We start from the raw sequence: 117,674 nt of genomic DNA, 5'->3' as shown, positions 1-117,674 counted from the left end.
AAACTTGTCGCTGGGATATAAGTGTTTTTATTTTATTTTTGCGCTTGACGTCATGCATCATCATCATGTAGTTTCATAATTACTAAGTGCGTGCATGTGCTTGTGTTTGTGTAGTGTTGGAGTTTGCTTTTTCCTCCGCGTGTTCGTTTCCTTTCGGGTAGTGAGAATGTTGGTTATCTGAATACAGGCTGGAGACGATGAACAGTTCCTTCAAAGCTTTTATTTCTACAGAATATTCCGGGCACAAATGAGTTACAGACAATGGCTGTAGCATCTCACAAGCGCGAAGTTTACAGAGGACTAACAACATTCTTATTCTATCTTGAAGGGCGGTACCACAAAGTTTCCAGTAAACAGTTCAGCAAAGTTAACTGGTGCAGAGATACGCGATAACACTCAAGGACACATCCGGCCACAGAACAGAGCTCAACTGAGGAAATGAGGAAGTTATACAGACATGACTAAATCTGGGCAGAAGACACACTTCAGTAGCTACCGCTGCAAATACAGTATTACTTATGTCAATGTCTGTCTGTCTATGTGAGGTGAAAAGTGTGATAATCAGTGGTACTTTTTAACTTTTTTTCCCATTAAACTAGCAATTGTTTCAATCAATCGATTCATTCATCCAGCTTTTCCTGTCTGTTTTTCTATAAATATACAGTATGAAAACTGTGCTTTTCAATTTACGCATGGATTTTCGTCATTTGCAATCCTGTCCCATGCAAACGGGGCGGTCCACTGTATACAAAATATATTGTAGTGATCTTTTTTTTTTTCACTTTTTTTTAATATTACTAACTAGATTTTTTTAGATAACTTTAAACTGTATCAGAATACATTTGAAAAGTAACTCTTCCAACCCTACTTAGAAAGTACAACATGATGTGATCATGAGACCATGCATAGATAGATGCTGTCTTTTCATTCTGCTTGATTTTGTTTTTCAAAATGCATCTAATTGAAGTGTTAAAATATGAAATATTCCAAGGGAACATGCCAACAGACACCCTTAGAGAGTTGAATATAATATAATAATAATAATAATAATTCTTCATCCCTGATCCATTTTAATGCCAGTAATGCACATGATTTTACTTTCTTTTCCCCGCATCTGATGGTAGACTACCTTCTTATTGACACTTATTGTTTACTTTAATGCTATTATACTGTTTTCTGCCTTTATATTTTGTCTTTGAAAATCTCCCGATTTACAATATTATTTTAAACACTAAGCATTAAACATTAAGCACTTCAAAATTTTAATTGACCTTCACAGCAGTTATTTTAAGCATAGTTAGTCAAATTAAACACAAAATGGCATTATAAGTTCCACCGTGTTTGAATGTTTGAATTAAAAAATAATAATTTTGGTCTCGAAGTTGGTCTAAATTTTTCGTCATAATGGTCTAAAAAGGTCTTAAAAATGTCTCAAATGTAACTTTGTGATTCCTGCAAGAACCTTGCCCTTTAGCATTCAGCCACTAACGGCGACGGCCGAGATACTCCGAAGGCACTTTCATCACGGAGGTTGTTATTGACTTCTGAAGACAGCCTGCCAAAAATCATAGTTTTTCGGGCCTCTACTTTGTTTACAAGTGTCTCCAGCTCACATCGTTGTTTTTTTCACTTGTACCTCATGCTTTATAATGTGATTATCTTATCATGCATCGTAATAATTCCCACCTACAAACCCTGTTTATGCAAATGTGCATATTTATGTACGGTCGTGGAGAGGGAGGAGTCTGGTACTCTAACGTTTCCGCATTTATTGAGATGTAGGAAAGGAATGTGCTTGGATTCGTATGTATGCACAGATTCGTACATCTGGATTTTTTTATGCTTGCGACGTTTTCCGAAAATAGACGTACGGCGAAAACCACGCAAGTCTTAGTACATGAGGCCCCTAGTCTCTAATCTGAGCTGCTGTTAACCTGCGATTTATGAGGCTTGTGACTCAGATGAATTTAGCCTCCGCAGCAGAGGTGACTCTTGTTCTTCCTTTCCAGGAGCGGTCCTCATGTGAGCCAGTTTCTTTGTAGCGCTTGATGGTTTTTGCGACTGCACTTGGGGTAACTTTCTAAGTTTTCCCAATTTTTCGGACTGACTGACCTTCATTTGTTAAATTAATAATGGCCACTCATTTTTCTTTACTTAGCTGTTTTTGTTTTGCCAACAGCTAAGAGTCTATTCAGCAGGACTATCAGCTGTGTGTCCACCTGATCCAACCCCATTTATAAAGCAAGTCTTGAAGCTCATCAAGAGAATGCAGAGTGTGTGCAAAGCAGTAATCATAGCAAAAGGTGGCTACTTTTAACTCTTTGACTGCCAAGCATTTTCAGAAAAGAGGATATGTGGGTGCCAGCTGATTTAAGCATTTTGACTGATCTTTCAAGGTCCACAGAAAATTTTGTGTTTAGACTATGGAAACACAGATACTACCAAATGAAAGATTGAACTCTCATCTTTCACCAGAAAAAAAAGTTTGTTTCTACCTTATTCCGTTTTCAGTAATCAACAATAGAAAATAGGTTAGTTTCACCCCACAAATGCTCTGTTTTGAACCAAAATACGGAGAAATCAAGCTTTTTGTGAAACAATATTATTTCATGCACTCTAGTGAATTTGACACCTTTTTTTTTTCCATGAATGATGCCACAAACACCTAAACAGTGCTTTACTTCTGTAAAACACTACCACCAACAATGAAAAAGTGTTTTTAGATAGCAAAATAAGTTTATTTACATTCAACAGTAACAATTTGACAAAACAATTTGGCAAACTATTTACAAATGTGTGCAACTGTGCATGTGTGGTGTGTGTATGTGTTACTATTTATAATTGTGTGGATGTACACAATTTTTCTTTTCGTGTGGTATGTTGTGTAACACTCCCCTGCGTGCAAGGGGACGCAGCAGGATTTGCACCACAGATTAGTTTCTCTGCGATTGCCCCTTCGCGTGCAGACCCTACACTTTCTTGCCGGCCTTTTTTTCCCGGGGAGTAGCAGGTATGTACTGCAGTGTGTGTTTTGCCATGTTGCCATCAAGTCTACTCTCTGGATCATTATACGGTGACCTGGTGTTACCTCTGGCTTCCCATGTCCTTCAGTTTCTATACTTGCAACAACTTCCTCCTCCTCCTCTTCCTTGTCTTGTGGTAACAGCCACCCTCTCACCACCTGCTGGATAAACTCCAAAAAGTGTTGACACTTCCCAGGATTTTTAGTTTTGTGCAGGATATATGCATTGAACATGCATATTTGAAAAAGATAGGCATCACATTTTTTGTGCCATTTCAATGTTTTCCGCATGAATGGGTGGTAAGAGATGTTTTGATCCATCTTATCCACCTCATTCATGGTGGCATTGTAGTCCAGAACACACACTGGTTTCTGGAAAGGCACTCTTTTTTTCTGCGCCTTCCGCCACACATCCACTGTCCGCATTTCATCTTTGTGAAAAGTAGTCACCATCCTCAATAAACGTTTGTCCTGCCATGCCACAACCAAAACCTTTGTGTTGTGTCTTACCAGTTTCTCCCCCACCCCAAGGTCAGTGTTTGTTAGGCAAGTGATGTCACTGGGTTCACCCCTGTTTTTCCTCAGTGTTCCACATACATTGATACGTGCTGCCTTGAGACGTTCACACAAGCCGATAGAATTATAAAAATTGTCCATAAAGAGTGTGTACCCATTTCCTGCCAGACGATCTAGTAAATTGAAAACTGTATCAGGCAGAGAACAAGTGGTACCTACATAGGGTTGCATATTGAAGCAATATCCCGTTTGGGAGTCACACAGGATGTATGACTTGATCACATATTTTATCGGTTTTTGGGGGTTGTATACTTTGAATGAAAGACGTCCCTGAAAACTCATCATTCCCTCATCAATACAGACATTCCTCCCGGGTTGGAACAGTTCTTTGAATTTCTGGACAATGTGGTTGAAAACAGGACGGATTTTGAATAGTTTGTCATCTGGACTGTGTCTCTCGTTGTTGTTGAAATGAAGGAAACTCCAGATGAGCTGGAAGCGGTTTCAAGGCATCGCGTGACTGAAAAATGCTGTCGTTTCTATTTCGTCTTGAGTCCAATACATTTCTATACTGGGCTTGTTTATATACCCAGTAAGAAATTGGAGTGCAAAAAATGTTTTTCGTTCGGACACAGACACTGGCTTCCAAGCACGGCTTCTACGGTGTGGCAGAGTTTCAGTCTGCTTCTGCATAGACTGACGTGCATAGAGGTTTGTCTGGTCAGCAATGTGCTGGAGAAATTCGTCCATGATGAAGAGCTGCAGGAAGTCAGCTGGCAGGGTCGAATTCAGCTTTGCTGCATCACCCCTTGGTTCTGGTTTTGCAGTAAAGGGGAATGTGGTTGGCTGCCAGCCTGCTTCATGCCAGACAGAATTTTTGGGATCTGCAAATATACATTTCGATATCATATAATATTTATTTTAGATCAGTGTGATGCAATATATATATATAAATATATATGTTACCTTTTTTCTTGGATCCACTGGTTGATTATAGAAGACATTTACCATCAAATATTTTATTAGTGCTGTGTTGGAGAATCTTTTTTTTTGTTTACCTTTATTCTGCTCACTGTGAGAAGCGTCACTTTGAGCCCTATGAGCTACAGCTGAAAGAAATATATACAATTACAATAATATCGAAAGACTGTTTTCTTTTGTTGTTGCAGTGTATTGAAAATACTTTTTTTATACCTCTCTTTGTCGTAGAAACTGCAGTGGGACGTCGCTGTGAGCACGATCCAGGATCTATGAATTGTACATTCACGTTACACACGCTGCTAGCACCTCGCCGGAAAAGTTACACAAGTTAGATTACTAGAAATCTCACAGCAAGTTTGTGCTTACCTTCACAGTCTTCTGAGGATGAAAGACTGTCCGAATCAGTGTCTCTGTGATCAGACTGTACCCACTCCTCCGAAGAATATCCATTGGACTCAGGGTACTCTTCATCGTCTGATTGAACGCCCGCCTGTGCAGAAGTGCTCGGTTGTGCACCACGTTTTCCGGCGTTAGCATCGCTAGCCGGTGAGGCATTACGGCGTGGTCGAAGCCGCCGCGTCAACGCTTCAACTTCGGCGTCAATCTCGGAGTCACCATCATCATCATCGTCGTCATCAATGTGCTCTTTAGCACTGGTCGATGCTTTTCTTCTTTGAAAAAAATGCTCAAGCGTGAGCTGCTTGCCACCGGTCGCCATTTTCGCTTCCTCAGCCATTCTCCCCTCAACACTCTAGCTCCGCCTCACGTCTTCTATTGACTCCTACCCGATCTTGTCCAAAGAGAGTCATCGCTGCCATCTAGTGTCCAAAAATAGTCATTATACTAACCCGATCTGCTTGATACTTTCAGCACAGCTGGCCAAGGCTTTCCTCCACCCGTTTCCAAAAAAAAAACACACAAAAAAACATAGTGAACGTCTTTTAACGTCTTTGGCGGCACTCATTTGGATTTTATTAAACGTTATTACACGTTTTTGGCGGTCAAAGAGTTAAGAAACTAGACTATAAGGTGTATTTTCAGTTTTTACACTTTTTTGTTAATGTAGTGGGGTGGTTTATTTTCCTCACTACCTGTGAAGTGATCCTGATGGCCTGCCGCTCAACCCGCCCTTAATTAGGAGACTTATTTAAGCCACCTGTTTTCTATATGGTGTAAATCTTTGCTGCACTTTGCTTTGTTGACCTGTCTGAGTGTACTAGCTGTTAGCTGATATCAAAGTAAAGAAAAGCTCCTCGTTTTCTTCCTAACTTGTTTTTAAAAGTAACATGTTAATGGTTTAGCTAACAGGTAATCTTTTGTGTGCCAGATCTGGTTTGAAGGTTTCTGTTACCGTCAAGGATGGTAAGTTGGTCCCTTGATAACACCTCTTGACATAGGAGCCGTATTTAATTTTTAATTCTTTTTTTGAGGGGGAGGGACTAACCTGCTGCTGTTTTGTTTTTAGTTGAATTTGGGTTATTTTTGATTGTTCTTGGTTTTATGTGACCGACTGGGTTCGCTTGTAATTGTTTTTTTATTGTTCCAGTAAAGCCGTGTGCCTCCTGGTAGTTGGGCAAGGCACTGGGTTAGGTCCCTCCTGCACCTTTGCATGCGAGTTGGTGCACGAGTCCACAAGTTTTAGTTTGCACCATTTTTGTTTGCTGTGTTTGCCGTGTTGACTGAGGTGAGTATGTGGTAGCACCCCTGGGCACCTCCTAATGTAGGTTGCTCACCACAAGGTGGCCTCAGCTAGCTGTTTGTTATTTTAATTCTTGATCTTAATTCTATTTTTAGTGTATAGCCGCTAATCTTAAGCGTTGTTCTTAACTACCATGTCCAGTCTTAATAAATTACATTGTCAAGTTGTTGTGTCTTGTTTTAAACAATTGTTTGTATTTTTCTCTTTTTAGCTTATCTTGAAGTTTTTATTTAAAATTGTGTTTTAAATAAATATTTTAATTGGAACCTAACGTCTCTGTCCTTTTGTATTCAGAAGCTTACCTGCATTATGGTTGTCGCGATAAGATTATTCTAGCCCCCGCTCCACTAAATTATATATTTCCCCATGTGTTAATTCGTAGTTTTGATGCCTTCAGTGTGAATCTATAATGGCAATACTCATAAAAAGAAAGGAAACTCAATGAGAATGTGTGTCCAAACTTTTGGTCTGTACTGTAGTCAACCAAAAACTGTGGCATCCCAAAGACTTGTGACACCACCCAGTACGATGCCCCACTTGGAAGAACCTGCGCAATCTTCGGGTTTATGACGCCCGCGCCGCACGGTACCATCTGACGAGCGTGTGCGGAGCCGCCGGGATTGTGATCCGGAACGACGCGCCCGGATCACAATCCGGATTCTTCCCCGGGCCTCGTAGGAGCAGGACGAGTTGCAAAATTCACACAAAGATTCAATAAAAGTCAAGTTTATTTTTAAATGCCCACTGTTGACAAATATTAACATGTGCCGAGGGCTGACTGCTGGCCGGATGGGCTTTAGCCTGCGGCTGTGGAGTGGCCAGTCTACCTGTTTGTTTCCCTTCAGTCCATGTCGTATTTAAAAAACACATCAATTATGTCAGACAAGAAGCTTTAATGCAAAGTTTTGACAAAGACAAAACCTGTGCTTACCTGGTCCAAGTGATCAACAGCCCCATTGTGCTTGTTTTTATCAAGAATGCTTTTGGGATTCTTTTTTTGGTGCATCCTCCACTTCCATGTCCCGGTGCTTCAAACTCAAAAGTAAAATGTTTTTTTGGGGGCGGGCGGGGGGGCTATAGGACACGAGACGAGAGTGATGTCACGTGAAAAGGCGAAGGTGCTTGACAGGGGCGTCCTATTGCTTTGAAGGAGCTGTGGAGGAATCTCTCCTTTGTTTTTGTGCAGTGTTACCACCAGTGACATATTTTTCTTTCTTGGCTCCATTGCAAGGGTAAAGGAGGTAAAAAAATTGTCAGTTGTCACTGTGTGTCCCTCGAGAGTGTCACAAAGCCCGAAGACAACTCTCATTCCCTGATTCTTTTCTCTGTGAGCTTCTGCAGGCTTTCCGGTGAAAATCTACATTTTCCATGCATATGACGTGGCTGAGTCCCAAGTTTTAATAAATACATCAAAGTCTTCTTAGTCATTCTAGTAAGATTTTGTGGCGTCTCGCATGCATTCATTTTAGAAAAGCACATTGTAATAAATTATTAAAATGAATATAAAGGATGAATCGGGTTTTACGTTATATCATTGCGGCTGCTTCTGGGGTGCGGGACTTAGGGCATAGGCGAACTAGGCGAGCGTGCCATCTAGTAGAGGGGGCTCCAAATTGCAGAACAAAAAAACAATTTCCCCTCATATTGTGTAACATAAAATATGTTATACAGCAAATATCCATCCATCCATTTTCCGCGACCATTGTGAGGATAAGTGGTCACACTTATCCTCACAATGGTCGCGGGGGGCACTGGAGCCTATCCCAGCTGGCTTTGGGCAGTAGGCAGGGTACACCCTGAACTGGTTACAGCAAATATATTTTATATAACTATTATTTTTATTTTTATCACTTCTAGTCCTAATAAGTGACTGTGAGATCATGACCTGGTGCCCTGAACCTAACCCGATGCTGCTGTTTACAGTGAAAGGTAAGGGGAGGTGTCGCGCATCATTTCAGACTGTTAGCGCTATTGATTGATGGATGGCACGTTTGTGTTTTCAATATGACATAAAAAAAACTTCTACAATGAAAAGGTTCAATCCCTCAGGTGCTGCATTAAGAAAGTTGGAGGAAAAACGGGCCCAGAGTTGATGTATGCATGTCAGTCAACCATCATTGCATATAAAAATAAACATGAACATTGCATTAGCTCCTTAGCTTGCTTGTAACTTGTTTATTCCACCATTACATCCATGCTACTCTGCGCACCAGAGTGGGGCAAACCTTGCTGGCTTTAAAATAAAGCAGTCCAGTCCAGGTACATGCAAATAGATTTGCATAACTTGTTTCACATAATCATGTTGATTTATGCAAGATAAGAATTGTGTGCTGGTTTAATGTAAAATATATAGTAAATGCATACTTCTGTTTTGTGGCATGACATTTTGACCAAAAATACAACATTAACTAATTACTGCAATCACAGTCAAAGCAAATGGATGAAGCATCTCTGGCAGAATACAGAAAAACAGGTTTGCTGCTGCCCAAGCATCTGCCAATTGCCAAAGATACTCTGTGTGAGGAGTTGAATGTTCCTGCTGTGCTTAAGCAAAAGATACTGAGAACTACAAAGAAAAACATTTTCTTCTGAAATTCCAGATGAACCCCTGACAGATGCCATGAAAAAAAATGGAGGTGACTTTTTTCAATAGAGTTGTAGATAACCGAGATATTGGGTGATGTTTCTAATGTGGCAAAGAGGACAGCGCCACCTGGGGACTTGCACCCCAGGAGTACAAAACAGAGTTCACAAATAAAAGCACGCAGTTAAAACATCCACAGGGCAAGATGATAAAATAAAGCCAAGACAGCAGTATGGCTCAGAATAGCGCCACACGAGAACACAAGTTAAATTAATTAGAATTTAAAAAAAGTATTAGCAAACGAAAGGAGGGGGAAGCAATTAGAGCTTATTCCACTGCCCAGCCCTTGCACAAAGCGGACAGCCAACGCCTTACCTGCAGGAAGCGCCGGGCACCCACGCGGACACCAGGGAACAGTCACGCTCCAAGATACACCACCACGCTGTTGTAACCGAGCGGTACTGGAGTAAATTTACTAAATCAAAATTTACTAAAAGAACGCCACGTCAGCGCACGTGTCCCTGTCTGTCAGCTCTGTCAAAGGAGGAAGAAAGTGACAGGGCAGTGCTGCGCTTACCTATTTATAGACACCTGCCTAATTACAGGCACTCTGCCCGCTTGTGGTAGGGAGCGTAGCTCCATTCTGCCACACTAGTAATTTTGAGGTGCTTACCAACTTTCCAAATCGTCATCCTTTTATGGTTTGTCTGGGTTGGACGCCGTAATGCAGAGACGGTGATAAAAAAATGAGTAACAGAGTTTATTTACTAAGGTCAGGCAAAAAACAAAAACACTCAGGAGGCAGGCAATCAGGCAGGGAGAGGGAGAGCTGGCTGGAGAATCTTCACAAATAAAACAAAGATCCAGGGCAAACAGGTTACAAAAACTTTGAAGTAACGTCAAGCATACTGCAAAACTAGTAACGCTGGAAGATACACTACTCACAAAAAGTTAGGAATATTTGGCTTTCAGGTGACATTTATGGAAAATGTCAAAAGTTCACGCTACAGTGTTATATCATGAAAGTAGGACATTTAAGTAGAAGGATGCACTGGTGATTTCCTTGTCTTAAACATTTCAAACAAACAAAAAGTTAACAATGGTGAGTACATCACAACAAAAAATGTCAGCGTCTCAATAACTCGTCATGTGCCCTTGAGCATCAATTACATTACTCGTGCTGTTCACAAGTCGACTCATTGTCTGCTGAGGCATGGCATCCCACTCTTCTTGAAGGGCAGCCCTCAGGTCATTGAACTTCTGGGGTGCAGAGTTTCCAGCCTCTACACGGCGACTCAGCTGATCCCACAGGTTTTCAATAGGATTCTGGTCTGGAGAAAGTGCAGGCCATTCAGCTGTTCCCTGATGATGCCAACTCGATGAGCTGGAGCCTTGTCGTTTGTGAATTTTGCTCTTAAACTCCTCGTTAGAGAACAGCAACTTGTGCATAAAGTACCGAAAAATTTAACAGTTGGACATATGCGTTCAAAACCTTAGAGAAGGTCACATTAAGTTCACTTGCAAAGGTGTGAACGCATTTTAGGATCGTCCTGAAATTTCACCCGAAAGCCAAATATCCCTAACTTTTTGTGAGTATTGTATATTGTGTAGCACTAATGCATGAGATGGATTTCTCTGGCACCATCCTGGGTGCAGACCAGGCTCCTTATGGAGAAGGCTGATGAACCAATTGAGCCCAGGTGTGTCCAATCAGTTGCCAGCCACACCCGCCTGCCTGAGCTGCCAGGAGAAAACAGAGACCTGCCATGCACAAAAAAACAATCACGACACATCCAGAGGAATTAAAAAATCAGACCAAAGAACTTTGCAATACATTGAGCTGGGGAGACAATTCAGATATAGACCAACTTCACCTGTCAGCAGAGATGCAGTCTTTTCCTAACTGGCCAAAACCCATTGAAGACGATAGAACGATGGATTGCACTTAAAAGTTGCATTCCACTGTACTTATGTTATCTATTTTTATTATTTGTTTGTTATTGTTTGTCTGTGACTTGTGTCTCACAATCTACACTTTTGCCTAGCGCACCAAATCATCTAGGTCAGTGGTGTCAAAGTCCGGTCCTCGAGGGCCTATGTCCTGCATGTTTTAGAGTTTTCCCACGTTCAACACAGCTTATTCATATTTAAGATCATCAGCAAGCTTTAGTCCCGGGAGAGGAGCTACAATACATAATTTACATTAAAATAAAAAATTATTGTGGCGGCCGTAGTTCAGGGTGTAGAGATGGTCGTTCAGGCTGTTCAATCCCCACGGTCCCCAAGTCATGTGTTGTTGCGTCCTTGGGCAAGGCACTTCTCACACATTGCCTCCAGTGCTACTCACACTGGTGTATGTAAGGTGCGAATGTTTGGTGGTGGTCGGCGGTGCCGTAGGTGCACACTTGCAGCCACGCTTCCGTCAGCCTGCCCCAGGGCAGCTGTGGCTACTTAAGAAGCTTACCGCCACCACAGTGTGAATATGTGAGCACACGAATAATGTATCCATTGCATTGTAAAGCGTCTTTGAGCATCTAGAAAAGCGCTATATAAATCCGATGCATTATTATTATTATAAAAAGTGTAATAAACAAAATAGCTCTAGTAGTTACTCAAACTGCTTGTATTTACGTGTAATAATAATTTCAAGCAATGACATCATTACCAGAGCTCAAGCCGTTAAAATTACGTCTCTTAGGAAAAAAAAAAAGGAAAAAATGTACGGCTCTGGGCGATCTAATTAGTAGTTTTAAAATTCTGATAGACGTAGTGTTAAAGCAAGGAGCGATCCCTGTTCTTTTTCAGTGGGTTAAAGATTTAGGCTTATGGTTTTACATCACATCAACAGTGCGCTCAGTGCCGCCACTACCCCTTTGGGTGCCCTAAGCTTAAAATGTAATGGTGCCCCCAAATTGTATTTTATTTCGCGGGGTGAAGGGCATTTCTCATGCAACAATTATAGTTCGTATGGCTCAAAGACCCAACCCCAATCTTTTGTTGCGCCACGGACTGGTTCAAACAAGTTTTCGCAGGCCAGCAATCATTCGTAATTCACATGGGTTGGGGTGATCAAAAGCTTACACGATTGATTGCTACTTTGGTATGGTGGCTGCACGGTTACTTAGTAGCGGCTAAACTGCTATTGGTAGTTATGTGGGGCAGTTGTACGCCAATCATGTCTTCTGTGATTTTTGGAAGACAAAGTTGATCTGAGAGGTTCGTTTGAGAACAAGAAACACTACTAATTGTAGTGTGGCACTTGCTGTTGTACTGTAAAATCCTGCATATTCGCCAAATGTCATTCATGAATTGACCTATTTGTGTTTTTTCCTCTGTGAAACTTATCCACAGCTACATGCTGAAAAACTCATCTATTTGCAGAATCTCCATATATTTTAGGGATATTTCTAGAATGCCCTAAATTGGTGCTGAAGGGAAAGTAGTAATTGGTGTCAATGTAGTATGTTAAAATGATCAATCTCCATTGTTCTAAAATCTCTGTATATCAGGAAGGAGTAAAAATGTATTATGGATTGCTAGAATGTTTTTGCTCTGTTGAGTGGCTATTAAAAGGCTCAAGCTACCAAATGACAGGTCTCGTTATTGTTTTACAATAGATATTTTTAAAGTGATTGCAAAGTGGTGACATACACCAGGGTCCGTTGCATGTTAAATAATAATAATAATCAATTAGGCATTTAGTTTTAAGGGTTAACTTGTAAGATTAATTTGAAATGATATTGAAGTGCTTTTAGACCATAGTTTGTGGTTACTCATGGTTCAAAACTGTTAATTATTTAAAAATAATAATAATAAATTGTGGGGCATCAATTACTCTTTCTTTGGCTGTTTGTGGCTCCCAATGCTGTACTTTTATGCACTCACGCCAACGTGTTCATTATACGTGTAACCACAGGTGGGTAGTAACGAGTTACATTTACTCCGTTACATTTACTTGAGTAACTTTTTGGGAAAAAAATTACTTCTAAGAGTAGTTTTACCACACAATAATTTTTACTTTTACCTGAGTAGATGTGTGATGAAGAAACGCTTACTCCGCTATATTGGGCTACACTACGTTACCTGGCGCCCCATTCATACATTAGATTTACCATATTTTCTCGTAAGCGCTCCGCTTGACTGACTGTGTGGGATCATTTCCGCGGACACATTACTTATATACAGGAAATGGGTCCCTGGTTGAAGACTGGCAGGCATAATGAGAACCCGAAAGAGTCAACTGGTGCTTTTAAGTTAAGAAACTGCCACCTATAGTCGTGATTGGGATTATGTATGGTTGGGCTAACGTGCCTACTTGCACTGTTGTTCGAGCTCAAAAATAAAGTGTTTTTTTATTTTATGATTTGAAGATGCCAGCATTTGCACATAATTTTGTTTTTGTCTGTCTGATGACATTGTTTTATAAAAAATAAAAAATAAATGTATGTTCAAGCAGTTACTCAGTACTTCAGTATTCTTTTCAGCAATGTTTTGTTTTACTTGTTCTTGAGTGATTTTTTTTTGTTATTTTGAAGTAATGCTACTCTTACTTGAGTACAATTTTTGGCTACTCTACCCATCTCTGCGTGTCACTGACGGCTGCCCGTTTTGCTAGCAAATTACAAGAAACTCTTATAACAAATGATGGACTAAGCACTGGCGGAAGTGGGTTTTTGCCTATCAGTGTAGTTGTCATTAACCGCTTAAGTACAGAATGACCTCTCAAGTCCGTTACTGATGGACACCCGTTTTGTTGACGTTGAACGAATGACGGACTGACGGAATGTCCACCTCTGTCATTTGGTTCTAAAATAGTAGTGACAAAGTGATAATGGAAGTATGGTTAAAATAAAATGATGGATTGACGATTGCAGTTTGGATAGGTTTGAAAAACGAAAATCCCTGACTGATGATGACTTAAAGTATAGTACTAAGACACTTTTCAACTAGTTGAATGGTACCTTTGCCATGGCCCGAGGGGGTCTGTATCATCTTTACTGGCACTTTGAGGAGGATGAAATGAACACTGCCACACAAAAACCTACAAATGTGCTGACTGCTTTATGGCATACGTCCCTTTCCCCATTCGTTACAAAGTCGGAAGTCAATTTAAATGGCGTTAGCTCAAAAACGACGCAATGTGCTTGTCCTCATAGGAAATATGGCCTTCCTTCAGGCATAACATTACCGCTTTTGTCCATATGGCGCCACCATAATCAACATAATCTGAAAGTTGCTTAGTGTTGCTTTAAGGGTGCCCAGGGCGCTGATGACGGCCCAGCAAATTTTGGAAATTGCCCAGCTGTGCTATTTGTGTTGTTGTCCATGAAATAATGCATGTTTCATGTACTCTCTTTGTTTGATTCATTATGTAAGTTTATTTAAATAAGAAAAAAGTCATAAAATAACACTCACCAAACTACCAAAAGATAGTGTGCACCGGTGCTTACAAATTATACCACAAGCTCCCAATCGTTGTATTAACTGTGTAGAACAATAAATTATCTCAATCCCATCCATGATGTTATTATGCTGCCAAGATCCTAGTTTGTGTTGTGAAACATCTAAATTGGTTGGTTCTGTATTGTTAGCTTGCATTTTGTTTTATTTGTAATATGAATCACAAAGTGTGTGTGCTTTCTTTTGTCACAATATGGTTTTGGAAATTTCCCCCCTGAAAATATTAGTACTGCTTTCTAAAATAAACAGATTTAATCACTTTCACATGCTTTGATTCTTTACTTTTTACTCTGAGCTTGTGGTTTATGTAGTACAGAATTCAATGATGTTGACCATGTGTCGTCAAACAAACGTAAGTAAAATAAAGAGAAAAGTTCTTGAAGTCGGAAGCTGTGACGTGGTATCCTGAGGCGGGAGTATTATGGCAGCTCAACGTTGGTAAATGGCTTCCAATTTGTGACTCCCATCACAACACAGCTTTCAAGGATCCGGTGAGAAGAACCGTCAGAAATGCTCTTTTGTCCCGGTGGATTTATCTCGATGCTGTATTGTTTGAAGTGGGTACAAACAAATCAAAGCGAAGCTCCTGGCTGACAATGTGTTTATTCTTTCAGCCCATCCTCAGGACATTTGAACCAGTATAGCGTGTATTTCTCTGCTGGTGGAGGCTTCCCTTTTACAACAGTTTGTAAAGCTTCAAGGCCTAAGTGTTTCACACAGTGAATAACTTTTATGTTAGTTTTAAAAGTATCTTGTGGGTACAGTGCGTATGTCAAGTGTAGTGATACAAAATGAAATGAAATTAACTTTGACCGTTGACTTTCCACCATGCAATGGTAATTGTAAATAGTCTTAGCTAATTACATGTTTTATCGCTAATGTTAGTTGTTTGTTTCCCCGTGTTGTCATAGTTGTTATGTCTATCACTTGTAATGCATCATTTTGTTGTACCCTTTGTTTTGCATAGTGAGAACCCTCCTGAATCCTCATTACAGTCAGACACTGGTTGTGTCTAAATTAAATTAACAGGCTGGGTCCTTTGCAGGCGGAATTTGTCAGACACTAGGGTTGGGCGCAAGGTTATTTTAGTTAACAAAAACTAAAAAACTAAAACTAAAATTCAAAAAACTGAAACTACATTTTATTTTTACAATACTAACTAAAACTAACTATAATTATAGCGAAAATGTCCTTCGTTTTAGTCTTTGGTAATTAATTTACTACATGAGCCTTTGGGGATGATTTTAAATGCGATTTTAAGTATATTTATTTCAATATTATCCGAAATAAAGGCATTTGAAAGTGTGTGTTGAGCCGCATTTTGTAATAACGGTGCATTTTGTAATAAATGTCCAAAATGTAATAACTTTTTCATTTCATTTTGTAATAAAGCCGCATTTTGTAATAAACTGCCCCAACGCATTTTGTAATAAATTTTGCCGCATTATGTAATAAGTTATTACATTTTGAGAAGATTATTACAAAATGCACTTGCAACTTTTTTATTTTCTAGGAAATGTAACAACATGGTGCATTATGTAATAATACCTATTATTGTTGTTTGTTAAACAATGAATTTATACAAGAGTGACTTTTTGTTGTTTTTTTATGCAATTTCCCTTAGAGCTATGTAGCCCAATAAATCGATGTATGACAGAACACGTTTGGAATTATATAGGCCAATAACTTGTGGCGAAATTCAAAGCTTGAAAAAAAATTATATGACTGAATTTAAACCTGCATTGTCCAAGTTATGCTCACTGCTTTAACCTGTCTACTTGCACCGGCCCGCCCGCGGACAAAAAAAAAGGCACAAAATGCAGTTTAGTTTTGGGAGTTAAACATTTTCCCTCTTTTGTCACCCTTGTAGGTCTGCTAATTATAACCCTGACCTGCACCCTGCTGGGGCTCACTGTAGGCCATGGACAAAAGCAAGCAATGACCGAGGAAATGTACAATGTCATAATAGTTCGCAAGTTGAGAGGAGAGTTTCATATTCCAGTTTCTGAATGCGCAAGAATTCAACAAAATGCCTTGGTGCATCTCTGGAGAAATCAAGGGGTCTATTCTCTCAGTGAGGATGGGCAGACACTCCTGTGTGCCGGCAAGCCAGTCATGCTACAATCTAATGTTGATTGTGTTGTTAAAAAGGGTCTAGATGATACCAAGGGTTCTGGAGCAAGAAAGTTGAGCAAACGACTGAGAATGCATCATATTGGCATAAGTGAAAGAAAGTTGCAGGAAATCTTGAACAGAACTGAGTGGTACCAACTTCAAAATGCAAAGTTTCTGAATAAGCCCCCTTTGATGACCATTCAAGCCAAATTGACCTATTGGACATGGGAAAAATGAAAATTTGTTATGGTCAGGCTTTATACCATTACATTCTTACAGTGATAGATGTGTTCAGTCGTTACATGTGGCTGAAACCATTGAAAAGAAAAAGTAGTGTTGAAATTGCCAAACACCTTAACAAGATTTATCGTGAACATGGACCACCCAAAGTGTTACAACATGACAAAGGGACTGAGTTTAAAGGGGCAGTGAAAATTCTAATGACATCTCTGCAAATGAAAATAATTGAAAGTTCAGCATATCATCCACAAAGCCAAGGAAAGGTTGAGAGGACACATAGGTGGCTAAGAAAGAAGATCATGTATGATCTGGTGAAATTTCAATGGAACGGAGTTAACTGGGTCAAGATATATTCAAGAGTGCTCAATGTGGATCTTAAAGAAGTTTTAGGCTGGAGGTCTCCATTTGAAGTATACTATGGAAGAAAAAGCAACACCATAAGGCATCCTTCATGCGGTTCTCCATCTGCTGTTCGTAAGGAGTCTGTGAGGAATCAACATTCAACTTTACCATCCTTGAGACATCGAGAAAAATTTGATACTAAACGAAAAAGGGTGAGAAGAATGGCACGGAAGGCCTCTGAGCACTATGCTAAACTAGTGATCAAGCGTGCATTCAAACAAAACCTATCACAACACTACAATGTTAAGGACGCTGTTTTGGTCAGAATGAGGGATGGTGCCCATCAAGTCTCCAAAAAGTATCATGTAAGGCGTGGTACAATTGTGAAAAAAAATCTAAAGCTCTCAAAATACAAAGTGAGTTTTAGGGACCCAAAGACCCTCCGACAAACACAAAAATGGTTCTTCGTGTCGGATATAACTAGTGCTACCCGGTTGCGAAAAAAGACACACTCTAAAAAACCCAAGACAGCACCATCAAGGAGAGGCCTAAACCCACTTTTGTTTCAGTACACACACACACACACAGACAGACTAGAGGAATTTATGTCCATGGAGTTAAGCATTCGCTATGACCCTGACCCAGATGGAAATTGTCAGTTTGCAGCCATGGCTGACCAGCTATCCACCCTTGGAATATTTACATCACCAGAAAGCTTAAGAGATGAAATTGTCCAAGACCTCAGGAATTATCCATACAATGGAAATGGAACACTCTTGTTCAACTTTGTCGAAGGCAATGACTGGGATGGATACTTGGAAAGAATGGCCTGAACTGGAACCTATGGTGACCACATTACATTGCAAAGAGCATCTGAAATTTTCCAGGTCCAGTTTCTTGTAATTTCCTCTCTGGGAATCAATGCCTCAACTATTGTGTCAGAGTCAAACATATATTGTCACAACAATCCAGTGCTAGTACTTGGTCATGTGGCAGAGGGGCATGGAGAACATTATCTGAGTTTGGAGGGACCAGTCACACCATTTATAGAGCATGTTTTGGATGCTCAAGCAGGACAGTTATATGACAACAACACACTTTCACCACTGCAGCCTGCCTCACCAGATGAGTCTGACCCACCAGATGAGTCTGACCCACCTATCCAGCCTGCCTCACCAGATGAGTCTGACCCACCTATCCAACCTGACTCACCAGATGAGTCTGACCCACCAATCCAGCCTGCCTCACCAGATGAGTCTGACCCACCAATTGAGCCTGACTCATTAGATGAGTGTGAACCACCTATCCAGCCTGATGAGCCTGAGGACCCTGTTCTGACTACACCCCCTGTTCAGCCTGTCCTACCAACTGAAATGTTTCAGCCTATTATCAAAATGACCCTTGAGGATGACATGTCAATGCTTGGGACGTTTAACAGAGTGTCTAAACATTTTAAAGACATTGCAGATCGATTCCATCCATCAATCTATCTAAGGGAAACATTAAGCCGAAGCCTTGGGTTGGACGTCTTTGGAAAGCACACAATTAGTGTACACAGGTTGTACAAAGCAGCAGGGCGCTTTGGTGGTGTGGCATTAAAACTCTAGGAGCTGTTTTGGAAACATTCCAAGTGGTTTATGGCTTGGCTGGTAATTAGACATATTAGACATGGACAATTTGAAATTACGGATATATTTTGGAAATATAATTTTTTTTGTTTGTTTAGCCTTTTGAGGCAATTTCATATTTGTTTAAAATTAATCTTAGTGGAGAAATTTGCTGGTCACAGCAGCTCTCTAAACAAGCAGAAGACACTTACATTGGTTCATTATTATTTTAAATTGGCCGCAAGCCTGCATGTGTTGGTTGCATTTATTTTTGTTGAAAGGTTCTATAAATGCATAAATAAAGCTGTTCTTTACCTATTCATCAGCGTTTCTATTTTGTATGTGTATATGTTAATGTTTACGAATGGATTAAATTTTGATACCCACAGTTTTGTTCTGTATTATAAGAAGCATTATAAGGTTTGTTGGATGTTTATAACTATTCTTGATGTGGTTTTGGTATCCAATAAAAAAAATCTGGAATTTACAGAATATTCTCTGCTAATGCAACCTTTGAATAGTGTACTGATAGTAATTGCTAAGTACTGCTACTAGGCTAATACAGTGATACTAATAATAGGCCTAACTTTTGCAAATACTTTAAAGTAAAATTAAATACGATTAACAAACAAATAAGCAATAATTTAGAATTGTTATTACGTAATGCACCATGTTATTACATTTTCTAGAGAATAAAAAAGTTGCAAGTGCATTTTGTAATAATCTTCTCAAAATGTAATAACTTATTACATAATGCGGCAAAATGTATTACAAAATGCGTTGGGGCAGTTTATTACAAAATGCGGCAGTTTATTACAAAATGAAATGAAAAAGTTATTACATTTTGGACGTTTATTACAAAATGCACCGTTATTACAAAATGCGGCTCAACAGTTGTTTCACACTGAAGTGATGTTTTAATTTTACTGCTTTTTTTTAAAACACTAAAACTAATAAAAAACTAACAGAACCACCCTAAAAACTAATTAAAACTAACAACATTTTAATAACAAAACTCAAAACGAAATAAAAATTAACTATAATGAAAATTCCAAAACTATAATAACCCTGGTTGGTCGGTATTCAAATTTTGTCTCCACATCTCCACATTTCCCCGGGGTATACGGTAATACCGTTGCTAATTTTAGACTCTTTTTTTTTTTTAATGAAAATGCACCGTTATTACAAAATGCGGCTCAACAGTTGTATCACACTGAAGTGATGTTTTCATTTTACGATGCTAATTTTAGACTCTCTTTTTTTTTTTTTAAGACTTATCTTGCGTTGAAACAGCCAATATGTCTAGAAGTTAATGGTCACAGATCTGTTCACTGTGTGCTTCGGTTGGGTTTGTAATAATTTTTTGTGTGACTGAGCGCAATTGAATGACGTGCATGCGCTCCTTTTACGTCGCGGAGCCAAGCATTACCGTAGCATAAACTGTTCCCCGCAGACCCGCACAAACTTCTAGCTGTCCTACACACTTACAAACTTTTTCTCGGTTTACTGGACTGGACCGGGGGACCCTGCTGTGGGCGCACACTCAACATCTACGCGACACACAAACAGCCCCCACCCGAGAGCACACACAGATAGTCTTCTCACCTGCGTGCCGCGGTCTTGGGTTGATGTGTGTCCATGGATGAAAAACTAAATCACTTACTGACTTTTTGCATAAATAAAAGCGCTTTGTGGTGCGTTTCTAGAGGTCATATGGACTTAATAGTAGTAATAGTTAATAGTAATAGTAGTTGGTAAACAAATTGTGGACTTGGCGACAAACTTATCTCTTTGCAGCAGTGTTCCTCAGACAAGTCCGGAGATAAGAAGTATATTCCATCTCACACCATTACAGTCATCATGCAGATTTTGCATGAGCATTTTTGCATCGACCTTTGCTGCCAAATTGTAACAGTTGCATTTTTTATTTTATTTTTAAGGGACCGCTTAACCGAGCTGTGCCAACTGGTCATTTTGAATCGCTCCGTCTTATGAGCGGTCATGTGACTGTCACATGACTTACAGCTTACTTCTAATTTTAAACTGTTATAGTAATATTCTTTGTTATAGTATTACTAATTTTAAAAACACACTACAAATGTTGTGTTATAGAGTATGTTTAATATCATAATAGGTCATTATAAACTGAAGGTTTTTTTTCTTTAAATGACGATATTGAAAGTGACACCGTTGCCATTTTTGGACACCCCGGGATACTGTATTACCGCCCAACCCTATCGGACACATGACGCCATTTCCAGTGCGACTCGCCCGCACGCAGTGTCCAAATTCACACAGCCTTCAAATCCGACCTTTGTTTCCATGGAGACGGGCCTTGAGCCAACTTCAGCGAACGCATGTGTGTTGCTGGTGTTCTCGTCTCTAAAATCTGTTTTTGGGCTGAATAATGACAACCACCAGGTAATTATGAAGGCAGGAGGGGGCGAGGGCATGCAGTGAGTGTACGTCTCTGCCAGTCAGAGAGAGACAGGAGGAGGAGAAAACAAAAAGAGAAGAAGAAAGTTGAAGAGTTGAAGCATTTAGTTTTTCTGAATGCCAATTTTAAATAAAACAAGGTATTTTATCCTGGACCTGGTGAGTAGCTCATAATGTTTGTTTTGTTTGCTGCTGCTGTTGCACTTAAATTACTACTCACTATTTGTGTTATTTGATTGGTATTTTTGATTGTTGGTTGAAGTTTTAATAGTGTTGATTATTTATTGTTTGTAGCCTTTTTAACTTTCAATAAAATGAACAAAAATCTTTTTCTTTGCTTGATAATTGTTGCTATTTGCAGTCAGTAGAGTGCAATACTTAGATCACCAAGTCATTCATCAAAATGTATGCTAAATTTGTCGTTAATATTTAAAAGAAAAGCTAAATTTAAAAGAACTGTTTGAGAGCCAAAAAGAGCCGGCTCTTTTCACTGAGCCGATCCAAATGAACCGGATCACCCAAAAGAGCCGAAAATCCCGTCAACTACTAAAGGTGATGCGTGGGGGAAAACGAATCTGGTGTATTTAGTATGTAATGTGGTCTGTTTAGCTCCACCGTGTAGACTTGCACTTCAAAGTGACCTTTGCGATGTCTGTTGCTGTAAGTGCACGTTGCTCAATAAAGCATTTATAAAAATTAAAAAAGGGAAGAAAAAAGGAAACAATACACTACTGTATGTAGTAGTTTAGCCCCGGACACCCTTTTGCATTTGGTATGTTCCATCTCCCTCACTCCCTGCGTGAGCAGATCGTTCCCTTTTGGAGGGAGCAAACAATTAACTTGTAAGTGGCTCGTTAAGCTCTGAAAATGTTAAGCTCTGAAACAAGCAAAAAATAAAAAAGGAGGACATATGCTCACTGAACATGCATGATTTAGCGCCATGGCATAAGTTTGAACACAAGTCACAACAGGCAGAGCGAACACCAGTGAAGGAGGGAGGGAGGGATGACTTAGGTTGGGGGGGGTGGTAGGAGAACTTGAGATCTCGCCACCAAGTTGACTCTCCGTGCTCTCATGTCTGTCTGTCCTCAGTCAGGTACACTTTTCTTGTATATAAGCAATGTGTCGCGGGAAGTCCTCCCACACAGTCAGTCAGATTTTGGGCCTTGGTCCACACACAAGGCGCACCTCACTATTAGGTGCATCGTCGATTTTTGAGAAAATTTAAGACTTTAAATTGTGTCTTATAGTCATGAAAATACAGTACTTTTTCAGGAAGAGAGGAGAGCAGTGCCGGCCCTAGATGATTTGGTGCCCTAGGTGAAAGTGTAGATTGTATCCCCCCCAAACAACTACAAGTAATACAAATAAATAGCATAAGTACAGTGCAATACTGTTTGGTGCAATTTGCGCTGACATTATTAATTACAAAATGTTTTCAAACTTTTTACAATATATTTGTGTAAGATACATATAAAAAGTAAAAAAAAAAAAAAAATTGGGTCAATGACGGACGCCCATTTTGTTAACAATTAACGGGAAACTTCGAAAAATTTACGAAAATTAACGCTATTTTGATCATTTTTATAGACAATTCTGATTGACTGACATACATTTCTCTACCCTGGGCCCATTTTTCCTCCTCTTCCTTTCACCGCTTTCTTAATGCAGTAGCTGAGGGCTTGGACTGAGTTATCCATCTATCAATAGCGCTAACACTCTGAGATGATGCGCGACCCCTCCCCCTACCTTTCACTGTAAACAGCAGCAGCTGGTCAGATTCAGGGGGCCAGGTCATGATATCATATTTATTTGGACTAGAAGTCATTAAAAAAAATTATTATATAAAATATATATGCGGTATAATATAACATATATAGAAATAATGTAATGTAAAAACTGTAAAATAAATAAAATATGTATGCTCTATAACATTTTGTAGCATCCTCGGTTGAATTAAAGGTGGTCTCGCCAACTGATGGTTCACAACTTTTATTAAACCTTCCTTTGTGTGAACACACTGTAAGAGCTACAATACAAATCAACAAAAATTGCCATTAATAACTCAAACGGTATGTTTTGTGTATCCTTTTAACGTATTTAAGCCATATACTAGGGTGACCAAATTCCCATTTCCAAAAAAAGAGGACACTTGCCCCGGCCTTGAAATTGTGGTACCAGTCGCAGTTACACAGTGTACTTCACCTCCTATTAGTCACGCAATGCCAACCGGACATTTTCATGAATTTATAAAACCCCTGGACGCCCCAACAGGACGTAAGAAAATGGTCATCCTACCATATACTATAAATGAATTGCCTTAAATTATTACATTTTATAGCCTTGACAATCTCTTGAGTACAATTTATATTGTAAATAAACATTTTAACCATGTCTGTTGCCTAAATACCTTAAAACAAAAATAAACCATACAGAAATACAGATTCTTAGTCAATAAAACAGAATCTTGAGCAATGGCATTGCTAAATATTTACCAAGGAGCGTTAGCACACTCCAGTGGACGAAAACGGTAACGTTTTACTACGCAGTAAATTACACAATGAACATGAAATATAGCAACATTAGTTAAACAATTAAACATTGCTCCAATACGAACCTCGTTCCCTTCTCAGCCAGGTGCTAAAGAATCGTTCACTGAATTAGTTGTAAACTTCAGTTTTCTCTGATTTCCTGTGGCGCGCACACGTCTTCTCTGCACTTGGAAGATGGCACTACTAAGTACGTTGTTTACCTACGTCAGTTCCTACCGGTTTATAAAACCTTTTCCTGTATTCTTTAAAATAAAAGTATCAACTATATTATAATAGCACAATAAAACAACGCAATTCTGCAATACAAAAATGCAAAAACATAATAGCAGGGTCATTTACATATTTTATTTTAGAAAACCTGAGGGGGCCTTTGAATTTTTGTTTGGTGTTTAGATGTTTTTATAATTCACGGGTCAGAAATTACCCATAAGACAATCTTTGTACCCTAGTGGTGTACTGCCCACATGGAAAAATAAACAAAAACAAAGTGTCACTTTTTCTGATGAAGGAGTCCATTTAGAAAATGTCATAAAATTTCAAGTTGGAAAACTGTAGTTTAAGGTATTTTTTTCTACAGCTAAACATGGTAGTGGGTCACTTTTGACCCGCAAGACAACACAAGGGTTAAAATGGATATGACTCATTAGATTTGATGATTTTTATGGGTACTTGATGTTTCTTGCAGGCATGGCGAAATAACTTGTTTGAGGATGATAAGGTGCTAAAAAAATATATTATTCTGAATTAATAATTATGATGACAGAGCATTGTATTGTTTTGCGTCTGGAACAGGAGATTGATAAAACTTAAACATTATTTTCCTTTCCTTTTAAGTTCTTTTCAGTGAAATTGGTCTTGCTAGTAAAAAATGATTAGTATTTTTTTTCTCAAGTCCCTAACTAATTATTTAATTACAGTATTGAAATAATTGCACACAATCCCAAAAATAATTGTATATTTTTATAATATGCATTTTTTGTCATTAATTTGTAGTGCATGTCACCAAATGCAAAAACACTTGGGTTTATAGGGTTATAGTTCTTAACATTAAGTTAGTAAATGTGTAACAATAATGCAAGCAGATAAAAGAAAATTCACATTAACTTATGTTTATTATTCCCCAAAATAGCCTGTACGTCCGTACTGCAGAATACACCTGGGTGCGCCACTGCTGTCCCACTTCTACACTGGTGATCAGACTGAGCAGGGGCAGATATATATTAAACATAAAACTCCTCGTTTAGAGGGAAAAACAAAGGCTATAAAATGTTAAACTAAAGGCGCTCCAAAAGAGAGGATATCTAAACTACAAACAAAACAAAATCACTCCTAAACTAAAACTATACTGTGGCTATACAAATTTACAAACAAAAGTTCACACAAAAGACAAGACAACAAGGCTGAGGACTACGACTGTGACTGGCTAGAGCAGACATGGGCAAACCCCGGCCCGCGGGCCAAATACGGCCCGTTATGCTTTTCAATCCGGCCCGCCAAACTTATCCAATAAGGCTAGAAAAAAATTCAAAATCATTAATTTAATTTTGTCCCTGCAATGCCCGCGTTTCACCAATAGGTGGCGCCAGGATTTTTATTGTGGGTGGGCCTGAGGAAAAATGGGTGGGCCAGAGAAAATATGCAAAAAAAAAATTCCCTTCACATCCCTAATAGTGCTTTACTGCGGGTACCAAGGACAGCGATTAAGTTGCCGCTCTTAACACACACATATTATGGCGTTATTTCGCTTCTTTAATTACGAGGGCGCAGAAAATAAAATCGCTGGCGCGGTCTCACGTAAAGTGAAGGACTGCTGTGAGTGACCATCTGACCCCGTCTGTAGAAATGAGCGGACCAAAGAAAAGGAAAGTGGACGGTGAGGGCCGAGTGTTTAATAAAGAGTGGACAACACGATATTTTTTCACTGAAGTCCGATCAACGGCTGTATGTCTGATATGCCAAGAAGCCGTTGCGGTTTTTAAAGAGTACAATATCAGCCGTCACTTTGCCACGAAACATGCAAATTATGCTAGCAAGCAGTCAACACAAGAACGGGAGGCTACTGCACAGAGGTTGGCGGCTAATTTACAGGCTCAGCAGAATTTTTTTCACCGACAAACTTCAATTCAGGAGTCAAGTACCAGGGCAGGTTTTTTGCTGGCGTTCAAATTGGCGAAGGCTAGCAAGCCTTTCTCCGAAGGCGAGTTTTTGAAAGAATGCATGGTAGAGACAGCAAGTCTCTTGTGTCCGGAGACCAAAGGCAAGTTTGAAAAAATCAGTTTATCACGCAGGACAGTGACTCGCCGTGTGGAACTGATTGATGAAGATATAGTGAGCACGTTAAATAAAAAGGCGGAGACCTTTACGTTATATTCGCTGGCACTTGATGAAAGTAACGACATAAAAGACACTGCTCAGCTCCTAATTTTCATCCGAGGGATAAACGACAGTTTTGAGATAACTGAGGAGCTTTTGAGCATGGAGTCGCTGAAGGGGAAAACGCGAGGAGAGGACTTGTATGCACATGTGTCCGCTGTCATTGAGAGGATGAAGCTTCCTTGGAGTAAACTTTCCAATGTCACCACGGATGGATCGCCAAATTTAACAGGAAAAAACGTCGGACTGCTGAAAAGGATCCAGGATAAAGTGAAGGAGCAAAACGCTGAGCAGGACCTTATTTTCCTTCACTGCATCATTCACCAGGAGTCTCTGTGTAAGTCTGTGTTGCAGCTTAATCACGTTGTCGATCCAGTTGTAAAACTTGTTAACTTCATACGAGCGAGGGGACTTAATCATCGTCAGTTCGTTACACTGTTGGAGGAAACCGATGCGGGTCACCAGGACCTACTTTACCACTCTCGTGTCCGCTGGTTAAGTTTGGGAAGAGTGTTACAACGAGTGTGGGAGCTCAAAGAGGAGATTAGCTCGTTTTTGGAGTTAATGGGAAAATCCGAAGAATATTCCGAGTTGAGTGACGTGAACTGGCTTTGTGACTTTGCGTTTGCTGTGGACATATTTTCACACCTGAATGAGCTGAACGTGAAGCTACAGGGGAAAGATCAGTTTGTGCACAACATGTACACAAATGTGAGCGCCTTCAAATCCAAGCTGATTTTATTCTCCAGACAAATGTCAAACAAATCTTTCGCTCATTTCCCCACACTAGCCGTGCAGAAAGGGACCATCCAAAACACGAATAAATACTGCAAATCACTGGACGACCTGCACAGAGAATTCTGCCGTCGCTTCTCTGATTTTAAACAAATTGCCTCATCACTTCAGCTGGTGTCTTGTCCCCTGTCACAAGAGCCTGAAACAGCACCGCCGGAGCTGCAGTTGGAACTGACCGATCTTCAGTCCGACTCTGCTTCAAAGGAGAAGTTCAAGTCTCTTAAACTGAATGACTTTTATGCCTCACTGAACGAAGCCGCGTTTCCAAACCTCCGGAGGACGGCACAGAAGATGCTGGTGTTGTTTGGCTCGACCTACGTGTGTGAGCAGACGTTCAGCATCATGAACATCAATAAAGGCCGTCACAGATCCAAGTTAACTGACCAACACCTCAGATGTATCCTGAGAATTGCCACAACAAAACTAACTCCAGACTTTGATGTACTGGCAAAAAAGGGAGACCAACAACACTGTTCCCACTGAAATTTGTGAGTTTTTCTACTTATGTTCTGTTATGAAAAAAAAGTTTGAAAGTGCGTCTTTTAATTGAGTGTGCCTTTATGCACAGCAGTGGAGTAGAAATGATTGACATTGAGTATTTCGTTGAGTAATAATATGTTTTGAATGTTGAAAGTGATCATCTTTTTTCAATAAATCTTGATTTCTTTAACTTTACGCCTTGAATTGAAATCTATTAAAAATAGATGCAATCACCAGGTTTGACAGATCACAGTGTATGTGCTATTATAATCTATTTACATTTCTCCTCCCACTTTGCCAAATAGTGTGTAAATCTTGCATATTCATTGAGGCAAACGTACTACCTGGATTAGGGCTATTTTATAATAATCATAATAATAATAATACATTTCATTTAAAAACAGCACATTTCAGAACACCCAAGGTCACTTTACAAAGCATAAAAACGCAGCAAAAGTTGAGCTAAAACAATTAAAATGAAGCTATTGGAAAAGCTGTTTTAAATGAGTGGATTTTGCACATTTGAAAAACGCAGTCCTTAGTGCACACTATAAGTAAATCGGGTTGTACATTTATCTGTGTGTGTTTACTGTGCTATGAGGTCCAAATGCTCCTGGTCCGGCCCATCTGTCAAAATTTCAAACCCATTGTGGCCCGCAAGTCAAAAAGTTTACCCACCCCTGGGCTAGAGTGACTCTGACGAAAACACTTTGGCACAAGACAGGGGAGACGCAGACCATTTAACACATGAGGGTAATGGGAAACAGGGGGACACAATCAGGAATCAAGGTTGACACTGACGCCACATGAGAAAGAGCAAGTGACCTGAAACGAAAGGAGTCAGAATTTTCAAAATAAAACAGGAAATGACAAGACAGTAAAAGCCCAAACAAGACAACCTCACTGCGGTGTGACAAAAATAAGGTAATACTGGCTTGAAGTTGTGTTCCTAAAATCTCCGGCTGCGTGTAAACAGGGCCTAAGGTGTGTGTGTGTGGGGGGGGTGTAATTTTCCATTTTTATGGACTGCAGTGGGGGGGTTAAAATTTTACCTAAACAAACCTATGACAAACATACAAAACTAAATACGAATATTTTATAAAACATCTTTGCCCATTTAAAAAAAAAAAACAACGTTAAAATCAATGTCAAATATAGCCGTTTAGATTTTAGGAACACAACTTCAAGCCAGTAATACATTATTTTACACATTAACCATATAAAATAAGATCTGTATCTGTCTCGTATTGCACTTGTTATGTTCCTAAATCCTAAACAGCCATATTAGACATTTTGAGTTGATTTTTTTTTTCAATGGTCAAAAGCGTTTTACAAAATGAATGAAGCAAAGTACTATTTATCTTTTTTGTTATTATGCATCCATCCATTTTCTTAACCACTTGTCCTCACAAGGGTCGCGAGGGGCACTACAGCCTATGCCAGCTGACTTCGGGCAGTAGGCGGGGTAACCCTGAACTGGTTGCCAGCCAATCGCAGGGCACACAGAGATGAACAACCATCCACACTCACAATCGCACCTATGGACAATTTGGAGTGTTCATTTAACCTGCCATGCATGTCTTTGAAATTTGAAAGGAAACCTGAGTACCCGGAGAAAACCCACGCAAGCACGGGGAGAACATGCAAACTCCACCCAGGAAGGCCGAAGCCCGAAATCAATCTCACGTCCTCTGCACTAGGATGCGAACGTGCTAACCAGTCAGCCATTTATTATTAATATTATTATTATTTTTGCTGATCCGAAAAACAGTCCAATCCGTGACTCAAATCCGTGATCTGATTCGAATTTTGTGAAAAATTAAAATAAAAAACAATAGAAAAAGAAATCTGTGTTGCGTATGACAACTCTTCATAGTTTTTCCTACTGCATGTGCTGTATTCAGCAGTATTTTATTTATTCTTTATTATTATAAAAACTTGTTCTGTAAAGTTTCTTTACTATTGTGATCAAAAGCAGCCAATATTCATTTTCAGACTGTTCTGTAAATATTTATTTATACACTTAAAGATTTCTGTTATTTTAAAAAAAAAAACATATTCTAAATAGTTCCTTTAATATTGTGATAAAAAACACTGAATCTCAATTCTCAAACTGTTCTGTAAATATTTATTCATACACATACATTTTCTGAGCTTATAAAAACTCACAAACCACCGCCAATTAATGCAACCATCCACCGCCCCCCTCCTGTGGGTGTAAAATTATATCTGCATATATTACATAAATATATTTCTCCACGGAAATCTTTAGTAAAAGGCGAAAGATTTGCGCGCTATGAAGAGAAATGTGAGCTTTTTGGGGGTTTGCTACGGAAAACAAATAGCCTTTGGCCAATACCCCTGAAAGTCAAGGTGTCACTTTGTGATGAATGATGGAAGGCACCGACCAAATTCGACACCAGCGTTGCCCAGCGAAGGACAAGTTTAAAAACGAATTATATGTATGATCCGGGGGATGAACTTGCTCAATGGGCTTTTTGAGCAGCAGGAATGGATGGCGTCCATCACGCAATGATTTGTTTTACAGTGGACAATCATGGAATCAAAGCAAAAATGTGTATCTGTATCAAAACCTAACTACTGTACAACTTCGATTTCCACAACGGTCATCTGGGCAATGGGTCAGCTAAATCTTAGTACAATTCCAGAAACAGTGCAACATGATTGATCTTTTTTAACGTTCAGAGACGCCCTAAGAGAGCATAGCAACAAAACATTTGCCATAAACTCATTCTATCCCTCGTTTTACAGTGGAAAATCATGGAATCTAAGCCAAAATGTGGCTCCAAAACCTAATTACTGTACAACTTAGATTTCCTGCGACGGTCATCAAAGCAATGAGTCAGCTATATCTTAGAACCACTCCAGAAAGTTTGTATCATGATTTATTTATTTTTAATGTTCACAGATGGTCTGACTGAGCAGAGCAACAAAAAATTTGCCCTAAACTCATTCTATCCGACTCCACGGAAATCTCTAATAAAAGGCAAAAGATTTGTATGCTTTGAAGAGAAATTTGAGCTTTTTTTAGGGTCTGCTACGGAAAACAAATAGCCTTTGGCCGGACAATCATGGAATCAAAGACAAAATGTGGTTCCTGTATCAAAACAACTGTACAACTTGGATTTCCACAAGAGTCATTAGAGCAATGTGTCAACGAAGTTTTAGTAGAACTCCAGGAAGAGTGCAAAATGTTTTTGTTTTTTTTATGTTTCGAGATGCTCTGACTGAGCAGAGCAGCAAAAAAAATTGCCATAAACTCATTCTATCCCACTGCACGGAAATTGTCAGTAAAAGGCGAAAGATTTGTACGCTTTGAAGAGAAATGTGAGCTGCTTTGGAGTGTGCTACGGAAAAACAAATAGCCTTTAACCGATACCCCTGACAGTCAAGGTTTCTTTTTGTGTTGAATGATGGAAGGCACAGACCAAATTCGACATCAGCATGTCCCAGGGACCGATCAAGTTGAAAAACAAATTGTACGTATGATCCGGGCGATGAACTTGCTCAATCGGCTTTTCGAGCCAGAGGAATGGATGGCGTCCATTACGCAATGGTTTGTTGTACAGTGGACAATCATGGAATCAAAGCCAAAATTTGTATCTGTATCAAAACCTAACTACTGTACGAGTTGGATTTCCACAACAGTCATCTGGGTAATTCAGCTAAATCTTAGTACAATTCCAGCAAGAGTGCAACATGAGTGATCTTTTTGTTAACATTCAGAGATGCTCTGACGAAGCAGAGCAACAAAAAATTGCCATTAACTCATTCTATCCCGCTCCACGGAAATCTTTAGTAAAAGGCGAAAGATTTGTACGCTTTGAAGAGAAATGTGAGCTGCTTTGGAGTGTGCTACGGAAAAACAAATAGCCTTTAACCGATACACCCGACAGTCAAGGTTTCTTTTTGTGTTGAATGATGGAAGGCACAGACCAAATTCGACATCAGCGTTGCCCAGGGACCGACAAGTTTAAAAACAAATTGTACGTATGATCCGGGCGATGAACTTGCTCAATCGGCTTTTCGAGCCAGAGGAATGGATGGCGTCCATTACGCAATGGTTTGTTGTAAAGTGGACAATCATGGAATCAAAGCCAAAATTTGTATCTGTATCAAAACCTAACTACTGTACGAGTTGGATTTCCACAACAGTCATCTGGGTAATTCAGCTAAATCTTAGTACAATTCCAGCAAGAGTGCAACATGAGTGATCTTTTTGTTAACATTCAGAGATGCTCTGACGAAGCAGAGCAACAAAAAATTGCCATTAACTCATTCTATCCCTCTCCACGGAAAATTTTAGTAAAAAGCGAAAGATTTGTACGCTTTGAAGAGAAATGTGAGCTGCTTTGGAGTGTGCTACGGAAAAACAAATAGCCTTTAACCGATACCCCCGACAGTCAAGGTTTCTTTTTGTGTTGAATGATGGAAGGCACAGACCAAATTCGACATCAGCGTTGCCCAGGGACCGACAAGTTTAAAAGCAAATTGTACGTATGATCCGGGCGATGAACTTGCTCAATCGGCTTTTCGAGCCAGAGGAATGGATGGCGTCCATTACGCAATGGTTTGTTGTACAGTGGACAATCATGGAATCAAAGCCAAAATTTGTATCTGTATCAAAACCTAACTACTGTACAAGTTGGATTTCCACAACAGTCATCTGGGTAATTCAGCTAAATCTTAGTACAATTCCAGCAAGAGTGCAACATGAGTGATCTTTTTGTTAACATTCAGAGACACTCTGACGAAGCAGAGCAACAAAAAATTGCCATTAACTCATTCTATCCCTCTCCACGGAAATCTTTAGTAAAAGGCGAAAGATTTGTACGCTTTGAAGAGAAATGTGAGCTGCTTTGGAGTGTGCTACGGAAAAACAAATAGCCTTTAACCGATACCCCCGACAGTCAAGGTTTCTTTTTGTGTTGAATGATGGAACGCACAGACCAAATTCGACATCAGCGTTGCCAAGGGACCGACAAGTTTAAAAACAAATTGTACGTATGATCCGGGCGATGAACTTGCTCAATCGGCTTTTCGAGCCAGAGGAATGGATGGCGTCCATTACGCAATGGTTTGTTGTACAGTGGACAATCATGGAATCAAAGCCAAAATTTGTATCTGTATCAAAACCTAACTACTGTACAAGTTGGATTTCCACAACAGTCATCTGGGTAATTCAGCTAAATCTTAGTACAATTCCAGCAAGAGTGCAACATGAGTGATCTTTTTGTTAACATTCAGAGACGCTCTGACGAAGCAGAGCAACAAAAAATTGCCATTAACTCATTCTATCCCTCTCCACGGAAATCTTTAGTAAAAAGCAAAAGATTTGTACGCTTTGAAGAGAAATGTGAGCTGCTTTGGAGTGTGCTACGGAAAAACAAATAGCCTTTAACCGATACCCCCGACAGTCAAGGTTTCTTTTTGTGTTGAATGATGGAAGGCACAGACCAAATTCGACATCAGCGTTGCCCAGGGACCGACAAGTTTAAAAACAAATTATACGTATGATCCGGGCGATGAACTTGCTCAATCGGCTTTTCGAGCCAGAGGAATGGATGGCGTCCATTACGCAATGGTTTGTTGTACAGTGGACAATCATGGAATCAAAGCCAAAATTTGTATCTGTATCAAAACCTAACTACTGTACAAGTTGGATTTCCACAACAGTCATCTGGGTAATTCAGCTAAATCTTAGTACGATTCCAGCAAGAGTGCAACACGAGTGATCTTTTTGTTAACATTCAGAGATGCTCTGACGAAGCAGAGCAACAAAAAATTGCCATTAACTCATTCTATCCCTCTCCACGGAAATCTTTAGTAAAAAGCGAAAGATTTGTACGCTTTGAAGAGAAATGTGAGCTGCTTTGGAGTGTGCTACGGAAAAACAAATAGCCTTTAACCGATACCCCCGACAGTCAAGGTTTCTTTTTGTGTTGAATGATGGAAGGCACAGACCAAATTCGACATCAGCGTTGCCCAGGGACCGACAAGTTTAAAAACAAATTATACGTATGATCCGGGCGATGAACTTGCTCAATCGGCTTTTCGAGCCAGAGGAATGGATGGCGTCCATTACGCAATGGTTTGTTGTACAGTGGACAATCATGGAATCAAAGCCAAAATTTGTATCTGTATCAAAACCTAACTACTGTACAAGTTGGATTTCCACAACAGTCATCTGGGTAATTCAGCTAAATCTTAGTACAATTCCAGCAAGAGTGCAACACGAGTGATCTTTTTGTTAACATTCAGAGATGCTCTGACGAAGCAGAGCAACAAAAAATTGCCATTAACTCATTCTATCCCTCTCCACGGAAATCTTTAGTAAAAGGCGAAAGATTTGTACGCTTTGAAGAGAAATGTGAGCTGCTTTGGAGTGTGCTACGGAAAAACAAATAGCCTTTAACCGATACCCCTGACAGTCAAGGTTTCTTTTTGTGTTGAATGATGGAAGGCACAGACCAAATTCGACATCAGCATGTCCCAGGGACCGATCAAGTTGAAAAACAAATTGTACGTATGATCCGGGCGATGAACTTGCTCAATCGGCTTTTCGAGCCAGAGGAATGGATGGCGTCCATTACGCAATGGTTTGTTGTACAGTGGACAATCATGGACTCAAAGCCAAAATTTGTATCTGTATCAAAACCTAACTACTGTACAAGTTGGATTTCCACAACAGTCATCTGGGTAATTCAGCTAAATCTTAGTACAATTCCAGCAAGAGTGCAACACGAGTGATCTTTTTGTTAACATTCAGAGACGCTCTGACGAAGCAGAGCAACAAAAAATTGCCATTAACTCATTCTATCCCTCTCCACGGAAATCTTTAGTAAAAGGCAAAAGATTTGTACGCTTTGAAGAGAAATGTGAGCTACTTTGGAGTGTGCTACGGAAAAACAAATAGCCTTTAACCGATACCCCCGACAGTCAAGGTTTCTTTTTGTGTTGAATGATGGAACGCACAGACCAAATTCGACATCAGCGTTGCCAAGGGACCGACAAGTTTAAAAACAAATTGTACGTATGATCCGAGCGATGAACTTGCTCAATCGGCTTTTCGAGCCAGAGGAATGGATGGCGTCCATTACGCAATGGTTTGTTGTACAGTGGACAATCATGGAATCAAAGCCAAAATTTGTATCTGTATCAAAACCTAACTACTGTACAAGTTGGATTTCCACAACAGTCATCTGGGTAATTCAGCTAAATCTTAGTACAATTCCAGCAAGAGTGCAACACGAGTGATCTTTTTGTTAACATTCAGAGATGCTCTGACGAAGCAGAGCAACAAAAAATTGCCATTAACTCATTCTATCCCTCTCCACAGAAATCTTTAGTAAAAGGCGAAAGATTTGTACGCTTTGAAGAGAAATGTGAGCTGCTTTGGAGTGTGCTACGGAAAAACAAATAGCCTTTAACCGATACCCCTGACAGTCAAGGTTTCTTTTTGTGTTGAATGATGGAAGGCACAGACCAAATTCGACATCAGCATGTCCCAGGGACCGATCAAGTTGAAAAACAAATTGTACGTATGATCCGGGCGATGAACTTGCTCAATCGGCTTTTCGAGCCAGAGGAATGGATGGCGTCCATTACGCAATGGTTTGTTGTACAGTGGACAATCATGGAATCAAAGCCAAAATTTGTATCTGTATCAAAACCTAACTACTGTACGAGTTGGATTTCCACAACAGTCATCTGGGTAATTCAGCTAAATCTTAGTACAATTCCAGCAAGAGTGCAACATGAGTGATCTTTTTGTTAACATTCAGAGACACTCTGACGAAGCAGAGCAACAAAAAATTGCCATTAACTCATTCTATCCCTCTCCACGGAAATCTTTAGTAAAAAGCGAAAGATTTGTACGCTTTGAAGAGAAATGTGAGCTGCTTTGGAGTGTGCTACGGAAAAACAAATAGCCTTTAACCGATACCCCCGACAGTCAAGGTTTCTTTTTGTGTTGAATGATGGAAGGCACAGACCAAATTCGACATCAGCGTTGCCCAGGGACCGACAAGTTTAAAAACAAATTGTACGTATGATCCGGGCGATGAACTTGCTCAATCGGCTTTTCGAGCCAGAGGAATGGATGGCGTCCATTACGCAATGGTTTGTTGTACAGTGGACAATCATGGAATCAAAGCCAAAATTTGTATCTGTATCAAAACCTAACTACTGTACAAGTTGGATTTCCACAACAGTCATCTGGGTAATTCAGCTAAATCTTAGTACAATTCCAGCAAGAGTGCAACATGAGTGATCTTTTTGTTAACATTCAGAGACGCTCTGACGAAGCAGAGCAACAAAAAATTGCCATTAACTCATTCTATCCCTCTCCACGGAAATCTTTAGTAAAAGGCGAAAGATTTGTACGCTTTGAAGAGAAATGTGAGCTGCTTTGGAGTGTGCTACGGAAAAACAAATAGCCTTTAACCGATACCCCCGACAGTCAAGGTTTCTTTTTGTGTTGAATGATGGAAGGCACAGACCAAATTCGACATCAGCATGTCCCAGGGACCGATCAAGTTGAAAAACAAATTGTACGTATGATCCGGGCGATGAACTTGCTCAATCGGCTTTTCGAGCCAGAGGAATGGATGGCGTCCATTACGCAATGGTTTGTTGTACAGTGGACAATCATGGAATCAAAGCCAAAATTTGTATCTGTATCAAAACCTAACTACTGTACAAGTTGGATTTCCACAACAGTCATCTGGGTAATTCAGCTAAATCTTAGTACAATTCCAGCAAGAGTGCAACACGAGTGATCTTTTTGTTAACATTCAGAGATGCTCTGACGAAGCAGAGCAACAAAAAATTGCCATTAACTCATTCTATCCCTCTCCACGGAAATCTTTAGTAAAAGGCGAAAGATTTGTACGCTTTGAAGAGAAATGTGAGCTGCTTTGGAGTGTGCTACGGAAAAACAAATAGCCTTTAACCGATACCCCTGACAGTCAAGGTTTCTTTTTGTGTTGAATGATGGAAGGCACAGACCAAATTCGACATCAGCATGTCCCAGGGACCGATCAAGTTGAAAAACAAATTATACGTATGATCCGGGCGATGAACTTGCTCAATCGGCTTTTCGAGCCAGAGGAATGGATGGCGTCCATTACGCAATGGTTTGTTGTACAGTGGACAATCATGGAATCAAAGCCAAAATTTGTATCTGTATCAAAACCTAACTACTGTACAAGTTGGATTTCCACAACAGTCATCTGGGTAATTCAGCTAAATCTTAGTACAATTCCAGCAAGAGTGCAACATGAGTGATCTTTTTGTTAACATTCAGAGACGCTCTGACGAAGCAGAGCAACAAAAAATTGCCATTAACTCATTCTATCCCTCTCCACGGAAATCTTTAGTAAAAGGCGAAAGATTTGTACGCTTTGAAGAGAAATGTGAGCTGCTTTGGAGCGTGCTACGGAAAAACAAATAGCCTTTAACCGATACCCCTGACAGTCAAGGTTTCTTTTTGTGTTGAATGATGGAAGGCACAGACCAAATTCGACATCAGCATGTCCCAGGGACCGATCAAGTTGAAAAACAAATTGTACGTATGATCCGGGCGATGAACTTGCTCAATCGGCTTTTCGAGCCAGAGGAATGGATGGCGTCCATTACGCAATGGTTTGTTGTACAGTGGACAATCATGGAATCAAAGCCAAAATTCGTATCGGTATCAAAACCTAACTACTGTACGAGTTGGATTTCCACAACAGTCATCTGGGTAATTCAGCTAAATCTTAGTAAAATTCCAGCAAGAGTGCAACATGAGTGATCTTTTTGTTAACATTCAGAGATGCTCTGACGAAGCAGAGCAACAAAAAATTGCCATTAACTCATTCTATCCCTCTCCACGGAAATCTTTAGTAAAAAGCGAAAGATTTGTACGCTTTGAAGAGAAATGTGAGCTGCTTTGGAGTGTGCTACGGAAAAACAAATAGCCTTTAACCGATACCCCCGACAGTCAAGGTTTCTTTTTGTGTGTAATGATGGAAGGCACAGACCAAATTCGACATCAGCGTTGCCCAGGGACCGACAAGTTTAAAAACAAATTGTACGTATGATCCGGGCGATGAACTTGCTCAATCGGCTTTTCGAGCCAGAGGAATGGATGGCGTCCATTACGCAATGGTTTGTTGTACAGTGGACAATCATGGAATCAAAGCCAAAATTTGTATCTGTATCAAAACCTAACTACTGTACAAGTTGGATTTCCACAACAGTCATCTGGGTAATTCAGCTAAATCTTAGTACAATTCCAGCAAGAGTGCAACATGAGTGATCTTTTTGTTAACATTCAGAGACGCTCTGACAAAGCAGAGCAACAAAAAATTGCCATTAACTCATTCTATCCCTCTCCACGGAAATCTTTAGTAAAAGGCGAAAGATTTGTACGCTTTGAAGAGAAATGTGAGCTGCTTTGGAGTGTGCTACGGAAAAACAAATAGCCTTTAACCGATACCCCCGACAGTCAAGGTTTCTTTTTGTGTTGAATGATGGAAGGCACAGACCAAATTCGACATCAGCATGTCCCAGGGACCGATCAAGTTGAAAAACAAATTGTACGTATGATCCGGGCGATGAACTTGCTCAATCGGCTTTTCGAGCCAGAGGAATGGATGGCGTCCATTACGCAATGGTTTGTTGTACAGTGGACAATCATGGAATCAAAGCCAAAATTCGTATCGGTATCAAAACCTAACTACTGTACGAGTTGGATTTCCACAACAGTCATCTGGGTAATTCAGCTAAATCTTAGTAAAATTCCAGCAAGAGTGCAACATGAGTGATCTTTTTGTTAACATTCAGAGATGCTCTGACGAAGCAGAGCAACAAAAAATTGCCATTAACTCATTCTATCCCTCTCCACGGAAATCTTTAGTAAAAAGCGAAAGATTTGTACGCTTTGAAGAGAAATGTGAGCTGCTTTGGAGTGTGCTACGGAAAAACAAATAGCCTTTAACCGATACCCCCGACAGTCAAGGTTTCTTTTTGTGTGTAATGATGGAAGGCACAGACCAAATTCGACATCAGCGTTGCCCAGGGACCGACAAGTTTAAAAACAAATTGTACGTATGATCCGGGCGATGAACTTGCTCAATCGGCTTTTCGAGCCAGAGGAATGGATGGCGTCCATTACGCAATGGTTTGTTGTACAGTGGACAATCATGGAATCAAAGCCAAAATTTGTATCTGTATCAAAACCTAACTACTGTACAAGTTGGATTTCCACAACAGTCATCTGGGTAATTCAGCTAAATCTTAGTACAATTCCAGCAAGAGTGCAACATGAGTGATCTTTTTGTTAACATTCAGAGACGCTCTGACAAAGCAGAGCAACAAAAAATTGCCATTAACTCATTCTATCCCTCTCCACGGAAATCTTTAGTAAAAGGCGAAAGATTTGTACGCTTTGAAGAGAAATGTGAGCTGCTTTGGAGTGTGCTACGGAAAAACAAATAGCCTTTAACCGATACCCCCGACAGTCAAGGTTTCTTTTTGTGTTGAATGATGGAAGGCACAGACCAAATTCGACATCAGCATGTCCCAGGGACCGATCAAGTTGAAAAACAAATTGTACGTATGATCCGGGCGATGAACTTGCTCAATCGGCTTTTCGAGCCAGAGGAATGGATGGCGTCCATTACGCAATGGTTTGTTGTACAGTGGACAATCATGGAATCAAAGCCAAAATTCGTATCGGTATCAAAACCTAACTACTGTACGAGTTGGATTTCCACAACAGTCATCTGGGTAATTCAGCTAAATCTTAGTAAAATTCCAGCAAGAGTGCAACATGAGTGATCTTTTTGTTAACATTCAGAGATGCTCTGACGAAGCAGAGCAACAAAAAATTGCCATTAACTCATTCTATCCCTCTCCACGGAAATCTTTAGTAAAAAGCGAAAGATTTGTACGCTTTGAAGAGAAATGTGAGCTGCTTTGGAGTGTGCTACGGAAAAACAAATAGCCTTTAACCGATACCCCCGACAGTCAAGGTTTCTTTTTGTGTTGAATGATGGAAGGCACAGACCAAATTCGACATCAGCATGTCCCAGGGACCGATCAAGTTGAAAAACAAATTGTACGTATGATCCGGGCGATGAACTTGCTCAATCGGCTTTTCGAGCCAGAGGAATGGATGGCGTCCATTACGCAATGGTTTGTTGTACAGTGGACAATCATGGAATCAAAGCCAAAATTTGTATCTGTATCAAAACCTAACTACTGTACAAGTTGGATTTCCACAACAGTCATCTGGGTAATTCAGCTAAATCTTAGTACAATTCCAGCAAGAGTGCAACACGAGTGATCTTTTTGTTAACATTCAGAGATGCTCTGACGAAGCAGAGCAACAAAAAATTGCCATTAACTCATTCTATCCCTCTCCACGGAAATCTTTAGTAAAAGGCGAAAGATTTGTACGCTTTGAAGAGAAATGTGAGCTGCTTTGGAGTGTGCTACGGAAAAACAAATAGCCTTTAACCGATACCCCTGACAGTCAAGGTTTCTTTTTGTGTTGAATGATGGAAGGCACAGACCAAATTCGACATCAGCATGTCCCAGGGACCGATCAAGTTGAAAAACAAATTATACGTATGATCCGGGCGATGAACTTGCTCAATCGGCTTTTCGAGCCAGAGGAATGGATGGCGTCCATTACGCAATGGTTTGTTGTACAGTGGACAATCATGGAATCAAAGCCAAAATTTGTATCTGTATCAAAACCTAACTACTGTACAAGTTGGATTTCCACAACAGTCATCTGGGTAATTCAGCTAAATCTTAGTACAATTCCAGCAAGAGTGCAACATGAGTGATCTTTTTGTTAACATTCAGAGACGCTCTGACGAAGCAGAGCAACAAAAAATTGCCATTAATTCATTCTATCCCTCTCCACGGAAATCTTTAGTAAAAGGCGAAAGATTTGTACGCTTTGAAGAGAAATGTGAGCTGCTTTGGCGTGTGCTACGGAAAAACAAATAGCCTTTAACCGATACCCCCGACAGTCAAGGTTTCTTTTTGTGTTGAATGATGGAACGCACAGACCAAATTCGACATCAGCGTTGCCAAGGGACCGACAAGTTTAAAAACAAATTGTACGTATGATCCGAGCGATGAACTTGCTCAATCGGCTTTTCGAGCCAGAGGAATGGATGGCGTCCATTACGCAATGGTTTGTTGTACAGTGGACAATCATGGAATCAAAGCCAAAATTTGTATCTGTATCAAAACCTAACTACTGTACAAGTTGGATTTCCACAACAGTCATCTGGGTAATTCAGCTAAATCTTAGTACAATTCCAGCAAGAGTGCAACACGAGTGATCTTTTTGTTAACATTCAGAGATGCTCTGACGAAGCAGAGCAACAAAAAATTGCCATTAACTCATTCTATCCCTCTCCACAGAAATCTTTAGTAAAAGGCGAAAGATTTGTACGCTTTGAAGAGAAATGTGAGCTGCTTTGGAGCGTGCTACGGAAAAACAAATAGCCTTTAACCGATACCCCTGACAGTCAAGGTTTCTTTTTGTGTTGAATGATGGAAGGCACAGACCAAATTCGACATCAGCATGTCCCAGGGACCGATCAAGTTGAAAAACAAATTGTACGTATGATCCGGGCGATGAACTTGCTCAATCGGCTTTTCGAGCCAGAGGAATGGATGGCGTCCATTACGCAATGGTTTGTTGTACAGTGGACAATCATGGAATCAAAGCCAAAATTTGTATCTGTATCAAAACCTAACTACTGTACGAGTTGGATTTCCACAACAGTCATCTGGGTAATTCAGCTAAATCTTAGTACAATTCCAGCAAGAGTGCAACATGAGTGATCTTTTTGTTAACATTCAGAGATGCTCTGACGAAGCAGAGCAACAAAAAATTGCCATTAACTCATTCTATCCCTCTCCACAGAAATCTTTAGTAAAAAGCGAAAGATTTGTACGCTTTGAAGAGAAATGTGAGCTGCTTTGGAGTGTGCTACGGAAAAACAAATAGCCTTTAACCGATACCCCCGACAGTCAAGGTTTCTTTTTGTGTTGAATGATGGAAGGCACAGACCAAATTCGACATCAGCGTTGCCCAGGGACCGACAAGTTTAAAAACAAATTATACGTATGATCCGGGCGATGAACTTGCTCAATCGGCTTTTCGAGCCAGAGGAATGGATGGCGTCCATTACGCAATGGTTTGTTGTACAGTGGACAATCATGGAATCAAAGCCAAAATTTGTATCTGTATCAAAACCTAACTACTGTACAAGTTGGATTTCCACAACAGTCATCTGGGTAATTCAGCTAAATCTTAGTACAATTCCAGCAAGAGTGCAACACGAGTGATCTTTTTGTTAACATTCAGAGATGCTCTGACGAAGCAGAGCAACAAAAAATTGCCATTAACTCATTCTATCCCTCTCCACAGAAATCTTTAGTAAAAGGCGAAAGATTTGTACGCTTTGAAGAGAAATGTGAGCTGCTTTGGAGCGTGCTACGGAAAAACAAATAGCCTTTAACCGATACCCCTGACAGTCAAGGTTTCTTTTTGTGTTGAATGATGGAAGGCACAGACCAAATTCGACATCAGCATGTCCCAGGGACCGATCAAGTTGAAAAACAAATTGTACGTATGATCCGGGCGATGAACTTGCTCAATCGGCTTTTCGAGCCAGAGGAATGGATGGCGTCCATTACGCAATGGTTTGTTGTACAGTGGACAATCATGGAATCAAAGCCAAAATTTGTATCTGTATCAAAACCTAACTACTGTACGAGTTGGATTTCCACAACAGTCATCTGGGTAATTCAGCTAAATCTTAGTACAATTCCAGCAAGAGTGCAACATGAGTGATCTTTTTGTTAACATTCAGAGATGCTCTGACGAAGCAGAGCAACAAAAAATTGCCATTAACTCATTCTATCCCTCTCCACGGAAATCTTTAGTAAAAAGCGAAAGATTTGTACGCTTTGAAGAGAAATGTGAGCTGCTTTGGAGTGTGCTACGGAAAAACAAATAGCCTTTAACCGATACCCCCGACAGTCAAGGTTTCTTTTTGTGTTGAATGATGGAAGGCACAGACCAAATTCGACATCAGCGTTGCCCAGGGACCGACAAGTTTAAAAACAAATTATACGTATGATCCGGGCGATGAACTTGCTCAATCGGCTTTTCGAGCCAGAGGAATGGATGGCGTCCATTACGCAATGGTTTGTTGTACAGTGGACAATCATGGAATCAAAGCCAAAATTTGTATCTGTATCAAAACCTAACTACTGTACAAGTTGGATTTCCACAACAGTCATCTGGGTAATTCAGCTAAATCTTAGTACAATTCCAGCAAGAGTGCAACACGAGTGATCTTTTTGTTAACATTCAGAGATGCTCTGACGAAGCAGAGGAACAAAAAATTGCCATTAACTCATTCTATCCCTCTCCACGGAAACCTTTAGTAAAAGGCGAAAGATTTGTACGCTTTGAAGAGAAATGTGAGCTGCTTTAGAGTGTGCTACGGAAAAACAAATAGCCTTTAACCGATACCCCCGACAGTCAAGGTTTCTTTTTGTGTTGAATGATGGAAGGCACAGACCAAATTCGACATCAGCGTTGCCCAGGGACCGACAAGTTTAAAAACAAATTGTACGTATGATCCGGGCGATGAACTTGCTCAATCGGCTTTTCGAGCCAGAGGAATGGATGGCGTCCATTACGCAATGGTTTGTTGTACAGTGGACAATCATGGAATCAAAGCCAAAATTTGTATCGGTATCAAAACCTAACTACTGTACGAGTTGGATTTCCACAACAGTCATCTGGGTAATTCAGCTAAATCTTAGTACAATTCCAGCAAGAGTGCAACACGAGTGATCTTATTGTTAACATTCAGAGATGCTCTGACGAAGCAGAGCAACAAAAAATTGCCATTAACTCATTCTATCCCTCTCCACGGAAATCTTTAGTAAAAAGCGAAAGATTTGTACGCTTTGAAGAGAAATGTGAGCTGCTTTGGAGTGTGCTACGGAAAAACAAATAGCCTTTAACCGATACCCCCGACAGTCAAGGTTTCTTTTTGTGTTGAATGATGGAAGGCACAGACCAAATTCGACATCAGCGTTGCCCAGGGACCGACAAGTTTAAAAACAAATTGTACGTATGATCCGGGCGATGAACTTGCTCAATCGGCTTTTCGAGCCAGAGGAATGGATGGCGTCCATTACGCAATGGTTTGTTGTACAGTGGACAATCATGGAATCAAAGCCAAAATTTGTATCTGTATCAAAACCTAACTACTGTACAAGTTGGATTTCCACAACAGTCATCTGGGTAATTCAGCTAAATCTTAGTACAATTCCAGCAAGAGTGCAACATGAGTGATCTTTTTGTTAACATTCAGAGACGCTCTGACGAAGCAGAGCAACAAAAAATTGCCATTAACTCATTCTATCCCTCTCCACGGAAATCTTTAGTAAAAGGCGAAAGATTTGTACGCTTTGAAGAGAAATGTGAGCTGCTTTGGAGTGTGCTACGGAAAAACAAATAGCCTTTAACCGATACCCCCGACAGTCAAGGTTTCTTTTTGTGTTGAATGATGGAAGGCACAGACCAAATTCGACATCAGCATGTCCCAGGGACCGATCAAGTTGAAAAACAAATTGTACGTATGATCCGGGCGATGAACTTGCTCAATCGGCTTTTCGAGCCAGAGGAATGGATGGCGTCCATTACGCAATGGTTTGTTGTACAGTGGACAATCATGGAATCAAAGCCAAAATTTGTATCTGTATCAAAACCTAACTACTGTACGAGTTGGATTTCCACAACAGTCATCTGGGTAATTCAGCTAAATCTTAGTACAATTCCAGCAAGAGTGCAACACGAGTGATCTTTTTGTTAACATTCAGAGATGCTCTGACGAAGCAGAGCAACAAAAAATTGCCATTAACTCATTCTATCCCTCTCCACGGAAATCTTTAGTAAAAAGCGAAAGATTTGTACGCTTTGAAGAGAAATGTGAGCTGCTTTGGAGTGTGCTACGGAAAAACAAATAGCCTTTAACCGATACCCCCGACAGTCAAGGTTTCTTTTTGTGTTGAATGATGGAAGGCACAGACCAAATTCGACATCAGCGTTGCCCAGGGACCGACAAGTTTAAAAACAAATTATACGTATGATCCGGGCGATGAACTTGCTCAATCGGCTTTTCGAGCCAGAGGAATGGATGGCGTCCATTACGCAATGGTTTGTTGTACAGTGGACAATCATGGAATCAAAGCCAAAATTTGTATCTGTATCAAAACCTAACTACTGTACAAGTTGGATTTCCACAACAGTCATCTGGGTAATTCAGCTAAATCTTAGTACAATTCCAGCAAGAGTGCAACACGAGTGATCTTTTTGTTAACATTCAGAGATGCTCTGACGAAGCAGAGGAACAAAAAATTGCCATTAACTCATTCTATCCCTCTCCACGGAAACCTTTAGTAAAAGGCGAAAGATTTGTACGCTTTGAAGAGAAATGTGAGCTGCTTTAGAGTGTGCTACGGAAAAACAAATAGCCTTTAACCGATACCCCCGACAGTCAAGGTTTCTTTTTGTGTTGAATGATGGAAGGCACAGACCAAATTCGACATCAGCGTTGCCCAGGGACCGACAAGTTTAAAAACAAATTGTACGTATGATCCGGGCGATGAACTTGCTCAATCGGCTTTTCGAGCCAGAGGAATGGATGGCGTCCATTACGCAATGGTTTGTTGTACAGTGGACAATCATGGAATCAAAGCCAAAATTTGTATCGGTATCAAAACCTAACTACTGTACGAGTTGGATTTCCACAACAGTCATCTGGGTAATTCAGCTAAATCTTAGTACAATTCCAGCAAGAGTGCAACACGAGTGATCTTATTGTTAACATTCAGAGATGCTCTGACGAAGCAGAGCAACAAAAAATTGCCATTAACTCATTCTATCCCTCTCCACGGAAATCTTTAGTAAAAAGCGAAAGATTTGTACGCTTTGAAGAGAAATGTGAGCTGCTTTGGAGTGTGCTACGGAAAAACAAATAGCCTTTAACCGATACCCCCGACAGTCAAGGTTTCTTTTTGTGTTGAATGATGGAAGGCACAGACCAAATTCGACATCAGCGTTGCCCAGGGACCGACAAGTTTAAAAACAAATTGTACGTATGATCCGGGCGATGAACTTGCTCAATCGGCTTTTCGAGCCAGAGGAATGGATGGCGTCCATTACGCAATGGTTTGTTGTACAGTGGACAATCATGGAATCAAAGCCAAAATTTGTATCTGTATCAAAACCTAACTACTGTACAAGTTGGATTTCCACAACAGTCATCTGGGTAATTCAGCTAAATCTTAGTACAATTCCAGCAAGAGTGCAACATGAGTGATCTTTTTGTTAACATTCAGAGACGCTCTGACGAAGCAGAGCAACAAAAAATTGCCATTAACTCATTCTATCCCTCTCCACGGAAATCTTTAGTAAAAGGCGAAAGATTTGTACGCTTTGAAGAGAAATGTGAGCTGCTTTGGAGTGTGCTACGGAAAAACAAATAGCCTTTAACCGATACCCCCGACAGTCAAGGTTTCTTTTTGTGTTGAATGATGGAAGGCACAGACCAAATTCGACATCAGCGTTGCCCAGGGACCGACAAGTTTAAAAACAAATTGTACGTATGATCCGGGCGATGAACTTGCTCAATCGGCTTTTCGAGCCAGAGGAATGGATGGCGTCCATTACGCAATGGTTTGTTGTACAGTGGACAATCATGGAATCAAAGCCAAAATTTGTATCTGTATCAAAACCTAACTACTGTACAAGTTGGATTTCCACAACAGTCATCTGGGTAATTCAGCTAAATCTTAGTACAATTCCAGCAAGAGTGCAACATGAGTGATCTTTTTGTTAACATTCAGAGACGCTCTGACGAAGCAGAGCAACAAAAAATTGCCATTAACTCATTCTATCCCTCTCCACGGAAATCTTTAGTAAAAGGCGAAAGATTTGTACGCTTTGAAGAGAAATGTGAGCTGCTTTGGAGTGTGCTACGGAAAAACAAATAGCCTTTAACCGATACCCCCGACAGTCAAGGTTTCTTTTTGTGTTGAATGATGGAAGGCACAGACCAAATTCGACATCAGCATGTCCCAGGGACCGATCAAGTTGAAAAACAAATTGTACGTATGATCCGGGCGATGAACTTGCTCAATCGGCTTTTCGAGCCAGAGGAATGGATGGCGTCCATTACGCAATGGTTTGTTGTACAGTGGACAATCATGGAATCAAAGCCAAAATTTGTATCTGTATCAAAACCTAACTACTGTACAAGTTGGATTTCCACAACAGTCATCTGGGTAATTCAGCTAAATCTTAGTACAATTCCAGCAAGAGTGCAACACGAGTGATCTTTTTGTTAACATTCAGAGATGCTCTGACGAAGCAGAGCAACAAAAAATTGCCATTAACTCATTCTATCCCTCTCCACGGAAATCTTTAGTAAAAGGCGAAAGATTTGTACGCTTTGAAGAGAAATGTGAGCTGCGTTGGAGTGTGCTACGGAAAAACAAATAGCCTTTAACCGATACCCCTGACAGTCAAGGTTTCTTTTTGTGTTGAATGATGGAAGGCACAGACCAAATTCGACATCAGCATGTCCCAGGGACCGATCAAGTTGAAAAACAAATTATACGTATGATCCGGGCGATGAACTTGCTCAATCGGCTTTTCGAGCCAGAGGAATGGATGGCGTCCATTACGCAATGGTTTGTTGTACAGTGGACAATCATGGAATCAAAGCCAAAATTTGTATCTGTATCAAAACCTAACTACTGTACAAGTTGGATTTCCACAACAGTCATCTGGGTAATTCAGCTAAATCTTAGTACAATTCCAGCAAGAGTGCAACATGAGTGATCTTTTTCTTAACATTCAGAGACGCTCTGACGAAGCAGAGCAACAAAAAATTGCCATTAACTCATTCTATCCCTCTCCACGGAAATCTTTAGTAAAAGGCGAAAGATTTGTACGCTTTGAAGAGAAATGTGAGCTGCTTTGGCGTGTGCTACGGAAAAACAAATAGCCTTTAACCGATACCCCCGACAGTCAAGGTTTCTTTTTGTGTTGAATGATGGAAGGCACAGACCAAATTCGACATCAGCGTTGCCCAGGGACCGACAAGTTTAAAAACAAATTGTACGTATGATCCGGGCGATGAACTTGCTCAATCGGCTTTTCGAGCCAGAGGAATGGATGGCGTCCATTACGCAATGGTTTGTTGTACAGTGGACAATCATGGAATCAAAGCCAAAATTTGTATCTGTATCAAAACCTAACTACTGTACAAGTTGGATTTCCACAACAGTCATCTGGGTAATTCAGCTAAATCTTAGTACAATTCCAGCAAGAGTGCAACATGAGTGATCTTTTTGTTAACATTCAGAGACGCTCTGACGAAGCAGAGCAACAAAAAATTGCCATTAACTCATTCTATCCCTCTCCACGGAAATCTTTAGTAAAAAGCGAAAAATTTGTACGCTTTGAAGAGAAATGTGAGCTGCTTTGGAGTGTGCTACGGAAAAACAAATAGCCTTTAACCGATACACCCGACAGTCAAGGTTTCTTTTTGTGTTGAATGATGGAAGGCACAGACCAAATTCGACATCAGCGTTGCCCAGGGACCGACAAGTTTAAAAACAAATTGTACGTATGATCCGGGCGATGAACTTGCTCAATCGGCTTTTCGAGCCAGAGGAATGGATGGCGTCCATTACGCAATGGTTTGTTGTACAGTGGACAATCATGGAATCAAAGCCAAAATTTGTATCTGTATCAAAACCTAACTACTGTACAAGTTGGATTTCCACAACAGTCATCTGGGTAATTCAGCTAAATCTTAGTACAATTCCAGCAAGAGTGCAACATGAGTGATCTTTTTGTTAACATTCAGAGACGCTCTGACGAAGCAGAGCAACAAAAAATTGCCATTAACTCATTCTATCCCTCTCCACGGAAATCTTTAGTAAAAGGCGAAAGATTTGTACGCTTTGAAGAGAAATGTGAGCTGCTTTGGAGTGTGCTACGGAAAAACAAATAGCCTTTAACCGATACCCCCGACAGTCAAGGTTTCTTTTTGTGTTGAATGATGGAAGGCACAGACCAAATTCGACATCAGCATGTCCCAGGGACCGATCAAGTTGAAAAACAAATTGTACGTATGATCCGGGCGATTAACTTGCTCAATCGGCTTTTCGAGCCAGAGGAATGGATGGCGTCCATTACGCAATGGTTTGTTGTACAGTGGACAATCATGGAATCAAAGCCAAAATTTGTATCTGTATCAAAACCTAACTACTGTACAAGTTGGATTTCCACAACAGTCATCTGGGTAATTCAGCTAAATCTTAGTACAATTCCAGCAAGAGTGCAACACGAGTGATCTTTTTGTTAACATTCAGAGATGCTCTGACGAAGCAGAGCAACAAAAAATTGCCATTAACTCATTCTATCCCTCTCCACGGAAATCTTTAGTAAAAGGCGAAAGATTTGTACGCTTTGAAGAGAAATGTGAGCTGCTTTGGAGTGTGCTACGGAAAAACAAATAGCCTTTAACCGATACCCCTGACAGTCAAGGTTTCTTTTTGTGTTGAATGATGGAAGGCACAGACCAAATTCGACATCAGCATGTCCCAGGGACCGATCAAGTTGAAAAACAAATTATACGTATGATCCGGGCGATGAACTTGCTCAATCGGCTTTTCGAGCCAGAGGAATGGATGGCGTCCATTACGCAATGGTTTGTTGTACAGTGGACAATCATGGAATCAAAGCCAAAATTTGTATCTGTATCAAAACCTAACTACTGTACAAGTTGGATTTCCACAACAGTCATCTGGGTAATTCAGCTAAATCTTAGTACAATTCCAGCAAGAGTGCAACATGAGTGATCTTTTTGTTAACATTCAGAGACGCTCTGACGAAGCAGAGCAACAAAAAATTGCCATTAACTCATTCTATCCCTCTCCACGGAAATCTTTAGTAAAAGGCGAAAGATTTGTACGCTTTGAAGAGAAATGTGAGCTGCTTTGGCGTGTGCTACGGAAAAACAAATAGCCTTTAACCGATACCCCCGACAGTCAAGGTTTCTTTTTGTGTTGAATGATGGAACGCACAGACCAAATTCGACATCAGCGTTGCCAAGGGACCGACAAGTTTAAAAACAAATTGTACGTATGATCCGAGCGATGAACTTGCTCAATCGGCTTTTCGAGCCAGAGGAATGGATGGCGTCCATTACGCAATGGTTTGTTGTACAGTGGACAATCATGGAATCAAAGCCAAAATTTGTATCTGTATCAAAACCTAACTACTGTACAAGTTGGATTTCCACAACAGTCATCTGGGTAATTCAGCTAAATCTTAGTACAATTCCAGCAAGAGTGCAACATGTGTGATCTTTTTGTTAACATTCAGAGACGCTCTGACGAAGCAGAGCAACAAAAAATTGCCATTAACTCATTCTATCCCTCTCCACAGAAATCTTTAGTAAAAGGCGAAAGATTTGTACGCTTTGAAGAGAAATGTGAGCTGCTTTGGAGCGTGCTACGGAAAAACAAATAGCCTTTAACCGATACCCCTGACAGTCAAGGTTTCTTTTTGTGTTGAATGATGGAAGGCACAGACCAAATTCGACATCAGCATGTCCCAGGGACCGATCAAGTTGAAAAACAAATTGTACGTATGATCCGGGCGATGAACTTGCTCAATCGGCTTTTCGAGCCAGAGGAATGGATGGCGTCCATTACGCAATGGTTTGTTGTACAGTGGACAATCATGGAATCAAAGCCAAAATTTGTATCTGTATCAAAACCTAACTACTGTACAAGTTGGATTTCCACAACAGTCATCTGGGTAATTCAGCTAAATCTTAGTACAATTCCAGCAAGAGTGCATCATGAGTGATCTTTTTGTTAACATTCAGAGACGCTCTGACGAAGCAGAGCAACAAAAAATTGCCATTAACTCATTCTATCCCTCTCCACGGAAATCTTTAGTAAAAGGCGAAAGATTTGTACGCTTTGAAGAGAAATGTGAGCTGCTTTGGAGTGTGCTACGGAAAAACAAATAGCCTTTAACCGATACCCCCGACAGTCAAGGTTTCTTTTTGTGTTGAATGATGGAAGGCACAGACCAAATTCGACATCAGCGTTGCCCAGGGACCGACAAGTTTAAAAACAAATTGTACGTATGATCCGGGCGATGAACTTGCTCAATCGGCTTTTCGAGCCAGAGGAATGGATGGCGTCCATTACGCAATGGTTTGTTGTACAGTGGACAATCATGGAATCAAAGCCAAAATTTGTATCTGTATCAAAACCTAACTACTGTACAAGTTGGATTTCCACAACAGTCATCTGGGTAATTCAGCTAAATCTTAGTACAATTCCAGCAAGAGTGCAACATGAGTGATCTTTTTGTTAACATTCAGAGACGCTCTGACGAAGCAGAGCAACAAAAAATTGCCATTAACTCATTCTATCCCTCTCCACGGAAATCTTTAGTAAAAGGCGAAAGATTTGTACGCTTTGAAGAGAAATGTGAGCTGCTTTGGAGTGTGCTACGGAAAAACAAATAGCCTTTAACCGATACCCCCGACAGTCAAGGTTTCTTTTTGTGTTGAATGATGGAAGGCACAGACCAAATTCGACATCAGCATGTCCCAGGGACCGATCAAGTTGAAAAACAAATTGTACGTATGATCCGGGCGATGAACTTGCTCAATCGGCTTTTCGAGCCAGAGGAATGGATGGCGTCCATTACGCAATGGTTTGTTGTACAGTGGACAATCATGGAATCAAAGCCAAAATTTGTATCTGTATCAAAACCTAACTACTGTACAAGTTGGATTTCCACAACAGTCATCTGGGTAATTCAGCTAAATCTTAGTACAATTCCAGCAAGAGTGCAACACGAGTGATCTTTTTGTTAACATTCAGAGATGCTCTGACGAAGCAGAGCAACAAAAAATTGCCATTAACTCATTCTATCCCTCTCCACGGAAATCTTTAGTAAAAGGCGAAAGATTTGTACGCTTTGAAGAGAAATGTGAGCTGCGTTGGAGTGTGCTACGGAAAAACAAATAGCCTTTAACCGATACCCCTGACAGTCAAGGTTTCTTTTTGTGTTGAATGATGGAAGGCACAGACCAAATTCGACATCAGCATGTCCCAGGGACCGATCAAGTTGAAAAACAAATTATACGTATGATCCGGGCGATGAACTTGCTCAATCGGCTTTTCGAGCCAGAGGAATGGATGGCGTCCATTACGCAATGGTTTGTTGTACAGTGGACAATCATGGAATCAAAGCCAAAATTTGTATCTGTATCAAAACCTAACTACTGTACAAGTTGGATTTCCACAACAGTCATCTGGGTAATTCAGCTAAATCTTAGTACAATTCCAGCAAGAGTGCAACATGAGTGATCTTTTTCTTAACATTCAGAGACGCTCTGACGAAGCAGAGCAACAAAAAATTGCCATTAACTCATTCTATCCCTCTCCACGGAAATCTTTAGTAAAAGGCGAAAGATTTGTACGCTTTGAAGAGAAATGTGAGCTGCTTTGGCGTGTGCTACGGAAAAACAAATAGCCTTTAACCGATACCCCCGACAGTCAAGGTTTCTTTTTGTGTTGAATGATGGAAGGCACAGACCAAATTCGACATCAGCGTTGCCCAGGGACCGACAAGTTTAAAAACAAATTGTACGTATGATCCGGGCGATGAACTTGCTCAATCGGCTTTTCGAGCCAGAGGAATGGATGGCGTCCATTACGCAATGGTTTGTTGTACAGTGGACAATCATGGAATCAAAGCCAAAATTTGTATCTGTATCAAAACCTAACTACTGTACAAGTTGGATTTCCACAACAGTCATCTGGGTAATTCAGCTAAATCTTAGTACAATTCCAGCAAGAGTGCAACATGAGTGATCTTTTTGTTAACATTCAGAGACGCTCTGACGAAGCAGAGCAACAAAAAATTGCCATTAACTCATTCTATCCCTCTCCACGGAAATCTTTAGTAAAAAGCGAAAAATTTGTACGCTTTGAAGAGAAATGTGAGCTGCTTTGGAGTGTGCTACGGAAAAACAAATAGCCTTTAACCGATACACCCGACAGTCAAGGTTTCTTTTTGTGTTGAATGATGGAAGGCACAGACCAAATTCGACATCAGCGTTGCCCAGGGACCGACAAGTTTAAAAACAAATTGTACGTATGATCCGGGCGATGAACTTGCTCAATCGGCTTTTCGAGCCAGAGGAATGGATGGCGTCCATTACGCAATGGTTTGTTGTACAGTGGACAATCATGGAATCAAAGCCAAAATTTGTATCTGTATCAAAACCTAACTACTGTACAAGTTGGATTTCCACAACAGTCATCTGGGTAATTCAGCTAAATCTTAGTACAATTCCAGCAAGAGTGCAACATGAGTGATCTTTTTGTTAACATTCAGAGACGCTCTGACGAAGCAGAGCAACAAAAAATTGCCATTAACTCATTCTATCCCTCTCCACGGAAATCTTTAGTAAAAGGCGAAAGATTTGTACGCTTTGAAGAGAAATGTGAGCTGCTTTGGAGTGTGCTACGGAAAAACAAATAGCCTTTAACCGATACCCCCGACAGTCAAGGTTTCTTTTTGTGTTGAATGATGGAAGGCACAGACCAAATTCGACATCAGCATGTCCCAGGGACCGATCAAGTTGAAAAACAAATTGTACGTATGATCCGGGCGATTAACTTGCTCAATCGGCTTTTCGAGCCAGAGGAATGGATGGCGTCCATTACGCAATGGTTTGTTGTACAGTGGACAATCATGGAATCAAAGCCAAAATTTGTATCTGTATCAAAACCTAACTACTGTACAAGTTGGATTTCCACAACAGTCATCTGGGTAATTCAGCTAAATCTTAGTACAATTCCAGCAAGAGTGCAACACGAGTGATCTTTTTGTTAACATTCAGAGATGCTCTGACGAAGCAGAGCAACAAAAAATTGCCATTAACTCATTCTATCCCTCTCCACGGAAATCTTTAGTAAAAGGCGAAAGATTTGTACGCTTTGAAGAGAAATGTGAGCTGCTTTGGAGTGTGCTACGGAAAAACAAATAGCCTTTAACCGATACCCCTGACAGTCAAGGTTTCTTTTTGTGTTGAATGATGGAAGGCACAGACCAAATTCGACATCAGCATGTCCCAGGGACCGATCAAGTTGAAAAACAAATTATACGTATGATCCGGGCGATGAACTTGCTCAATCGGCTTTTCGAGCCAGAGGAATGGATGGCGTCCATTACGCAATGGTTTGTTGTACAGTGGACAATCATGGAATCAAAGCCAAAATTTGTATCTGTATCAAAACCTAACTACTGTACAAGTTGGATTTCCACAACAGTCATCTGGGTAATTCAGCTAAATCTTAGTACAATTCCAGCAAGAGTGCAACATGAGTGATCTTTTTGTTAACATTCAGAGACGCTCTGACGAAGCAGAGCAACAAAAAATTGCCATTAACTCATTCTATCCCTCTCCACGGAAATCTTTAGTAAAAGGCGAAAGATTTGTACGCTTTGAAGAGAAATGTGAGCTGCTTTGGCGTGTGCTACGGAAAAACAAATAGCCTTTAACCGATACCCCCGACAGTCAAGGTTTCTTTTTGTGTTGAATGATGGAACGCACAGACCAAATTCGACATCAGCGTTGCCAAGGGACCGACAAGTTTAAAAACAAATTGTACGTATGATCCGAGCGATGAACTTGCTCAATCGGCTTTTCGAGCCAGAGGAATGGATGGCGTCCATTACGCAATGGTTTGTTGTACAGTGGACAATCATGGAATCAAAGCCAAAATTTGTATCTGTATCAAAACCTAACTACTGTACAAGTTGGATTTCCACAACAGTCATCTGGGTAATTCAGCTAAATCTTAGTACAATTCCAGCAAGAGTGCAACATGTGTGATCTTTTTGTTAACATTCAGAGACGCTCTGACGAAGCAGAGCAACAAAAAATTGCCATTAACTCATTCTATCCCTCTCCACAGAAATCTTTAGTAAAAGGCGAAAGATTTGTACGCTTTGAAGAGAAATGTGAGCTGCTTTGGAGCGTGCTACGGAAAAACAAATAGCCTTTAACCGATACCCCTGACAGTCAAGGTTTCTTTTTGTGTTGAATGATGGAAGGCACAGACCAAATTCGACATCAGCATGTCCCAGGGACCGATCAAGTTGAAAAACAAATTGTACGTATGATCCGGGCGATGAACTTGCTCAATCGGCTTTTCGAGCCAGAGGAATGGATGGCGTCCATTACGCAATGGTTTGTTGTACAGTGGACAATCATGGAATCAAAGCCAAAATTTGTATCTGTATCAAAACCTAACTACTGTACGAGTTGGATTTCCACAACAGTCATCTGGGTAATTCAGCTAAATCTTAGTACAATTCCAGCAAGAGTGCAACATGAGTGATCTTTTTGTTAACATTCAGAGATGCTCTGACGAAGCAGAGCAACAAAAAATTGCCATTAACTCATTCTATCCCTCTCCACGGAAATCTTTAGTAAAAAGCGAAAGATTTGTACGCTTTGAAGAGAAATGTGAGCTGCTTTGGAGTGTGCTACGGAAAAACAAATAGCCTTTAACCGATACCCCCGACAGTCAAGGTTTCTTTTTGTGTTGAATGATGGAAGGCACAGACCAAATTCGACATCAGCGTTGCCCAGGGACCGACAAGTTTAAAAACAAATTATACGTATGATCCGGGCGATGAACTTGCTCAATCGGCTTTTCGAGCCAGAGGAATGGATGGCGTCCATTACGCAATGGTTTGTTGTACAGTGGACAATCATGGAATCAAAGCCAAAATTTGTATCTGTATCAAAACCTAACTACTGTACAAGTTGGATTTCCACAACAGTCATCTGGGTAATTCAGCTAAATCTTAGTACAATTCCAGCAAGAGTGCAACATGAGTGATCTTTTTGTTAACATTCAGAGACGCTCTGACGAAGCAGAGCAACAAAAAATTGCCATTAACTCATTCTATCCCTCTCCACGGAAATCTTTAGTAAAAGGCGAAAGATTTGTACGCTTTGAAGAGAAATGTGAGCTGCTTTGGAGTGTGCTACGGAAAAACAAATAGCCTTTAACCGATACCCCCGACAGTCAAGGTTTCTTTTTGTGTTGAATGATGGAAGGCACAGACCAAATTCGACATCAGCATGTCCCAGGGACCGATCAAGTTGAAAAACAAATTGTACGTATGATCCGGGCGATGAACTTGCTCAATCGGCTTTTCGAGCCAGAGGAATGGATGGCGTCCATTACGCAATGGTTTGTTGTACAGTGGACAATCATGGAATCAAAGCCAAAATTTGTATCTGTATCAAAACCTAACTACTGTACAAGTTGGATTTCCACAACAGTCATCTGGGTAATTCAGCTAAATCTTAGTACAATTCCAGCAAGAGTGCAACACGAGTGATCTTTTTGTTAACATTCAGAGATGCTCTGACGAAGCAGAGCAACAAAAAATTGCCATTAACTCATTCTATCCCTCTCCACGGAAATCTTTAGTAAAAGGTGAAAGATTTGTACGCTTTGAAGAGAAATGTGAGCTGCTTTGGAGTGTGCTACGGAAAAACAAATAGCCTTTAACCGATACCCCTGACAGTCAAGGTTTCTTTTTGTGTTGAATGATGGAAGGCACAGACCAAATTCGACATCAGCATGTCCCAGGGACCGATCAAGTTGAAAAACAAATTATACGTATGATCCGGGCGATGAACTTGCTCAATCGGCTTTTCGAGCCAGAGGAATGGATGGCGTCCATTACGCAATGGTTTGTTGTACAGTGGACAATCATGGAATCAAAGCCAAAATTTGTATCTGTATCAAAACCTAACTACTGTACAAGTTGGATTTCCACAACAGTCATCTGGGTAATTCAGCTAAATCTTAGTACAATTCCAGCAAGAGTGCAACATGAGTGATCTTTTTGTTAACATTCAGAGACGCTCTGACGAAGCAGAGCAACAAAAAATTGCCATTAACTCATTCTATCCCTCTCCACGGAAATCTTTAGTAAAAGGCGAAAGATTTGTACGCTTTGAAGAGAAATGTGAGCTGCTTTGGCGTGTGCTACGGAAAAACAAATAGCCTTTAACCGATACCCCCGACAGTCAAGGTTTCTTTTTGTGTTGAATGATGGAACGCACAGACCAAATTCGACATCAGCGTTGCCAAGGGACCGACAAGTTTAAAAACAAATTGTACGTATGATCCGAGCGATGAACTTGCTCAATCGGCTTTTCGAGCCAGAGGAATGGATGGCGTCCATTACGCAATGGTTTGTTGTACAGTGGACAATCATGGAATCAAAGCCAAAATTTGTATCTGTATCAAAACCTAACTACTGTACAAGTTGGATTTCCACAACAGTCATCTGGGTAATTCAGCTAAATCTTAGTACAATTCCAGCAAGAGTGCAACACGAGTGATCTTTTTGTTAACATTCAGAGATGCTCTGACGAAGCAGAGCAACAAAAAATTGCCATTAACTCATTCTATCCCTCTCCACAGAAATCTTTAGTAAAAGGCGAAAGATTTGTACGCTTTGAAGAGAAATGTGAGCTGCTTTGGAGCGTGCTACGGAAAAACAAATAGCCTTTAACCGATACCCCTGACAGTCAAGGTTTCTTTTTGTGTTGAATGATGGAAGGCACAGACCAAATTCGACATCAGCATGTCCCAGGGACCGATCAAGTTGAAAAACAAATTGTACGTATGATCCGGGCGATGAACTTGCTCAATCGGCTTTTCGAGCCAGAGGAATGGATGGCGTCCATTACGCAATGGTTTGTTGTACAGTGGACAATCATGGAATCAAAGCCAAAATTTGTATCTGTATCAAAACCTAACTACTGTACAAGTTGGATTTCCACAACAGTCATCTGGGTAATTCAGCTAAATCTTAGTACAATTCCAGCAAGAGTGCAACACGAGTGATCTTTTTGTTAACATTCAGAGATGCTCTGACGAAGCAGAGCAACAAAAAATTGCCATTAACTCATTCTATCCCTCTCCACGGAAATCTTTAGTAAAAGGCGAAAGATTTGTACGCTTTGAAGAGAAATGTGAGCTGCTTTGGAGTGTGCTACGGAAAAACAAATAGCCTTTAACCGATACCCCCGACAGTCAAGGTTTCTTTTTGTGTTGAATGATGGAAGGCACAGACCAAATTCGACATCAGCGTTGCCCAGGGACCGACAAGTTTAAAAACAAATTGTACGTATGATCCGGGCGATGAACTTGCTCAATCGGCTTTTCGAGCCAGAGGAATGGATGGCGTCCATTACGCAATGGTTTGTTGTACAGTGGACAATCATGGAATCAAAGCCAAAATTTGTATCTGTATCAAAACCTAACTACTGTACAAGTTGGATTTCCACAACAGTCATCTGGGTAATTCAGCTAAATCTTAGTACAATTCCAGCAAGAGTGCAACATGAGTGATCTTTTTGTTAACATTCAGAGACGCTCTGACGAAGCAGAGCAACAAAAAATTGCCATTAACTCATTCTATCCCTCTCCACGGAAATCTTTAGTAAAAGGCGAAAGATTTGTACGCTTTGAAGAGAAATGTGAGCTGCTTTGGAGTGTGCTACGGAAAAACAAATAGCCTTTAACCGATACCCCCGACAGTCAAGGTTTCTTTTTGTGTTGAATGATGGAAGGCACAGACCAAATTCGACATCAGCATGTCCCAGGGACCGATCAAGTTGAAAAACAAATTGTACGTATGATCCGGGCGATGAACTTGCTCAATCGGCTTTTCGAGCCAGAGGAATGGATGGCGTCCATTACGCAATGGTTTGTTGTACAGTGGACAATCATGGAATCAAAGCCAAAATTTGTATCTGTATCAAAACCTAACTACTGTACGAGTTGGATTTCCACAACAGTCATCTGGGTAATTCAGCTAAATCTTAGTACAATTCCAGCAAGAGTGCAACACGAGTGATCTTTTTGTTAACATTCAGAGATGCTCTGACGAAGCAGAGCAACAAAAAATTGCCATTAACTCATTCTATCCCTCTCCACAGAAATCTTTAGTAAAAGGCGAAAGATTTGTACGCTTTGAAGAGAAATGTGAACTGCTTTGGAGTGTGCTACGGAAAAACAAATAGCCTTTAACCGATACCCCCGACAGTCAAGGTTTCTTTTTGTGTTGAATGATGGAAGGCACAGACCAAATTCGACATCAGCGTTGCCCAGGGACCGACAAGTTTAAAAACAAATTGTACGTATGATCCGGGCGATGAACTTGCTCAATCGGCTTTTCGAGCCAGAGGAATGGATGGCGTCCATTACGCAATGGTTTGTTGTACAGTGGACAATCATGGAATCAAAGCCAAAATTTGTATCTGTATCAAAACCTAACTACTGTACAAGTTGGATTTCCACAACAGTCATCTGGGTAATTCAGCTAAATCTTAGTACAATTCCAGCAAGAGTGCAACATGAGTGATCTTTTTGTTAACATTCAGAGACGCTCTGACGAAGCAGAGCAACAAAAAATTGCCATTAACTCATTCTATCCCTCTCCACGGAAATCTTTAGTAAAAAGCGAAAGATTTGTACGCTTTGAAGAGAAATGTGAGCTGCTTTGGAGTGTGCTACGGAAAAACAAATAGCCTTTAACCGATACACCCGACAGTCAAGGTTTCTTTTTGTGTTGAATGATGGAAGGCACAGACCAAATTCGACATCAGCATGTCCCAGGGACCGATCAAGTTGAAAAACAAATTGTACGTATGATCCGGGCGATGAACTTGCTCAATCGGCTTTTCGAGCCAGAGGAATGGATGGCGTCCATTACGCAATGGTTTGTTGTACAGTGGACAATCATGGAATCAAAGCCAAAATTTGTATCTGTATCAAAACCTAACTACTGTACGAGTTGGATTTCCACAACAGTCATCTGGGTAATTCAGCTAAATCTTAGTACAATTCCAGCAAGAGTGCAACATGAGTGATCTTTTTGTTAACATTCAGAGATGCTCTGACGAAGCAGAGCAACAAAAAATTGCCATTAACTCATTCTATCCCTCTCCACGGAAATCTTTAGTAAAAAGCGAAAGATTTGTACGCTTTGAAGAGAAATGTGAGCTGCTTTGGAGTGTGCTACGGAAAAACAAATAGCCTTTAACCGATACCCCCGACAGTCAAGGTTTCTTTTTGTGTTGAATGATGGAAGGCACAGACAAAATTCGACATCAGCGTTGCCCAGGGACCGACAAGTTTAAAAACAAATTATACGTATGATCCGGGCGATGAACTTGCTCAATCGGCTTTTCGAGCCAGAGGAATGGATGGCGTCCATTACGCAATGGTTTGTTGTACAGTGGACAATCATGGAATCAAAGCCAAAATTTGTATCTGTATCAAAACCTAACTACTGTACAAGTTGGATTTCCACAACAGTCATCTGGGTAATTCAGCTAAATCTTAGTACAATTCCAGCAAGAGTGCAACACGAGTGATCTTTTTGTTAACATTCAGAGATGCTCTGACGAAGCAGAGGAACAAAAAATTGCCATTAACTCATTCTATCCCTCTCCACGGAAACCTTTAGTAAAAGGCGAAAGATTTGTACGCTTTGAAGAGAAATGTGAGCTGCTTTAGAGTGTGCTACGGAAAAACAAATAGCCTTTAACCGATACCCCTGACAGTCAAGGTTTCTTTTTGTGTTGAATGATGGAAGGCACAGACCAAATTCGACATCAGCATGTCCCAGGGACCGATCAAGTTGAAAAACAAATTGTACGTATGATCCGGGCGATGAACTTGCTCAATCGGCTTTTCGAGCCAGAGGAATGGATGGCGTCCATTACGCAATGGTTTGTTGTACAGTGGACAATCATGGAATCAAAGCCAAAATTTGTATCTGTATCAAAACCTAACTACTGTACAAGTTGGATTTCCACAACAGTCATCTGGGTAATTCAGCTAAATCTTAGTACAATTCCAGCAAGAGTGCAACACGAGTGATCTTTTTGTTAACATTCAGAGATGCTCTGACGAAGCAGAGCAACAAAAAATTGCCATTAACTCATTCTATCCCTCTCCACAGAAATCTTTAGTAAAAGGCGAAAGATTTGTACGCTTTGAAGAGAAATGTGAGCTGCTTTGGAGCGTGCTACGGAAAAACAAATAGCCTTTAACCGATACCCCTGACAGTCAAGGTTTCTTTTTGTGTTGAATGATGGAAGGCACAGACCAAATTCGACATCAGCATGTCCCAGGGACCGATCAAGTTGAAAAACAAATTGTACGTATGATCCGGGCGATGAACTTGCTCAATCGGCTTTTCGAGCCAGAGGAATGGATGGCGTCCATTACGCAATGGTTTGTTGTACAGTGGACAATCATGGAATCAAAGCCAAAATTTGTATCTGTATCAAAACCTAACTACTGTACAAGTTGGATTTCCACAACAGTCATCTGGGTAATTCAGCTAAATCTTAGTACAATTCCAGCAAGAGTGCAACACGAGTGATCTTTTTGTTAACATTCAGAGATGCTCTGACGAAGCAGAGCAACAAAAAATTGCCATTAACTCATTCTATCCCTCTCCACGGAAATCTTTAGTAAAAGGCGAAAGATTTGTACGCTTTGAAGAGAAATGTGAGCTGCTTTGGAGTGTGCTACGGAAAAACAAATAGCCTTTAACCGATACCCCCGACAGTCAAGGTTTCTTTTTGTGTTGAATGATGGAAGGCACAGACCAAATTCGACATCAGCGTTGCCCAGGGACCGACAAGTTTAAAAACAAATTGTACGTATGATCCGGGCGATGAACTTGCTCAATCGGCTTTTCGAGCCAGAGGAATGGATGGCGTCCATTACGCAATGGTTTGTTGTACAGTGGACAATCATGGAATCAAAGCCAAAATTTGTATCTGTATCAAAACCTAACTACTGTACAAGTTGGATTTCCACAACAGTCATCTGGGTAATTCAGCTAAATCTTAGTACAATTCCAGCAAGAGTGCAACATGAGTGATCTTTTTGTTAACATTCAGAGACGCTCTGACGAAGCAGAGCAACAAAAAATTGCCATTAACTCATTCTATCCCTCTCCACGGAAATCTTTAGTAAAAGGCGAAAGATTTGTACGCTTTGAAGAGAAATGTGAGCTGCTTTGGAGTGTGCTACGGAAAAACAAATAGCCTTTAACCGATACCCCCGACAGTCAAGGTTTCTTTTTGTGTTGAATGATGGAAGGCACAGACCAAATTCGACATCAGCATGTCCCAGGGACCGATCAAGTTGAAAAACAAATTGTACGTATGATCCGGGCGATGAACTTGCTCAATCGGCTTTTCGAGCCAGAGGAATGGATGGCGTCCATTACGCAATGGTTTGTTGTACAGTGGACAATCATGGAATCAAAGCCAAAATTTGTATCTGTATCAAAACCTAACTACTGTACGAGTTGGATTTCCACAACAGTCATCTGGGTAATTCAGCTAAATCTTAGTACAATTCCAGCAAGAGTGCAACATGAGTGATCTTTTTGTTAACATTCAGAGACGCTCTGACGAAGCAGAGCAACAAAAAATTGCCATTAACTCATTCTATCCCTCTCCACGGAAATCTTTAGTAAAAAGCGAAAGATTTGTACGCTTTGAAGAGAAATGTGAGCTGCTTTGGAGTGTGCTACGGAAAAACAAATAGCCTTTAACCGATACACCCGACAGTCAAGGTTTCTTTTTGTGTTGAATGATGGAAGGCACAGACCAAATTCGACATCAGCGTTGCCCAGGGACCGACAAGTTTAAAAACAAATTGTACGTATGATCCGGGCGATGAACTTGCTCAATCGGCTTTTCGAGCCAGAGGAATGGATGGCGTCCATTACGCAATGGTTTGTTGTACAGTGGACAATCATGGAATCAAAGCCAAAATTTGTATCTGTATCAAAACCTAACTACTGTACAAGTTGGATTTCCACAACAGTCATCTGGGTAATTCAGCTAAATCTTAGTACAATTCCAGCAAGAGTGCAACATGAGTGATCTTTTTGTTAACATTCAGAGACGCTCTGACGAAGCAGAGCAACAAAAAATTGCCATTAACTCATTCTATCCCTCTCCACGGAAATCTTTAGTAAAAGGCGAAAGATTTGTACGCTTTGAAGAGAAATGTGAGCTGCTTTGGAGTGTGCTACGGAAAAACAAATAGCCTTTAACCGATACCCCCGACAGTCAAGGTTTCTTTTTGTGTTGAATGATGGAAGGCACAGACCAAATTCGACATCAGCATGTCCCAGGGACCGATCAAGTTGAAAAACAAATTGTACGTATGATCCGGGCGATGAACTTGCTCAATCGGCTTTTCGAGCCAGAGGAATGGATGGCGTCCATTACGCAATGGTTTGTTGTACAGTGGACAATCATGGAATCAAAGCCAAAATTTGTATCTGTATCAAAACCTAACTACTGTACAAGTTGGATTTCCACAACAGTCATCTGGGTAATTCAGCTAAATCTTAGTACAATTCCAGCAAGAGTGCAACATGAGTGATCTTTTTGTTAACATTCAGAGACACTCTGACGAAGCAGAGCAACAAAAAATTGCCATTAACTCATTCTATCCCTCTCCACGGAAATCTTTAGTAAAAGGCGAAAGATTTGTACGCTTTGAAGAGAAATGTGAGCTGCTTTGGAGTGTGCTACGGAAAAACAAATAGCCTTTAACCGATACCCCCGACAGTCAAGGTTTCTTTTTGTGTTGAATGATGGAAGGCACAGACCAAATTCGACATCAGCGTTGCCCAGGGACCGACAAGTTTAAAAACAAATTATACGTATGATCCGGGCGATGAACTTGCTCAATCGGCTTTTCGAGCCAGAGGAATGGATGGCGTCCATTACGCAATGGTTTGTTGTACAGTGGACAATCATGGAATCAAAGCCAAAATTTGTATCTGTATCAAAACCTAACTACTGTACAAGTTGGATTTCCACAACAGTCATCTGGGTAATTCAGCTAAATCTTAGTACAATTCCAGCAAGAGTGCAACATGAGTGATCTTTTTGTTAACATTCAGAGACGCTCTGACGAAGCAGAGCAACAAAAAATTGCCATTAACTCATTCTACCCCTCTCCACGGAAATCTTTAGTAAAAGGCGAAAGATTTGTACGCTTTGAAGAGAAATGTGAGCTGCTTTGGAGTGTGCTACGGAAAAACAAATAGCCTTTAACCGATACCCCCGACAGTCAAGGTTTCTTTTTGTGTTGAATGATGGAAGGCACAGACCAAATTCGACATCAGCATGTCCCAGGGACCGATCAAGTTGAAAAACAAATTGTACGTATGATCCGGGCGATGAACTTGCTCAATCGGCTTTTCGAGCCAGAGGAATGGATGGCGTCCATTACGCAATGGTTTGTTGTACAGTGGACAATCATGGAATCAAAGCCAAAATTTGTATCTGTATCAAAACCTAACTACTGTACAAGTTGGATTTCCACAACAGTCATCTGGGTAATTCAGCTAAATCTTAGTACAATTCCAGCAAGAGTGCAACACGAGTGATCTTTTTGTTAACATTCAGAGATGCTCTGACGAAGCAGAGCAACAAAAAATTGCCATTAACTCATTCTATCCCTCTCCACGGAAATCTTTAGTAAAAGGCGAAAGATTTGTACGCTTTGAAGAGAAATGTGAGCTGCTTTGGAGTGTGCTACGGAAAAACAAATAGCCTTTAACCGATACCCCTGACAGTCAAGGTTTCTTTTTGTGTTGAATGATGGAAGGCACAGACCAAATTCGACATCAGCATGTCCCAGGGACCGATCAAGTTGAAAAACAAATTATACGTATGATCCGGGCGATGAACTTGCTCAATCGGCTTTTCGAGCCAGAGGAATGGATGGCGTCCATTACGCAATGGTTTGTTGTACAGTGGACAATCATGGAATCAAAGCCAAAATTTGTATCTGTATCAAAACCTAACTACTGTACAAGTTGGATTTCCACAACAGTCATCTGGGTAATTCAGCTAAATCTTAGTACAATTCCAGCAAGAGTGCAACATGAGTGATCTTTTTGTTAACATTCAGAGACGCTCTGACGAAGCAGAGCAACAAAAAATTGCCATTAACTCATTCTATCCCTCTCCACGGAAATCTTTAGTAAAAGGCGAAAGATTTGTACGCTTTGAAGAGAAATGTGAGCTGCTTTGGCGTGTGCTACGGAAAAACAAATAGCCTTTAACCGATACCCCCGACAGTCAAGGTTTCTTTTTGTGTTGAATGATGGAAGGCACAGACCAAATTCGACATCAGCGTTGCCCAGGGACCGACAAGTTTAAAAACAAATTGTACGTATGATCCGGGCGATGAACTTGCTCAATCGGCTTTTCGAGCCAGAGGAATGGATGGCGTCCATTACGCAATGGTTTGTTGTACAGTGGACAATCATGGAATCAAAGCCAAAATTTGTATCTGTATCAAAACCTAACTACTGTACAAGTTGGATTTCCACAACAGTCATCTGGGTAATTCAGCTAAATCTTAGTACAATTCCAGCAAGAGTGCAACATGAGTGATCTTTTTGTTAACATTCAGAGACGCTCTGACGAAGCAGAGCAACAAAAAATTGCCATTAACTCATTCTATCCCTCTCCACGGAAATCTTTAGTAAAAAGCGAAAGATTTGTACGCTTTGAAGAGAAATGTGAGCTGCTTTGGAGTGTGCTACGGAAAAACAAATAGCCTTTAACCGATACACCCGACAGTCAAGGTTTCTTTTTGTGTTGAATGATGGAAGGCACAGACCAAATTCGACATCAGCGTTGCCCAGGGACCGACAAGTTTAAAAACAAATTGTACGTATGATCCGGGCGATGAACTTGCTCAATCGGCTTTTCGAGCCAGAGGAATGGATGGCGTCCATTACGCAATGGTTTGTTGTACAGTGGACAATCATGGAATCAAAGCCAAAATTTGTATCTGTATCAAAACCTAACTACTGTACAAGTTGGATTTCCACAACAGTCATCTGGGTAATTCAGCTAAATCTTAGTACAATTCCAGCAAGAGTGCAACATGAGTGATCTTTTTGTTAACATTCAGAGACGCTCTGACGAAGCAGAGCAACAAAAAATTGCCATTAACTCATTCTATCCCTCTCCACGGAAATCTTTAGTAAAAGGCGAAAGATTTGTACGCTTTGAAGAGAAATGTGAGCTGCTTTGGAGTGTGCTACGGAAAAACAAATAGCCTTTAACCGATACCCCCGACAGTCAAGGTTTCTTTTTGTGTTGAATGATGGAAGGCACAGACCAAATTCGACATCAGCATGTCCCAGGGACCGATCAAGTTGAAAAACAAATTGTACGTATGATCCGGGCGATTAACTTGCTCAATCGGCTTTTCGAGCCAGAGGAATGGATGGCGTCCATTACGCAATGGTTTGTTGTACAGTGGACAATCATGGAATCAAAGCCAAAATTTGTATCTGTATCAAAACCTAACTACTGTACAAGTTGGATTTCCACAACAGTCATCTGGGTAATTCAGCTAAATCTTAGTACAATTCCAGCAAGAGTGCAACACGAGTGATCTTTTTGTTAACATTCAGAGATGCTCTGACGAAGCAGAGCAACAAAAAATTGCCATTAACTCATTCTATCCCTCTCCACGGAAATCTTTAGTAAAAGGCGAAAGATTTGTACGCTTTGAAGAGAAATGTGAGCTGCTTTGGAGTGTGCTACGGAAAAACAAATAGCCTTTAACCGATACCCCTGACAGTCAAGGTTTCTTTTTGTGTTGAATGATGGAAGGCACAGACCAAATTCGACATCAGCATGTCCCAGGGACCGATCAAGTTGAAAAACAAATTATACGTATGATCCGGGCGATGAACTTGCTCAATCGGCTTTTCGAGCCAGAGGAATGGATGGCGTCCATTACGCAATGGTTTGTTGTACAGTGGACAATCATGGAATCAAAGCCAAAATTTGTATCTGTATCAAAACCTAACTACTGTACAAGTTGGATTTCCACAACAGTCATCTGGGTAATTCAGCTAAATCTTAGTACAATTCCAGCAAGAGTGCAACATGAGTGATCTTTTTGTTAACATTCAGAGACGCTCTGACGAAGCAGAGCAACAAAAAATTGCCATTAACTCATTCTATCCCTCTCCACGGAAATCTTTAGTAAAAGGCGAAAGATTTGTACGCTTTGAAGAGAAATGTGAGCTGCTTTGGCGTGTGCTACGGAAAAACAAATAGCCTTTAACCGATACCCCCGACAGTCAAGGTTTCTTTTTGTGTTGAATGATGGAACGCACAGACCAAATTCGACATCAGCGTTGCCAAGGGACCGACAAGTTTAAAAACAAATTGTACGTATGATCCGAGCGATGAACTTGCTCAATCGGCTTTTCGAGCCAGAGGAATGGATGGCGTCCATTACGCAATGGTTTGTTGTACAGTGGACAATCATGGAATCAAAGCCAAAATTTGTATCTGTATCAAAACCTAACTACTGTACAAGTTGGATTTCCACAACAGTCATCTGGGTAATTCAGCTAAATCTTAGTACAATTCCAGCAAGAGTGCAACATGTGTGATCTTTTTGTTAACATTCAGAGACGCTCTGACGAAGCAGAGCAACAAAAAATTGCCATTAACTCATTCTATCCCTCTCCACAGAAATCTTTAGTAAAAGGCGAAAGATTTGTACGCTTTGAAGAGAAATGTGAGCTGCTTTGGAGCGTGCTACGGAAAAACAAATAGCCTTTAACCGATACCCCTGACAGTCAAGGTTTCTTTTTGTGTTGAATGATGGAAGGCACAGACCAAATTCGACATCAGCATGTCCCAGGGACCGATCAAGTTGAAAAACAAATTGTACGTATGATCCGGGCGATGAACTTGCTCAATCGGCTTTTCGAGCCAGAGGAATGGATGGCGTCCATTACGCAATGGTTTGTTGTACAGTGGACAATCATGGAATCAAAGCCAAAATTTGTATCTGTATCAAAACCTAACTACTGTACGAGTTGGATTTCCACAACAGTCATCTGGGTAATTCAGCTAAATCTTAGTACAATTCCAGCAAGAGTGCAACATGAGTGATCTTTTTGTTAACATTCAGAGATGCTCTGACGAAGCAGAGCAACAAAAAATTGCCATTAACTCATTCTATCCCTCTCCACGGAAATCTTTAGTAAAAAGCGAAAGATTTGTACGCTTTGAAGAGAAATGTGAGCTGCTTTGGAGTGTGCTACGGAAAAACAAATAGCCTTTAACCGATACCCCCGACAGTCAAGGTTTCTTTTTGTGTTGAATGATGGAAGGCACAGACCAAATTCGACATCAGCGTTGCCCAGGGACCGACAAGTTTAAAAACAAATTATACGTATGATCCGGGCGATGAACTTGCTCAATCGGCTTTTCGAGCCAGAGGAATGGATGGCGTCCATTACGCAATGGTTTGTTGTACAGTGGACAATCATGGAATCAAAGCCAAAATTTGTATCTGTATCAAAACCTAACTACTGTACAAGTTGGATTTCCACAACAGTCATCTGGGTAATTCAGCTAAATCTTAGTACAATTCCAGCAAGAGTGCAACATGAGTGATCTTTTTGTTAACATTCAGAGACGCTCTGACGAAGCAGAGCAACAAAAAATTGCCATTAACTCATTCTATCCCTCTCCACGGAAATCTTTAGTAAAAGGCGAAAGATTTGTACGCTTTGAAGAGAAATGTGAGCTGCTTTGGAGTGTGCTACGGAAAAACAAATAGCCTTTAACCGATACCCCCGACAGTCAAGGTTTCTTTTTGTGTTGAATGATGGAAGGCACAGACCAAATTCGACATCAGCATGTCCCAGGGACCGATCAAGTTGAAAAACAAATTGTACGTATGATCCGGGCGATGAACTTGCTCAATCGGCTTTTCGAGCCAGAGGAATGGATGGCGTCCATTACGCAATGGTTTGTTGTACAGTGGACAATCATGGAATCAAAGCCAAAATTTGTATCTGTATCAAAACCTAACTACTGTACAAGTTGGATTTCCACAACAGTCATCTGGGTAATTCAGCTAAATCTTAGTACAATTCCAGCAAGAGTGCAACACGAGTGATCTTTTTGTTAACATTCAGAGATGCTCTGACGAAGCAGAGCAACAAAAAATTGCCATTAACTCATTCTATCCCTCTCCACGGAAATCTTTAGTAAAAGGCGAAAGATTTGTACGCTTTGAAGAGAAATGTGAGCTGCTTTGGAGTGTGCTACGGAAAAACAAATAGCCTTTAACCGATACCCCTGACAGTCAAGGTTTCTTTTTGTGTTGAATGATGGAAGGCACAGACCAAATTCGACATCAGCATGTCCCAGGGACCGATCAAGTTGAAAAACAAATTATACGTATGATCCGGGCGATGAACTTGCTCAATCGGCTTTTCGAGCCAGAGGAATGGATGGCGTCCATTACGCAATGGTTTGTTGTACAGTGGACAATCATGGAATCAAAGCCAAAATTTGTATCTGTATCAAAACCTAACTACTGTACAAGTTGGATTTCCACAACAGTCATCTGGGTAATTCAGCTAAATCTTAGTACAATTCCAGCAAGAGTGCAACATGAGTGATCTTTTTGTTAACATTCAGAGACGCTCTGACGAAGCAGAGCAACAAAAAATTGCCATTAACTCATTCTATCCCTCTCCACGGAAATCTTTAGTAAAAGGCGAAAGATTTGTACGCTTTGAAGAGAAATGTGAGCTGCTTTGGCGTGTGCTACGGAAAAACAAATAGCCTTTAACCGATACCCCCGACAGTCAAGGTTTCTTTTTGTGTTGAATGATGGAACGCACAGACCAAATTCGACATCAGCGTTGCCAAGGGACCGACAAGTTTAAAAACAAATTGTACGTATGATCCGAGCGATGAACTTGCTCAATCGGCTTTTCGAGCCAGAGGAATGGATGGCGTCCATTACGCAATGGTTTGTTGTACAGTGGACAATCATGGAATCAAAGCCAAAATTTGTATCTGTATCAAAACCTAACTACTGTACAAGTTGGATTTCCACAACAGTCATCTGGGTAATTCAGCTAAATCTTAGTACAATTCCAGCAAGAGTGCAACACGAGTGATCTTTTTGTTAACATTCAGAGATGCTCTGACGAAGCAGAGCAACAAAAAATTGCCATTAACTCATTCTATCCCTCTCCACAGAAATCTTTAGTAAAAGGCGAAAGATTTGTACGCTTTGAAGAGAAATGTGAGCTGCTTTGGAGCGTGCTACGGAAAAACAAATAGCCTTTAACCGATACCCCTGACAGTCAAGGTTTCTTTTTGTGTTGAATGATGGAAGGCACAGACCAAATTCGACATCAGCATGTCCCAGGGACCGATCAAGTTGAAAAACAAATTGTACGTATGATCCGGGCGATGAACTTGCTCAATCGGCTTTTCGAGCCAGAGGAATGGATGGCGTCCATTACGCAATGGTTTGTTGTACAGTGGACAATCATGGAATCAAAGCCAAAATTTGTATCTGTATCAAAACCTAACTACTGTACAAGTTGGATTTCCACAACAGTCATCTGGGTAATTCAGCTAAATCTTAGTACAATTCCAGCAAGAGTGCAACACGAGTGATCTTTTTGTTAACATTCAGAGATGCTCTGACGAAGCAGAGCAACAAAAAATTGCCATTAACTCATTCTATCCCTCTCCACGGAAATCTTTAGTAAAAGGCGAAAGATTTGTACGCTTTGAAGAGAAATGTGAGCTGCTTTGGAGTGTGCTACGGAAAAACAAATAGCCTTTAACCGATACCCCCGACAGTCAAGGTTTCTTTTTGTGTTGAATGATGGAAGGCACAGACCAAATTCGACATCAGCGTTGCCCAGGGACCGACAAGTTTAAAAACAAATTGTACGTATGATCCGGGCGATGAACTTGCTCAATCGGCTTTTCGAGCCAGAGGAATGGATGGCGTCCATTACGCAATGGTTTGTTGTACAGTGGACAATCATGGAATCAAAGCCAAAATTTGTATCTGTATCAAAACCTAACTACTGTACAAGTTGGATTTCCACAACAGTCATCTGGGTAATTCAGCTAAATCTTAGTACAATTCCAGCAAGAGTGCAACATGAGTGATCTTTTTGTTAACATTCAGAGACGCTCTGACGAAGCAGAGCAACAAAAAATTGCCATTAACTCATTCTATCCCTCTCCACGGAAATCTTTAGTAAAAGGCGAAAGATTTGTACGCTTTGAAGAGAAATGTGAGCTGCTTTGGAGTGTGCTACGGAAAAACAAATAGCCTTTAACCGATACCCCCGACAGTCAAGGTTTCTTTTTGTGTTGAATGATGGAAGGCACAGACCAAATTCGACATCAGCATGTCCCAGGGACCGATCAAGTTGAAAAACAAATTGTACGTATGATCCGGGCGATGAACTTGCTCAATCGGCTTTTCGAGCCAGAGGAATGGATGGCGTCCATTACGCAATGGTTTGTTGTACAGTGGACAATCATGGAATCAAAGCCAAAATTTGTATCTGTATCAAAACCTAACTACTGTACGAGTTGGATTTCCACAACAGTCATCTGGGTAATTCAGCTAAATCTTAGTACAATTCCAGCAAGAGTGCAACACGAGTGATCTTTTTGTTAACATTCAGAGATGCTCTGACGAAGCAGAGCAACAAAAAATTGCCATTAACTCATTCTATCCCTCTCCACAGAAATCTTTAGTAAAAGGCGAAAGATTTGTACGCTTTGAAGAGAAATGTGAACTGCTTTGGAGTGTGCTACGGAAAAACAAATAGCCTTTAACCGATACCCCCGACAGTCAAGGTTTCTTTTTGTGTTGAATGATGGAAGGCACAGACCAAATTCGACATCAGCGTTGCCCAGGGACCGACAAGTTTAAAAACAAATTGTACGTATGATCCGGGCGATGAACTTGCTCAATCGGCTTTTCGAGCCAGAGGAATGGATGGCGTCCATTACGCAATGGTTTGTTGTACAGTGGACAATCATGGAATCAAAGCCAAAATTTGTATCTGTATCAAAACCTAACTACTGTACAAGTTGGATTTCCACAACAGTCATCTGGGTAATTCAGCTAAATCTTAGTACAATTCCAGCAAGAGTGCAACATGAGTGATCTTTTTGTTAACATTCAGAGACGCTCTGACGAAGCAGAGCAACAAAAAATTGCCATTAACTCATTCTATCCCTCTCCACGGAAATCTTTAGTAAAAAGCGAAAGATTTGTACGCTTTGAAGAGAAATGTGAGCTGCTTTGGAGTGTGCTACGGAAAAACAAATAGCCTTTAACCGATACACCCGACAGTCAAGGTTTCTTTTTGTGTTGAATGATGGAAGGCACAGACCAAATTCGACATCAGCGTTGCCCAGGGACCGACAAGTTTAAAAACAAATTGTACGTATGATCCGGGCGATGAACTTGCTCAATCGGCTTTTCGAGCCAGAGGAATGGATGGCGTCCATTACGCAATGGTTTGTTGTACAGTGGACAATCATGGAATCAAAGCCAAAATTTGTATCTGTATCAAAACCTAACTACTGTACAAGTTGGATTTCCACAACAGTCATCTGGGTAATTCAGCTAAATCTTAGTACAATTCCAGCAAGAGTGCAACATGAGTGATCTTTTTGTTAACATTCAGAGACGCTCTGACGAAGCAGAGCAACAAAAAATTGCCATTAACTCATTCTATCCCTCTCCACGGAAATCTTTAGTAAAAGGCGAAAGATTTGTACGCTTTGAAGAGAAATGTGAGCTGCTTTGGAGTGTGCTACGGAAAAACAAATAGCCTTTAACCGATACCCCCGACAGTCAAGGTTTCTTTTTGTGTTGAATGATGGAAGGCACAGACCAAATTCGACATCAGCATGTCCCAGGGACCGATCAAGTTGAAAAACAAATTGTACGTATGATCCGGGCGATGAACTTGCTCAATCGGCTTTTCGAGCCAGAGGAATGGATGGCGTCCATTACGCAATGGTTTGTTGTACAGTGGACAATCATGGAATCAAAGCCAAAATTTGTATCTGTATCAAAACCTAACTACTGTACAAGTTGGATTTCCACAACAGTCATCTGGGTAATTCAGCTAAATCTTAGTACAATTCCAGCAAGAGTGCAACATGAGTGATCTTTTTGTTAACATTCAGAGACGCTCTGACGAAGCAGAGCAACAAAAAATTGCCATTAACTCATTCTATCCCTCTCCACGGAAATCTTTAGTAAAAGGCGAAAGATTTGTACGCTTTGAAGAGAAATGTGAGCTGCTTTGGAGTGTGCTACGGAAAAACAAATAGCCTTTAACCGATACCCCCGACAGTCAAGGTTTCTTTTTGTGTTGAATGATGGAAGGCACAGACCAAATTCGACATCAGCGTTGCCCAGGGACCGACAAGTTTAAAAACAAATTATACGTATGATCCGGGCGATGAACTTGCTCAATCGGCTTTTCGAGCCAGAGGAATGGATGGCGTCCATTACGCAATGGTTTGTTGTACAGTGGACAATCATGGAATCAAAGCCAAAATTTGTATCTGTATCAAAACCTAACTACTGTACAAGTTGGATTTCCACAACAGTCATCTGGGTAATTCAGCTAAATCTTAGTACAATTCCAGCAAGAGTGCAACATGAGTGATCTTTTTGTTAACATTCAGAGACGCTCTGACGAAGCAGAGCAACAAAAAATTGCCATTAACTCATTCTATCCCTCTCCACGGAAATCTTTAGTAAAAGGCGAAAGATTTGTACGCTTTGAAGAGAAATGTGAGCTGCTTTGGAGTGTGCTACGGAAAAACAAATAGCCTTTAACCGATACCCCCGACAGTCAAGGTTTCTTTTTGTGTTGAATGATGGAAGGCACAGACCAAATTCGACATCAGCATGTCCCAGGGACCGATCAAGTTGAAAAACAAATTGTACGTATGATCCGGGCGATGAACTTGCTCAATCGGCTTTTCGAGCCAGAGGAATGGATGGCGTCCATTACGCAATGGTTTGTTGTACAGTGGACAATCATGGAATCAAAGCCAAAATTTGTATCTGTATCAAAACCTAACTACTGTACAAGTTGGATTTCCACAACAGTCATCTGGGTAATTCAGCTAAATCTTAGTACAATTCCAGCAAGAGTGCAACACGAGTGATCTTTTTGTTAACATTCAGAGATGCTCTGACGAAGCAGAGCAACAAAAAATTGCCATTAACTCATTCTATCCCTCTCCACGGAAATCTTTAGTAAAAGGCGAAAGATTTGTACGCTTTGAAGAGAAATGTGAGCTGCTTTGGAGTGTGCTACGGAAAAACAAATAGCCTTTAACCGATACCCCTGACAGTCAAGGTTTCTTTTTGTGTTGAATGATGGAAGGCACAGACCAAATTCGACATCAGCATGTCCCAGGGACCGATCAAGTTGAAAAACAAATTATACGTATGATCCGGGCGATGAACTTGCTCAATCGGCTTTTCGAGCCAGAGGAATGGATGGCGTCCATTACGCAATGGTTTGTTGTACAGTGGACAATCATGGAATCAAAGCCAAAATTTGTATCTGTATCAAAACCTAACTACTGTACAAGTTGGATTTCCACAACAGTCATCTGGGTAATTCAGCTAAATCTTAGTACAATTCCAGCAAGAGTGCAACATGAGTGATCTTTTTGTTAACATTCAGAGACGCTCTGACGAAGCAGAGCAACAAAAAATTGCCATTAACTCATTCTATCCCTCTCCACGGAAATCTTTAGTAAAAGGCGAAAGATTTGTACGCTTTGAAGAGAAATGTGAGCTGCTTTGGCGTGTGCTACGGAAAAACAAATAGCCTTTAACCGATACCCCCGACAGTCAAGGTTTCTTTTTGTGTTGAATGATGGAACGCACAGACCAAATTCGACATCAGCGTTGCCAAGGGACCGACAAGTTTAAAAACAAATTGTACGTATGATCCGAGCGATGAACTTGCTCAATCGGCTTTTCGAGCCAGAGGAATGGATGGCGTCCATTACGCAATGGTTTGTTGTACAGTGGACAATCATGGAATCAAAGCCAAAATTTGTATCTGTATCAAAACCTAACTACTGTACAAGTTGGATTTCCACAACAGTCATCTGGGTAATTCAGCTAAATCTTAGTACAATTCCAGCAAGAGTGCAACACGAGTGATCTTTTTGTTAACATTCAGAGATGCTCTGACGAAGCAGAGCAACAAAAAATTGCCATTAACTCATTCTATCCCTCTCCACAGAAATCTTTAGTAAAAGGCGAAAGATTTGTACGCTTTGAAGAGAAATGTGAGCTGCTTTGGAGCGTGCTACGGAAAAACAAATAGCCTTTAACCGATACCCCTGACAGTCAAGGTTTCTTTTTGTGTTGAATGATGGAAGGCACAGACCAAATTCGACATCAGCATGTCCCAGGGACCGATCAAGTTGAAAAACAAATTGTACGTATGATCCGGGCGATGAACTTGCTCAATCGGCTTTTCGAGCCAGAGGAATGGATGGCGTCCATTACGCAATGGTTTGTTGTACAGTGGACAATCATGGAATCAAAGCCAAAATTTGTATCTGTATCAAAACCTAACTACTGTACGAGTTGGATTTCCACAACAGTCATCTGGGTAATTCAGCTAAATCTTAGTACAATTCCAGCAAGAGTGCAACATGAGTGATCTTTTTGTTAACATTCAGAGATGCTCTGACGAAGCAGAGCAACAAAAAATTGCCATTAACTCATTCTATCCCTCTCCACGGAAATCTTTAGTAAAAAGCGAAAGATTTGTACGCTTTGAAGAGAAATGTGAGCTGCTTTGGAGTGTGCTACGGAAAAACAAATAGCCTTTAACCGATACCCCCGACAGTCAAGGTTTCTTTTTGTGTTGAATGATGGAAGGCACAGACAAAATTCGACATCAGCGTTGCCCAGGGACCGACAAGTTTAAAAACAAATTATACGTATGATCCGGGCGATGAACTTGCTCAATCGGCTTTTCGAGCCAGAGGAATGGATGGCGTCCATTACGCAATGGTTTGTTGTACAGTGGACAATCATGGAATCAAAGCCAAAATTTGTATCTGTATCAAAACCTAACTACTGTACAAGTTGGATTTCCACAACAGTCATCTGGGTAATTCAGCTAAATCTTAGTACAATTCCAGCAAGAGTGCAACACGAGTGATCTTTTTGTTAACATTCAGAGATGCTCTGACGAAGCAGAGCAACAAAAAATTGCCATTAACTCATTCTATCCCTCTCCACGGAAACCTTTAGTAAAAGGCGAAAGATTTGTACGCTTTGAAGAGAAATGTGAGCTGCTTTAGAGTGTGCTACGGAAAAACAAATAGCCTTTAACCGATACCCCTGACAGTCAAGGTTTCTTTTTGTGTTGAATGATGGAAGGCACAGACCAAATTCGACATCAGCATGTCCCAGGGACCGATCAAGTTGAAAAACAAATTGTACGTATGATCCGGGCGATGAACTTGCTCAATCGGCTTTTCGAGCCAGAGGAATGGATGGCGTCCATTACGCAATGGTTTGTTGTACAGTGGACAATCATGGAATCAAAGCCAAAATTTGTATCTGTATCAAAACCTAACTACTGTACAAGTTGGATTTCCACAACAGTCATCTGGGTAATTCAGCTAAATCTTAGTACAATTCCAGCAAGAGTGCAACACGAGTGATCTTTTTGTTAACATTCAGAGACGCTCTGACGAAGCAGAGCAACAAAAAATTGCCATTAACTCATTCTATCCCTCTCCACGGAAATCTTTAGTAAAAGGCGAAAGATTTGTACGCTTTGAAGAGAAATGTGAGCTGCTTTGGAGTGTGCTACGGAAAAACAAATAGCCTTTAACCGATACCCCCGACAGTCAAGGTTTCTTTTTGTGTTGAATGATGGAAGGCACAGACCAAATTCGACATCAGCGTTGCCCAGGGACCGACAAGTTTAAAAACAAATTGTACGTATGATCCGGGCGATGAACTTGCTCAATCGGCTTTTCGAGCCAGAGGAATGGATGGCGTCCATTACGCAATGGTTTGTTGTACAGTGGACAATCATGGAATCAAAGCCAAAATTTGTATCTGTATCAAAACCTAACTACTGTACAAGTTGGATTTCCACAACAGTCATCTGGGTAATTCAGCTAAATCTTAGTACAATTCCAGCAAGAGTGCAACATGAGTGATCTTTTTGTTAACATTCAGAGACGCTCTGACGAAGCAGAGCAACAAAAAATTGCCATTAACTCATTCTATCCCTCTCCACGGAAATCTTTAGTAAAAGGCGAAAGATTTGTACGCTTTGAAGAGAAATGTGAGCTGCTTTGGAGTGTGCTACGGAAAAACAAATAGCCTTTAACCGATACCCCCGACAGTCAAGGTTTCTTTTTGTGTTGAATGATGGAAGGCACAGACCAAATTCGACATCAGCATGTCCCAGGGACCGATCAAGTTGAAAAACAAATTGTACGTATGATCCGGGCGATGAACTTGCTCAATCGGCTTTTCGAGCCAGAGGAATGGATGGCGTCCATTACGCAATGGTTTGTTGTACAGTGGACAATCATGGAATCAAAGCCAAAATTTGTATCTGTATCAAAACCTAACTACTGTACGAGTTGGATTTCCACAACAGTCATCTGGGTAATTCAGCTAAATCTTAGTACAATTCCAGCAAGAGTGCAACACGAGTGATCTTTTTGTTAACATTCAGAGATGCTCTGACGAAGCAGAGCAACAAAAAATTGCCATTAACTCATTCTATCCCTCTCCACAGAAATCTTTAGTAAAAGGCGAAAGATTTGTACGCTTTGAAGAGAAATGTGAACTGCTTTGGAGTGTGCTACGGAAAAACAAATAGCCTTTAACCGATACCCCCGACAGTCAAGGTTTCTTTTTGTGTTGAATGATGGAAGGCACAGACCAAATTCGACATCAGCGTTGCCCAGGGACCGACAAGTTTAAAAACAAATTGTACGTATGATCCGGGCGATGAACTTGCTCAATCGGCTTTTCGAGCCAGAGGAATGGATGGCGTCCATTACGCAATGGTTTGTTGTACAGTGGACAATCATGGAATCAAAGCCAAAATTTGTATCTGTATCAAAACCTAACTACTGTACAAGTTGGATTTCCACAACAGTCATCTGGGTAATTCAGCTAAATCTTAGTACAATTCCAGCAAGAGTGCAATATGAGTGATCTTTTTGTTAACATTCAGAGACGCTCTGACGAAGCAGAGCAACAAAAAATTGCCATTAACTCATTCTATCCCTCTCCACGGAAATCTTTAGTAAAAAGCGAAAGATTTGTACGCTTTGAAGAGAAATGTGAGCTGCTTTGGAGTGTGCTACGGAAAAACAAATAGCCTTTAACCGATACACCCGACAGTCAAGGTTTCTTTTTGTGTTGAATGATGGAAGGCACAGACCAAATTCGACATCAGCGTTGCCCAGGGACCGACAAGTTTAAAAACAAATTGTACGTATGATCCGGGCGATGAACTTGCTCAATCGGCTTTTCGAGCCAGAGGAATGGATGGCGTCCATTACGCAATGGTTTGTTGTACAGTGGACAATCATGGAATCAAAGCCAAAATTTGTATCTGTATCAAAACCTAACTACTGTACAAGTTGGATTTCCACAACAGTCATCTGGGTAATTCAGCTAAATCTTAGTACAATTCCAGCAAGAGTGCAACACGAGTGATCTTTTTGTTAACATTCAGAGACGCTCTGACGAAGCAGAGCAACAAAAAATTGCCATTAACTCATTCTATCCCTCTCCACGGAAATCTTTAGTAAAAGGCAAAAGATTTGTACGCTTTGAAGAGAAATGTGAGCTACTTTGGAGTGTGCTACGGAAAAACAAATAGCCTTTAACCGATACCCCCGACAGTCAAGGTTTCTTTTTGTGTTGAATGATGGAACGCACAGACCAAATTCGACATCAGCGTTGCCAAGGGACCGACAAGTTTAAAAACAAATTGTACGTATGATCCGAGCGATGAACTTGCTCAATCGGCTTTTCGAGCCAGAGGAATGGATGGCGTCCATTACGCAATGGTTTGTTGTACAGTGGACAATCATGGAATCAAAGCCAAAATTTGTATCTGTATCAAAACCTAACTACTGTACAAGTTGGATTTCCACAACAGTCATCTGGGTAATTCAGCTAAATCTTAGTACAATTCCAGCAAGAGTGCAACATGAGTGATCTTTTTGTTAACATTCAGAGACGCTCTGACGAAGCAGAGCAACAAAAAATTGCCATTAACTCATTCTATCCCTCTCCACGGAAATCTTTAGTAAAAGGCGAAAGATTTGTACGCTTTGAAGAGAAATGTGAGCTGCTTTGGAGTGTGCTACGGAAAAACAAATAGCCTTTAACCGATACCCCCGACAGTCAAGGTTTCTTTTTGTGTTGAATGATGGAAGGCACAGACCAAATTCGACATCAGCATGTCCCAGGGACCGATCAAGTTGAAAAACAAATTGTACGTATGATCCGGGCGATGAACTTGCTCAATCGGCTTTTCGAGCCAGAGGAATGGATGGCGTCCATTACGCAATGGTTTGTTGTACAGTGGACAATCATGGAATCAAAGCCAAAATTTGTATCTGTATCAAAACCTAACTACTGTACAAGTTGGATTTCCACAACAGTCATCTGGGTAATTCAGCTAAATCTTAGTACAATTCCAGCAAGAGTGCAACACGAGTGATCTTTTTGTTAACATTCAGAGATGCTCTGACGAAGCAGAGCAACAAAAAATTGCCATTAACTCATTCTATCCCTCTCCACAGAAATCTTTAGTAAAAGGCGAAAGATTTGTACGCTTTGAAGAGAAATGTGAGCTGCTTTGGAGCGTGCTACGGAAAAACAAATAGCCTTTAACCGATACCCCTGACAGTCAAGGTTTCTTTTTGTGTTGAATGATGGAAGGCACAGACCAAATTCGACATCAGCATGTCCCAGGGACCGATCAAGTTGAAAAACAAATTGTACGTATGATCCGGGCGATGAACTTGCTCAATCGGCTTTTCGAGCCAGAGGAATGGATGGCGTCCATTACGCAATGGTTTGTTGTACAGTGGACAATCATGGAATCAAAGCCAAAATTTGTATCTGTATCAAAACCTAACTACTGTACGAGTTGGATTTCCACAACAGTCATCTGGGTAATTCAGCTAAATCTTAGTACAATTCCAGCAAGAGTGCAACATGAGTGATCTTTTTGTTAACATTCAGAGATGCTCTGACGAAGCAGAGCAACAAAAAATTGCCATTAACTCATTCTATCCCTCTCCACGGAAATCTTTAGTAAAAAGCGAAAGATTTGTACGCTTTGAAGAGAAATGTGAGCTGCTTTGGAGTGTGCTACGGAAAAACAAATAGCCTTTAACCGATACCCCCGACAGTCAAGGTTTCTTTTTGTGTTGAATGATGGAAGGCACAGACAAAATTCGACATCAGCGTTGCCCAGGGACCGACAAGTTTAAAAACAAATTATACGTATGATCCGGGCGATGAACTTGCTCAATCGGCTTTTCGAGCCAGAGGAATGGATGGCGTCCATTACGCAATGGTTTGTTGTACAGTGGACAATCATGGAATCAAAGCCAAAATTTGTATCTGTATCAAAACCTAACTACTGTACAAGTTGGATTTCCACAACAGTCATCTGGGTAATTCAGCTAAATCTTAGTACAATTCCAGCAAGAGTGCAACACGAGTGATCTTTTTGTTAACATTCAGAGATGCTCTGACGAAGCAGAGGAACAAAAAATTGCCATTAACTCATTCTATCCCTCTCCACGGAAACCTTTAGTAAAAGGCGAAAGATTTGTACGCTTTGAAGAGAAATGTGAGCTGCTTTAGAGTGTGCTACGGAAAAACAAATAGCCTTTAACCGATACCCCTGACAGTCAAGGTTTCTTTTTGTGTTGAATGATGGAAGGCACAGACCAAATTCGACATCAGCATGTCCCAGGGACCGATCAAGTTGAAAAACAAATTGTACGTATGATCCGGGCGATGAACTTGCTCAATCGGCTTTTCGAGCCAGAGGAATGGATGGCGTCCATTACGCAATGGTTTGTTGTACAGTGGACAATCATGGAATCAAAGCCAAAATTTGTATCTGTATCAAAACCTAACTACTGTACAAGTTGGATTTCCACAACAGTCATCTGGGTAATTCAGCTAAATCTTAGTACAATTCCAGCAAGAGTGCAACACGAGTGATCTTTTTGTTAACATTCAGAGATGCTCTGACGAAGCAGAGCAACAAAAAATTGCCATTAACTCATTCTATCCCTCTCCACGGAAATCTTTAGTAAAAGGCGAAAGATTTGTACGCTTTGAAGAGAAATGTGAGCTGCTTTGGAGTGTGCTACGGAAAAACAAATAGCCTTTAACCGATACCCCCGACAGTCAAGGTTTCTTTTTGTGTTGAATGATGGAAGGCACAGACCAAATTCGACATCAGCGTTGCCCAGGGACCGACAAGTTTAAAAACAAATTGTACGTATGATCCGGGCGATGAACTTGCTCAATCGGCTTTTCGAGCCAGAGGAATGGATGGCGTCCATTACGCAATGGTTTGTTGTACAGTGGACAATCATGGAATCAAAGCCAAAATTTGTATCTGTATCAAAACCTAACTACTGTACAAGTTGGATTTCCACAACAGTCATCTGGGTAATTCAGCTAAATCTTAGTACAATTCCAGCAAGAGTGCAACATGAGTGATCTTTTTGTTAACATTCAGAGACGCTCTGACGAAGCAGAGCAACAAAAAATTGCCATTAACTCATTCTATCCCTCTCCACGGAAATCTTTAGTAAAAGGCGAAAGATTTGTACGCTTTGAAGAGAAATGTGAGCTGCTTTGGAGTGTGCTACGGAAAAACAAATAGCCTTTAACCGATACCCCCGACAGTCAAGGTTTCTTTTTGTGTTGAATGATGGAAGGCACAGACCAAATTCGACATCAGCATGTCCCAGGGACCGATCAAGTTGAAAAACAAATTGTACGTATGATCCGGGCGATGAACTTGCTCAATCGGCTTTTCGAGCCAGAGGAATGGATGGCGTCCATTACGCAATGGTTTGTTGTACAGTGGACAATCATGGAATCAAAGCCAAAATTTGTATCTGTATCAAAACCTAACTACTGTACGAGTTGGATTTCCACAACAGTCATCTGGGTAATTCAGCTAAATCTTAGTACAATTCCAGCAAGAGTGCAACACGAGTGATCTTTTTGTTAACATTCAGAGATGCTCTGACGAAGCAGAGCAACAAAAAATTGCCATTAACTCATTCTATCCCTCTCCACAGAAATCTTTAGTAAAAGGCGAAAGATTTGTACGCTTTGAAGAGAAATGTGAACTGCTTTGGAGTGTGCTACGGAAAAACAAATAGCCTTTAACCGATACCCCCGACAGTCAAGGTTTCTTTTTGTGTTGAATGATGGAAGGCACAGACCAAATTCGACATCAGCGTTGCCCAGGGACCGACAAGTTTAAAAACAAATTGTACGTATGATCCGGGCGATGAACTTGCTCAATCGGCTTTTCGAGCCAGAGGAATGGATGGCGTCCATTACGCAATGGTTTGTTGTACAGTGGACAATCATGGAATCAAAGCCAAAATTTGTATCTGTATCAAAACCTAACTACTGTACAAGTTGGATTTCCACAACAGTCATCTGGGTAATTCAGCTAAATCTTAGTACAATTCCAGCAAGAGTGCAACATGAGTGATCTTTTTGTTAACATTCAGAGACGCTCTGACGAAGCAGAGCAACAAAAAATTGCCATTAACTCATTCTATCCCTCTCCACGGAAATCTTTAGTAAAAAGCGAAAGATTTGTACGCTTTGAAGAGAAATGTGAGCTGCTTTGGAGTGTGCTACGGAAAAACAAATAGCCTTTAACCGATACACCCGACAGTCAAGGTTTCTTTTTGTGTTGAATGATGGAAGGCACAGACCAAATTCGACATCAGCGTTGCCCAGGGACCGACAAGTTTAAAAACAAATTGTACGTATGATCCGGGCGATGAACTTGCTCAATCGGCTTTTCGAGCCAGAGGAATGGATGGCGTCCATTACGCAATGGTTTGTTGTACAGTGGACAATCATGGAATCAAAGCCAAAATTTGTATCTGTATCAAAACCTAACTACTGTACAAGTTGGATTTCCACAACAGTCATCTGGGTAATTCAGCTAAATCTTAGTACAATTCCAGCAAGAGTGCAACATGAGTGATCTTTTTGTTAACATTCAGAGACGCTCTGACGAAGCAGAGCAACAAAAAATTGCCATTAACTCATTCTATCCCTCTCCACGGAAATCTTTAGTAAAAGGCGAAAGATTTGTACGCTTTGAAGAGAAATGTGAGCTGCTTTGGAGTGTGCTACGGAAAAACAAATAGCCTTTAACCGATACCCCCGACAGTCAAGGTTTCTTTTTGTGTTGAATGATGGAAGGCACAGACCAAATTCGACATCAGCATGTCCCAGGGACCGATCAAGTTGAAAAACAAATTGTACGTATGATCCGGGCGATGAACTTGCTCAATCGGCTTTTCGAGCCAGAGGAATGGATGGCGTCCATTACGCAATGGTTTGTTGTACAGTGGACAATCATGGAATCAAAGCCAAAATTTGTATCTGTATCAAAACCTAACTACTGTACAAGTTGGATTTCCACAACAGTCATCTGGGTAATTCAGCTAAATCTTAGTACAATTCCAGCAAGAGTGCAACATGAGTGATCTTTTTGTTAACATTCAGAGACGCTCTGACGAAGCAGAGCAACAAAAAATTGCCATTAACTCATTCTATCCCTCTCCACGGAAATCTTTAGTAAAAGGCGAAAGATTTGTACGCTTTGAAGAGAAATGTGAGCTGCTTTGGAGTGTGCTACGGAAAAACAAATAGCCTTTAACCGATACCCCCGACAGTCAAGGTTTCTTTTTGTGTTGAATGATGGAAGGCACAGACCAAATTCGACATCAGCGTTGCCCAGGGACCGACAAGTTTAAAAACAAATTATACGTATGATCCGGGCGATGAACTTGCTCAATCGGCTTTTCGAGCCAGAGGAATGGATGGCGTCCATTACGCAATGGTTTGTTGTACAGTGGACAATCATGGAATCAAAGCCAAAATTTGTATCTGTATCAAAACCTAACTACTGTACAAGTTGGATTTCCACAACAGTCATCTGGGTAATTCAGCTAAATCTTAGTACAATTCCAGCAAGAGTGCAACATGAGTGATCTTTTTGTTAACATTCAGAGACGCTCTGACGAAGCAGAGCAACAAAAAATTGCCATTAACTCATTCTATCCCTCTCCACGGAAATCTTTAGTAAAAGGCGAAAGATTTGTACGCTTTGAAGAGAAATGTGAGCTGCTTTGGAGTGTGCTACGGAAAAACAAATAGCCTTTAACCGATACCCCCGACAGTCAAGGTTTCTTTTTGTGTTGAATGATGGAAGGCACAGACCAAATTCGACATCAGCATGTCCCAGGGACCGATCAAGTTGAAAAACAAATTGTACGTATGATCCGGGCGATGAACTTGCTCAATCGGCTTTTCGAGCCAGAGGAATGGATGGCGTCCATTACGCAATGGTTTGTTGTACAGTGGACAATCATGGAATCAAAGCCAAAATTTGTATCTGTATCAAAACCTAACTACTGTACAAGTTGGATTTCCACAACAGTCATCTGGGTAATTCAGCTAAATCTTAGTACAATTCCAGCAAGAGTGCAACACGAGTGATCTTTTTGTTAACATTCAGAGATGCTCTGACGAAGCAGAGCAACAAAAAATTGCCATTAACTCATTCTATCCCTCTCCACGGAAATCTTTAGTAAAAGGCGAAAGATTTGTACGCTTTGAAGAGAAATGTGAGCTGCTTTGGAGTGTGCTACGGAAAAACAAATAGCCTTTAACCGATACCCCTGACAGTCAAGGTTTCTTTTTGTGTTGAATGATGGAAGGCACAGACCAAATTCGACATCAGCATGTCCCAGGGACCGATCAAGTTGAAAAACAAATTATACGTATGATCCGGCCGATGAACTTGCTCAATCGGCTTTTCGAGCCAGAGGAATGGATGGCGTCCATTACGCAATGGTTTGTTGTACAGTGGACAATCATGGAATCAAAGCCAAAATTTGTATCTGTATCAAAACCTAACTACTGTACAAGTTGGATTTCCACAACAGTCATCTGGGTAATTCAGCTAAATCTTAGTACAATTCCAGCAAGAGTGCAACATGAGTGATCTTTTTGTTAACATTCAGAGACGCTCTGACGAAGCAGAGCAACAAAAAATTGCCATTAACTCATTCTATCCCTCTCCACGGAAATCTTTAGTAAAAGGCGAAAGATTTGTACGCTTTGAAGAGAAATGTGAGCTGCTTTGGCGTGTGCTACGGAAAAACAAATAGCCTTTAACCGATACCCCCGACAGTCAAGGTTTCTTTTTGTGTTGAATGATGGAACGCACAGACCAAATTCGACATCAGCGTTGCCAAGGGACCGACAAGTTTAAAAACAAATTGTACGTATGATCCGAGCGATGAACTTGCTCAATCGGCTTTTCGAGCCAGAGGAATGGATGGCGTCCATTACGCAATGGTTTGTTGTACAGTGGACAATCATGGAATCAAAGCCAAAATTTGTATCTGTATCAAAACCTAACTACTGTACAAGTTGGATTTCCACAACAGTCATCTGGGTAATTCAGCTAAATCTTAGTACAATTCCAGCAAGAGTGCAACACGAGTGATCTTTTTGTTAACATTCAGAGATGCTCTGACGAAGCAGAGCAACAAAAAATTGCCATTAACTCATTCTATCCCTCTCCACAGAAATCTTTAGTAAAAGGCGAAAGATTTGTACGCTTTGAAGAGAAATGTGAGCTGCTTTGGAGCGTGCTACGGAAAAACAAATAGCCTTTAACCGATACCCCTGACAGTCAAGGTTTCTTTTTGTGTTGAATGATGGAAGGCACAGACCAAATTCGACATCAGCATGTCCCAGGGACCGATCAAGTTGAAAAACAAATTGTACGTATGATCCGGGCGATGAACTTGCTCAATCGGCTTTTCGAGCCAGAGGAATGGATGGCGTCCATTACGCAATGGTTTGTTGTACAGTGGACAATCATGGAATCAAAGCCAAAATTTGTATCTGTATCAAAACCTAACTACTGTACGAGTTGGATTTCCACAACAGTCATCTGGGTAATTCAGCTAAATCTTAGTACAATTCCAGCAAGAGTGCAACATGAGTGATCTTTTTGTTAACATTCAGAGATGCTCTGACGAAGCAGAGCAACAAAAAATTGCCATTAACTCATTCTATCCCTCTCCACGGAAATCTTTAGTAAAAAGCGAAAGATTTGTACGCTTTGAAGAGAAATGTGAGCTGCTTTGGAGTGTGCTACGGAAAAACAAATAGCCTTTAACCGATACCCCCGACAGTCAAGGTTTCTTTTTGTGTTGAATGATGGAAGGCACAGACCAAATTCGACATCAGCATGTCCCAGGGACCGATCAAGTTGAAAAACAAATTGTACGTATGATCCGGGCGATGAACTTGCTCAATCGGCTTTTCGAGCCAGAGGAATGGATGGCGTCCATTACGCAATGGTTTGTTGTACAGTGGACAATCATGGAATCAAAGCCAAAATTTGTATCTGTATCAAAACCTAACTACTGTACAAGTTGGATTTCCACAACAGTCATCTGGGTAATTCAGCTAAATCTTAGTACAATTCCAGCAAGAGTGCAACATGAGTGATCTTTTTGTTAACATTCAGAGACGCTCTGACGAAGCAGAGCAACAAAAAATTGCCATTAACTCATTCTATCCCTCTCCACGGAAATCTTTAGTAAAAGGCGAAAGATTTGTACGCTTTGAAGAGAAATGTGAGCTGCTTTGGAGTGTGCTACGGAAAAACAAATAGCCTTTAACCGATACCCCCGACAGTCAAGGTTTCTTTTTGTGTTGAATGATGGAAGGCACAGACCAAATTCGACATCAGCGTTGCCCAGGGACCGACAAGTTTAAAAACAAATTATACGTATGATCCGGGCGATGAACTTGCTCAATCGGCTTTTCGAGCCAGAGGAATGGATGGCGTCCATTACGCAATGGTTTGTTGTACAGTGGACAATCATGGAATCAAAGCCAAAATTTGTATCTGTATCAAAACCTAACTACTGTACAAGTTGGATTTCCACAACAGTCATCTGGGTAATTCAGCTAAATCTTAGTACAATTCCAGCAAGAGTGCAACATGAGTGATCTTTTTGTTAACATTCAGAGACGCTCTGACGAAGCAGAGCAACAAAAAATTGCCATTAACTCATTCTATCCCTCTCCACGGAAATCTTTAGTAAAAGGCGAAAGATTTGTACGCTTTGAAGAGAAATGTGAGCTGCTTTGGAGTGTGCTACGGAAAAACAAATAGCCTTTAACCGATACCCCCGACAGTCAAGGTTTCTTTTTGTGTTGAATGATGGAAGGCACAGACCAAATTCGACATCAGCATGTCCCAGGGACCGATCAAGTTGAAAAACAAATTGTACGTATGATCCGGGCGATGAACTTGCTCAATCGGCTTTTCGAGCCAGAGGAATGGATGGCGTCCATTACGCAATGGTTTGTTGTACAGTGGACAATCATGGAATCAAAGCCAAAATTTGTATCTGTATCAAAACCTAACTACTGTACAAGTTGGATTTCCACAACAGTCATCTGGGTAATTCAGCTAAATCTTAGTACAATTCCAGCAAGAGTGCAACACGAGTGATCTTTTTGTTAACATTCAGAGATGCTCTGACGAAGCAGAGCAACAAAAAATTGCCATTAACTCATTCTATCCCTCTCCACGGAAATCTTTAGTAAAAGGCGAAAGATTTGTACGCTTTGAAGAGAAATGTGAGCTGCTTTGGAGTGTGCTACGGAAAAACAAATAGCCTTTAACCGATACCCCTGACAGTCAAGGTTTCTTTTTGTGTTGAATGATGGAAGGCACAGACCAAATTCGACATCAGCATGTCCCAGGGACCGATCAAGTTGAAAAACAAATTATACGTATGATCCGGCCGATGAACTTGCTCAATCGGCTTTTCGAGCCAGAGGAATGGATGGCGTCCATTACGCAATGGTTTGTTGTACAGTGGACAATCATGGAATCAAAGCCAAAATTTGTATCTGTATCAAAACCTAACTACTGTACAAGTTGGATTTCCACAACAGTCATCTGGGTAATTCAGCTAAATCTTAGTACAATTCCAGCAAGAGTGCAACATGAGTGATCTTTTTGTTAACATTCAGAGACGCTCTGACGAAGCAGAGCAACAAAAAATTGCCATTAACTCATTCTATCCCTCTCCACGGAAATCTTTAGTAAAAGGCGAAAGATTTGTACGCTTTGAAGAGAAATGTGAGCTGCTTTGGCGTGTGCTACGGAAAAACAAATAGCCTTTAACCGATACCCCCGACAGTCAAGGTTTCTTTTTGTGTTGAATGATGGAACGCACAGACCAAATTCGACATCAGCGTTGCCAAGGGACCGACAAGTTTAAAAACAAATTGTACGTATGATCCGAGCGATGAACTTGCTCAATCGGCTTTTCGAGCCAGAGGAATGGATGGCGTCCATTACGCAATGGTTTGTTGTACAGTGGACAATCATGGAATCAAAGCCAAAATTTGTATCTGTATCAAAACCTAACTACTGTACAAGTTGGATTTCCACAACAGTCATCTGGGTAATTCAGCTAAATCTTAGTACAATTCCAGCAAGAGTGCAACACGAGTGATCTTTTTGTTAACATTCAGAGATGCTCTGACGAAGCAGAGCAACAAAAAATTGCCATTAACTCATTCTATCCCTCTCCACAGAAATCTTTAGTAAAAGGCGAAAGATTTGTACGCTTTGAAGAGAAATGTGAGCTGCTTTGGAGCGTGCTACGGAAAAACAAATAGCCTTTAACCGATACCCCTGACAGTCAAGGTTTCTTTTTGTGTTGAATGATGGAAGGCACAGACCAAATTCGACATCAGCATGTCCCAGGGACCGATCAAGTTGAAAAACAAATTGTACGTATGATCCGGGCGATGAACTTGCTCAATCGGCTTTTCGAGCCAGAGGAATGGATGGCGTCCATTACGCAATGGTTTGTTGTACAGTGGACAATCATGGAATCAAAGCCAAAATTTGTATCTGTATCAAAACCTAACTACTGTACGAGTTGGATTTCCACAACAGTCATCTGGGTAATTCAGCTAAATCTTAGTACAATTCCAGCAAGAGTGCAACATGAGTGATCTTTTTGTTAACATTCAGAGATGCTCTGACGAAGCAGAGCAACAAAAAATTGCCATTAACTCATTCTATCCCTCTCCACGGAAATCTTTAGTAAAAAGCGAAAGATTTGTACGCTTTGAAGAGAAATGTGAGCTGCTTTGGAGTGTGCTACGGAAAAACAAATAGCCTTTAACCGATACCCCCGACAGTCAAGGTTTCTTTTTGTGTTGAATGATGGAAGGCACAGACAAAATTCGACATCAGCGTTGCCCAGGGACCGACAAGTTTAAAAACAAATTATACGTATGATCCGGGCGATGAACTTGCTCAATCGGCTTTTCGAGCCAGAGGAATGGATGGCGTCCATTACGCAATGGTTTGTTGTACAGTGGACAATCATGGAATCAAAGCCAAAATTTGTATCTGTATCAAAACCTAACTACTGTACAAGTTGGATTTCCACAACAGTCATCTGGGTAATTCAGCTAAATCTTAGTACAATTCCAGCAAGAGTGCAACACGAGTGATCTTTTTGTTAACATTCAGAGATGCTCTGACGAAGCAGAGGAACAAAAAATTGCCATTAACTCATTCTATCCCTCTCCACGGAAACCTTTAGTAAAAGGCGAAAGATTTGTACGCTTTGAAGAGAAATGTGAGCTGCTTTAGAGTGTGCTACGGAAAAACAAATAGCCTTTAACCGATACCCCTGACAGTCAAGGTTTCTTTTTGTGTTGAATGATGGAAGGCACAGACCAAATTCGACATCAGCATGTCCCAGGGACCGATCAAGTTGAAAAACAAATTGTACGTATGATCCGGGCGATGAACTTGCTCAATCGGCTTTTCGAGCCAGAGGAATGGATGGCGTCCATTACGCAATGGTTTGTTGTACAGTGGACAATCATGGAATCAAAGCCAAAATTTGTATCTGTATCAAAACCTAACTACTGTACAAGTTGGATTTCCACAACAGTCATCTGGGTAATTCAGCTAAATCTTAGTACAATTCCAGCAAGAGTGCAACACGAGTGATCTTTTTGTTAACATTCAGAGATGCTCTGACGAAGCAGAGCAACAAAAAATTGCCATTAACTCATTCTATCCCTCTCCACGGAAATCTTTAGTAAAAGGCGAAAGATTTGTACGCTTTGAAGAGAAATGTGAGCTGCTTTGGAGTGTGCTACGGAAAAACAAATAGCCTTTAACCGATACCCCCGACAGTCAAGGTTTCTTTTTGTGTTGAATGATGGAAGGCACAGACCAAATTCGACATCAGCGTTGCCCAGGGACCGACAAGTTTAAAAACAAATTGTACGTATGATCCGGGCGATGAACTTGCTCAATCGGCTTTTCGAGCCAGAGGAATGGATGGCGTCCATTACGCAATGGTTTGTTGTACAGTGGACAATCATGGAATCAAAGCCAAAATTTGTATCTGTATCAAAACCTAACTACTGTACAAGTTGGATTTCCACAACAGTCATCTGGGTAATTCAGCTAAATCTTAGTACAATTCCAGCAAGAGTGCAACATGAGTGATCTTTTTGTTAACATTCAGAGACGCTCTGACGAAGCAGAGCAACAAAAAATTGCCATTAACTCATTCTATCCCTCTCCACGGAAATCTTTAGTAAAAGGCGAAAGATTTGTACGCTTTGAAGAGAAATGTGAGCTGCTTTGGAGTGTGCTACGGAAAAACAAATAGCCTTTAACCGATACCCCCGACAGTCAAGGTTTCTTTTTGTGTTGAATGATGGAAGGCACAGACCAAATTCGACATCAGCATGTCCCAGGGACCGATCAAGTTGAAAAACAAATTGTACGTATGATCCGGGCGATGAACTTGCTCAATCGGCTTTTCGAGCCAGAGGAATGGATGGCGTCCATTACGCAATGGTTTGTTGTACAGTGGACAATCATGGAATCAAAGCCAAAATTTGTATCTGTATCAAAACCTAACTACTGTACGAGTTGGATTTCCACAACAGTCATCTGGGTAATTCAGCTAAATCTTAGTACAATTCCAGCAAGAGTGCAACACGAGTGATCTTTTTGTTAACATTCAGAGATGCTCTGACGAAGCAGAGCAACAAAAAATTGCCATTAACTCATTCTATCCCTCTCCACAGAAATCTTTAGTAAAAGGCGAAAGATTTGTACGCTTTGAAGAGAAATGTGAACTGCTTTGGAGTGTGCTACGGAAAAACAAATAGCCTTTAACCGATACCCCCGACAGTCAAGGTTTCTTTTTGTGTTGAATGATGGAAGGCACAGACCAAATTCGACATCAGCGTTGCCCAGGGACCGACAAGTTTAAAAACAAATTGTACGTATGATCCGGGCGATGAACTTGCTCAATCGGCTTTTCGAGCCAGAGGAATGGATGGCGTCCATTACGCAATGGTTTGTTGTACAGTGGACAATCATGGAATCAAAGCCAAAATTTGTATCTGTATCAAAACCTAACTACTGTACAAGTTGGATTTCCACAACAGTCATCTGGGTAATTCAGCTAAATCTTAGTACAATTCCAGCAAGAGTGCAATATGAGTGATCTTTTTGTTAACATTCAGAGACGCTCTGACGAAGCAGAGCAACAAAAAATTGCCATTAACTCATTCTATCCCTCTCCACGGAAATCTTTAGTAAAAAGCGAAAGATTTGTACGCTTTGAAGAGAAATGTGAGCTGCTTTGGAGTGTGCTACGGAAAAACAAATAGCCTTTAACCGATACACCCGACAGTCAAGGTTTCTTTTTGTGTTGAATGATGGAAGGCACAGACCAAATTCGACATCAGCGTTGCCCAGGGACCGACAAGTTTAAAAACAAATTGTACGTATGATCCGGGCGATGAACTTGCTCAATCGGCTTTTCGAGCCAGAGGAATGGATGGCGTCCATTACGCAATGGTTTGTTGTACAGTGGACAATCATGGAATCAAAGCCAAAATTTGTATCTGTATCAAAACCTAACTACTGTACAAGTTGGATTTCCACAACAGTCATCTGGGTAATTCAGCTAAATCTTAGTACAATTCCAGCAAGAGTGCAACACGAGTGATCTTTTTGTTAACATTCAGAGACGCTCTGACGAAGCAGAGCAACAAAAAATTGCCATTAACTCATTCTATCCCTCTCCACGGAAATCTTTAGTAAAAGGCAAAAGATTTGTACGCTTTGAAGAGAAATGTGAGCTACTTTGGAGTGTGCTACGGAAAAACAAATAGCCTTTAACCGATACCCCCGACAGTCAAGGTTTCTTTTTGTGTTGAATGATGGAACGCACAGACCAAATTCGACATCAGCGTTGCCAAGGGACCGACAAGTTTAAAAACAAATTGTACGTATGATCCGAGCGATGAACTTGCTCAATCGGCTTTTCGAGCCAGAGGAATGGATGGCGTCCATTACGCAATGGTTTGTTGTACAGTGGACAATCATGGAATCAAAGCCAAAATTTGTATCTGTATCAAAACCTAACTACTGTACAAGTTGGATTTCCACAACAGTCATCTGGGTAATTCAGCTAAATCTTAGTACAATTCCAGCAAGAGTGCAACATGAGTGATCTTTTTGTTAACATTCAGAGACGCTCTGACGAAGCAGAGCAACAAAAAATTGCCATTAACTCATTCTATCCCTCTCCACGGAAATCTTTAGTAAAAGGCGAAAGATTTGTACGCTTTGAAGAGAAATGTGAGCTGCTTTGGAGTGTGCTACGGAAAAACAAATAGCCTTTAACCGATACCCCCGACAGTCAAGGTTTCTTTTTGTGTTGAATGATGGAAGGCACAGACCAAATTCGACATCAGCATGTCCCAGGGACCGATCAAGTTGAAAAACAAATTGTACGTATGATCCGGGCGATGAACTTGCTCAATCGGCTTTTCGAGCCAGAGGAATGGATGGCGTCCATTACGCAATGGTTTGTTGTACAGTGGACAATCATGGAATCAAAGCCAAAATTTGTATCTGTATCAAAACCTAACTACTGTACAAGTTGGATTTCCACAACAGTCATCTGGGTAATTCAGCTAAATCTTAGTACAATTCCAGCAAGAGTGCAACACGAGTGATCTTTTTGTTAACATTCAGAGATGCTCTGACGAAGCAGAGCAACAAAAAATTGCCATTAACTCATTCTATCCCTCTCCACGGAAATCTTTAGTAAAAGGCGAAAGATTTGTACGCTTTGAAGAGAAATGTGAGCTGCTTTGGAGTGTGCTACGGAAAAACAAATAGCCTTTAACCGATACCCCTGACAGTCAAGGTTTCTTTTTGTGTTGAATGATGGAAGGCACAGACCAAATTCGACATCAGCATGTCCCAGGGACCGATCAAGTTGAAAAACAAATTATACGTATGATCCGGGCGATGAACTTGCTCAATCGGCTTTTCGAGCCAGAGGAATGGATGGCGTCCATTACGCAATGGTTTGTTGTACAGTGGACAATCATGGAATCAAAGCCAAAATTTGTATCTGTATCAAAACCTAACTACTGTACAAGTTGGATTTCCACAACAGTCATCTGGGTAATTCAGCTAAATCTTAGTACAATTCCAGCAAGAGTGCAACATGAGTGATCTTTTTGTTAACATTCAGAGACGCTCTGACGAAGCAGAGCAACAAAAAATTGCCATTAACTCATTCTATCCCTCTCCACGGAAATCTTTAGTAAAAGGCGAAAGATTTGTACGCTTTGAAGAGAAATGTGAGCTGCTTTGGCGTGTGCTACGGAAAAACAAATAGCCTTTAACCGATACCCCCGACAGTCAAGGTTTCTTTTTGTGTTGAATGATGGAACGCACAGACCAAATTCGACATCAGCGTTGCCAAGGGACCGACAAGTTTAAAAACAAATTGTACGTATGATCCGAGCGATGAACTTGCTCAATCGGCTTTTCGAGCCAGAGGAATGGATGGCGTCCATTACGCAATGGTTTGTTGTACAGTGGACAATCATGGAATCAAAGCCAAAATTTGTATCTGTATCAAAACCTAACTACTGTACAAGTTGGATTTCCACAACAGTCATCTGGGTAATTCAGCTAAATCTTAGTACAATTCCAGCAAGAGTGCAACACGAGTGATCTTTTTGTTAACATTCAGAGATGCTCTGACGAAGCAGAGCAACAAAAAATTGCCATTAACTCATTCTATCCCTCTCCACAGAAATCTTTAGTAAAAGGCGAAAGATTTGTACGCTTTGAAGAGAAATGTGAGCTGCTTTGGAGCGTGCTACGGAAAAACAAATAGCCTTTAACCGATACCCCTGACAGTCAAGGTTTCTTTTTGTGTTGAATGATGGAAGGCACAGACCAAATTCGACATCAGCATGTCCCAGGGACCGATCAAGTTGAAAAACAAATTGTACGTATGATCCGGGCGATGAACTTGCTCAATCGGCTTTTCGAGCCAGAGGAATGGATGGCGTCCATTACGCAATGGTTTGTTGTACAGTGGACAATCATGGAATCAAAGCCAAAATTTGTATCTGTATCAAAACCTAACTACTGTACGAGTTGGATTTCCACAACAGTCATCTGGGTAATTCAGCTAAATCTTAGTACAATTCCAGCAAGAGTGCAACATGAGTGATCTTTTTGTTAACATTCAGAGATGCTCTGACGAAGCAGAGCAACAAAAAATTGCCATTAACTCATTCTATCCCTCTCCACGGAAATCTTTAGTAAAAAGCGAAAGATTTGTACGCTTTGAAGAGAAATGTGAGCTGCTTTGGAGTGTGCTACGGAAAAACAAATAGCCTTTAACCGATACCCCCGACAGTCAAGGTTTCTTTTTGTGTTGAATGATGGAAGGCACAGACAAAATTCGACATCAGCGTTGCCCAGGGACCGACAAGTTTAAAAACAAATTATACGTATGATCCGGGCGATGAACTTGCTCAATCGGCTTTTCGAGCCAGAGGAATGGATGGCGTCCATTACGCAATGGTTTGTTGTACAGTGGACAATCATGGAATCAAAGCCAAAATTTGTATCTGTATCAAAACCTAACTACTGTACAAGTTGGATTTCCACAACAGTCATCTGGGTAATTCAGCTAAATCTTAGTACAATTCCAGCAAGAGTGCAACACGAGTGATCTTTTTGTTAACATTCAGAGATGCTCTGACGAAGCAGAGGAACAAAAAATTGCCATTAACTCATTCTATCCCTCTCCACGGAAACCTTTAGTAAAAGGCGAAAGATTTGTACGCTTTGAAGAGAAATGTGAGCTGCTTTAGAGTGTGCTACGGAAAAACAAATAGCCTTTAACCGATACCCCTGACAGTCAAGGTTTCTTTTTGTGTTGAATGATGGAAGGCACAGACCAAATTCGACATCAGCATGTCCCAGGGACCGATCAAGTTGAAAAACAAATTGTACGTATGATCCGGGCGATGAACTTGCTCAATCGGCTTTTCGAGCCAGAGGAATGGATGGCGTCCATTACGCAATGGTTTGTTGTACAGTGGACAATCATGGAATCAAAGCCAAAATTTGTATCTGTATCAAAACCTAACTACTGTACAAGTTGGATTTCCACAACAGTCATCTGGGTAATTCAGCTAAATCTTAGTACAATTCCAGCAAGAGTGCAACACGAGTGATCTTTTTGTTAACATTCAGAGATGCTCTGACGAAGCAGAGCAACAAAAAATTGCCATTAACTCATTCTATCCCTCTCCACGGAAATCTTTAGTAAAAGGCGAAAGATTTGTACGCTTTGAAGAGAAATGTGAGCTGCTTTGGAGTGTGCTACGGAAAAACAAATAGCCTTTAACCGATACCCCCGACAGTCAAGGTTTCTTTTTGTGTTGAATGATGGAAGGCACAGACCAAATTCGACATCAGCGTTGCCCAGGGACCGACAAGTTTAAAAACAAATTGTACGTATGATCCGGGCGATGAACTTGCTCAATCGGCTTTTCGAGCCAGAGGAATGGATGGCGTCCATTACGCAATGGTTTGTTGTACAGTGGACAATCATGGAATCAAAGCCAAAATTTGTATCTGTATCAAAACCTAACTACTGTACAAGTTGGATTTCCACAACAGTCATCTGGGTAATTCAGCTAAATCTTAGTACAATTCCAGCAAGAGTGCAACACGAGTGATCTTTTTGTTAACATTCAGAGATGCTCTGACGAAGCAGAGCAACAAAAAATTGCCATTAACTCATTCTATCCCTCTCCACAGAAATCTTTAGTAAAAGGCGAAAGATTTGTACGCTTTGAAGAGAAATGTGAGCTGCTTTGGAGTGTGCTACGGAAAAACAAATAGCCTTTAACCGATACCCCCGACAGTCAAGGTTTCTTTTTGTGTTGAATGATGGAAGGCACAGACCAAATTCGACATCAGCATGTCCCAGGGACCGATCAAGTTTAAAAACAAATTGTACGTATGATCCGGGCGATGAACTTGCTCAATCGGCTTTTCGAGCCAGAGGAATGGATGGCGTCCATTACGCAATGGTTTGTTGTACAGTGGACAATCATGGAATCAAAGCCAAAATTTGTATCTGTATCAAAACCTAACTACTGTACAAGTTGGATTTCCACAACAGTCATCTGGGTAATTCAGCTAAATCTTAGTACAATTCCAGCAAGAGTGCAACATGAGTGATCTTTTTGTTAACATTCAGAGACGCTCTGACGAAGCAGAGCAACAAAAAATTGCCATTAACTCATTCTATCCCTCTCCACGGAAATCTTTAGTAAAAAGCGAAAGATTTGTACGCTTTGAAGAGAAATGTGAGCTGCTTTGGAGTGTGCTACGGAAAAACAAATAGCCTTTAACCGATACACCCGACAGTCAAGGTTTCTTTTTGTGTTGAATGATGGAAGGCACAGACCAAATTCGACATCAGCGTTGCCCAGGGACCGACAAGTTTAAAAACAAATTGTACGTATGATCCGGGCGATGAACTTGCTCAATCGGCTTTTCGAGCCAGAGGAATGGATGGCGTCCATTACGCAATGGTTTGTTGTACAGTGGACAATCATGGAATCAAAGCCAAAATTTGTATCTGTATCAAAACCTAACTACTGTACAAGTTGGATTTCCACAACAGTCATCTGGGTAATTCAGCTAAATCTTAGTACAATTCCAGCAAGAGTGCAACATGAGTGATCTTTTTGTTAACATTCAGAGACGCTCTGACGAAGCAGAGCAACAAAAAATTGCCATTAACTCATTCTATCCCTCTCCACGGAAATCTTTAGTAAAAGGCGAAAGATTTGTACGCTTTGAAGAGAAATGTGAGCTGCTTTGGAGTGTGCTACGGAAAAACAAATAGCCTTTAACCGATACCCCCGACAGTCAAGGTTTCTTTTTGTGTTGAATGATGGAAGGCACAGACCAAATTCGACATCAGCATGTCCCAGGGACCGATCAAGTTGAAAAACAAATTGTACGTATGATCCGGGCGATGAACTTGCTCAATCGGCTTTTCGAGCCAGAGGAATGGATGGCGTCCATTACGCAATGGTTTGTTGTACAGTGGACAATCATGGAATCAAAGCCAAAATTTGTATCTGTATCAAAACCTAACTACTGTACAAGTTGGATTTCCACAACAGTCATCTGGGTAATTCAGCTAAATCTTAGTACAATTCCAGCAAGAGTGCAACACGAGTGATCTTTTTGTTAACATTCAGAGATGCTCTGACGAAGCAGAGCAACAAAAAATTGCCATTAACTCATTCTATCCCTCTCCACGGAAATCTTTAGTAAAAGGCGAAAGATTTGCACGCTTTGAAGAGAAATGTGAGCTGCTTTGGAGTGTGCTACGGAAAAACAAATAGCCTTTAACCGATACCCCTGACAGTCAAGGTTTCTTTTTGTGTTGAATGATGGAAGGCACAGACCAAATTCGACATCAGCATGTCCCAGGGACCGATCAAGTTGAAAAACAAATTGTACGTATGATCCGGGCGATGAACTTGCTCAATCGGCTTTTCGAGCCAGAGGAATGGATGGCGTCCATTACGCAATGGTTTGTTGTACAGTGGACAATCATGGAATCAAAGCCAAAATTTGTATCTGTATCAAAACCTAACTACTGTACAAGTTGGATTTCCACAACAGTCATCTGGGTAATTCAGCTAAATCTTAGTACAATTCCAGCAAGAGTGCAACATGAGTGATCTTTTTGTTAACATTCAGAGACGCTCTGACGAAGCAGAGCAACAAAAAATTGCCATTAACTCATTCTATCCCTCTCCACGGAAATCTTTAGTAAAAGGCGAAAGATTTGTACGCTTTGAAGAGAAATGTGAGCTGCTTTGGCGTGTGCTACGGAAAAACAAATAGCCTTTAACCGATACCCCCGACAGTCAAGGTTTCTTTTTGTGTTGAATGATGGAACGCACAGACCAAATTCGACATCAGCGTTGCCAAGGGACCGACAAGTTTAAAAACAAATTGTACGTATGATCCGAGCGATGAACTTGCTCAATCGGCTTTTCGAGCCAGAGGAATGGATGGCGTCCATTACGCAATGGTTTGTTGTACAGTGGACAATCATGGAATCAAAGCCAAAATTTGTATCTGTATCAAAACCTAACTACTGTACAAGTTGGATTTCCACAACAGTCATCTGGGTAATTCAGCTAAATCTTAGTACAATTCCAGCAAGAGTGCAACACGAGTGATCTTTTTGTTAACATTCAGAGATGCTCTGACGAAGCAGAGCAACAAAAAATTGCCATTAACTCATTCTATCCCTCTCCACAGAAATCTTTAGTAAAAGGCGAAAGATTTGTACGCTTTGAAGAGAAATGTGAGCTGCTTTGGAGCGTGCTACGGAAAAACAAATAGCCTTTAACCGATACCCCTGACAGTCAAGGTTTCTTTTTGTGTTGAATGATGGAAGGCACAGACCAAATTCGACATCAGCATGTCCCAGGGACCGATCAAGTTGAAAAACAAATTGTACGTATGATCCGGGCGATGAACTTGCTCAATCGGCTTTTCGAGCCAGAGGAATGGATGGCTTCCATTACGCAATGGTTTGTTTTACAGTGGACAATCATGGAATCAAAGCCAAAATGTGTATCTGTATCAAAACCTAACTACTGTACAACTTGGTATTCCACAACAGTCATCTGGGTAATTCAGCTAAATCTTAGTACAATTCCAGCAAGAGTGCAACATGAGTGATCTATTTGTTACAGCATCTATTTGTTTGAAGAAAAAGGTGAGCTGCTTCTGGGTCTGCTGCGGAAAACAAATAGCCTTTGGCTGATGTCCTTGACAGTCAAGGTGTCACTTTGTTCTAATGCATGATGGAAGGCACCAACTGATTTCGACATCAGCGTTGCCCAGCGACTGACAAGTTTAAAAACAAAAATGTATGTATGATCCGGGGGATGAACCTACGGTGGCCGGGAGGTGCAAAACACTTTTGCAAAGCTCGAGGCAAATTTTACAAATCAAAAAACCAAATTACATTGCCATAACAAGTTTAAAAGTCCTGAAACAAATTTACATTTGAGAAAACAAATTAACAAGACGAGAAACTTTTTTTACAACCGCCAACACAAATATACAAGTGACAAAATACTTGGTGTTTTGCCCGTTTTGTGGCGAACATATGAGCCAATTGACTCAATTGTGTTTTACGTGTGGTCGGTCGGACGGAAGAACCAGCCCCACGTCAGACGTCAGGAGGCGGACCAGATCTGCTGCAGCAGTGTATTAAGTATTTTAACGAGGGGCACAGGTACGCTGTAATAATGGACATAATGTCAAGTTAACATCAAGTTCACATCAGCTTGAGGTCGCTCAAAAGCAAACTCAATGAAGCCGGATTTTATCGCAGATATGATTACTCCTCTGCAAACGCCATAATTAGGGCCATCCGACTGGAACTTCGAACACCTGGGCAGCTGTTTGGCAACCGTACGATGTGGCAAGTACTCAAAAGTACAATCTACGAGTGAAGAGGGATCGCGTAATGACTTTGCTCCGGGAGTTCAACCACAAGAGGAGCGAGAGGAAAGCATGCAGAAGGTTTATCAGAACCTTAAGAACCTACCACTCAATGGGACTGAACTATATGTGTCACACGAATGGTTATGACAACCTTAAACCATTTGGTTTGGCGCTTTCCGGATGTATTGATGACTTTTCACGCAAAGTGCTGTGGCTTGCTTGTGAACCTTCAAATAATGACTTAAGTGTCATTGGTCACTATTTTCTATCATGTGTGCAAAACCTCGCTGTCATTCCCATGAGACTGAGGACTGATTGTGGCACGGAGAACAGACCAATGGCTGTAATTCAGTGCACCCTACGCCACCACCACAAAGACTACTACTCTGGAGCGTCCAGCCACCTGTATGGATCATCCACAAACAACCAGAGGATTGAGTCCTGGTGGTCCATATTCAGAAAAGTGAGGTAAGTGGCCTTCATAAAATCATTTACCTTTTATTTCATTCTTTCACTCAAATATATGTTTATGCTTAAATGGCATTTTATTAATATAATAATATATATATCTGTAGGAGTCAGTTCTGGATGGAGCTATTTGCAGACCTGAGAGACGCCGGACACTTCAACGGGAGTCATGAGCATCGGTGTCTACTGAGATACTGTTATGGTGACGTTATTCAGAAGAACTTGGATGAATGTGTTGGATTGTGGAACAGTCATAGGATCTGACCCTCCAAAACAGCATCATGTCCAGGAGTGCCCAATGAGCTTTACAACTTACCACACAGGTAATATTTGGTGGTAGGTTGTATTTGCTTTGTGTATATCAAATAAATGTTATAATATATTGTTTAACATCGGTTTGACGTCAGAGACTGTGGCTTTCAAAAAGAACAAGCCAAACTTGATGCCTTTCCTGAGGCTCACCTGACAAGAGCTCCATGTGGGGATGCAAACATGCAGGAGTACCTGGACTTGGCCATGGAGAGAAATAATTTATGGAAGGTATAGAGAGCTGGCAGTCTGCAACTGAACTCTATCTGAGACTAAAAGACATTACTCAGCTGTGACTGGAAGAGACATTTATTATACAGGTGTAAGTTGAAATGTATACAAAGTGTCTCAAATTGTCGACCACAGCTTTATTGTTTTAAAGTGGGAAACAAAAATGTAATAAAAGTAAAGCAAAGTAATGCGCATGCTTTCCTTTTTTTTTTTTTTTTAATAGATTAATTCTTGAACTACTTGTGATTTAGGAACAGACCACAATTTGAAAAAGATGTATCTAAAACTGAGAGGGGGAAAAAACATGCTCACATATTTTCACATTATGAAAAACATTCGCAACTTCAAGTGCACCAATGAAAACAGCATAAACATTTTTTAGAGCTCCAGGGGTCCAATAAAAACAGCAGAACAAACATTTTTAGAGCTCCAGAGGCCATCCAATATGGCTTATAAACAGCCAAATCCTGGACTATTTTGAATTCCAAAGTCCATTTGTTACTTGAATCCAGGAATGGTAATTTCAAAAGTTTGAACATGTATTTGCCATTGGGAAAGGAGAACCTTCAAGGAACTGTATTTGTGGCTTTGGTTCCAAGCCAGAAGGAGGAAGTGATGTCAATCCCGTTGCAAACATCAAAACGTCCTCCACAGACACAGCAGCCACACTTTCTGCAAAACAAAACACAAATTCAGATATACTGTACACGATAATGTGGCTTTCCAAGTAGTTATTAAGAAAAAGAAAGAACGTACAAACCTTCACAGTCAAGGAAATAGTATGCCCAATAAGCCAAGGTTTGACTTTCTTTATGTCTCCTATTGCGGCCTGAAGTTCTGAGGTCAGGTCTGAAGAGTCTCTCAAGTTAAAGGCCAGTGAGTCGCTTTTCAGAGTGGCACAGAACGGGGTTCAGCAAAGAAGGGTGTTGCTGTAGTGCTGTGAGAAACTGAAGGGCTGAAAAGCCATATTTGAATCTACAAAGTGAACACTTTCACTGCTGTGTAATACAGACAAGCAACTAAATTATCGAAAGAAAACTATATTTCCAACTTGACGTTGGTTGTGTTACTTAAAATACAACACTTGCACATGGCAAAGAAAGGTTTACAAACTGGTCACATGCAGAAAAAAGCAGGTTGGCATGGGTATTTATAGATAGGCACGAAGCAGAGAATGGAGAGACAGACATCAGATCTAACAACATCTTGTCACAGTGACCAACTGGTATACATGCCAAACTAATTTCTTGTGTGGGCGTGGGGAGGGCGGACATATTTAAAATTGACTTTACCTGTCAATTATAGATGAGTTCCGGTCATTAACATACCTCCGGAGATGGTCTGCAACAATGCCTTTCTTTTCTTCCACAGAAGTCACATACCTTGGCAGCCTGCTGTCTGTAACACTGTGCTGTGTCTCATGATGCATTCTTGCAAAACATCCAATGAAACAGCATTCTCAATCTGAAAGACAAAAAAACGCATCAACATCATTGTAAACTGTATATCCTTGCATATTTGTATTCAGTAGCAATACATGGCATGGTTTGTCCTACCAAACTGTATGCGTTATGCTATTCTCACCTCTCGCAAATCTTTGCCTATTTCCTCATCAGTTATTACATTAACCGTTGATTTGAATGAAGGCTGGCAAACAAGATACACTCTTAGAAGTAAAAGACGGCTCCGATCCCCTCATTGGAAGCGTCCACTTCCACAACAAATTGCCGTTGTGGATCTGGCATTGTAAGGATTGGTGCTGTGACAAAGCGTTGTTTGAAAGCTTGGAATGCGGCTTCCGCCTCTGGGGACCAGCTAAACCTCACCAGAGGAGAGTTGAGGGTATGCAGAGGGGAAGCTATTGCGCTGAACCCTCTGATGAAGCGCCTGTAAAAGTTAGCAAACCCAAGGAATTGCTGAACCTTCTTGCGGCTAACAGGTTGTGGGCCACTCCCTCACGACGCTACTTTTAGCCGGATCCATCTGTACCTTCCCAGGGGCTATGACAAAGCCCAGGAAGGAGATGGTTTTGGCATGAAAAACACTTTTCTCTGCTTTGACATAACGTTTGTTCTTAAGCATTCTTTGAAGAACTTTGGAAATGTGGATTTTATGCGTGGCTAGGTCTGACGAGTATATAAGTATGTCGTCTAAATAAACATACACAAACTGGTCCAGAAAGTCTCTCAAAACATCATTAATCATGGCCTGGAAAACAGCAGGAGCATTAGTGAGACCGAAGGGCATGACTAGGTACTCGTAATGGCCACTAGGTTTATTAAACCCTGTTTTCCATTCATCCCCCTCCCTGATCCTAATGAGATGCTATGCATTGCGTAGGTCCAATTTGGTAAAGATCTTAGCTTGTTGAAGATTTTCAAACACTGATGACATGAGAGGGAGGGGGTAACGGTTTTTGATTGTAAAGTCATTAAGGAGGCTATAGTCTATACAAGGCCGTAAAGAACCATCCTTTTTCCCCACAAAAAAGAAACCCGCTCCCGCTGGTGATGACGAAGGATGAATCAGTCCAGCCTTCAGGGAAGTGTCAATGTATTCCTTCTGGTCCTGAAGCAGAATATAAGCGGCCCTTGGGAATTGTGAAACCTGGAATCAGCTCTATGGCACAGTCATAGGTACGATGCGGTGGGAGCGACATGGCTTTGGTCTTGTTGAATACATCCTGGAGGTGACGATAGCAAGGAGGCACGATGCTCAGATCTGGGTATTCAGAGTCTGTGAGGGAATTAACTGAAATATGATTAACAGTTGTAATGTCCGCTTCCTGAATTGGTGAATCAACCCCATGGCTCACACAATCCATTCCCCATCCCAGAACTTCACCAGTCAACCAGTTCACATGGGGGTTGTGTTCACGCAACCATGGGTGTCCCAGGACCAGAGTCTGTGAAGGAGACTGAAACACATGAAAAACTAGGTGCTCCTTATGTTTGCCAACATGGAGCTCAATGAATTCTGTGATGTGTGTAATGGTGAATAACTCACTACCATTTAGTGCCCTAGCCTTAATGGGCTTAATTAGCAGCTCATTCTTGGCACTAAAATGTCTCACAAGCCCCCAATCGATCAGGCTCTCATCTGCCCCAGAGTCTATCAGGGCATGGAGGTCTGACTTGACTCACTGCTTTGGTCCTTTTGAATGGGCAGGCAGCCACGAGGTGATCTTGGTTCCCGCAGTAAAAGCACCGACCTTCCAGCTGTTGGCGCCGTCTCTCCTGCGAGAGCCGCGCTCTGCCCAGTTGCGTGGGCTCCTCCTCTGATCCCAAGGGAACGTGTTGGCGCTGAACTGACGAGGAACGGAGAGGAGTTGACACACCTGATGAGAGCGGGGATCCGTCCGTCGTCCTTGCCCTGTGACCGCGGCTCTGCGTAACCTCCTGCAGCCGATGATCCGTCCGGATGGCAAGGGCGATGAGGGAGTCCAAGTCCGGAGGCAGATCAACTGGGACGAGTAGCTCTTGGATAGACGTCGTCAGGCCCTTGAGGAAGACGTCATAGAGCGCTGTGGAATTCCAGCCACTCTCTGCCGTGAGAGTGCTGAAGCGGATGGCGTAGTCACTCATGGAGTCATTTCCTTGTTTCAGGCTGCTTAGCTGCCGGGCCTTTTCCCGGTCTAAGCAGGCTGGATCAAAGACCCTCTGAAGGGCGGCTCGGAAGTCCGTGACGGAGCCGCACAGTGGGGAATTGCGTTCCCACTCTGCCGTGGCCCAGGCTCTGGCTCTCCTAGTCAGGACTCAGAGGCAAGCCGCTGCTCCTCCGGGTTGAGAGAAGCTAGTTGAGGTGTCTCAGGCATCTTGTTCGGATGCATCCCGGACGCCTCCCTAGAGAGGTGTTACGGGCATGTCCCACCGGCAGGAGGCCCCGGGGACGGCCCATGACACACTGGAGAGACTATGTCTCTTGGCTGGCCTGGGAACACCTTGGGATCCCGCCAGTGGAGCTGGTTGAAGTGGCTGGGGAGAGGGAAGTCTGGACTTCCCTCCTAAAGCTGCTGCCACCGCGACCCGACCTCGGACAATCGGTAGAAGATGAATGTATGGATGAAAATTTGTAATCCTGTAGGAAATGTAATAGCAAAAATATGAGGCATTGATTGTGCTGTAGAAAACTGAGGTAATGGGGACTGTATATATAGATACTGAAGTGTCACCACGAAAGCTATGAAAGTTTCCTCCATGGCAGCCTTTGCTCATGTTCCATGGAAACGAAGTCCAGATTTAAAGGCTAGATTCAAAGGCTGCGTGAATCTGGACACCGATCGAGTTGCGCCAAAAGTGACGTTACGTGTTTATGCTACATTCACACCAAAAGCGGTGGATGCGTTCTGGAACGCTTCCTTCGCTAGCGTTTCACTGCGTAGAGTTTTTTCAAACGCATGCCGCTCTTTCGTGCATTTGGAGGAGGAGGCGTGTCAACTTCTTTAGAGCACTAATTTAGCGAGTCAACAAAAGAGAGCACAGTACTTCTACTTCTTTCTTTTCTTTTTAGGTACGTGTTTACTTCCGCTTTTTTAGTCACATGAGGTGAAGCCTTCGAAGGCTTTGAAGGACCCAGCCTGTGTACCAATGGCTAGTTTAGATTCCCTGTTCCTCGTTACCTCGCTTTGACTATACCTTGTCTTTTACCTCGGCTAGATCTTGGATTTGTGTAAATATTGTGTCTATTAGCTTACCTTGCACTTTTTCTGCAAACATTTTTTTTAGTCATTCACATCCACATTTTTTGTGTGTGCGCTTTCTGTTTGCATTTTAGTCCCTTGCCGTTTGGTAAGAGTTTTGTGTTCATACTTTCACATTGTGTGCAGGTTTTGATTTTTTTGTAAATAGTCTTTTGTAAATCTTTATTTGTGTGTTCATTTTTGGGATCCGCACGCCTCTACTTCTTTTTTCAACTTACACGTATGTGACTGCTATAAAGACAGTAAACTTGTGTCTGGAATGGATTCAAATTAATTAACAGCGTTTCCAAATGACTCCTGCCAACAACACAAACAATTTTCATTAATCGAAAAGATGATAAGATACTGTACATATATAGAAAACGTGTCTATTGTATTTTGTTGTAAATTGAAGGAATGCTTGTGGTCATATTCCAGGATATGAGTTTCAGCATTTTCACAAAAACATCCCTGCAACACACAGTCAGTTTTGACTAAAACAACCTCTATTATGTGAGAAACATGTCCTAACTCGCCTTATGACCCAGTTTTGGTCCTGTCAAGCCCAGTTAAACCCACAGTTTGTTTGTGTGTGTGTGTGGGGGGGGGTGCGTCCACTTTTACACCAAAATCCCCAGAAACGTATGTTTGAGAATGATGATGCATGCGCACGCACGCACACAAACACCATTGTCCGCCAAAAGAATTTCTGCTATCTCCAGCACTTTTGTAACTCCCTCATCTGTGTCCTGCTTACGTCCTCTCCTTGTCAAGTCAGCACGCAAACCTGCACAATAACAGGACAATGGAAGGTCAGATATGTAAGAAACAGAAGGTAGGGATTGTCGCCTGAGAGTGCAACATTTTGTGAAAACATAAAAATACAAATGACACATGGTCACAATGGGTCAGAATATCTCCTATGCCTCACAGCTATACAGCTGATTTGAGTCTGATTAAATGTACGACCATGTTTATTTTGTCAGATGCTATAAAGTGTTAAAATGTTGAATACTACACTGTGCACAATGTACAGTTTAAAAATAAAATAGACCTGAAAGTTCAGCTCCTGGTTAGTCCAGCAGAGACAACATGTTCACGAATATCTCAAATTTCTTTCACCAGCCTAAATCAAGCAAAAGCACCTTTCAATAAGATTAATTGATCAAAAGGGAAATTTTGGAGTAGCAGAGGGCTTGTGTTTATTAATTCTCAGTCATGTATGCCTGTTTCTATACTTGGGTACATATAATTTTGGCAGTGAAAGTTGTGTGACAATATCATACCAGTTGAAAACAGTTTAATTTTCTTGACATTATGATGCACTCAAGAAAGAGCCCCAGTGCAGCTTAAAAAATAGCAATCAACCCATTTTTTGTACATTTTAATCGATAATAGGGGTGAAAGATTAACAAACAAGTGATATATTAATATGCATTGCAGTAGTGTTCCAGTTTTTAAAGAACTTTATTTACTTACACATCATTTACAAACACATTCAAATTCCAAATATAAAACAAGCAAAACATGATTTACACAAAAGATTTACAGTCTTTTAAAACACACACAATTCTAATAGTCCAGTGATTTACAATTGTAAAATGTGCCAATGATTTACAATTGTAAAAAGTTATTTTTGTCCTTATTTGTTTTCATTTCTTAAGTTTCCTGTATCGGCCTGTCCAGTGGCTGTTGTGAGTGGTTTGCCAGCTACCTTTCTGACCATGTCCGACAGGTAAAGGCTGAAAATGTTATCTCTGAGCCATTGCCAGTCTCTAAAGGTGTGCCACAAGGCTCCATTCTGGGTCCAACCTTTTTCGCCATCTTCATCAATGACATAGCCAAAACTGTTGGAAATTCCTGGATTCATCTCTACGCTGATGATGCAATCATATATCCGGTTTGACCTTCATTCAAAATTGTCTCTGTCTCCAGTTTAGCCTTACCTCTGTGGAGCAGGCCTTCCATAAGATCCATCTTCGCCTCAACACTGCCACAAGACTACACAAGCCGTAAGCAAGCAATCAGTCATCCTACTATTACTAGTGCTGACGGATAAAATTTGGAATTTGCCACTTCTTATAAATATTTAGGTATCTGGTTGGATTCATCACTGTCATTTGCCACACACATCAGTAACCTGCAAGCTAAGGTTAAAGCCAGATGATCTTGCCTTTTTTGCAATAAAGCCTCATTCACTCATGCCACAAAGTGCATGCTAGTGAAGATGACATTGTTGCCTATTCTTGACTATGGAGACCTTATTTACAGAATAGCACCAAACTCCACTCTTAAAAAAATGGACACCCTTTATCATTTAGCTATCCGATTTGTGACAAATGCCCCATTTCAGACTCACCATTGCGATCTTTACAAATTAGTGGGCTGGCCATCTCTTCAAACACGGCGGCTTCATCACTGGTTTGTCTTTATCTATAAAACTTTTCTTGGCATGACAACATCCTACCTCATCACTTCTTCATCTTGCTCAGATGACAAAATAGTCTCAAAGGGCTACACATGCCCACAGGTGACAAATATTAACATCTGCTGATCAAACCACAAGAAGGAAAACAAAAACAAAAAACATTAGGGGAAAAATAAGAAACCTGGACAAGGGACCGCAAATGTGGTAATCCCCCTTCCAGGATGACCAGGCTGCAATGGATGCCGAATGGGCAACAATTTACACAGTATGTGATGTTAAACAATATTAACTAGAATAGTGTGAAAGTCCATATAGGAAGTTGAAGCACTGCAAGAAAACACCGTCAGGGAAGTGGGTCCTCATACAAACCCGACCCGGTTAGTTTGGGCAGCCATCTTCATGTCAGAACTGTGATGACATGGTTAAAATAACATGACGGACTGACGATTACAGTTTGGTTTGGGTTGAAGAAATGACGGACTGACGATGGCAAACAGGTGTCCAGGGCGGTGATGAATGACGAACCGGCAAAAATTTGTACACTGCCAATTTGTATATTGCCTGCCTCTGACTTTTGTAGCCAGATGTTCAAGGGTGTACCAGGGCGCTGTTGTGGAAAATGGAAACTAACAGTTTCAACAGATGTGAGAGAAATTAGGTGTTATGTAAGCCATTGTCAGAATCATCTTTATTTGCCAAGAAACACAGAAGGAATTTGTCCCTGGTAGTTTGAGCCACACTAATTACAGTAAGAAGCAGAGGTCGGCATTCCGTCAATATTAATCCATCAAAGATGGACGACCATTTTGTTGACGATAAACGATTGACGAAAAGCTTAGAAAATGTATGGAGTCAGCATTGCCAAAAGTGGGTTTTTGTTGATTTAAATGTAATAAAAAATAACCGGATCATGGATTGACAAATGATAAAAAGAAAATTTGTGGAATAATTTAGGAACTGAGCTTAAAATATGTCACATGCTTAGTTTAAAAACTTGTTTAAAAGCAAAGTAAAAAATTAATATTTTTTATATAGATGAATCAGTATGAGACTATAAGTGTAATGAAAATTGTAAATGTTAGCATGAGGATATGATTCATAAATGTATTATGGTATATGCCTATGAATTTCATGTACAAATGTTGCTGGCAAATGTACGCACGTCAAGGTGCAGTTGTATACATGACCATTTTTCTTTTATTTAAATATATTAACCTATTATTGTATCAATAATGAAATAAGTCAAAACGTACAAAGAGGCGTAGGACTAGATACGTTTTCAACTTTTTCCTACTCCCTTTTGAACATGTAAACCGTGACGAATGATGAGTGTGTAAGGATTTTTCTTCTTTTTAATGTTTATTTGTATTTTTCTGCTACTTTTTTTTACATGTTTATATGTTCAATAAACAAAATCCCAAACAATCAATAAAACATTGACAGACAACCACTTCTGTCTCAAGTAAGTTGACAGCAGACGCTGGTTGGTTATCTCACCTTATTTAAGCACACAAACAGCTTCTGTTGACCATTACTGACGAAAAAAAGAATAATGTCAGACGAAACTGCCGACACGAGCAACAACCGCCAATGTTTGCCTCAACTACTCTGCTCGCGCTCCCCGCCTCCCTTCCCATGAGTCACGTGATGCATTCACAAACAATTGGACATAAAACGTCAGAAAAGAACTTAGGGCTGAAATATGTGTGCCACCAGAAACTGAATCCAAATAATTTACATTTGAATTTGAATCGCTTAAAGACCAAATGAGGTAATTTCATAAAATGCCAAATAGGGTCACAATTGAGGTAATTGAAAAAAACATTGTCCGACAAATAAAGCATGAAAAACTATATTTGACAAAACAATCGTTTTTTCGAAGTTAGAGCCTGGCAACCAACAAACGTGATATCATACCGGGGACAACAATGGCAGAGCTCAATACGGAAAGTATACAAAGCCAGTCAAAAATAGATTCAGAAAGCGATGTCGAGCGTAAATGAGGAGATCCAAGTCTTTGAAGAGTTGGAGGAAGAGGAGGAGGTTGACATGTTATATGTTGGACCATATATAAGCCAGACTGACGCTGAAAATGTTGTGCCCGGACGACCTGACATGGAGTGGAGACGAGACCCATCAAGATTAGAAGATTGGTCAAATATAGCCTATAGGCTGCGGGTATTAGTTTAGCATTATTGTTTTTTTTTTCTTTTTTTAAAGAGCTCAGTATTGTTCATTCGGAAATGTCATCATCATTGCTCTTTTTTTTTTTTTTTTTTTTTTTTAAATATATATATATATATATATATATATACACATATATACATACATATATACATATATACATACACACATACATACATTTTTATTTTTTTTGTGTGTGTGGGTGAGTATGTGTGTGTGCGTGCGTGCGTGCGTGCGTGCGTGTGTTTGTTAGCTCACCAGAAAACCTATTAGAAAAAAAAAATCTCATACCGTTCACCTAAATCGAACACCAGGAGACCCGAGGGGACCGAAGAAAACCAAGGAAGGTGAAATCCAGCACCGACCAGACACCCCCCACCAGAACTCCTCCCCAGCCCAAGAAACATCCAGACCCCAACAAATCCAAAAAACATAAAATCAGGGAGGCCTCAAGAGACCAACGGAGAGACCGAGAAAAGGAAGGAAGGACAGACGAAGCCGCGTGAGATCCGAGACACCAGCCTCCACCGATTCAATAACCTGAGGAGGAAACAGATTGTGTCTGAGTTTCGGTAGATGCTGGTGTGGTGGATCTGGCATGCATGAAAATCTCCACCAAAGAGGGGAGCCGTCGACCCCCGCCGGAACAGAGCAAGCGCAACACCTCAGGGCCCCCCAGGCCGCGGCAGCGCCAAAGGACGACCCCCGGGCCCCACCAGGGCCACCGGCCGGAGAGCAAACCCAGGAGCAGGAGCGCCCCCCGCCCCAACACGGCCCGCGCCCCCGGCCCAACGCAGCAGGACGGGGCACTGCAGGCCCACCAGGCACCCCACCGGCCCCCAACCCCCGCCCCCCCCCCCCCCCCCACAACCCCCCGCCCCCCATCCACCCCCGCCACCCACCCCAACCCAGCCCCAGCCGCCCCCATGCCCCCAATCCCCCAGACACCCCCCACCCCCAGCACCCCCCCACCCCGCAACCCCACCACCGCCCCCCCCAACAAAGCCGCCCCCCCCCGACCCCACCCCGACCAACCGGCAGCCCCCCGACCCCCAGCCCCCGGGGACCACCCGCACCCAGGCACCGGCGCCGAAGAGGGGCCGGACAGCGGAGCGGAGAGGGCAGCCGCGCCCACCCCACCCCCCGCCGTGTGGAAGGACGGAACACCGGGGGCAGAAGGGGGAGATGGGGGCACCGGAGGGCGGCCGACACCCCCGAACCCCAGGCCCAGCGGGGGAAGGCCCCGGTCATCACCCCAGCGTTCTTTGTGAAAATTAACCCCTGTTACTGAGTCCGCCAGCTCGCGGACTGGCGAACTCTACCCCTAAACCGTGAATGTGACCCCACCCAGTGTATATACAAGTGTGTGTGTGTGGTGCATTAAAATTAGGAGCAGGTGAACCGGAGCCGATGGAAATGATATTCCCACGCTCCGATCCACCCGCCACCCAAGCATGTTGCTGAGTGTATGTGGTGCATTAAAAAAAAAATAGATAGGGCGGGTGGCGACACGGACAGGGGACCGCAGCACTGCTCTATACTGCGGCCCCCAACCGATGGCACCCCCACAAGCCCCCCCCCCCCACCCACAAGTTGTGTGGTGTATTAAAATTGGAGGGGAGTTGTAGGGTGAAGACGGTGTTTCCACCCTACCCCACCCCCCAAAGTGTGTTATGTGCCCTATATGTCTATAAAAGTGTATTGTGCAAACCTAGTGTAGTGAGTTAAGAGGTGTGACCAGCGGGGCCCCCCCCAACCGGGCGGGGGCAGGAGGCGCACCGGCCCACCAAGAACCCCCCCCCACCCCACCAGGACCCCGGCGGGCATATGGGACCCGTCCGGCGGGGCGATAGGGCTCGCCCCCCGGATACTGGGTCCCGCCCGAGGTGTCAGGACGCCCACCGGAGCGGGGCGGGCACGACACCAAACCCCAGCCACCCCCGCCGGCCCCCATAGCACCGAGACCCGGGCCATGGATGGAGCCCCCGGCCCAGGGGAGGGGAAGGAAGGCGTACCGGGGAAGGGGAAGGGAGGAGGGAAGGGGACGACAAGAAGGGCAGGGGGCAGCGGCAGGGACGCAAGGAGAGGGGGAGAGGAGGAGGAAGGGCGACGAGGGAGAGGGGACAGGGAGGCGGAGGACGGGCGGGGAGAGGCGAGGAGGGAGAGGCAGCAAGGGGGAGGAAGGGGGAGGGGAGAGGGAACCACCGGGCACCCCGGCGGCCCACAGGCCCCGAACCGCGTCGCCGGGCCCAGAGCGACGGACCGCGCCGGAACGGCGCCTCCCCCGACACCAGGGAAAGCCCCGCAACGCAGCACCCCCCAAGAGACCCAGGGAACGGCCAAGACGCAGCCGCCACCCAGCAGCCAACAGAGGGGCAGACCCGCCCACTCCCCGCCAGGGGGGACAGCACCCACAGAATTAACCCACTGGCATGCCGTGAATCCGAATATCAACCCCTGGTGCCCATCGGAGGTGAATCCGCTCGATCCCGCTGGCAGCAGCCGGGTTCCTGACTATGGAAACACAACCATTAGTTACAAATTGCCTAATACAGAAACATCAATGCCAGTTATAACGCTGCTGTGGCTCTCGCTAACAGGCAGAATTAAAATCCAAGTTTAGGTTAAAAAATTCTATATACGTAGACCATGTTTCTTTAAATTTTGACATTTGGTTTTTATTTGAGGCAGATATTTTTTCCATTAAAATATGATTTATGAGGAGGTTAGACCATTGGTCGATATTCAAAGTTTGTTTATTTTTCCAGTTAACAAGAATTGTTTTTTTTGCGATAGTAAGGGCTACAAGTATAGATTGAAATTGTTTATGTGGTAAGTCAATTGTTGTTAAGTCACCTAGCAAACACAAGTTTGGAGAGAACGGTATCCTACAGTCCAAGACAGCGGAAAGTTTTTCTAAGACTTTAGTCCAGAAACACATAACCGGAGTACATAACCATAAAGCATGAAAATAAGTGTCTGTAGTGTTTTGTAAACACTGGAGACAAATGTCGGAGTCTGAGAGTCCCATTTTCTTCATCATATATTGAGTAATGTATGTTCTGTGAATAATTTTATATTGGATAAGTTGTAAATTTGTGTGTTTTGTCATTTTAAAAACATTTTCACAAACTTGAATCCAAAAGACAGATTCCGGAGCTATAGACAAGTCTGTTTCCCATTTTGAGATGGGTAAAGACGTTTTATCAGTATATGAAAGTAACTTATATATTTTTGAGAGTTTTTTTGTTGTTGTCGGAGAAAGCTTGGTAATATCTTTAGCTAAAACAGGCGGTTGGAGCGTACCCTGGAGTGTTGGAATTTGTTTCTTTATCATACTTTTAACTTGCAAATAATGTAAAAAGTTTCCGTTTTTTATTTTATATTTTTGGAGCAAGGATGTATATGATATAAACATATTATCTGAGAAGAGATGGTGGAGATGTGTAATTCCTTTCTGCTCCCACACATTCAAATAAAACGATTGGTTGTTAATTTGAAAGTCGGGGTTATGCCATAGGGGAGAAAGCCCGCTGGGCTCCACTTTGGCTTTTGTCATTTCTAGTGCCTTCCACCAGGCAGTCAGGGTGGCGGAAATCATTGGATTTTTAAAGCAGTTATGGCGCTTAATCGATGTTGTAATAAAGAGTAAATCTAGGAGTCTGAGGTTATTACAATCCTTCTGTTCTAGTTCCAGCCAACAGTTAGTATCTCTATTGGGTTGTGCCCATAAAATAATATATTGTAGCTGGTTGGCTATATAATAGTGCATAAAATTTGGTGCCTCTAGACCTCCTTTGGATTTATTTTTCTGAAGAGTAGATAGACTAATCTTTGCTTTTTTTTTTTTTTTTTTTTTTTTAGCATTATTGTTTGAAATTCGATGCTATACCGTGCTGTAAATTAGCACTATGAGATTACCTACTTGTAGAGCTGGGCTGTCGGAACGATAAGGGGCATACATCTAACAAAGCTGCAATGCATCATTTAATCCTGCATAAAACATTTCGTCCACTTTTGTTGTTTTAGTTGATTGTCCCATGCAAGAGCTATGCTGGGGGGTCACTTAAAGTAGTAATAAATAATACATAGTTATCCTGTTTGATGGCATATAGCAGCATTGTTAGTTGTATGCCATTACAGAGGATTCCATCCATGCTTTCATATATTTGTAATGTTTTCGTACAGGATTCCATCCAGTGTATTAGGGCCACGTTTAAATATATATATTTTTAGAGGGCGAGGGCAATATTCAGATAATTTTTTTTGCCAATTTATTAAGTGGCAGATTTGCGAGAAAAAACACAGAAACATACGAGAAATACACGTAGCGTACTACTCGGATGTTTGTGCCAATACTTTTCGGTCGGGTTTTCAAATAAGGCTAATGGCTTTAACCATATCATGTTAAGCATTCGCACTTAGAAGCGTTGGGTACGGCCAGCGACGGTCCACACCCTGGGGATCAAGCATTTAAGTTAATTTGCTAAAATACATATTTACTTGTACATTTATGTTTCCAGAATTATTATTTACACATTCATACAATTTGATATATATTTGTACAAGTAGCTAAAGCCTCGTTTCCACCAACGGTATCTACCCTACTCCTACTTGACACCAAAAAGCAGTGCGTCTCCACTGCCACCCACCACCCGGGAGCCCATCCACACCTCGCCAGTAATGTCATGCTAAAGCAACCGTAGCTAGCGTGCACACAGGCAAAAACAATGGAGAGCGCAGATGTTTTTTTTGTACCCAGTGCTTATTTTCTGGCTGTTTCGGCCAGAAGACATCGAATACCCGTTAAGCTGCATGGTAGTTAGCTGTGTGTATATGCTGATTGGGGGGTGGATCACGATCCCTGCAGCAGTCTCCTCACAGCCATGGGGAAGAAACTCTCATGACTCTGAGTCTACCGGAAGGGAGGTTGGAGAAATGTGCATGTCCTGGGTGGGCGGAGTCATTGCGGATCTTTGTGGCCCGATGGAAGAGCCGGCTCGAGTAGATCTCCTCCAGGCGTGGAAGTGGTGAGCCAGTGATCCACTGAGCCGTCTTGATGACCCGCTGCAGTTGTTTCCTTTCTGATGCCGTGCAGCTGGCATATGTTAAAGTAGACAATATTTGTATTCTACTCTTTGCGTGTTCAATTAACTGAATGGTGAGATTCTGGTGAAGAAGTCCCTTTGCAAAGGTATAATTATCAGAAGCTTCTGATCACACAAATGAAGTCACCCAAGCAGTGTTCTGTTCAAAAGTGTGTCTCCTCCTCCAGCACACAGTACATTTATTGCAAATCAGTGAATACAAGAAAATCCCCCTCTCCTCCCATCAGCAAGTTCCCATAAGTATAAATCAGATTAGGGAAAAACAATAATAAATCAGCCTGTCTCTTCGACCGACTGAGATCGGTACTAGGCTATACTCCCTTTTAGATAATAGTGGAAAAGAAACTTGTTGCCCTTCTTTTCTCAGACGAGAGAGACAGATAAGAATACAATAGACAATACTATTCATTGCGCTACACAGCTATAACTAAATCCAAAAAACGGCTAAAATATAAATTGAAACTGAAAAACAATGTTAATAATTCAACATTCCCTCATTTGAGCTCATGAGAGCTCAACACATTAAAACATTTTTTTTTTCTCAATGGTTGTGTGGTGGAAATAATTATCATTAAAACATCCCTTTAGCAGGAGAGGAGATAGTTTAGCCCTTTAGCAGGAGAGGAGGTAGTTTAGCAATCATATGACATTAAAAAACAATTTGATACATTTAAAAGATTTTTAGTGGAATAAGCATAGCATATGTGAGGCTTAACATAAAATGTTGTTCATTAAAAAGTGTCGCAATGTATCGGCAGACGGATATGTGTTCTTTGAAGCCATCTCGTGATGAAGTTCTTTGTTGAATGAGAAGATGACGTTGTCAGCTTTTTGCAGAACCCCAGAATAGATTGCCTGCAAATGTGATTCTCGTGATGATTGCCCAGGAAAAGGCACTTGACTTGATACGTTTAATGATGTCAAAACGATGTCCAAACGGCCGCTCCAGAACCGAACACTGGGTCAGCTGACGTGGCTCCCAGGTCGGAGGTGATAAGATTGATGATCATCAGTTGATGAGATAGCCGGCAGCCTTGTAGACCAGTTGTGGAATTTCGTCTCTCCTTTCCGTCATCAACCTTCATCCGGTGAATATGCATTATTGTCCTTGCTTGCTTCAGACTTACTTTGCTCCGCTCGATTTCCTCTGGTAGATTTCTTCATATTCAAACTGTGGATTATCACTTCAAAACCTTTTCATATTCAAACTGTGGATTATGACTTCAAAACCTTTTCATTTTTTAATCTACTAATTCGTCTACATTGGTTAATTTCTTAAACATAAACTCCCTCATTTTGACAAAGATCCACTGATTTTTTCAAACACGTCAAGATAAAGGGAGGATAAAATAGAGACCTCATAACTCAAAAGACGTCGTAAATAACACAACCCTCTAAATCAGGCTATGAGGTAAACGAAAGAGCTACAAAACACTACAATAAAAATGAGCACAAGCAGATACAATTTAAGACACTAATATATGATGACTTTGGGGCCATAAAATAGAGGTAACCATATTAATCTAATTCAGGGTACGAATTACACAAAATTTACAAATATCTACCATTTCCTAGATTTAATCAAACTAAAAATTATCTTCAAACTGCTAATCAACTTCACCTCTTTTACAGATTAGTGGGGCTCATAAAAAACACAGCACACAAAATATTTCTGGGATTCATAAATCACAGTGCTGTGAAAAAAATAAATCTAAAATTAACCATCAAACTCGCTATTATTTATTAAATAGCATCAACTCAGTACGATAAGATGCATGGTTCAATATTATGTATATAAAACATACTTAGATAATATATATATTAATAATATATACCACTGTGAAAACTTCTTAGTTAGTCTTTTACTTATTACTACTCATTTTATTCTATTATTTTTCTATATTGTAGCTGCAGCTGGACGAAGTCCAGGAAAAAGTTCCTCACGGGAAAAATAAAAGTATATCGTATCATATCATATTAATAAAATTCCCATTGTACCAATTCAGAAACTGATTCTCCCAAAAATATAGGCAAAAATTTAGTAGGCTATAGATTGAAATACATTTTCTCAATCCCTCATTTCAAATTCACATATGTCGTTTTCAATTTCCTGAAATACCTTGCTATAGATCACAGTTCCCCATTCAACACATTAAAAATGCCTTGCATATACCGTGCAGCATTTCACTGATTGAAGGGTCGCATCCTAGTCAGACCACCAGCTTTCAAAAGTCAATGTTCAGGGCGGCGGCTGTGTCAGACAAAGTTCAGCAGGCATCAGCGATGAGAGGAGACATCTCTGTAATGAGGCTTGTACACAGTCACTGGGCATTGTGGAAGTTGAGCACCATGTTTTTTTTGTAGGCACAGGAGGAGAAGACTGTGCTCTGCGGCTTTTGACCTTTGATCTCTGCCACGTCCATTCAGACGCTGTCTGCAATGTGGACCCGATGACACATTTTCGGTCCTTCCAGGCGCTCACCTCGACCAACTAATGCACCCAGCTGATCCAATGCACTACAATGCCAGACTGAGGAAATGGGATCATAGCAAGACAG

General features: G+C 41.2%; 1 protein-coding gene and 137 non-coding genes across 138 annotated transcripts; 1 reads left to right on the top strand and 137 right to left on the bottom strand.

The window, feature by feature from the left end:
* Positions 1–26,029: 26,029 nt before the first annotated feature.
* Positions 26,030–27,301, top strand: LOC147168023 (general transcription factor II-I repeat domain-containing protein 2A-like). Its single transcript, XM_086085525.1, has 2 exons — positions 26,030–27,119; positions 27,291–27,301. Exons 1-2 carry the CDS (start codon positions 26,030–26,032, stop codon positions 27,299–27,301), a joined length of 1,101 nt encoding a protein of 366 aa, XP_085941651.1.
* A 2,100-nt stretch (positions 27,302–29,401) lies between these two features.
* LOC147168022 (U5 spliceosomal RNA) lies at positions 29,402–29,516 on the bottom strand. The gene has a single exon (XR_015096159.1). It is a non-coding gene; the product is annotated as a U5 spliceosomal RNA (small nuclear RNA).
* Positions 29,517–30,132: 616 nt separating this feature from the next.
* Positions 30,133–30,247, bottom strand: LOC147168021 (U5 spliceosomal RNA). The gene has a single exon (XR_015096158.1). It is a non-coding gene; the product is annotated as a U5 spliceosomal RNA (small nuclear RNA).
* A 195-nt stretch (positions 30,248–30,442) lies between these two features.
* LOC147168020 (U5 spliceosomal RNA) lies at positions 30,443–30,557 on the bottom strand. The gene has a single exon (XR_015096160.1). It is a non-coding gene; the product is annotated as a U5 spliceosomal RNA (small nuclear RNA).
* A 395-nt stretch (positions 30,558–30,952) lies between these two features.
* On the bottom strand, positions 30,953–31,065 carry LOC147168019 (U5 spliceosomal RNA). The gene has a single exon (XR_015096087.1). It is a non-coding gene; the product is annotated as a U5 spliceosomal RNA (small nuclear RNA).
* Positions 31,066–31,459: 394 nt separating this feature from the next.
* LOC147168018 (U5 spliceosomal RNA) lies at positions 31,460–31,572 on the bottom strand. Its single transcript, XR_015096156.1, has one exon. It is a non-coding gene; the product is annotated as a U5 spliceosomal RNA (small nuclear RNA).
* A 394-nt stretch (positions 31,573–31,966) lies between these two features.
* On the bottom strand, positions 31,967–32,079 carry LOC147168017 (U5 spliceosomal RNA). Its single transcript, XR_015096084.1, has one exon. It is a non-coding gene; the product is annotated as a U5 spliceosomal RNA (small nuclear RNA).
* Positions 32,080–32,473: 394 nt separating this feature from the next.
* Positions 32,474–32,586, bottom strand: LOC147168016 (U5 spliceosomal RNA). The gene has a single exon (XR_015096151.1). It is a non-coding gene; the product is annotated as a U5 spliceosomal RNA (small nuclear RNA).
* Positions 32,587–32,980: 394 nt separating this feature from the next.
* Positions 32,981–33,093, bottom strand: LOC147168015 (U5 spliceosomal RNA). Its single transcript, XR_015096119.1, has one exon. It is a non-coding gene; the product is annotated as a U5 spliceosomal RNA (small nuclear RNA).
* Positions 33,094–33,487: 394 nt separating this feature from the next.
* Positions 33,488–33,600, bottom strand: LOC147168014 (U5 spliceosomal RNA). Its single transcript, XR_015096173.1, has one exon. It is a non-coding gene; the product is annotated as a U5 spliceosomal RNA (small nuclear RNA).
* A 395-nt stretch (positions 33,601–33,995) lies between these two features.
* On the bottom strand, positions 33,996–34,108 carry LOC147168013 (U5 spliceosomal RNA). Its single transcript, XR_015096080.1, has one exon. It is a non-coding gene; the product is annotated as a U5 spliceosomal RNA (small nuclear RNA).
* Positions 34,109–34,502: 394 nt separating this feature from the next.
* LOC147168012 (U5 spliceosomal RNA) lies at positions 34,503–34,615 on the bottom strand. The gene has a single exon (XR_015096101.1). It is a non-coding gene; the product is annotated as a U5 spliceosomal RNA (small nuclear RNA).
* A 395-nt stretch (positions 34,616–35,010) lies between these two features.
* On the bottom strand, positions 35,011–35,123 carry LOC147168011 (U5 spliceosomal RNA). Its single transcript, XR_015096152.1, has one exon. It is a non-coding gene; the product is annotated as a U5 spliceosomal RNA (small nuclear RNA).
* A 394-nt stretch (positions 35,124–35,517) lies between these two features.
* LOC147168010 (U5 spliceosomal RNA) lies at positions 35,518–35,630 on the bottom strand. The gene has a single exon (XR_015096077.1). It is a non-coding gene; the product is annotated as a U5 spliceosomal RNA (small nuclear RNA).
* A 395-nt stretch (positions 35,631–36,025) lies between these two features.
* Positions 36,026–36,138, bottom strand: LOC147168009 (U5 spliceosomal RNA). The gene has a single exon (XR_015096172.1). It is a non-coding gene; the product is annotated as a U5 spliceosomal RNA (small nuclear RNA).
* Positions 36,139–36,533: 395 nt separating this feature from the next.
* LOC147168008 (U5 spliceosomal RNA) lies at positions 36,534–36,646 on the bottom strand. Its single transcript, XR_015096076.1, has one exon. It is a non-coding gene; the product is annotated as a U5 spliceosomal RNA (small nuclear RNA).
* Positions 36,647–37,041: 395 nt separating this feature from the next.
* On the bottom strand, positions 37,042–37,154 carry LOC147168007 (U5 spliceosomal RNA). Its single transcript, XR_015096118.1, has one exon. It is a non-coding gene; the product is annotated as a U5 spliceosomal RNA (small nuclear RNA).
* A 394-nt stretch (positions 37,155–37,548) lies between these two features.
* On the bottom strand, positions 37,549–37,661 carry LOC147168006 (U5 spliceosomal RNA). The gene has a single exon (XR_015096175.1). It is a non-coding gene; the product is annotated as a U5 spliceosomal RNA (small nuclear RNA).
* Positions 37,662–38,056: 395 nt separating this feature from the next.
* LOC147168005 (U5 spliceosomal RNA) lies at positions 38,057–38,169 on the bottom strand. Its single transcript, XR_015096116.1, has one exon. It is a non-coding gene; the product is annotated as a U5 spliceosomal RNA (small nuclear RNA).
* A 394-nt stretch (positions 38,170–38,563) lies between these two features.
* LOC147168004 (U5 spliceosomal RNA) lies at positions 38,564–38,676 on the bottom strand. The gene has a single exon (XR_015096174.1). It is a non-coding gene; the product is annotated as a U5 spliceosomal RNA (small nuclear RNA).
* Positions 38,677–39,071: 395 nt separating this feature from the next.
* On the bottom strand, positions 39,072–39,184 carry LOC147168003 (U5 spliceosomal RNA). Its single transcript, XR_015096115.1, has one exon. It is a non-coding gene; the product is annotated as a U5 spliceosomal RNA (small nuclear RNA).
* Positions 39,185–39,579: 395 nt separating this feature from the next.
* Positions 39,580–39,692, bottom strand: LOC147168002 (U5 spliceosomal RNA). The gene has a single exon (XR_015096171.1). It is a non-coding gene; the product is annotated as a U5 spliceosomal RNA (small nuclear RNA).
* A 395-nt stretch (positions 39,693–40,087) lies between these two features.
* LOC147168001 (U5 spliceosomal RNA) lies at positions 40,088–40,200 on the bottom strand. Its single transcript, XR_015096126.1, has one exon. It is a non-coding gene; the product is annotated as a U5 spliceosomal RNA (small nuclear RNA).
* A 394-nt stretch (positions 40,201–40,594) lies between these two features.
* Positions 40,595–40,707, bottom strand: LOC147168000 (U5 spliceosomal RNA). The gene has a single exon (XR_015096100.1). It is a non-coding gene; the product is annotated as a U5 spliceosomal RNA (small nuclear RNA).
* Positions 40,708–41,102: 395 nt separating this feature from the next.
* Positions 41,103–41,215, bottom strand: LOC147167999 (U5 spliceosomal RNA). The gene has a single exon (XR_015096155.1). It is a non-coding gene; the product is annotated as a U5 spliceosomal RNA (small nuclear RNA).
* Positions 41,216–41,609: 394 nt separating this feature from the next.
* LOC147167998 (U5 spliceosomal RNA) lies at positions 41,610–41,722 on the bottom strand. The gene has a single exon (XR_015096099.1). It is a non-coding gene; the product is annotated as a U5 spliceosomal RNA (small nuclear RNA).
* A 395-nt stretch (positions 41,723–42,117) lies between these two features.
* On the bottom strand, positions 42,118–42,230 carry LOC147167997 (U5 spliceosomal RNA). The gene has a single exon (XR_015096114.1). It is a non-coding gene; the product is annotated as a U5 spliceosomal RNA (small nuclear RNA).
* A 394-nt stretch (positions 42,231–42,624) lies between these two features.
* Positions 42,625–42,737, bottom strand: LOC147167996 (U5 spliceosomal RNA). Its single transcript, XR_015096150.1, has one exon. It is a non-coding gene; the product is annotated as a U5 spliceosomal RNA (small nuclear RNA).
* Positions 42,738–43,131: 394 nt separating this feature from the next.
* Positions 43,132–43,244, bottom strand: LOC147167995 (U5 spliceosomal RNA). Its single transcript, XR_015096113.1, has one exon. It is a non-coding gene; the product is annotated as a U5 spliceosomal RNA (small nuclear RNA).
* A 394-nt stretch (positions 43,245–43,638) lies between these two features.
* LOC147167994 (U5 spliceosomal RNA) lies at positions 43,639–43,751 on the bottom strand. The gene has a single exon (XR_015096074.1). It is a non-coding gene; the product is annotated as a U5 spliceosomal RNA (small nuclear RNA).
* Positions 43,752–44,146: 395 nt separating this feature from the next.
* On the bottom strand, positions 44,147–44,259 carry LOC147167993 (U5 spliceosomal RNA). The gene has a single exon (XR_015096112.1). It is a non-coding gene; the product is annotated as a U5 spliceosomal RNA (small nuclear RNA).
* A 394-nt stretch (positions 44,260–44,653) lies between these two features.
* LOC147167992 (U5 spliceosomal RNA) lies at positions 44,654–44,766 on the bottom strand. Its single transcript, XR_015096149.1, has one exon. It is a non-coding gene; the product is annotated as a U5 spliceosomal RNA (small nuclear RNA).
* Positions 44,767–45,160: 394 nt separating this feature from the next.
* LOC147167991 (U5 spliceosomal RNA) lies at positions 45,161–45,273 on the bottom strand. Its single transcript, XR_015096111.1, has one exon. It is a non-coding gene; the product is annotated as a U5 spliceosomal RNA (small nuclear RNA).
* A 394-nt stretch (positions 45,274–45,667) lies between these two features.
* On the bottom strand, positions 45,668–45,780 carry LOC147167990 (U5 spliceosomal RNA). The gene has a single exon (XR_015096073.1). It is a non-coding gene; the product is annotated as a U5 spliceosomal RNA (small nuclear RNA).
* A 394-nt stretch (positions 45,781–46,174) lies between these two features.
* On the bottom strand, positions 46,175–46,287 carry LOC147167989 (U5 spliceosomal RNA). Its single transcript, XR_015096072.1, has one exon. It is a non-coding gene; the product is annotated as a U5 spliceosomal RNA (small nuclear RNA).
* Positions 46,288–46,682: 395 nt separating this feature from the next.
* On the bottom strand, positions 46,683–46,795 carry LOC147167988 (U5 spliceosomal RNA). The gene has a single exon (XR_015096170.1). It is a non-coding gene; the product is annotated as a U5 spliceosomal RNA (small nuclear RNA).
* Positions 46,796–47,190: 395 nt separating this feature from the next.
* Positions 47,191–47,303, bottom strand: LOC147167987 (U5 spliceosomal RNA). The gene has a single exon (XR_015096071.1). It is a non-coding gene; the product is annotated as a U5 spliceosomal RNA (small nuclear RNA).
* Positions 47,304–47,697: 394 nt separating this feature from the next.
* Positions 47,698–47,810, bottom strand: LOC147167986 (U5 spliceosomal RNA). Its single transcript, XR_015096154.1, has one exon. It is a non-coding gene; the product is annotated as a U5 spliceosomal RNA (small nuclear RNA).
* A 394-nt stretch (positions 47,811–48,204) lies between these two features.
* LOC147167985 (U5 spliceosomal RNA) lies at positions 48,205–48,317 on the bottom strand. The gene has a single exon (XR_015096070.1). It is a non-coding gene; the product is annotated as a U5 spliceosomal RNA (small nuclear RNA).
* A 395-nt stretch (positions 48,318–48,712) lies between these two features.
* On the bottom strand, positions 48,713–48,825 carry LOC147167984 (U5 spliceosomal RNA). Its single transcript, XR_015096169.1, has one exon. It is a non-coding gene; the product is annotated as a U5 spliceosomal RNA (small nuclear RNA).
* Positions 48,826–49,220: 395 nt separating this feature from the next.
* On the bottom strand, positions 49,221–49,333 carry LOC147167983 (U5 spliceosomal RNA). Its single transcript, XR_015096069.1, has one exon. It is a non-coding gene; the product is annotated as a U5 spliceosomal RNA (small nuclear RNA).
* A 394-nt stretch (positions 49,334–49,727) lies between these two features.
* On the bottom strand, positions 49,728–49,840 carry LOC147167982 (U5 spliceosomal RNA). Its single transcript, XR_015096125.1, has one exon. It is a non-coding gene; the product is annotated as a U5 spliceosomal RNA (small nuclear RNA).
* Positions 49,841–50,235: 395 nt separating this feature from the next.
* Positions 50,236–50,348, bottom strand: LOC147167981 (U5 spliceosomal RNA). Its single transcript, XR_015096068.1, has one exon. It is a non-coding gene; the product is annotated as a U5 spliceosomal RNA (small nuclear RNA).
* A 394-nt stretch (positions 50,349–50,742) lies between these two features.
* Positions 50,743–50,855, bottom strand: LOC147167980 (U5 spliceosomal RNA). The gene has a single exon (XR_015096067.1). It is a non-coding gene; the product is annotated as a U5 spliceosomal RNA (small nuclear RNA).
* Positions 50,856–51,250: 395 nt separating this feature from the next.
* On the bottom strand, positions 51,251–51,363 carry LOC147167979 (U5 spliceosomal RNA). The gene has a single exon (XR_015096168.1). It is a non-coding gene; the product is annotated as a U5 spliceosomal RNA (small nuclear RNA).
* Positions 51,364–51,758: 395 nt separating this feature from the next.
* Positions 51,759–51,871, bottom strand: LOC147167978 (U5 spliceosomal RNA). Its single transcript, XR_015096066.1, has one exon. It is a non-coding gene; the product is annotated as a U5 spliceosomal RNA (small nuclear RNA).
* A 394-nt stretch (positions 51,872–52,265) lies between these two features.
* LOC147167977 (U5 spliceosomal RNA) lies at positions 52,266–52,378 on the bottom strand. Its single transcript, XR_015096153.1, has one exon. It is a non-coding gene; the product is annotated as a U5 spliceosomal RNA (small nuclear RNA).
* A 394-nt stretch (positions 52,379–52,772) lies between these two features.
* LOC147167976 (U5 spliceosomal RNA) lies at positions 52,773–52,885 on the bottom strand. The gene has a single exon (XR_015096065.1). It is a non-coding gene; the product is annotated as a U5 spliceosomal RNA (small nuclear RNA).
* Positions 52,886–53,280: 395 nt separating this feature from the next.
* Positions 53,281–53,393, bottom strand: LOC147167975 (U5 spliceosomal RNA). Its single transcript, XR_015096166.1, has one exon. It is a non-coding gene; the product is annotated as a U5 spliceosomal RNA (small nuclear RNA).
* Positions 53,394–53,788: 395 nt separating this feature from the next.
* Positions 53,789–53,901, bottom strand: LOC147167974 (U5 spliceosomal RNA). Its single transcript, XR_015096063.1, has one exon. It is a non-coding gene; the product is annotated as a U5 spliceosomal RNA (small nuclear RNA).
* Positions 53,902–54,295: 394 nt separating this feature from the next.
* On the bottom strand, positions 54,296–54,408 carry LOC147167973 (U5 spliceosomal RNA). Its single transcript, XR_015096124.1, has one exon. It is a non-coding gene; the product is annotated as a U5 spliceosomal RNA (small nuclear RNA).
* A 395-nt stretch (positions 54,409–54,803) lies between these two features.
* On the bottom strand, positions 54,804–54,916 carry LOC147167972 (U5 spliceosomal RNA). The gene has a single exon (XR_015096110.1). It is a non-coding gene; the product is annotated as a U5 spliceosomal RNA (small nuclear RNA).
* Positions 54,917–55,310: 394 nt separating this feature from the next.
* Positions 55,311–55,423, bottom strand: LOC147167971 (U5 spliceosomal RNA). Its single transcript, XR_015096062.1, has one exon. It is a non-coding gene; the product is annotated as a U5 spliceosomal RNA (small nuclear RNA).
* Positions 55,424–55,818: 395 nt separating this feature from the next.
* LOC147167970 (U5 spliceosomal RNA) lies at positions 55,819–55,931 on the bottom strand. The gene has a single exon (XR_015096121.1). It is a non-coding gene; the product is annotated as a U5 spliceosomal RNA (small nuclear RNA).
* A 395-nt stretch (positions 55,932–56,326) lies between these two features.
* Positions 56,327–56,439, bottom strand: LOC147167969 (U5 spliceosomal RNA). Its single transcript, XR_015096061.1, has one exon. It is a non-coding gene; the product is annotated as a U5 spliceosomal RNA (small nuclear RNA).
* Positions 56,440–56,833: 394 nt separating this feature from the next.
* LOC147167968 (U5 spliceosomal RNA) lies at positions 56,834–56,946 on the bottom strand. Its single transcript, XR_015096098.1, has one exon. It is a non-coding gene; the product is annotated as a U5 spliceosomal RNA (small nuclear RNA).
* A 395-nt stretch (positions 56,947–57,341) lies between these two features.
* LOC147167967 (U5 spliceosomal RNA) lies at positions 57,342–57,454 on the bottom strand. The gene has a single exon (XR_015096157.1). It is a non-coding gene; the product is annotated as a U5 spliceosomal RNA (small nuclear RNA).
* Positions 57,455–57,848: 394 nt separating this feature from the next.
* Positions 57,849–57,961, bottom strand: LOC147167966 (U5 spliceosomal RNA). The gene has a single exon (XR_015096060.1). It is a non-coding gene; the product is annotated as a U5 spliceosomal RNA (small nuclear RNA).
* A 395-nt stretch (positions 57,962–58,356) lies between these two features.
* On the bottom strand, positions 58,357–58,469 carry LOC147167965 (U5 spliceosomal RNA). Its single transcript, XR_015096143.1, has one exon. It is a non-coding gene; the product is annotated as a U5 spliceosomal RNA (small nuclear RNA).
* A 394-nt stretch (positions 58,470–58,863) lies between these two features.
* LOC147167964 (U5 spliceosomal RNA) lies at positions 58,864–58,976 on the bottom strand. Its single transcript, XR_015096137.1, has one exon. It is a non-coding gene; the product is annotated as a U5 spliceosomal RNA (small nuclear RNA).
* A 395-nt stretch (positions 58,977–59,371) lies between these two features.
* On the bottom strand, positions 59,372–59,484 carry LOC147167963 (U5 spliceosomal RNA). Its single transcript, XR_015096109.1, has one exon. It is a non-coding gene; the product is annotated as a U5 spliceosomal RNA (small nuclear RNA).
* Positions 59,485–59,878: 394 nt separating this feature from the next.
* LOC147167962 (U5 spliceosomal RNA) lies at positions 59,879–59,991 on the bottom strand. Its single transcript, XR_015096148.1, has one exon. It is a non-coding gene; the product is annotated as a U5 spliceosomal RNA (small nuclear RNA).
* A 395-nt stretch (positions 59,992–60,386) lies between these two features.
* On the bottom strand, positions 60,387–60,499 carry LOC147167961 (U5 spliceosomal RNA). The gene has a single exon (XR_015096096.1). It is a non-coding gene; the product is annotated as a U5 spliceosomal RNA (small nuclear RNA).
* A 395-nt stretch (positions 60,500–60,894) lies between these two features.
* LOC147167960 (U5 spliceosomal RNA) lies at positions 60,895–61,007 on the bottom strand. The gene has a single exon (XR_015096146.1). It is a non-coding gene; the product is annotated as a U5 spliceosomal RNA (small nuclear RNA).
* A 394-nt stretch (positions 61,008–61,401) lies between these two features.
* On the bottom strand, positions 61,402–61,514 carry LOC147167959 (U5 spliceosomal RNA). The gene has a single exon (XR_015096059.1). It is a non-coding gene; the product is annotated as a U5 spliceosomal RNA (small nuclear RNA).
* A 395-nt stretch (positions 61,515–61,909) lies between these two features.
* LOC147167958 (U5 spliceosomal RNA) lies at positions 61,910–62,022 on the bottom strand. The gene has a single exon (XR_015096136.1). It is a non-coding gene; the product is annotated as a U5 spliceosomal RNA (small nuclear RNA).
* A 394-nt stretch (positions 62,023–62,416) lies between these two features.
* Positions 62,417–62,529, bottom strand: LOC147167957 (U5 spliceosomal RNA). The gene has a single exon (XR_015096205.1). It is a non-coding gene; the product is annotated as a U5 spliceosomal RNA (small nuclear RNA).
* A 395-nt stretch (positions 62,530–62,924) lies between these two features.
* On the bottom strand, positions 62,925–63,037 carry LOC147167956 (U5 spliceosomal RNA). Its single transcript, XR_015096083.1, has one exon. It is a non-coding gene; the product is annotated as a U5 spliceosomal RNA (small nuclear RNA).
* A 394-nt stretch (positions 63,038–63,431) lies between these two features.
* LOC147167955 (U5 spliceosomal RNA) lies at positions 63,432–63,544 on the bottom strand. Its single transcript, XR_015096082.1, has one exon. It is a non-coding gene; the product is annotated as a U5 spliceosomal RNA (small nuclear RNA).
* Positions 63,545–63,939: 395 nt separating this feature from the next.
* LOC147167954 (U5 spliceosomal RNA) lies at positions 63,940–64,052 on the bottom strand. The gene has a single exon (XR_015096133.1). It is a non-coding gene; the product is annotated as a U5 spliceosomal RNA (small nuclear RNA).
* Positions 64,053–64,447: 395 nt separating this feature from the next.
* LOC147167953 (U5 spliceosomal RNA) lies at positions 64,448–64,560 on the bottom strand. Its single transcript, XR_015096204.1, has one exon. It is a non-coding gene; the product is annotated as a U5 spliceosomal RNA (small nuclear RNA).
* A 394-nt stretch (positions 64,561–64,954) lies between these two features.
* Positions 64,955–65,067, bottom strand: LOC147167952 (U5 spliceosomal RNA). The gene has a single exon (XR_015096134.1). It is a non-coding gene; the product is annotated as a U5 spliceosomal RNA (small nuclear RNA).
* Positions 65,068–65,461: 394 nt separating this feature from the next.
* LOC147167951 (U5 spliceosomal RNA) lies at positions 65,462–65,574 on the bottom strand. The gene has a single exon (XR_015096203.1). It is a non-coding gene; the product is annotated as a U5 spliceosomal RNA (small nuclear RNA).
* A 395-nt stretch (positions 65,575–65,969) lies between these two features.
* Positions 65,970–66,082, bottom strand: LOC147167950 (U5 spliceosomal RNA). Its single transcript, XR_015096120.1, has one exon. It is a non-coding gene; the product is annotated as a U5 spliceosomal RNA (small nuclear RNA).
* Positions 66,083–66,477: 395 nt separating this feature from the next.
* LOC147167949 (U5 spliceosomal RNA) lies at positions 66,478–66,590 on the bottom strand. Its single transcript, XR_015096202.1, has one exon. It is a non-coding gene; the product is annotated as a U5 spliceosomal RNA (small nuclear RNA).
* Positions 66,591–66,984: 394 nt separating this feature from the next.
* Positions 66,985–67,097, bottom strand: LOC147167948 (U5 spliceosomal RNA). Its single transcript, XR_015096122.1, has one exon. It is a non-coding gene; the product is annotated as a U5 spliceosomal RNA (small nuclear RNA).
* Positions 67,098–67,492: 395 nt separating this feature from the next.
* LOC147167947 (U5 spliceosomal RNA) lies at positions 67,493–67,605 on the bottom strand. Its single transcript, XR_015096107.1, has one exon. It is a non-coding gene; the product is annotated as a U5 spliceosomal RNA (small nuclear RNA).
* A 394-nt stretch (positions 67,606–67,999) lies between these two features.
* Positions 68,000–68,112, bottom strand: LOC147167946 (U5 spliceosomal RNA). Its single transcript, XR_015096201.1, has one exon. It is a non-coding gene; the product is annotated as a U5 spliceosomal RNA (small nuclear RNA).
* Positions 68,113–68,507: 395 nt separating this feature from the next.
* Positions 68,508–68,620, bottom strand: LOC147167945 (U5 spliceosomal RNA). Its single transcript, XR_015096108.1, has one exon. It is a non-coding gene; the product is annotated as a U5 spliceosomal RNA (small nuclear RNA).
* A 395-nt stretch (positions 68,621–69,015) lies between these two features.
* On the bottom strand, positions 69,016–69,128 carry LOC147167944 (U5 spliceosomal RNA). Its single transcript, XR_015096199.1, has one exon. It is a non-coding gene; the product is annotated as a U5 spliceosomal RNA (small nuclear RNA).
* Positions 69,129–69,522: 394 nt separating this feature from the next.
* LOC147167943 (U5 spliceosomal RNA) lies at positions 69,523–69,635 on the bottom strand. Its single transcript, XR_015096095.1, has one exon. It is a non-coding gene; the product is annotated as a U5 spliceosomal RNA (small nuclear RNA).
* A 395-nt stretch (positions 69,636–70,030) lies between these two features.
* On the bottom strand, positions 70,031–70,143 carry LOC147167942 (U5 spliceosomal RNA). Its single transcript, XR_015096097.1, has one exon. It is a non-coding gene; the product is annotated as a U5 spliceosomal RNA (small nuclear RNA).
* Positions 70,144–70,537: 394 nt separating this feature from the next.
* LOC147167941 (U5 spliceosomal RNA) lies at positions 70,538–70,650 on the bottom strand. Its single transcript, XR_015096198.1, has one exon. It is a non-coding gene; the product is annotated as a U5 spliceosomal RNA (small nuclear RNA).
* A 395-nt stretch (positions 70,651–71,045) lies between these two features.
* LOC147167940 (U5 spliceosomal RNA) lies at positions 71,046–71,158 on the bottom strand. The gene has a single exon (XR_015096142.1). It is a non-coding gene; the product is annotated as a U5 spliceosomal RNA (small nuclear RNA).
* A 394-nt stretch (positions 71,159–71,552) lies between these two features.
* On the bottom strand, positions 71,553–71,665 carry LOC147167939 (U5 spliceosomal RNA). Its single transcript, XR_015096132.1, has one exon. It is a non-coding gene; the product is annotated as a U5 spliceosomal RNA (small nuclear RNA).
* Positions 71,666–72,059: 394 nt separating this feature from the next.
* On the bottom strand, positions 72,060–72,172 carry LOC147167938 (U5 spliceosomal RNA). The gene has a single exon (XR_015096197.1). It is a non-coding gene; the product is annotated as a U5 spliceosomal RNA (small nuclear RNA).
* Positions 72,173–72,567: 395 nt separating this feature from the next.
* Positions 72,568–72,680, bottom strand: LOC147167937 (U5 spliceosomal RNA). Its single transcript, XR_015096196.1, has one exon. It is a non-coding gene; the product is annotated as a U5 spliceosomal RNA (small nuclear RNA).
* Positions 72,681–73,074: 394 nt separating this feature from the next.
* LOC147167936 (U5 spliceosomal RNA) lies at positions 73,075–73,187 on the bottom strand. The gene has a single exon (XR_015096195.1). It is a non-coding gene; the product is annotated as a U5 spliceosomal RNA (small nuclear RNA).
* Positions 73,188–73,582: 395 nt separating this feature from the next.
* On the bottom strand, positions 73,583–73,695 carry LOC147167935 (U5 spliceosomal RNA). The gene has a single exon (XR_015096086.1). It is a non-coding gene; the product is annotated as a U5 spliceosomal RNA (small nuclear RNA).
* A 395-nt stretch (positions 73,696–74,090) lies between these two features.
* On the bottom strand, positions 74,091–74,203 carry LOC147167934 (U5 spliceosomal RNA). The gene has a single exon (XR_015096194.1). It is a non-coding gene; the product is annotated as a U5 spliceosomal RNA (small nuclear RNA).
* A 394-nt stretch (positions 74,204–74,597) lies between these two features.
* On the bottom strand, positions 74,598–74,710 carry LOC147167933 (U5 spliceosomal RNA). The gene has a single exon (XR_015096094.1). It is a non-coding gene; the product is annotated as a U5 spliceosomal RNA (small nuclear RNA).
* A 395-nt stretch (positions 74,711–75,105) lies between these two features.
* On the bottom strand, positions 75,106–75,218 carry LOC147167932 (U5 spliceosomal RNA). The gene has a single exon (XR_015096106.1). It is a non-coding gene; the product is annotated as a U5 spliceosomal RNA (small nuclear RNA).
* Positions 75,219–75,612: 394 nt separating this feature from the next.
* Positions 75,613–75,725, bottom strand: LOC147167931 (U5 spliceosomal RNA). The gene has a single exon (XR_015096081.1). It is a non-coding gene; the product is annotated as a U5 spliceosomal RNA (small nuclear RNA).
* Positions 75,726–76,120: 395 nt separating this feature from the next.
* Positions 76,121–76,233, bottom strand: LOC147167930 (U5 spliceosomal RNA). The gene has a single exon (XR_015096193.1). It is a non-coding gene; the product is annotated as a U5 spliceosomal RNA (small nuclear RNA).
* A 394-nt stretch (positions 76,234–76,627) lies between these two features.
* LOC147167929 (U5 spliceosomal RNA) lies at positions 76,628–76,740 on the bottom strand. Its single transcript, XR_015096192.1, has one exon. It is a non-coding gene; the product is annotated as a U5 spliceosomal RNA (small nuclear RNA).
* Positions 76,741–77,135: 395 nt separating this feature from the next.
* LOC147167928 (U5 spliceosomal RNA) lies at positions 77,136–77,248 on the bottom strand. Its single transcript, XR_015096140.1, has one exon. It is a non-coding gene; the product is annotated as a U5 spliceosomal RNA (small nuclear RNA).
* A 394-nt stretch (positions 77,249–77,642) lies between these two features.
* On the bottom strand, positions 77,643–77,755 carry LOC147167927 (U5 spliceosomal RNA). The gene has a single exon (XR_015096131.1). It is a non-coding gene; the product is annotated as a U5 spliceosomal RNA (small nuclear RNA).
* Positions 77,756–78,149: 394 nt separating this feature from the next.
* On the bottom strand, positions 78,150–78,262 carry LOC147167926 (U5 spliceosomal RNA). Its single transcript, XR_015096079.1, has one exon. It is a non-coding gene; the product is annotated as a U5 spliceosomal RNA (small nuclear RNA).
* A 394-nt stretch (positions 78,263–78,656) lies between these two features.
* Positions 78,657–78,769, bottom strand: LOC147167925 (U5 spliceosomal RNA). The gene has a single exon (XR_015096191.1). It is a non-coding gene; the product is annotated as a U5 spliceosomal RNA (small nuclear RNA).
* Positions 78,770–79,164: 395 nt separating this feature from the next.
* On the bottom strand, positions 79,165–79,277 carry LOC147167924 (U5 spliceosomal RNA). Its single transcript, XR_015096093.1, has one exon. It is a non-coding gene; the product is annotated as a U5 spliceosomal RNA (small nuclear RNA).
* Positions 79,278–79,672: 395 nt separating this feature from the next.
* LOC147167923 (U5 spliceosomal RNA) lies at positions 79,673–79,785 on the bottom strand. The gene has a single exon (XR_015096105.1). It is a non-coding gene; the product is annotated as a U5 spliceosomal RNA (small nuclear RNA).
* Positions 79,786–80,179: 394 nt separating this feature from the next.
* Positions 80,180–80,292, bottom strand: LOC147167922 (U5 spliceosomal RNA). Its single transcript, XR_015096147.1, has one exon. It is a non-coding gene; the product is annotated as a U5 spliceosomal RNA (small nuclear RNA).
* Positions 80,293–80,687: 395 nt separating this feature from the next.
* LOC147167921 (U5 spliceosomal RNA) lies at positions 80,688–80,800 on the bottom strand. The gene has a single exon (XR_015096075.1). It is a non-coding gene; the product is annotated as a U5 spliceosomal RNA (small nuclear RNA).
* Positions 80,801–81,194: 394 nt separating this feature from the next.
* On the bottom strand, positions 81,195–81,307 carry LOC147167920 (U5 spliceosomal RNA). Its single transcript, XR_015096190.1, has one exon. It is a non-coding gene; the product is annotated as a U5 spliceosomal RNA (small nuclear RNA).
* Positions 81,308–81,702: 395 nt separating this feature from the next.
* Positions 81,703–81,815, bottom strand: LOC147167919 (U5 spliceosomal RNA). Its single transcript, XR_015096139.1, has one exon. It is a non-coding gene; the product is annotated as a U5 spliceosomal RNA (small nuclear RNA).
* A 394-nt stretch (positions 81,816–82,209) lies between these two features.
* On the bottom strand, positions 82,210–82,322 carry LOC147167918 (U5 spliceosomal RNA). Its single transcript, XR_015096130.1, has one exon. It is a non-coding gene; the product is annotated as a U5 spliceosomal RNA (small nuclear RNA).
* Positions 82,323–82,716: 394 nt separating this feature from the next.
* LOC147167917 (U5 spliceosomal RNA) lies at positions 82,717–82,829 on the bottom strand. Its single transcript, XR_015096188.1, has one exon. It is a non-coding gene; the product is annotated as a U5 spliceosomal RNA (small nuclear RNA).
* Positions 82,830–83,224: 395 nt separating this feature from the next.
* On the bottom strand, positions 83,225–83,337 carry LOC147167916 (U5 spliceosomal RNA). The gene has a single exon (XR_015096187.1). It is a non-coding gene; the product is annotated as a U5 spliceosomal RNA (small nuclear RNA).
* A 394-nt stretch (positions 83,338–83,731) lies between these two features.
* On the bottom strand, positions 83,732–83,844 carry LOC147167915 (U5 spliceosomal RNA). Its single transcript, XR_015096186.1, has one exon. It is a non-coding gene; the product is annotated as a U5 spliceosomal RNA (small nuclear RNA).
* Positions 83,845–84,239: 395 nt separating this feature from the next.
* On the bottom strand, positions 84,240–84,352 carry LOC147167914 (U5 spliceosomal RNA). Its single transcript, XR_015096064.1, has one exon. It is a non-coding gene; the product is annotated as a U5 spliceosomal RNA (small nuclear RNA).
* A 395-nt stretch (positions 84,353–84,747) lies between these two features.
* On the bottom strand, positions 84,748–84,860 carry LOC147167913 (U5 spliceosomal RNA). The gene has a single exon (XR_015096185.1). It is a non-coding gene; the product is annotated as a U5 spliceosomal RNA (small nuclear RNA).
* A 394-nt stretch (positions 84,861–85,254) lies between these two features.
* Positions 85,255–85,367, bottom strand: LOC147167912 (U5 spliceosomal RNA). Its single transcript, XR_015096092.1, has one exon. It is a non-coding gene; the product is annotated as a U5 spliceosomal RNA (small nuclear RNA).
* Positions 85,368–85,762: 395 nt separating this feature from the next.
* On the bottom strand, positions 85,763–85,875 carry LOC147167911 (U5 spliceosomal RNA). The gene has a single exon (XR_015096104.1). It is a non-coding gene; the product is annotated as a U5 spliceosomal RNA (small nuclear RNA).
* Positions 85,876–86,270: 395 nt separating this feature from the next.
* Positions 86,271–86,383, bottom strand: LOC147167910 (U5 spliceosomal RNA). Its single transcript, XR_015096184.1, has one exon. It is a non-coding gene; the product is annotated as a U5 spliceosomal RNA (small nuclear RNA).
* A 394-nt stretch (positions 86,384–86,777) lies between these two features.
* LOC147167909 (U5 spliceosomal RNA) lies at positions 86,778–86,890 on the bottom strand. The gene has a single exon (XR_015096183.1). It is a non-coding gene; the product is annotated as a U5 spliceosomal RNA (small nuclear RNA).
* Positions 86,891–87,285: 395 nt separating this feature from the next.
* Positions 87,286–87,398, bottom strand: LOC147167908 (U5 spliceosomal RNA). The gene has a single exon (XR_015096200.1). It is a non-coding gene; the product is annotated as a U5 spliceosomal RNA (small nuclear RNA).
* Positions 87,399–87,793: 395 nt separating this feature from the next.
* LOC147167907 (U5 spliceosomal RNA) lies at positions 87,794–87,906 on the bottom strand. Its single transcript, XR_015096182.1, has one exon. It is a non-coding gene; the product is annotated as a U5 spliceosomal RNA (small nuclear RNA).
* A 394-nt stretch (positions 87,907–88,300) lies between these two features.
* LOC147167906 (U5 spliceosomal RNA) lies at positions 88,301–88,413 on the bottom strand. Its single transcript, XR_015096091.1, has one exon. It is a non-coding gene; the product is annotated as a U5 spliceosomal RNA (small nuclear RNA).
* A 395-nt stretch (positions 88,414–88,808) lies between these two features.
* LOC147167905 (U5 spliceosomal RNA) lies at positions 88,809–88,921 on the bottom strand. The gene has a single exon (XR_015096103.1). It is a non-coding gene; the product is annotated as a U5 spliceosomal RNA (small nuclear RNA).
* Positions 88,922–89,315: 394 nt separating this feature from the next.
* Positions 89,316–89,428, bottom strand: LOC147167904 (U5 spliceosomal RNA). The gene has a single exon (XR_015096145.1). It is a non-coding gene; the product is annotated as a U5 spliceosomal RNA (small nuclear RNA).
* Positions 89,429–89,823: 395 nt separating this feature from the next.
* Positions 89,824–89,936, bottom strand: LOC147167903 (U5 spliceosomal RNA). Its single transcript, XR_015096189.1, has one exon. It is a non-coding gene; the product is annotated as a U5 spliceosomal RNA (small nuclear RNA).
* A 394-nt stretch (positions 89,937–90,330) lies between these two features.
* On the bottom strand, positions 90,331–90,443 carry LOC147167902 (U5 spliceosomal RNA). Its single transcript, XR_015096181.1, has one exon. It is a non-coding gene; the product is annotated as a U5 spliceosomal RNA (small nuclear RNA).
* A 395-nt stretch (positions 90,444–90,838) lies between these two features.
* On the bottom strand, positions 90,839–90,951 carry LOC147167901 (U5 spliceosomal RNA). The gene has a single exon (XR_015096138.1). It is a non-coding gene; the product is annotated as a U5 spliceosomal RNA (small nuclear RNA).
* A 394-nt stretch (positions 90,952–91,345) lies between these two features.
* On the bottom strand, positions 91,346–91,458 carry LOC147167900 (U5 spliceosomal RNA). Its single transcript, XR_015096128.1, has one exon. It is a non-coding gene; the product is annotated as a U5 spliceosomal RNA (small nuclear RNA).
* A 394-nt stretch (positions 91,459–91,852) lies between these two features.
* LOC147167899 (U5 spliceosomal RNA) lies at positions 91,853–91,965 on the bottom strand. Its single transcript, XR_015096078.1, has one exon. It is a non-coding gene; the product is annotated as a U5 spliceosomal RNA (small nuclear RNA).
* Positions 91,966–92,359: 394 nt separating this feature from the next.
* On the bottom strand, positions 92,360–92,472 carry LOC147167898 (U5 spliceosomal RNA). The gene has a single exon (XR_015096180.1). It is a non-coding gene; the product is annotated as a U5 spliceosomal RNA (small nuclear RNA).
* A 395-nt stretch (positions 92,473–92,867) lies between these two features.
* Positions 92,868–92,980, bottom strand: LOC147167897 (U5 spliceosomal RNA). The gene has a single exon (XR_015096178.1). It is a non-coding gene; the product is annotated as a U5 spliceosomal RNA (small nuclear RNA).
* Positions 92,981–93,375: 395 nt separating this feature from the next.
* Positions 93,376–93,488, bottom strand: LOC147167896 (U5 spliceosomal RNA). The gene has a single exon (XR_015096179.1). It is a non-coding gene; the product is annotated as a U5 spliceosomal RNA (small nuclear RNA).
* Positions 93,489–93,882: 394 nt separating this feature from the next.
* On the bottom strand, positions 93,883–93,995 carry LOC147167895 (U5 spliceosomal RNA). Its single transcript, XR_015096090.1, has one exon. It is a non-coding gene; the product is annotated as a U5 spliceosomal RNA (small nuclear RNA).
* Positions 93,996–94,390: 395 nt separating this feature from the next.
* Positions 94,391–94,503, bottom strand: LOC147167894 (U5 spliceosomal RNA). The gene has a single exon (XR_015096102.1). It is a non-coding gene; the product is annotated as a U5 spliceosomal RNA (small nuclear RNA).
* Positions 94,504–94,897: 394 nt separating this feature from the next.
* Positions 94,898–95,010, bottom strand: LOC147167893 (U5 spliceosomal RNA). The gene has a single exon (XR_015096144.1). It is a non-coding gene; the product is annotated as a U5 spliceosomal RNA (small nuclear RNA).
* Positions 95,011–95,405: 395 nt separating this feature from the next.
* Positions 95,406–95,518, bottom strand: LOC147167892 (U5 spliceosomal RNA). The gene has a single exon (XR_015096167.1). It is a non-coding gene; the product is annotated as a U5 spliceosomal RNA (small nuclear RNA).
* A 394-nt stretch (positions 95,519–95,912) lies between these two features.
* LOC147167891 (U5 spliceosomal RNA) lies at positions 95,913–96,025 on the bottom strand. Its single transcript, XR_015096089.1, has one exon. It is a non-coding gene; the product is annotated as a U5 spliceosomal RNA (small nuclear RNA).
* A 395-nt stretch (positions 96,026–96,420) lies between these two features.
* LOC147167890 (U5 spliceosomal RNA) lies at positions 96,421–96,533 on the bottom strand. Its single transcript, XR_015096127.1, has one exon. It is a non-coding gene; the product is annotated as a U5 spliceosomal RNA (small nuclear RNA).
* A 394-nt stretch (positions 96,534–96,927) lies between these two features.
* Positions 96,928–97,040, bottom strand: LOC147167889 (U5 spliceosomal RNA). Its single transcript, XR_015096177.1, has one exon. It is a non-coding gene; the product is annotated as a U5 spliceosomal RNA (small nuclear RNA).
* Positions 97,041–97,435: 395 nt separating this feature from the next.
* Positions 97,436–97,548, bottom strand: LOC147167888 (U5 spliceosomal RNA). The gene has a single exon (XR_015096085.1). It is a non-coding gene; the product is annotated as a U5 spliceosomal RNA (small nuclear RNA).
* A 395-nt stretch (positions 97,549–97,943) lies between these two features.
* On the bottom strand, positions 97,944–98,056 carry LOC147167887 (U5 spliceosomal RNA). The gene has a single exon (XR_015096176.1). It is a non-coding gene; the product is annotated as a U5 spliceosomal RNA (small nuclear RNA).
* A 394-nt stretch (positions 98,057–98,450) lies between these two features.
* On the bottom strand, positions 98,451–98,563 carry LOC147167886 (U5 spliceosomal RNA). Its single transcript, XR_015096088.1, has one exon. It is a non-coding gene; the product is annotated as a U5 spliceosomal RNA (small nuclear RNA).
* Between the last annotated feature and the right edge of the window lie 19,111 nt (positions 98,564–117,674).

Source organism: Leptonotus elevatus, chromosome 9, assembly GCF_054856555.1.
Source record: "Leptonotus elevatus isolate MCC_2025b chromosome 9, RoL_Lele_1.0, whole genome shotgun sequence".
Classification (NCBI taxonomy): Eukaryota; Metazoa; Chordata; class Actinopteri; order Syngnathiformes; family Syngnathidae; genus Leptonotus; species Leptonotus elevatus.
This window is presented reverse-complemented; position numbering and strand designations above follow the sequence as displayed.

What these genes read in the sequence shown, in the direction of transcription:
- LOC147168023 (XM_086085525.1), top strand. Translation starts at nt 26,030, where the DNA reads ATGGAGTCGCTGAAGGGGAAAACGCGAGGAGAGGACTTGTATGCACAT.